At 46.5% G+C, this 144,179-nt stretch overlaps 5 protein-coding genes and 1 pseudogene across 8 annotated transcripts in view; 2 read left to right on the top strand and 4 right to left on the bottom strand.

The window, feature by feature from the left end:
- Positions 1-6,381: 6,381 nt before the first annotated feature.
- ETHE1 (ETHE1 persulfide dioxygenase) lies at positions 6,382-24,198 on the bottom strand. 2 transcript variants are annotated; one of them, XR_014463851.1, is made up of 8 exons: positions 24,027-24,198; positions 22,201-22,345; positions 15,915-16,063; positions 10,791-10,920; positions 10,573-10,662; positions 9,597-9,713; positions 7,818-7,956; positions 6,382-6,749 (listed from the first exon to the last, which is right to left on the bottom strand). XR_014463851.1 is itself a non-coding variant. In XM_083162353.1 (7 exons), exons 1-7 carry the CDS (start codon positions 24,120-24,122, stop codon positions 7,910-7,912), a joined length of 774 nt encoding a protein of 257 aa, XP_083018479.1. In that variant the 5' UTR covers positions 24,123-24,198; the 3' UTR covers positions 7,713-7,909. The 2 variants fall into 2 exon arrangements, 1 of the variants encoding a protein (XP_083018479.1); XM_083162353.1 differs by lacking the exon at positions 6,382-6,749 and having other exon boundaries at positions 7,713-7,956.
- A 3,659-nt stretch (positions 24,199-27,857) lies between these two features.
- On the bottom strand, positions 27,858-56,393 carry LOC146041516 (tryptase gamma-like). The gene is made up of 11 exons (XM_083161480.1): positions 56,351-56,393; positions 51,907-52,050; positions 50,432-50,576; positions 48,862-48,984; positions 47,157-47,200; positions 44,943-45,114; positions 43,245-43,414; positions 42,800-42,895; positions 41,722-41,864; positions 32,373-32,525; positions 27,858-27,909 (listed from the first exon to the last, which is right to left on the bottom strand). Exons 1-11 carry the CDS (start codon positions 56,391-56,393, stop codon positions 27,889-27,891), a joined length of 1,254 nt encoding a protein of 417 aa, XP_083017606.1. The 3' UTR covers positions 27,858-27,888.
- Positions 56,394-60,902: 4,509 nt separating this feature from the next.
- LOC146044386 (5S ribosomal RNA) lies at positions 60,903-61,020 on the top strand (annotated as a pseudogene).
- On the bottom strand, positions 60,963-85,319 carry LOC146041515 (uncharacterized). Its single transcript, XM_083161479.1, has 5 exons — positions 85,204-85,319; positions 79,020-79,073; positions 64,757-64,871; positions 63,833-63,949; positions 60,963-61,018 (listed from the first exon to the last, which is right to left on the bottom strand). The coding sequence occupies exons 1-5, from the start codon at positions 85,210-85,212 to the stop codon at positions 60,963-60,965; spliced, it is 351 nt and encodes a 116-aa protein (XP_083017605.1). The 5' UTR covers positions 85,213-85,319.
- A 15,813-nt stretch (positions 85,320-101,132) lies between these two features.
- Positions 101,133-128,024, top strand: LOC146042377 (uncharacterized). Its single transcript, XM_083162352.1, has 3 exons — positions 101,133-101,357; positions 114,651-114,749; positions 115,895-128,024. The coding sequence occupies exons 2-3, from the start codon at positions 114,659-114,661 to the stop codon at positions 119,344-119,346; spliced, it is 3,543 nt and encodes a 1,180-aa protein (XP_083018478.1). The 5' UTR covers positions 101,133-101,357; positions 114,651-114,658; the 3' UTR covers positions 119,347-128,024.
- Positions 128,025-129,853: 1,829 nt separating this feature from the next.
- XRCC1 (X-ray repair cross complementing 1) overlaps positions 129,854-144,179 on the bottom strand; it is a 21,887-nt gene continuing 7,561 nt past the window's right edge. For 2 of the 3 annotated variants that reach the window (XM_083162349.1, XM_083162350.1), the window contains exons 7-18: positions 143,699-143,816; positions 142,421-142,533; positions 140,705-140,828; positions 140,283-140,517; positions 136,566-136,682; positions 135,358-135,454; positions 134,971-135,154; positions 133,898-133,955; positions 132,975-133,108; positions 131,846-131,936; positions 131,077-131,152; positions 129,854-130,979 (exon numbers count right to left, since the gene is read on the bottom strand). In XM_083162349.1, the coding sequence (XP_083018475.1) occupies positions 130,866-130,979; positions 131,077-131,152; positions 131,846-131,936; positions 132,975-133,108; positions 133,898-133,955; positions 134,971-135,154; positions 135,358-135,454; positions 136,566-136,682; positions 140,283-140,517; positions 140,705-140,828; positions 142,421-142,533; positions 143,699-143,816 (1,461 nt within the window). In that variant the 3' untranslated portion in view covers positions 129,854-130,865. The remainder of the gene's footprint in view (positions 130,980-131,076; positions 131,153-131,845; positions 131,937-132,974; positions 133,109-133,897; positions 133,956-134,970; positions 135,155-135,357; positions 135,455-136,565; positions 136,683-140,282; positions 140,518-140,704; positions 140,829-142,420; positions 142,534-143,698; positions 143,817-144,179) is intronic. The other variant, XM_083162351.1, reaches the window with a different exon arrangement.

Raw genomic sequence — 144,179 nt, 5'->3', positions numbered from 1 at the left:
TTCAAGAGAACCAGGTATCCTGGGCATCATATCATTAATGCTCTGCAGACATCATCTACCAACCACACTGTCTAACCGTCATCCAGACGTCATGCTGCGATATTGGGAATGACAGAGAGACTCACAATGGGGGAATAAGAGCAGCACTCAATGAATCTTTATCCACTAAGTGGGTGACAGACATGATCCACGCCACCAGTGGGAAGAATGGAGACAGGAGAACAATTGCCATCTCGCTATAATGTTTCAGCCAAAGTGGAACTACATATCTGACTGATCGCTCAGTGTCTACGGCCAATCTGCTCTCTCACAATGTTGTGTGCAGCGCCGTGCAGTATAATAAAGGACGGAACAAAGGAATACCCGTCAAGTAATCCGTGTCTGCTCGCCACGCTTCGGGATCATTTTACACGTCTGCTCGCCACGCTTTGGGCTCGGTGGCTCGCTACTCTTTATAAAATCAACTCCACGCCGACGTGGATAGTGGGGGTATGTACAGGTCGGGAGGACAGGTACCGCGTCCGCCCGCCACGCTTCGGGCTGACTTGGATAGTGGGGGTGTGCAAGGATGGAACAGCATCGGCAGGAAATCACGGAAAATCGGACGCTAAATCACATCCGATTTGCTGCCGATTTTCGCGGGCGTCGTGATAATATACAAGTATCATAAAATACATTGGCCCTTGACATGAAAAGAATAGACCAGTAAATAACAGTTGAACCGGTGGTGGCTGTAAACTGGTTTGGGCATCTCTAGATCGGGGGCACACTTGAGAACCGCTCAAGGCACACTCATGTGCCACGGCACATTGGTTGAAAAAAACTGCTTTAGGTACATATCGTTCTAGTGTTAAGTTACAGTATACCGGAGCTAGCACTCGTGGCTCACACGTGCCACGTAGGAACAATTACTGAAGCGGGTTTCTATTTGCACTTCTATAGTCTGCAAAGAAAACATCACGCATTTCACCAGGTGCAATCAGCTAATTGAATTGGCTCCAGCAAAATAAATTGTAGTGTCTGGTACAGTCACGTCTCCTACCGCCCCCCCCCCCCCCTCCCCTCTCCCAAGCTGAATAGGTACTGCTACATCCCACATTTATTGTCAGACAGTAAAATATCAACTTAAAAAAAAAAAAAATCAGATCTGTTTTGTCAGAATCGGCAGCGGATTGTCGAATTCACAGCTGTTTTCAGACAATCTGCGGCCATTTCACCGATCTACTGAATTTCTGACACTCGTAACATTGAATTCGAACTGTCGCGTTACTGTCGGATCAGATGAAAAATGTCTGCGATTCTGACTGTTGGGACATTCTGACAATCGGAATCCCATATTGAATACCCCCCCTAAGAGTACCCCCCCTTCTCACTCCTTTATTTTTACTCACCTCGTCTCCCGATGTCCACGGGGGCCACCTGACTCCTCTTCAGCAGCATCCCCGGTCCCAAGTGACGTCAATGGCGCATCGCATCCTTGGGACCGGGGGTGCCACTGAAGAGGAGTCAGGTGGCCCCCATGGACATCGAGGGACCATTGGAGGACCAGGTAAGTATGTTAAAATAAACAAAATCTGAAATCCAGAATAATTCCCGATCCGTGTCCCAAGCATTTCGGATAAGGGATATTTAACCTGTATATATGTATGTATCTATCTATCTATCTATACACACACACACATATTTACTGAGTTGGTACGATGAACGTATCGCATCGCATGCCATCGATGGGGATACTGCAACCAGTCACAAACTATGTGATGGATAACCATGGATAGTTTTAGTTATCGATGGTCATCCATTTTCTTTGACTGGCCCATGGGCCAATCAGAATCTGGGGGTGGGGTTTCAGTGTTGTCGGGGCGGAGCTATCCCGTGTCCCGGCAGCCTAGAAAAAAAAAAAAACATCGGTTGTGCTGTGCCATTGATTGGAGGGAAACAATCTGGTTCTGCCCCATCGATGGCAAAAGTATCTGACATTGGCCATAACCATCAATGATTTTGAATCATCGATGGTCAATGGTCATGGCAACATTCCTTCAATAGATTTCCCATCTTAGTAAGTAAACTCCTAAGACTCATTTGGCAGGACAGAGGCCTGTTAGTATGGCTTCAAGAGAACCAGGTATCCTGGGCATCATATCATTAATGCTCTGCAGACATCATCTACCAACCACACTGTCTAACCGTCATCCAGACGTCATGCTGCGATATTGGGAATGACAGAGAGACTCACAATGGGGGAATCAGAGCAGCACTCAATGAATCTTTATCCACTAAGTGGGTGACAGACATGATCCACGCCACCAGTGGGAAGAATGGAGACAGGAGAACAATTGCCATCTCGCTATAATGTTTCAGCCAAAGTGGAACTACATATCTGACTGATCGCTCAGTGTCTACGGCCAATCTGCTCTCTCACAATGTTGTGTGCTGCGCCGTGCAGTATAATGAAGGACGGAACAAAGGAATACACGGCAAGTAATCCGTGTCTGCTCGCCACGCTTCGGGATCATTTTACGCGTCCGCTCGCCACGCTTTGGGCTCGGTGGCTCGCTACTCTTTATAAAATTAACTCCACGCCGACGTAGATAGTGGGGGTATGTACAGGTCGGGAGGACAGGTACCGCGACCGCCCGCCACGCTTCGGGCTGACTTGGATAGTGGGGGTGTGCACGGATGGAACAGCATCGGCAGGAAATCACGGAAAATCGGACGCTAAATCACATCCGATTTGCTGCCGATTTTCGCGGGCGTCGTGATAATATACAAGTACCATAAAATACATTGGCCCTTGACATGAAAAGAATAGACCAGTAAATAACAGTTGAACCGGTGGTGGCTGTAAACTGGTTTGGGCATCTCTAGATCGGGGGCACACTTGAGAACCGCTCAAGGCACACTGGTTGAAAAAAACTGCTCTAGGTACACATCGTTCTAGTGTTAAGTTACAGTATACCTGAGCTAGCACTCGTGGCTAACACGTGCCACGTAGGGGCAATTACTGAAGCGGGTTTCTATTTGCACTTCTATAGTCTGCAAAGAAAACATCACGCATTTCACCAGGTGCAATCAGCTAATTGAATTGGCTCCAGCAAAATAAATTGTAGTGTCTGGTACAGTCACGTCTCCTACCGCCCCCCCCCCTCCCCTCTCCCAAGCTGAATAGGTACTGCTACATCCCACATTTATTGTCAGACAGTAAAATATCAACTTAAAAAAAAAAGGTACTTCTTTACTTTCACGGCGCCACTAGATTAGGAAAGATAGGATATCGCGGTCATCGCGGGCATTGAATGCACTAAAAAATCGGGTGCGACGCGATGCCCGCGATTTCCCATAGGGACCAATGTTAAATTTCTCAATTGACACGATTTTTCTGTTCAATGCCTCAATTGACACGATTTTTCCATAGGAATCAATGTTAAATGGCCCACAGAGGCCAAATAGACACCCTGAAGTGTGAAATGGCCCCCACAATTGTTAACGGCACCCCACGATCACCGTGAACCCGAAGCGTGGCGAGCGCAGCGAGCCCGCGAGGGGCGGCGGTACGCGTCCTATGACCTTTTCATACCCCCACTATCCACGTCGGCGTGGAGTTGAGAATAGAATAGTGTGGTGAGCGCAGCGAGCCACCGAGCCCGAAGCGTGGCGAGCGCAGCGAGCCCCGCGAGGGGACGAGGATACCTGTGAAGCCCGCGAAGGGACGCGTTTACCTGTGAAGGTATCCGCGTCCCCTCGCGGGGCTTGCTGCGCTCGCCACGCTTCGGGCACGGTGGCTCGCTGCGCTCGCCACACTATTCTATTCTCAACTTCACGCCGACGTGGATAGTGGGGGTATGAAAAGGTCGGAGGACGCGTACCGCCGCCCCTCGCGGGCTCGCTGCGCTCGCCACGCTTCGGGTTCACGTTGATCGTGGGGTGGTGTTAACAATTGTGGGGGCCATTTCACACTTCAGGGTGGCTATTTGGCCTCTGTGGGCCATTTAACATTGTTTCCTATGGAAAAATCGTGTCAATTGAGGCATTGAACAGTAAAATCAGGTCAATTGAGAAATTTAACATTGGTCCCTATGGGAAATCGCGGGCATCGCGTCGCACCCGATTTTTAGTGCATTCAATGGCCGCGATGCCCGCGATTTCTAGTGGCGCCGTGAAAGTACAGAAGTACCAAAAAAAAAAAATCAGATCTGTTTTGTCAGAATCGGCAGCGGATTGTCGAATTCACAGCTGTTTTCAGACAATCTGCGGCCATTTCACCGATCTACTGAATTTCTGACACTCGTAACATTGAATTCGAACTGTCGCGTTACTGTCGGATCAGATGAAAAATGTCTGCGATTCTGACTGTTGGGACATTCTGACAGTCGGAATCCCATATTGAATACCCCCCTAAGAGTACCCCCCCTTCTCACTCCTTTATTTTTACTCACCTCGTCTCCCGATGTCCACGGGGGCCATCTGACTCCTCTTCAGCAGCATCCCCGGTCCCAAGTGACGTCAACGGCGCAATGCATCCTTGGGACCGGGGGTGCCACTGAAGAGGAGTCAGATGGCCCCCATGGACATCGAGGGACCATTGGAGGACCAGGTAAGTATGTTAAAATAAACAAAATCTGAAATCCAGAATAATTCCCGATCCGTGTCCCAAGCATTTCGGATAAGGGATATTTAACCTGTATATATGTATGTATCTATCTATCTATCTATACACACACACACACACATATTTACTGAGTTGGTACGATGAACGTATCGCATCGCATCGCATGCCATGTACCCGATGGCATGCGATGCGACGCGATTTTGACCCCCTATACGATGAAAAATCGTATAAGCACCCTAATGGGTGCTTACAATGTTAAATGCACCCCCACGCCACCCCCCCACTATAAACGTGAACCCGAAGCGTGGCGAGCGGCGGCGGTACGCGTCCTCCGACCTTTTCAAACCCCCACTATCCACGTCGGCGTGGAGTTGAGAATAGAATAGTGTGGCGAGCCCCCGAGCCCGAAGCGTGGCGAGCGCAGCGCGCCCCGCGAGGGGACACGGATACCTTCACAGGTAAACGCGCCCCTTCGCGGGCTTCACAGGTATCCGCGTGCGCTCGCCACGCTTCGGGCTCGGTGGCTCGCTGCGCTCGCCACACTATTCTATTCTCAACTCCACACCGACGTGGATAGTGGGGGTATGAAAAGGTCGTAGGACGCGTACCGCTGCGCTCGCCACGCTTCGGGTTCACGTTTATAGTGGGGGGGTGGCGTGGGGGTGCATTTAACATTGTAAGCACCCATTAGGGTGCTTATACAATGTTTAATCGCATCGCATCGTATGGCATTGTATGCCATGTACAATGGCATACAATTTGAAAATCCAACGATATCGCGTCGCATCGCATACCATCGTATGTGTTATGGTATGCAATGCGCGCCGCCAAAATACACAAGTACCACTGAGTTTTACTGTCAGGTTGGTATATAATGCAAACTTTTGTCCGAAAATAAAGCCGTAACCACATCTTGAAGAAACCTTACATCGGGGACGGCAAAAAAGGGATTTACAGGCCTATAATATTTAAGAATAATTAGTTTGGTATTTCCGGATGTAGGGTATAGTTATGATGCATTTAGAAACCAATACTTAACAGATGTAGTAAAGTTGATCAGAGATGGGGACCGGCTGGCATATGTCAGACCCGTCAGAACTTACACTGGAACATTAAAGCTGAAGACGTGTTTCTGAACCAAGACAGCAGCAGCGAGACATGGCCGGTAACCAGCAGCAGATGCCTGCCGCCTGGGGTTAATGAGTCGCATATGGACTTATAGCAAGTTACATATAAACACCGGGGGTTTCCTGCTGCATTAATATTGTGAATGAGTTACTGCAGCCAACCTTTAATCCCTGACTTGGCAGTACCCCCAGAGTACTGCTCCTTTGTTCAGGCCAGGTTAATAAATGCTATTTGGGTAAACAGGGGCATAACAGAGACTTGTTTTATGTCGGATGGTAAAATATGGCACTAAGAAGACTAAAGCCGTGTACACTATTCAAAATTGCCAAGTAGGGTTAGCCAGAATCGCACTGTGTACACTGCGACCGATATCCGTGTGCGGCCCTGCGAACGATATCCGTGTGCGGCCCTGCGATGTTGCTATCGCCTGGCCAAATAGACTGCAGACAAGGCAGTTTTGACTAAGCCGCACACACAATGGCCCTTATTCTGTTCACCCCCACGTGGAGATCATTTTCATCAGAATATATTTTTGGACTGTGACAGGAAACCAGAAATCTTGCTACTAATTAATATCACAGAGAGAACATAAAAACTCCACACCAAATGTGGTCAGAATTTGTACTACTCCTTTTTACTCCAGATAAACTCTCAATATTAACCTTTATTATATATGCCATATATTCAGATGAACATGAAATACAGAATACATGACAAAAAGTGCATTATTACGTTTCCTTTACACCCTGACTAGGATGTTCCCCACTGCTAGTGATGTGATTGGAGAGTACACTGGGGTCATAAAATGTATAATTTACATATATACACAGATGCGTGTTCTTTATCGTTTTATAAAAAAATAATTAGCAATGAAGTATTTGGTTGAGTAGTTAAAAAAACAAACCAAGAAATACCCAAAGCCCTGAATTTCAGTGCAGTTGCTACAACAGCCATACAGTATAAAATACAGCACGTCATAGCACTTAAAATCTACGTACAAAAATAAAAAAAAATTCGGTACTTGTGAGTTATCCGGGCTGCCGATTTTTTCATCGCGCCCGAAATCGTGGGCATCGTGTCGGTCGTGGCCGTTATAAGGAGCCGCGACGCGATGCCCGCGATTTCCCATAGACAGTAATGTTAAAAGACACGATGGACCCGATTTCCGACCCAATTTCCCATAGACAGTAATGTTAAAATACGCGATGGACCCGATTTCCCATAGACAGCAATGTTAAAATAAAATGACAATGTGAAATTGGCCAATATGGGCATTTCACATTGGATATGTTTTAAAAAAAAATGTTTCATGGCCCCCCACCACCGTTAACGCCACCCCGCTATTGACGCCAACCCGAAGCGTGGCGAGCGTAGCGAGCCCGCGAGGGGCGGCGGTACGCGTCCTCCGACCTTTTCATACCCCTACTATCCACTAGGGCGTGGAGTGAGAATAGAATAGTGTGGCGAGCGCAGCGAGCCACCGAGCCCGAAGCGTGGCGAGCGCAGCGAGCCCCGCGAGGGGACGCGGACACCTGTGAAGCCCGCAAGGGCACGCGGATGCCTGTGAAGGTATCCGCGTGCGCTCGCCACGCTTCGGGCGCGGTGGCTCGCTGCGCTCGCCACACTATTCTATTCTCACTTCACGCCCTAGTGGATAGTAGCGTGCTCTCGCCACGAAGTAGCGTGCGCTCGCCACGCTTCGGGTTGGCGTCAATAGCGGGGTGGCGTTAACGGTGGTGGGGGGCCATGAAACTTTTTTTTTAAAACATATCCAATGTGAAATGCCCATATTGGCCAATTTCACATTGTCATTTTATTTTAACATTGCTGTCTATGGGAAATCGGGTCCATCGCGTCTTTTAACATTACTGTCTATGGGAAATCGGGTCCATCGTGTCTTTTAACATTACTGTCTATGGGAAATCGCGGGCATCGCGTCGCGGCCCCTTATAACGGCCACGACCGACGCGATGCCCCCGATTTGGGGCTAAATCGCGGGCATCGCGTCGGTCGGGTGTCCTTAAGTTAACTAAACTTAAGGACAAAATCGGCAGCCCGGATAACTCACAAGTACCAAAAATTCCAACATCGGCTTGTGAAGACCAGTCATATAGGCACAGTGACAGAATGCACGGTCTGGTTTACAAGGTCAGCGTGGAGGTGAGGAGGTAATCATTCGTCCTGAATGCCGCATTTCAAGTTGGCTGGGACGGCAATGTCTGGGGAAGAGAATAGATAACGTCAGACAAAACACGAGGGCCAGATGTGTCACGTTTCAAAAAAAGTGATAAACTGGAGAGTGATAAACAGCCAGCCAATCAGCTACCAACTGTCATGTTACAGACTGGGTTTCAAAAATGACAGGTAGGAGCTGATTGGCTGGTTATTTATCACTCTCGACTGTCAACTATTAATGGTCAACCTAACAATCCGCACCCCACGTTAGAAGTTTCCAGCTCTGCAGAGAACAAGAGCAATACGCTAAAGATATAGGTGGAATATTACCCTATCGGCAGGTTGTGTCATTCCTGAGGTGCAGGGACAGGGCTCTAACCACACTGCCCTGGCGGCCGGGCTACCCCCATCCTAGAATTGCAGGAGTCGAGGGATGTGAAGCGCTGCTGCCCGATGTTGATACATCCAGCAGCTTTGTATCCCCCATAGAAACCTATGGGGTATGCGGCCGGTGGCAATGCAGGAAGGATCAGAGATTCCGGTACTTGTGTAGTTTCACGGCGCCCGATATATCGGATGCGATTCTAAGCCATTTTTGACCTGTTCATAATCTCACTATCCACTACGCATGGAGTTGATTATATATAGTGTGGCGAGTGCAGCGTGCCCCGCGAGGGGACAATGATTACTGCGCTCGCCACACTATAAAAAATCATTATGAGCAGGTCAAAAATTGCTTTGGGTCGCATCGATATATCGGCCAATATCGCATCCGATATATCGGGCGCCGTGAAAATACACAAGTACAGAGATTCCTGCTGCGGTCCCTCCCGCATACATTAGGGTGATACTTCATATTTGCAGCTAATCCCCGAATACGGGTGTTTTCCGCTAATATTGATAAATGGGCCTTATAGACATCTCTATGTCTGCAGTTCATTATTCCTACAAAATACTCTCTCAGAGTCAGTGCAGTTAAGACTCCAGCAGCCATGTACAGCAGCCTGTCTGTGCTAAGAAGTATTGTACTTTAGCGATGTTCCCAGCTCGGGATGCAGTTAAAATCCCGGCGGTCGGGATCCCGGCGTTCAGAATTCCGACGCCGGAATCCCGACTGCCGAAATGCAGACACATTCTCCCTCCTGGGGTGTCCACGACACCCCTGGAGGGAGAATAAATTAGGAGGGAGAATAAATTAGTGTGCCGGGCGTAGCGAGGCACCGGGCCCGCTGCGTGGCGAGCGCAGCGAGCCCGCAAGGGGGGGGCGATCCACGTCCCCCCCTTGTCGGCATTTCGGCTGTCGGGATTCTGAACGCCGGGATCCCGACCGCCGGGATTCAATACTGAATCCCCCAGCTCAAGAAGAATTCAGCAGTTACTTTTATAATACTGGGTAAATACTAATTACTCAGTGCAGCTGTTACATTACAAAAACTACGTTTAAACTATGGTGACATCTAGTGGTCAATACGTGTACTGCACTATGAAATCTTAAATAATGATCATCAGTGTGTCCCCCTCACAGTGTGTTCCCCCCATTATCAATCATTGGTAAAGCCCAAAAACGATCACCTTTATTACCCGTCTAGCTCTGGTACAACATGACTGGGGCTCCGATACACCGGAGTGGCCTGCGCAGTGGGAGAGAGCCCTCCGCCATGCTGCAGACGTATATTGTCCTCACCTATCTGTGCAGGTTTACGCAGGTTCAGGTTATTCATGATCTGCACAAACTCTGCCTCGGTCTTGGTCAGCCTCGGGTTCAGACGTTTCTCTTCCTCCACAGTGGTCACCGTCTGACCTATAACGAGACGTGAGGTGGAACATACAGTAAGGCCAGGTGAGGGGACGTGAACGTGTTATGCTCGGCCTGTCACATGGATGGCTGTAAATAACTAGACGTGTATTCAGGAGAGGAGACTGTCCAAATTCTGCAACTCTAGGAACCTGCCTGGGATACTAGAGGTTTATGGGATCTCCCAGGATTAGGGTTACCACCTCACCCCTTTCATTCTGGACACATATTGATATTAATTACACAGGTTCTGTGGCTGATTAAAACCAGGTGAAATGGAGTCTTGAAGTCAGTAGCCACAGAACCTGTGTAATTAATAAACCCAGGATTCCCAGCCCAAGGTTACATCATCACAATAGAAGTAATGATGATTACTGCCTTTGCTGCTGCACAAGTTACAGACACTCCCCAGGCATTGCTCAGAGCAGGACAGTACAGAGTCCTAAGGGGAAGCTGTCTGGTGAAATAGATACTGGTACCCAGTGACAGTGATATTATTACTAGGGAGGAGCTTACATCTCCTTAACCCCATCATCTCTGGGGAGGGGCTTACTTCTCCTTAACCCCATCATCCCTGGGGAGGGGCTTACTTCTCCTTAACCCCATCATCCCTGGGGAGGGGCTTCCTTCTCCTTAACCCCGTCATCCCTAGGGAGGGGCTTACATCTCCTTAACCCCATCATCCCTGGGGAGGGGCTTACATCTCCTTAACCCCATCATCCCTGGGGAGGGGCTTCCTTCTCCTTAACCCCGTCATCCCTAGGGAGGGGCTTACGTCTCCTTAACCCCATCATCCCTAGGGTTTACTGCCCTATACAGCGCCATCAGTATGGCCAGAGCAGATTCCCCAGATCGCAGGACTCACCGGTGTAGTCATGTGCCGGGTACAGGAAGCAGCTGCTGGGCAGGGTGAAGATCTTACTGTGCACGGACTGATACAGCGTATTGGGACAGCCTGCAATACACACCAATAAATGCTGAATGGATCGGTGACGGAAATAAGCACAGAGCAGCATTAGTGCAGCAGGAAATATTTCTTTAGGACTAGACCCCACACAGATATCCCTGGCGACCGTGGCATACCTTGCTGGAAGTCTGTGCGCCCACAGCCTCGGATAAGTAGCGCATCGCCCGTGAAGGCCATGCTTTTGTCATTGAGCACATAGGTGAGGCAGCCATCGGTGTGGCCGGGAGTGGAGCGGGCCTCCAGGGACTGTAGGGGACACACAGATTAAGAATCATTGCTATATCTGTAAGTAGAGGTTTTAGAAGTTTTACACCAAAAGTTGAGCTACGTAGCTGTGAAAATTGCCCACCCCTTAGCTTTTAAGTAAGAAAAATCCCACAACCGTTAAACCCATGTCCAATTTCACAGGGCTCCACCCCATTCTAGTCATGCCACACCCCCTTTTCACAATGCCATTCCTCCAAACTTACACCTAATTGTGGGTATGTGGTAATTAGGATGACAGTACCATGGCTGACAGTCAAAAGGTCGACCACTATTGATCCTCAGTCAATAGGTTGACACATGAAAACTGTCGACATGCATTATGTCAGGATAGTTTTTTGTTTGGATCCCTCACAGGATTCTCCACTATAATGATTTTACATACATCACTAAAGGGTGGAGTTAATTAGAATAATTTTGATTGATTCCAAATCCTCTATTAATTCTTAAATATGAAACACAATCCAGCAGTTTATAGGTTGGAGGTGCACCCCAGAGCCACAAGTAAGTATATTTCAACTGGAGAGAAAGAAGACTCATGTGTGGGGGCACTCTTACAATATTTATATACACACCTGTACTATATCCCGAGTGTAAAGGCAAAGAAGAAGGTGGTATTAATATAAAACGTAACTTTTAATAATCACACAAATAAAAATAATAATAAAGAGGGTATACATTACAATATACAATAATAAGTCAAAGAATAAAGATAGAGATAAAACCGCACTGCAAAGGAATGTCACACCCGTCTGTGACCGGATGCACACTTTTAAACAAAATTTATGTACACCATTGTTTTTGATTCCTTACTCACATGATATCAATATCAACCGTTTGAAAAGAAGGGAAAGTTTATATAGGCTTGGACCGCCTTGCTTTGGTTAATCTAATATAATAGCCAGTACGTTCAACATATCATGACCCAAATTCCTAGCAAGAATGTGCATAGATATATTCAGGATTGACAGTTATTCAATGTAACAATTGTGTTGCCCATTTAGCAATAAACACAGCAGCAGTAGCAGATTAAACAGTCATGAGATGTAACTTTTGTGTTGCATATTCATTATAACACATAGCAGAATAAGAATTAGAGACACATAACCTTAACACTTTGTAATCTTAAAGAATCTTAAGTATCACTTATCTGTGCATATCAATCTGACATTAATTTGAAGACAATTTCAAACACATTTGAAGTTAATTATCAGCAAAAAGTGGTAGCCTAAAGGTGCGTACACATGGGGGAGATATATTTCTCAGCAATATATTGCTCAGTGTCTCCTTTTCATCAGCGACCAGAGATGGTCGCTGATGAAAGGGAACCTCTGCCGGCGGTGTCGCAGAGGTAATCAGCTGGTCGCAGGAGACCAGCGATTAGTACGGGGCTGAAAACGGGAGCGCGCACCCGGCGATCTATCGCCGGGGCACACTCCCATCACTGGCAATATGGGGGCAGATGTATCATAGCAGCGCTTATCGCGCCGCTATGATACTTCCTGCTTCGCCTCAATAGCGAGGCGAAGCAGGAAGGGACATTGACAAGATGTATTAACATCTTGTCTGCCGAAGCGGGGGAGCGTTAACTCCCCCCTCCGGCGATGTCCCTTTCTGGAGATAGCGCATCAGTTAATACTGATGCGCTATCTCCTGTCCCCCGGCCGGCCGCACTGGGCATGCGCGGGATCTCGCTGTTCACGCGAGATCCCCAGCGCAGCCCACAGCTGACAGCAGGGACAGCGCTGTCCCTGCTGTTTAGATAGGGCTTCGCCAGCCTGATGCTGGCGAAGCCAACCCCGGCTTCGTGCGGAACGGTCAGCGATGCTGACCGTTCATACATTCGGCCTGCTATCATTTTGATAGCAGCGCCGATATGGACAGGGGCGCATAGCGCCCCTGTCCATTACCGCATCCTGGCGCCGTCATACATGGGGGAGAAGCGGTATCAGTGCACATAACGTGCGCTGATACCCCTTCTCCCCCATAACGACAGATCATACATCTGCCCCACAGTCGCCAGCGACCATATTTCCAGTGATTTCAGCCCCTATCGCCCCCGTGTGTACACAACTTAAGTCAATGAAAAATGTGCAGTTTTAAACATGCTGTTCAGAATCAAACTAGCGTGTAATACCCTCAATTAGACAAGCGGAGCAATTGTTCTACTATTACTCTGTTACCAGTTAGTTAACGGCAGAAATGCCTAGTCACATGAGTAAATAAATTCCTCATACCTTCAAGCAATACCTCAGGCAGTTAAAGTAAATGAGTTTGCCTGGGAAGAGAAAAAAAGAAAGAAAAATAGAGCAGACTACTTTCCAGCCATCATATAATAGAGGATGGTGGATGAGAGAATCAGGGAGAGACACGGCAGTGAAGATATAAGAGTGGCCAAAAATGCCTTCTGCTGCTCTCTGTCAGGCTATATAGCCACTGTTGCTCAATCAGGCATTGCACTGGGACCTGGCCAGGGCTGACCAGCCACAGAGGTAATGCTTTGGCCGTGGGACCTATAATAAGCTGTGGCATTACCTTGATGGCTGTTTGAGCCCAGTGCTGGTTTGGACACAGGCATCCATTCACCTCCTCCCCGGCTGTGTGTGCCCCCCCACCCAAACTCCATACTGACAGCAGGACGCTGCGGTCAGGAGGTTGGCTCCCCCATCAGTAGCGCACGCAGGGGGGGTTTCTGAGTACCCAGAACCCCCCCCAGGACTCTAAGGGCCCCAGGTTGAAAGCTGAGGGTCCCCTCTTTCCATGGGTACAAGAATTTTTAAAAAAATCGGCCCTTGGGAACCGGAAATATCTGACTTCAAAGCAGTGGTCCCCATCCAAACCTGTTAATTGCTATTCCCAGTCAGATATTTCGGGTTCTGTCTGACTTATAGTTTTTCTGAGGATATATTCCAAAAGCTGGGACTCTCCCCCTTTGATGGACACTAGTAGTTTGTCTCTACTATTCCGAGAACCAGAGATATCAGCCTTCCAGCAGCTGGTTACTGCTTCAGATCCACACACCTGGTATGTAGTTTTATATACTCCTTGGCAGATTGCTCTGCCTCCTGAACTCTGATCCCCTAGTCCCCAATACCATTTGGTAGGAGAGATTCTCTAGTTTTTAATTCCATTAAAATCTAAGAAATCAATTTCCAGAAACTGGAGATATCTGCAGTCAAACAAGCTGTCCTCCCACCAGAAAATTATGAATAATAAGCCCACTCCACTATACACCCCTCCTGCATATTAACGTCCACTACCACCCTGGAAGTTATGTATCAGGGCCCCTTCATTCAGCCCAATGCCCCCTTCTCCCATCCTATCTCCCACCATCTGTGCAGTAAAGGGGTATTTAGTGGAAATTACTGATCTTGGCCCTACATGCTGAGTGGTTGATATAATACCCCCCTACCACCCGGGGGACATCAAAGCTTCCCCCACCCCTACCGCTGGAGGATCGGTAGTTGCCCCAATACATTGCTATGCCCAGGGGTCTACACTGCTGTTGACGCCCCTGTGTATTATTATTATTTATATACATTTGGTCTATCTATAATACTTTAACTGACCCGGCATATACTGGGTCACCTAAGTGTCCATCTTCGTGCTTTGCTCCGCCCCTCTGGAAACCCCCTTCTGAAAATCCTGTGTTTGCCCCTGCCCATTGCTGTAAACAGGATGACCCGGCATACCCGTTTACACTGCCCCATCACCCCGGTCCTTCCAGTGTCAGGACCAGGGTAGGATTCGCGAAGAAATGGACCCATGTTTTTTTCAGCTACCCCTTTTACACCGACACTGACCAGGGTCTACGATGCAAAAAACAGGTTTTTCGCCTCGGTGTAAAAGGCGTATGAGAGAGAAGCACACGGGAAATTTGTATATTTGGCTACAAAAATGGGGGGGAAAAGTATTTCGACATTTGGGCGAAATGGTTGCACTCTCATTATTCATCAACAACAAAAAAAAAGACTAAACTATGTCAGCTAGGATGGCGATTGTAGCCACTGGGTTTACACGAGAACATTATATTAGGGTTGTTGTTTCAACATATATGACATCTTTATCTTTAGGTAATAATTTGCAATTCAGTCATGTGATGAGATTGTATTTTGGATTTTCTTTTTAGTTAACAAAATTTTAATTGTCCTGTGTACAGTGGTGATAGATAAATACTTCTGTACTGTCCTCAATTTTTTTTTTGCTGTTTATTGTACATACTGTTTCTGTTGTATGTACTGTTTCTGTTGTATGTACTGTTTCTGTTGTATGTACTGTTATTTTGTATGTACTGTTTATGTTGTATGTACTGTTATTTTGTATGTACTGTTTATGTTGTATGTACTATTTATGTAACAAGTCAAATTAAACTCAATAAATATAAGTGAATTTAAAAAAAAAATTACGGTGCCTCGCGGGCCGCATTTGGGAACCTCTGCTCTATGCACTGACCACATGCTCCTTGTAGTGATCTATTCATGTTTGTATTTCAAGTTGCTCACTTTTTTCAAAGTTCAAAAGTGAACCATAACAATTTGCTATAAAGGACCACAAGATGGAGGTATGGGTGGCGGGTCCGCTTCTAAGTAGATGCTGTCAGAAAAGAAAGATTTGGGGCCTGATTCACGTTTTATCGGCCCCTGGCGTATTTGTACCGAGGACCAGAGTTTTATCTCATTTGCGCATGTGCAGGGCCACCAAGGTGTTCGCACAGGGGGGGGGGTTGTGGAATGGAGGTGGTCAGGGGGATAGCCCATAGCAATGCTCATGGCCGGGCATTCACATGGGTAAGTGGGCGGGCTAATGACTGCCGGGGGCGGGTGGCTGATGTCACAGGATTTGCATTTGCTCGCCCAGCGGGCGTTGTTAGATTGCTCGCTTAGCATGCAAATGTATGCGGCTTAGCGAGCCAACGTGAATCAGGCCCCTGACCCCCCTCACCGCTAAGCGCAAATCACACAATGTTGTATACGTACAAATTTCCCAAATCTGATGAGATCTCCTTCCTGAATGTGGACGTCAGCGAGGGCGCCGCTGTCCTTGGAGATGACGCTCTTACTCCCGGGCAACAACTTCTTCAGAACCCCGGTCCCGGTAATGTGATCAGCGTGGCAGTGAGTGTTGGCTGGAGATACATAGGAGGAATTGGAAAACGTGGGATAAAATTATTCCGTAATAATAATAATAATATTTATACTGGTTTCACATTGCAAACCCACTTTCAACCTGTTTTTGTGTCGTGACTTAAAACAGGTCAAAAGCCAGTTAAACCCCTTTCATATTGCATGTTGTAAACGGTATATTGCAGTTTCGGTACTTGTTTCCTAGTACTTGTTTCCTAGCACGGCGCCTGTCGTAGGTGATCGCATACCTTAACTTAAGGTATGCGATGGACACGACGATGCGATTTTAGGGCTATTTTTAGCCTTTTCCCCGACAATGAAAAAATCACGTCCATCCTTAAGTTAAGGCATGCGATCGATGCGATGGACCCGATTTTACATAGGGAACAATGTTAAATGTGCCAATGGACCCAATTTTTCATTGTATACCCACCCTTATTGGTATTAACATGACAAATGCCCCACCATTGTTAATGCCACCCCACGATGAATGCCAGCCCGAAGCGTGGCGAGCGCAGCGAGCCGACGAGGGGCGGCGGTATGCGTCCTCTGACCTTTTCATACCCCCACTATCCGCGTCGGCGTGGAGTTGATTTTATATAGTGTGGCGAGCGCAGCGCGGTTTGGTGTTCATCGTGGGGTGGCGTTAACAATAGGGGGGGGGGGGCATTTGACCCATCAGGGTTGGGAAACAATGAAAATTGGGGTGTGGGGGGCATTTAACATTGGGGCCAATGTAAAATCGGGTCTCAGGGACCATTTTACATTGATTCCAATGTAAAAATCGCGGCGATCGCATCGCATGCAATTTGGTTGCATCCGATCTACGCGATTTTTGGGGTCCCGATGGATACAATTTTTATCGCTGGCGCCGTGCTAGGAAACAAGTACTGCAGTTTCAATATCTTTTTATACCTTTCAGATTCAACCCGTTTCACCCATAGAAAGCCATACAACGTAATTTTAAATGTTTATTTACTGCTTGTGGGCGGGGATCATGCAGAGAGATAACCTATCACCCTTGTGTGGTTATCATTTGTAGTAAATACGTTTATACCGTTTCTGAGCTGTTCAGATTGCAGGGAAAATGGCTCAGAAACGTGTAGGATCTTGCTTTTAACACGTTTCAAAATACCGGTATTCTGTAATGGAGCTTTCACACTGCAGCTTTAAAACGGTAAAAAAACGGCAATATACCGTGTTAAAGCTGCAATGTGAAAGGGGTATTATATAGCACTTTTCTCCCGATAGGACTCAAAGTGCTTTACATTTACCTTTACAGCACGCAAAACAAAAAACAAGCTTAACAGTGAAATGCTTGAGAGAACAGGAAAGTCTTGAGTCTATTTTTGAAGGAATCTTCAATGGGCTCCTCTCGCACTGTGCAGGGAAGAGAGTTCCATAGAGCCAGAGTTACAAAACTGAAAGCTCTATCCCCAGATTCTAGGTACAGTTAATAGTCCATCATCTGCAGATCGCAGTAATCAAGATGGTCGGTAAGGAATAAGAAGCTGCTTCAAGTACCTTGGGCTCTGGTCATGAAGGGCTTTCAAAGTCGTTAAGCCAATCTTATGCCGTACTATGGAGATTAATATTTATAATTGTATTTATATAGCGCTCTTTCTCCAATAGGACTCAAGGCGCTGAACAGATAGAATAATTGTAATACAGTACAGGAACAATGAAGTACAGAAAAGCTTTTTATATATAATACTTAAGGGAATGAAGGAAATTATTGAGTAAACAGGAAAGTCTTGAGTCTGTTTTGAAACATTCTAGAGTGGGGGTCTCTCGAACTGTGCCGGGAAGCGAGTTCCATAAAGTCGGAGCTGCATGGGTAAAAGCTCTACCCTCAGATGAATTATGGGAGATCCTAGGTACTGCTAAAATTACCTAGAACCAAAATAGGAAACCAGTAGCTCTCCAGCCACAAAGCCACATGGTGCCAGCCGCTTACCCACAGTAACAGCCTGGTGCCAGCTCCCTAGCCTTTGACTATTTGGGATACGGTCGTATTATCAACCACACTTAGGTTGACAGTCATTAGGTCGATACCGTTGGGTCGACATGCAGGAAGGTCGACAGGTGTCTAGGTTGACATGGTTGAAGGTCGGCAGGTGTCTAGGTTGACCGGGGACAAGGTCGACATGGTTTTAGGTCGACATGGGTTATGTCGATAGGTCGGCATGTTTTTTTTCACAGTTTTTTGAGCCGACAGGCGGTATTTCATGCCTTACCATCCACTAGGGCATAGTGGAAGAATAAAATAGTGCCCGAAGCATTGCGAGTGAAGCGAGCAATGCGAGGGGCTGTGGTTGACTTCAAACAGTGTCCATGTCGACTGTGTCGACATGCGGGTAAAAAAAACTGTGAAAAAAACCATGTCGACCTCACGACCTGTCAACATAACCCATGTCGACCTAACGTTATGTCGACCTAAAACCATGTAGTACTTGTCCCCTGTCGACCTAGAAACTTGACGACCTGCAACCATGTTGACCTAGAACCCTGTTGACCTTCCTGCATGTCGACCTAAGTGTGGTCGATAATACGATCCACACCCGACTATTTGGGGTTTATTTGCAAAGATAGGAGTTCTATTAAAGATGGGATGTTGCTATGGGCAACTAATCAGATTATATTATCTTCTAGAAGGTGCTAAATTAATAAAGACGTAGATTCTGAGGGATCCCCGTACAGGACACTAAGCGCCACTGTGCCATGGCTGCGGGATGCCAAATATCAGTGAGCCCCAGTAACAGGTTTACCCCGCACCAAAGGGCACTTCCCTCTTTCAAACATGGGTGCTTCTGGCTAGTATGGGGGAAATTAGGCACTCCCCAATCTTTGGAACGCCTACCTTTTTCTGACACTCACAAAATAGCCGGTTACCCCACCACCCCCAAACGCCAGCTTACTGCCAGTCAAACTGCAAGGGGATTAACAATTAGATATTTTTTTCTATTTTAGCGATGATCTATACCAGGGGTTCTCAAACTCGGTCCTCAGGACCCCACACAGTTCACGATTTCCATGTCACCCAACAGGTGCACTCATTACTCACTGACACGTTTTAAAAGAGACACAGGTGGAACTCATTATTTCACTTGATTCTGCAATGAAACCTGCAAAACATGCACTGCGCAGGGTCCTGAGGACCGACTTTGAGAACCTGTGATCTATACCCATGCGCTGTCATTCGATATTTGAATGGATTGCGAATTCTCATATCAGCTATCAAATCTGAATCAGGCCCTTAGTGCCGGATGGCGTGAAGCAGGGCATCTTCCAATCTCCACTGAGCTTACAGGCGTTGGATAAACGGGATCTGCAGAGATCTGTACTCGGATATTAACCATAAGCTCGGACTTCCCTCTCTCAAGCAAGTTTATTTTTTTATACAGAGGCTAAATAGATATTGATATCAGATTGGCGCTAAACCTTGGCGCCCCGCTAAATCCTTATCCGGTGGTTGTAAACGCCATGGGAATGGGATCATTCGTCAGACTGCATTTAGGTCTACAGTCATTAGGTCGACCCCACTAGGTCGACTGGCAGGAAGGTCGACCTGACTTAAGGTCGACATGGGCCAAGGTCGACATGACTTAAGGTCGAATTTGCATAAAGGTCGACATGAGGAAGGTCGACTGGTCATAAGGTCGACATGGGTTTTTCACTGGTTTTTAATCCGAATGTCGACACAGTCGACATGGACACAGTTGGCAATGAGAATCGGACCCTCGCATCGCTCGCTTCGCGCACGGTGCCTCGCTGCGCTCGGCACACTATTTTATTCTCCCACCACGCCCTAGTGGATGGTAGGGCATGAAATACCGCCTGTCGGCACATGTCGGCTCAAAAAACAGTGAAAAACCCATGTCGACCTTATGACCAGTCGACCTTCCTCATGTCGACCTTTATGCAAATTCGACCTTAAGTCATGTCGACCTTGGCCCATGTCGACCTTAAATCAGGTCGACCTTCCTGACAGTCGACCTAGTGGGGTCGACCTAATGACTGTAGACCTAAATGCAGTCTGACGAATGACCGCATCCCACGCCATGGTAGTTACTGTGGCTACGTGAGGGCCAAGGCAAAGTCTAAGTGCTTTATAGAGCTATTAATTTTACCATGGGGGATGGAACAGTCTGCACCAAAAATAGCACAGCATCTGCCTAGAGCTGTATACACAGGTATATAACTGTATACACAAGTATATAAACCGCTTTTACTGGGCCATAACAGCTTCTGCAGTACAGCATCTAATCACGTAGCATTCACCAACAGCAGCGCTACCGGTGCCGTTCCTAGCCATTTGGATTATTGGGTCAACAGTTATTATACTGACAGTGTTTAGGGCCACCCCAAAAAGTCGCCATGGCAAAATAAAAGTTGACACAAGGAAGCGGTCGCCAGAAGTTTTTCACATTTTTTAATTTGGCGTCATTTTGTAGATTTACGCATGTGGACCCCCAATGAGTGTACCGCAAACCCTTGCATGGCCCGCTTCGCTAGACATGCTTTGGGCCTGGTGCCTCGCTCCGCACAAGTTTCCGTACCCAATCAGAGTCCCCATGGACGGTAAAATATGGAAAAAAAAAAACGTAAAAAACTGTTAGCATGTTGACCTTTTGCCTGTGCTGACTGTGTCGACTTAGGCCCTTATTCAGATCTGATTACAGAACAACTTTGTTCTCAAAATGGGCAAAACCATGTGCACTGCAGGTGGGGAAGATGTAACATGTATAGAGTTAGATTGCGATCAGATCTGAATAAGGGCCTTAATGTGTGTCAATCGTTTGGTTTCGACCTATTGCCTGTCAATCATATGGTTTCGACCTATTGCCTGCAAACCTATACACTGTTGACCTATCATTGGAGTCCTGTTCCTAGTGGATGGCGAGGAGATCGCAGCGGCTGTGCTTTCTTCTGTGATCTGTTTATGTCCCATCAGCCAATAAACACTTGACCAGTTTATAGAGCTCTCCGGTAAAACAGTAACACAAGGCGTGTGGCCGAGTGTGACAAAGGTGAACAGACTTGCAGACTGCTCAACATGTTCTGTTCACAATACATTCTAAGCTTGTTGTTGTATAGACGTAGCACTCGTCGTTGAACTACAAGTCCCAGCACAAGCTGACGGCGAGTGTAGCCCAACTGCTGGTGACCAAAAACCACAGTATATTAACCCCTGCATTCCCACTAACATTTTAATAAATGTACAGCCACCTCTGTGATTGAGCAGATGTATTTGGCAGTTCCCTACAATAACATAGCAGTGGTTACCCCTGGAATCCAGCTGCCATAACTGCCTAAGCTGGCACGGTCCTGATGCATATGCTTTGACAATTATGTTTTCCCCTCTTTGCGCTCTGCCAATAGCTGCATGTCGAGTGGAAATTACATGAGAACCTCAAATCATGTAACATACTGGACCTTATTCTGGTTCACTCGCAAAGGCAAAATCCTTCTCAAATGGACAAAACCATGTGCACTGCAGGTGGGGCAGATGTAACTTGTGCAGAGAGTTAGATTTGGGTGGGGTTTTTACTTCAAAGTGAGATCTATATTGCAGTGTAAAAATAAAGCAGACAGTATTTTCCCTGCACAGAAACAAAATAACTCACCCAAATCTAACTCTCTCTGCACATGTTACATCTGCCCCACCTGCAGTGCACATGGTGTCGTCCATTTGAGAAGGAATTTGCCTTTGCGAGTGAACCAGAATAAGGGCCATTGTGCAGACCTACTGTATTGTACATCACCTCAGATTTCCTGCCCCGTGTCTATTTGCACTGTGTTCTTGTAATTCATTCACAGGCAGGACCCTCCACCCTCCAGGTGCTCACCCTGCACAATCCATGTGTCCTGGACGCTTACAGTCAGTGGCTCTATACCTGTCTGACCGCACTTCCCAGGGCATCGAGTCACTGGGTGTGGCGGTCTCTCATATACTGATTGTATAATTAATACTATAGAATAATCTCTTTGGTTTTCCCCCATGTGCTGTCAGTTCCAGTCATTTTCTATTGCACTGATTAAATCAGTGTAACCTTCCCTGTACAGCACTAGCGACATGTAAATAAAATAATATTATCTTTCCTGCTGAATACTGGCTACATCCCACTGTGAGCCCTACCTGCATAGACCATTTTGAGGCCAAGATCCTTGATGAGTTTCGCATCGCGATTTGCGGTTTCCAGGACAGGGTCAATCAGAACGGCCTCCTTAGTGGCTTCATCGGCAAGAAGATAGGTGTACGTACAACTGACAGGCTCGAACAGCTACGGGGAGGAAACACAAATGACGTTGGCAGGAAAAACTAATTAAGGATATACTAGATTAAATTATTAAGCAATTCCTGGGATATGGGCCTGATTCAGCTTTGGTAGCCATAAAAATTGCACACAATTGGTTCATAACTATAACGAATGAACGCAGACACATTGCAGACACTGTATGACATGCTATCTTTGGAATGTGCTTGCTCAAATTGTTATATTTTAATATACAACATTTTGCATCTGCCTGCTTTTGGAAATAGCGCTCAGTTAGGGGGAATACAGTGATGTACAGTACATAGCATTTCTGTAGTGAACCCTGTTTTTTCTATATTTTTTCTTGAGGTCTATAAACACTGGGCGATTTTGCCCAATGTGCATAGAGAAAGACGACGGGGAAAATCGATTGGCTCAAAATCGCTGAGAGCATACACAGTGAGCGGTTTTTGCTAGTTTTAGAGATTTTTCCAGGGGTGGACGACTTTCCATAGCAGGACACTATGGAAAGCTGTCCACCCCACTGCTCATCTGCTGATAATACCAGCAGATGGGCCAGCGATGATGCGGGAGCACACATCAGCACTCACCGCTGCCCCGGACACACTGGGCGGCTTTGGAGCTGAAAGCAGCTGAAACCACAAAACTGTGGGGCATTCAGCACAAAGTCGCCCAGTGTGTATGGGCCTTAAGGTTAAATATCTATTACCATTATGTATTTTATACTGTAGCAAGATTGGCTTAGCGCAACATAAAATGGGGATTTTTACAGTAAACCTGGGTGCACACTATACGATGCGGCGGTGCACCCGGAGGAACGATATAATTCAGTGATGTCACGCAGTCGCTGATGATATAGACATATTTGAGTGCAAGTTTTGATGAAGGGGGTGGGGGCTTGTTAACGACCCCTGGGAGCATGCATCATTAACAACACACTAGACGACATGAATGATAATATCGGTAACGATATCGTGGGGATCATTTAAATAAATATTATAGTGCGTGCGCACCTTTAGAGCAGTGTGTGAGGATCCCTGGAAGTGTCAGTACAGTATATGATCTTCAGGTGTGGTGGGATCCACCCCAGCATCTCCCAGGTGAATACATGACAGGATGGGATGAATATAATGTACCATATACACTGCCTGTTCCATGACTTCCTCATACACCGTCCTATTAAGCAGCCGCCCGATGATCATTACCCAATATCCGCTGCAATGTATCTACAGGAAATGCTATTTAATAATGGTATTTTGGGGGAGATTTATCAAAGTTTCAGCTTCCAAGGTATCACTTATCTGCTACATTCTGCAAAATGACAGCTACAATCTGATTGGTTGTTAGGAACAACACCTCCACTTTTTTTTCATTAGACAGTTTGATACATCTCCCCCTTAGTAACATGAAGCCTGGAGCTCTAGCCCACCCCAGCCAACTACACTGACACCCTGCAGTCCCCTATGGGGCACTATACTGGCAGTGCTGGGAGTTGTAGTTCCACATGGCAAATAAGGCAGCGAGCTTTCCCTACGCTCTTACTGGGAGCCTGCCATGAGAGGAGTGAGGGGCCTTGAAGGGGTTAATACAAAAACAAACAGCTGGCGATACTGATAGGGGCACCCAGCAGCGCAGAGGTTAAGGAATGCCGACAGAAGAAAGCTCCCAGGGCACAGCACACACTCACCTGTCTGAAGATGAGCCCTCTTCCGGCCGCCGCCATGTTACTGTAGCACCGTACAGTGCCCACCAGCACCCTGCTGGCAGCAACCGTCACCCACATTGCGCAAACCGTGCTGGGCTGTCCTATCAGTCTGACTCTGACTGGGAGGACCAGTGTGTCATGGTGCTGTGTATATCCCCGGGGCACAGGCCTCCACCAACCACAGTAGGGGGGCGGGGCTCGGGATCAATGCTATCCCTTACCATGCACTATGCATCATTCATCATAGCAGCTGGGTTCCCTCTAGTAAACAAGCGACACACCTCTGTGCATGGGGGGGGGGCACCACTGTGAATGGGGGCCACCTCTGCGTATGGGGGGCACCTGTGTGTGGGTGTCTTCTCTGCGTATGGGGGCACCTCTGTGAATGGGGGGCACCTCTGTGTATAGGGGGCACCTTTGTGTTTGGATGTTAACAGTGACATCTAATTTGTGTACAACTCATCCATTTGCCAACGTGTACAATTCTTTGCGAGTGCCCAACGCAGCCGCAGGCACGAGTTTAAAAAAAAAATAATTGTGTCAATGTCGGCATAGGTCGACATGGTCACCATATAGGTGTACCGCATATCTCAGCACTCGGCACACTATTTTATTTTCCCTCTATGTCCACTGGGATGATAAAATATGAACAAGACGGTGAAAACAAGAAAAAAATCTAATTTGTGTCGACCACGTTCCCTTCGACCTTTTGCTTGCGTCGATCTGCTGTTAATGTCGATCTAGACGCTGCTGACCATTTTTAGATGCGTTCGACCCTGAGAGATCGACCAAGTGATTGTCGATCCTTCAGATCCAAAAGCAGCTGTGGGCTTTGGGAGGGGGGACCAAATGGGCGCATTTTTAGGTCAGCCTTATCGCGGGTCTTCCTGTAGGGGGCGGGGCTAAAATGACAATGCTTTTTACCATTTTAGCCCCGCCCATGTATGGCTCGCGTGCTTTGGGCTTGGTGCCTCGCTGTGCTCGGCACACTATTATATTCTCCCTCCACATCGTAGTAGTGGATGGTAGGGCATGATATACCACCTGTCAGCACTTGTTGGTTCATGGTGACCTTTTCCATTTCGACCATGTCAACATTTTCACTGTTGACCTTTGGACACTGCCAACCTTTTGGCTGTCGACCTTTGGACCCTGTCAACCAACAGTTGTCGACTCTCTCCCCTCTCTCTCTCTCTCTCTCTCATAAAAATGTAAGTTTCCACAAGAGAGGATACCATAGAGTAGGGAGGACTCTAGTCAGTTGTGTGCGGAGACACACGTACACAATAAGTAATACAGCATTCCTGTTGGCATCTGTTACCACCATCCATACTACTCTGCCATTAACCCTTCCTAAGTCGCTGAACAAGGCAAGAGCAACTAAATCGCTTTAACTCTTTGGCTGCGGCAAATCATTCCGAGACAACATTTGTTATTCTCCCATCCTGTGGAACCTCGTTTCTGTGTTATAACAGACCCGCACATTATTTTCTCCCTGTGACAGACATGACTCAGCATTTTCCCCAGTGCTGGTGAGACGTGACTTGCTTACTCATGCAGGCAGATGCACATTCATTGAATGTCACCTGTATGGAGGGGTTGCTGCAGTGGTATTTTAAGAGTAGGAGGCCCATGTGCAGCGTCCTCCATCTTCCTCTCTGCCGGGAGAAGCCCAGCACAGTAGAGGCTGAGCACTAGACTAGACTCTACTCGCACATGTGCACAACTTCGGCATAGGTGGGCAGGGTTGGGATCATTTGGTCTACAGCATGATGGTCGACAGTCATTAGGTCGACATGGGAAAATGTTGACATGCGTCTAGGTCGACATGGGAAAAGGTCAACATGGTTATAGGTCGAAAGGTCATTAGTTTGACAGGTCATTAGTTCGACAATGTCTAGGTCGACAGTCAAAAGGTTGACATGGGGTTTTTCACAGATTTTTTAACTGAATGTAAACACAGTCGACATGGACACAGTTTAAAGTGCACTGCATCCCCTCGCATCGCTCGCTGCGCTTGCAATGCATCAAGCACGGTGCCTTGCTACGCTCGGCACACTATTTTACTCTCCCACCACGCCCTAGTGGATGGTAGGGCATGAAATACCGCCTGTCGGCACATGTCGGCTCAAAAAACAGTGAAAAACCCCATGTCGACCTTTTAACTGTCAACCTAGACACTGTCAAACTAATGACCTGTCAAACTAATGACCTTTCGACCTAGAACCAGGTCAACCTTTTCCCATGGTGACCTTTTCCCATGTTGACCTAATTGTGTTGACCTAATGACTGTCGACCATCATGCTGTAGACCAAATGACCACATCCCGGTGGGCAAGCCTCACGCATTTAATGGGGCCTCCCACATCGGCCCCCATACTCCCTCCCTCTGCCGGTCAAATTCCGGCATTCGTGGCTCTTTCAGGAGGGGCGCAGCTAAAATTATGCATATCGCGTCATTTAGTACTACCCTCTCCCTGAAGAGCCGCGAATCACGCCAATTACAGTGCTGAGGCTTAATGGGGGTGGGCTTAATGCCAACAAGCCCCACTCCCGGAAACACTGCTGAGAGTCTCCTCTCTGGGCTACACCCTGAGAGGAGACTCTAAAGGTAGGCAAGTATGCGGTAGCACACATGCAGATCATTTCTTGGTACTTATGTAGTATCTGGGCTGCCGATTTCTAAATCGGGTCGGATCGGGAGATCGCATCGCATCGCATGCGACCATGCGATTCGATGCGATGCGATGCGATGCGATGACCCGATTTTTCCATAGGAATCAATGTTAAAATGGACTGAGTCCATTTTAACATGGAATTCAATGGGAAAAATGGGTCCTTTTCATACCCCTACTATCCAAGTGGGCATGGAGTTGGATATAAACCTGTGGCGAGCGTAGCGAGCCACCGAGCCCGAAGCGTGGCGAGCGAAGCGAGCCCCGCGAGGGGACGAATACCGTCCCCTCGCGAGGCTCGCTTCGCTCGCCACGCTTCGGGCTCGGTGGCTCGCTACGCTCGCCACCGAGCCCGAAGCGTGGCGAGCGAAGCGAGCCCCGCGAGGGGACGAATACCGTCCCCTCGCGGGGCTCGCTTCGCTCGCCACGCTTCGGGCTCGGTGGCTCGCTACGCTCGCCACAGGTTTATATCCAACTCCATGCCCACTTGGATAGTAGGGGTATGAAAAGGACCCATTTTTCCATAGGAATCATTTTAACATTGATTCCTATGGAAAAATCGGGTCATCGCATCCGATATCGGATGCGATGCGATGCGATATCGCATCGCATCTGATTGTATGCCTTAACTTAAGGCATACAATCAAAAAATCGGCAGCCCAGATACTACATAAGTACCCATTTCTTTGATTAATTGGCTTTGATTGATTGGCTAGTGGGCCAATCAAAGCATGGAGGTGGGGCTTCATGGATATTGGGGGCGGAGTTATGCTCAGTGTCCTGGTCCCTTGGGGAAAAAACAACAACTTTGTTTATGCTTGACATCAGTGGAGGGGAAACCATCTGGTTCTCTCCCATTGATGGCAAAACCATTCTACATCGACCATAAATCATCAATGATTTTGAATCATCGATGGTTCATGGCCATCCCTACACCAATGTTGGGAGGTAGGTTGTAGGACGTGTGGGATATGGAGTAGATGGATACACAGCTGCCCTGGGCATAGGCCATATAGGCATACGCCTGGGGTGCTCTTGCTGAAGGGGGGCAGCAGGCCCTACAGCCCATCTTCAGGCTGCTATAGATGCTTGCAGAGACAAAAAGAATACAAAATATTTCATTTAATTAGAATTTGTTTAATATATAATAGCTGATGGATCATCTTCTTGTCATGGAATCTCACTGTCCATCTAAAAAGAAGAAAAGGTTGTTATATGTCTATCATGACTTGTATAATGCAGCAGATGTATTACCCTGAAATAACCAGCAGGCCCAGGAATCATCCCATTGTTGTTGGTCACATAGGGGAAAATGTACTGTTACCCATAACAACCAATCAGATTCTGTCTATCCTTTCCTAGGATGTAATAAAGAAATGATAGAATCGGAATGGTTGCTATTAGGGGTTATTTTAGACCTGATTGCAAGGCTACAAATTTTCAGTTTGAGCGATCAGCGATAGGCTGCACAGATCGTAGCACGCATGCGTGGCTTTTGAGGGCAAGATGTGTGACGTCAGTTATGGCCCCGATCAGCCTGTTTCTATCGCAGCTGCTGAGTAAGTCCCAGGCTACACACAGACTGCTCTAACTGAAATAATCATTTGACGGTGAGCGGCTTACGAGGGGATTTGCAGCTAATTAACAGTTAATTTCTGCAAACTGTGCTAAGCAATTCGCAGTCTGGGGCAGTACAGTGTGTGGCATAATGTGTAATGGGCATTATGGTGTATGACAATGTGTAATGGGCAATACAGTGTGCTTAAGCTTGGCGCAGTGTGTCCAAGGGCTCTACCTGGCACAATGTGTCCAAGGGGCTCTACCTGGCGCAGTGTTCCCAAGGGGCTCTACCTGCCACAGTGTTTCCAAGGTTCTCTACCCGGCGCATTGTTCCCAAGGGGCTCTACCCGGCACAGTGTGTCTAAGAGGCACTACCTGGCGCAGTGTGTCTAAGGGGCACTACCTAGCGCAGTGTGCATAATGGACACTACTGTCCGGTGTAATGTGAATGGTTAATTATTTTGTGCCCATGCCCCTTTCCCATGAAGCCACACCCAAAATTTTTGCCACGCGCCTTCAGCACGCACCGTACCTATTTTTAGAGTCTCGGGTTGTTTTGCTGGTCCCATTCAGACCCCCCCCCCCCCCATCCTCACACAGAAAAACAAATTATCGGTTCAAGCATTTCTATTTGCTTTTCTGTGTGAAAGATAATATGTGAATGCTTGGGTTTAATTATGATAAGAACTGGATTAATGACTAAGATAATGCTACAATCACACCCTGACTGGTTCTAGACACCCCTACGTACTGCTAGAAATGTTTTACCAGAGGTGCACACTCTAATGTAATGAGCTGCATGCAGGGTCGGCGCCATCACTAGACAGCTTTAGGTATTTGCCTGTGGGCAGTCAGTTGTGGCCGCACCCGCTTCCCTGTGGAGCCAGGCCACTGGCGCCTGCAGAGCCCCACCCACGATGGAGCAAGCTGAGCGGCACCCTTCCCCCGTAGACCGTGCACTGGAGCAGGTCAGCGACCCCCCCCCCCACCCACCCCCTGGGTGCTGAGATGCCATGCATCCGCCCTCGCTACATGCCTCTCCCAACAGATTTTGCAAAGTGTAGAGGGATGGCCATCGACCATCGACGATTCAAAATCATTGATTGTTTATGGCCGATGCTGAATACTTTTGCCATCGATGGGGGAGAACCAGATGGTTTCCCTACATTGATGGCACAGCAAAACTGATGTTTCGCTTTTTTTTTATTTTCAAAGTGCCGGGACGCGGAGCATAGCTCCACCCCCGACACCGGCGAAGCCCCACCTACATATTTTGATTGGGCCACAGGCCAATCACTCACACATATTAGATGACCATCGATATGTAAAACTATCGATGGTTACCCATTGCATAGTTTTACACTATCGATAGCCATGTGCATTTTTGCCATCAATGGCAACCATCGATGGCAAAGGCACCAATGGCCATCCCTAGCCCATAGGCTACAGCAGCACAGCACCATCTTCAGATGACATTTGCTGCTTGGCAAATCTGACAGCACTGCACCCACCATAGGGGTTTATTTCCTGAGATGGGAGTTCTATTGAAGATGGGATATTGCTCTAGGAAACCAATCTGAATCTACTTATTTATTTATTTAGCACCTTCTAGAAGATAATAGACTCGTGAGCAGCTGCAGTATGGATGGTGTAATGGTTAGCATTACTGCCTCACAGCGCTGAGATCTTGGGCTTGACTCCCACCACGTGTGGAGTTTGTATATTCTCCCCGTACTTGCGTGGGTTTCCTCCAGGTACTCCGGTTTCCTCCCACAATCCAAAAAAATATACTGGTAGGTTAATTGGCTCCCAACAAATTAACCCTAAAATGTCGGTGTGTGCCTGTACATGTGATAGGGAATATAGATTGTAAGCTCCACTAGGGGTAGGGACTGATGTGAAAGCGCTGCGGAATATGGGGCTAATTCTGATTCACTCGGAAAGGCACAATCACTCTCTAATGGACAAAACCACTTGCACTGCAGGGGGGATCAGATGTAACATGTGCAGAGAGAGTAAGATTTGTGTGTTTTATTGTTTCTGTGCAGGGTAAATACTGGCTGCTTTATTTTTGCACTGCAATATAGATATCAGTTTGAAGTACACCCCCACCCAAATCTAACTCTCTCTGCTCATGTTACATCAGCCCTACCTGCAGTGCCCATGGTTTTGTCCATTAGAGAGTGATTGTGCCTTTCCGAGTGAATTAGAATAACCCCCAAAGTGTGCGATATATAAATAACTGGTAATAAATAAGTAAAAAAATCTGATTAATCCCATAGCAACATCTCAAAGCAAAAATCAAGGTAATGAATCCTTTCAAAGTAATTCATGTTTAAGAATTATTTTTATATCTTTCAAGAAATGATTTGATGTAGCAGAGAGTAATACCACTTTCAGACAGAAAAATCCCCCAAAACCGGGTTTTTCCTGGATAAAAAACCCAGGAATTTCCCTGGGTCGACCCCTTTCATACAAAAGCCCAGTTATCCCTGCAATATACTGTGTGTTATAAGAAAAGGACAATTTTTTGGGCACACAGAGATGAGGTGCGCCATGCTTGCGCTCTGCATGCATGCGTACATTCGCCTTGCTCAGTGCACCAGTGTGCCATGCTCTCTGATCTGCAGCTCCTTAATTACCTCAGATGCCAGTGCCACGCCCACTCAGCCAATCACAGAGGCCCATCTGCTCAGGCAATCAGCCAGCGTCCTGCCAGGTCACCTAATCAGCCCCGAATTTCATGACCTGAGGCAAAAAACCCGTGTTGCACCCTTTCCGACATCCAGCGACCCGGTTTTTTTTTTGTTTTTTTTTAAAGTAAGACACAGGAAAAAACCCTGGTAATTCCAGGGTCGAAACCCTGGCATATTGGACCTGGGTCAATCCAATCAGAAAGAGAAAAAATAAACAGGTCTACCTGCCTGGTGCCAGAATATTCACGGGTCTTCTTCTCTGTCTGAAAAGGGCATAACATAAACTTTGACTGCGGGGAATGACAAGTCTCAATCTTTCCTGTTGATTCTATAAGAGTCAGGTTTTGATAAAGCCTATTCTCCAAGGATTACCATCTTTTTCATGGGACTGCGTTACTGACATTCAATGTAACCCACTGACCTCTGAGATTCCTCCAGTTACTGGGCCATATAGTAAGTCACGCGTTTCACTACTGGCTGTAGCTTTATCAAAGGACCTTTAATAAAGCTACAGCCAGCAGTGAAACGCGTTAGGTGTTTCTCACTCCAGGATTAGGACTTGAACTCTATGCAATTGCGATTTCCCCTTGTAATTGGATCACCACTTTGACTCTGGAATTCTACATGGGAAATATTGTCATCTTCCCCTCCTTTCACCACTTGGGTGCTTTTTGGTGAGAACCCCTAGGTGAGATATTCCACCTCTTAACCAGCACAAGAGGACTTGGTACCATCTATTGGCCCTCACCTTCTTACCAACGGTCTCTGCAGTACATCTTGCCATTGGTAAGACCCATTGAGTGAAAATTGGGGTTCCAAATACACCATCTCTACACAGACTCCTCCAGCGGAATCAACTACTACCACCGTGCTAATAGAGAGGACCTGTGCTGCTCCGAGTGAGGCCCTTCTCGGGCTAGTTGGGGTCCCACAACAACTTCAATCTCCACAGATTCCTCCAAGCGGCATATCTACATCTCCGTAACCATAGAGAGGATCTGTCTTGCTCCATAATCCAACATTTAAGAACAGTGATCCCCCATGCAGTCCTTCCTCTTGGTAATGTGCACTTACCTGAATTATTCCTTTATTGAGTAACATATGCAATCCTGTGAGTGAGCTTGTCAATCAATTTTATTTATTCACATTATTTTTATTGCAATGTATGTGTATTTTTAATGTCTATATAAAACCTTTAATATACCTGTTGTGTATTATCATTTCATTGTAGACAAGCGCTGATACAATTGTATATATTTTGCTTTGTTTCTTCCCATAGGGATTGACTACCTCTATAACTTAGCAGCTGCTTTTTTGAGGACCCCCACATATCACAGGCGCCCATATCTTTTTCTTCAAAAGAATTAGATCTTTTTTCTTGTACCCACGATCACTTACCTGAAGGCGATGATACACCCAGTCTAGGAGCGCAGTTAGATTGGTGTAGACTCCAGGCCGATTGGGTCTCCCGCAACCTTCCCCCCAGCTCACAATGCCAACCTGCCACCACAGGCCCCCTTCCTGGCAGACCAGAGGGCCCCCGCTATCTCCCTGTGTAAAACAAATGGGTACGCAATAAATAGTATTTTTATTGAAGACATGTTTAGTATATATACTGTTTAGATTATTTTATTTAAAGCAGCAATCATTTCTTTCATCATGGATGCAGCTGGAGCCAGGCTCCAATCTCCTGTAAAGCATGATCTGTTGGCTTGAATACAGCGATTATTGCAGATGTCCCTTTATTGTTTGATGTTGTTTCCTTGACAAAGATCCTTGATTCTGGACCGAAACGTTAGATGGATTTTACAGGTTCAATGTCTTTCCTTGCTGTTTGACACACGGATTAAATAAATTAGCATTTTTGACAAATTTTCTTGGTATTTGGCGAGTGCTCTTTTTCCTACTCTGTAGAGTTTTGGACACTATATATATATATATATATATATATATATATATATATATATATATATATATATATATCAAACAAAAGATCACTGTTCTGAATAAGGGCCACGATCACTTAGGGGCCCATTTATCAAGGATCCTGGGCGGAATATTACCGCCCAGGATACTAGAAAAAAATGGAAAATGTCTCACAGATATTTACATTGCAATACCCAAGTGGTCACTCTGCTACAAAGCATACCGTATATACTGTACTGTATATATATATATATATATATATGTTTTTTTCTTCTTTTTATTGTATCTTTGATTGTTCTAATAAATGTAATAATATTATCCCAACATTGAGCGCTCTCTGATGTTTTCCAAATATGTTTTTGCATTTTAGTTTTCCAGTCACTAGGTGGGAGCAACTTTTTTTAAAACTTTTTACTTTTATCTATTATAGTGTGGTGTTGGCAGATTATTGGGCTAATTATTGTGAATTAGCCATTTATGTGTGTGTTTGTACACACATAATATATATATATATATATATATATATATATATATATATATATGTGACTTGATTCAGATTGTGTCTCAACAGTCCCGCTTATCGTGGGAACGTCACTTTTTTTGGGACGTTCCCACGTCCCTCCCGGGGCCGGCAGTGTCCCGTGGTGGTGGGGGGATAGTAGTCAGTTGGGAGTCCCCCCTGTCACCTGTGAATAGAGGTCACAAGTACAGGCCACGCTCCCTTCCCGCTGTCCGTCCTGGCTGCGGTCAAATGTTGGGAGGTATGGTTATATTATATTATTGATTGGCCTGTTTTCTTTGTTTTGCACCAGCACTGTGAACGTTTTGGGTATTCAATCCCGACCAAAATACACAGTGCTATTTTTGTAGGAAAATATGCTCAGGAACTGTGGGCGGGGGCAGAAAGTGGGCGGTGATGTGGGAGGAGCTACAAAAGGGCGGGGCATTACAGTAAAAAAACAAACAAAAAAAATGTTGCATGATGTAGATGCATTGTAGATGCATGCAGTTGTAGAGCATGCTGCCTGTGACACCAGCCGCCCACCCTCCAACAGAATGTCCCCTGCTGCGCACCTCCACACTGGTGGCGGCCAGGGCCGTCTTTCCCATTGGGCTGAATGGGCAGTTGCCCAGGGGCCCAAGGATTGTAGGGGCCCAGCCCACTGGGGAAGACGGCACTGCTCTGGGGAATGGCGGTGGGCGGCTGGGATGCGGTCAGCGGCTGTCAGCGGCGACTCAGCGGTGGCGGCGGTGATCCAGGCAGCGGGGGGCTGGGATCTTGATGTAGCAATCTGGGCGGCATATGTCGGGGATGCTCCGGGCAGCAGCTGTCAGCGTTGTCCATACAGGCAGTGGTGACTCAGACCTTGCTGTAGCGATATTTGCCGCCGGGCGGGAAGCGCTGCTGATTCTGAAAATTCTGGCCGGACGTTGATTGGCCGGACGCTCAGCCAATCAGTGTCCGGCCAGTCTTTTCAAAATCTGCAGCGCTTCCTGCCCGGCAGCAAATAGCGCTACATCAAGTTCTGAGCGAGCTGCCTGGACGGACAACGCTGACAGCTGCTGCCTGGATCCCCACCACACACCGCTACATCAAGCTCCCAGCCCCTCCCCCCCCCCGCTGCCTGGATCACCGCCGCCACCGATGAGTCGCCTAGACAGATGCCGCTGACAGCTGCTGCCCGGATCCCCGCCACACAACTCCCAGCCCTCCTCTGCTGCTGCACATAGGTGGGTGGAGGGGGGCCCTAAAAATTATTTTGCCCAGGGGCCCAGTAGATTGTTAAGACGGCCCTGGTGGCGGCCATCGTCCTGCCCCAACACACATTGCGCATGATGTAATGAGTGGCGTCTTGAGATCCCGGGCAACCACTCATTTACACACGCATAGGGGGAGGAGCTGTATGCATTAACGGAGCAGGCAGTACAGCAGCACTGGATTCACTGCTGCTGTCTAAGTCGGACAGGCTGCTGCTTCTGCAGCAGCAGCTTTCAGCGCCTTGGTTGCTGTGCAGCATGTCAGCGCGGAAGGGGGCAGTGGAGGAGCAGTGCGTGTTTAGAAGTTTAAAATCCGGGCAGAGCACTGCGCCCTGTATAGCAAGCTTAGCGGGAACACCGGGGCGGCTGGTGTGACAGGAGCAGTGGTGTAGCTAGGTGCCACGGCGCCCGGAGCAAGGGCATTAGTGAACTTTGTAATTCCAATTACACATAAGCCCACACATGATGCCCATTACATACTATATAACACTCCGCAATGCCCACGACATACTGTATAACACTCCGCAATGCCCAAGACATACTATATAACACTCCGCAATGCCCACGACATACTATATAACACTCCGCAATGCCCCCGACATACTATATAACACTCCGCAATGCCCATGACATACTATATAACACTCCGCAATGCCCATGACATACTATATAACACTCCGCAATGCCCATGACATACTATATAACACTCCGCAATGCCCATGACATACTATATAACACTCCGCAATGCCCATGACATACTATATAACACTCCGCAATGCCCATGACATACTATATAACACACCGTAATGCCCATTACATACTATATAACACTCCGCAATGCCCACGACATACTGTATAACACTCCGCAATGCCCAAGACATACTATATAACACTCCGCAATGCCCACGACATACTATATAACACTCCGCAATGCCCACGACATACTATATAACACTCCGCAATGCCCACGACATACTATATAACACTCCGCAATGCCCACGACATACTATATAACACTCCGCAATGCCCACGACATACTATGTAACACTACGCAATGCCCATGACATACTATATAATACTCCGCAATGCCCATGACATACTATATAACACTCCGCAATGCCCACGACATACTATATAACACTCCGCAATGCCCACGACATACTATATAACACTCCGCAATGCCCACGACATACTATATAACACTCCGCAATGCCCACGACATACTATATAACACTCCGCAATGCCCACGACATACTATATAACACTCCGCAATGCCCATGACATACTTTATAACACTCCGCAATGCCCATGACATACTATATAACACTCCGCAATGCCCATTGCATACTATATAACACACTATAATGCCCATTATACATTTGACACATAAGTGCCACTTACCTACATGCTCAATGCCAGGGGCTTCATGCTCGATGCCAAGGGGCTTCATGCTCGATGCCAAAGGGGACTGAATTTGCTCGTTGCCAAGGGGGGCAGAACTGTGCAGCGGCCTGCTCCCGTCCGCTATTTTCAATTCAGTGCACCAGTGGCGGTGTGCAGCAGGGTGGGAGCGGTGGTGTGCAGCAGGGAGGGAGGGTGGGAGTGGTAGTATGCAGCAGGGTGGGTGCAGCAGGGTGGGTAGGTGGGTGCAGCAGGGTGGGTGTGGGAGGGTAAGTGCAGTAGGGTGGGTGCAGTATTGTGCAGCAGGGTGGATGCAAGGGTGAGGTGCAGCAGGGTGGGAGTACACCTGACCTGCCTGTGCTGCTGTGCTGCATCCTGATCCACCTCCCCCTGCCTGTGCTGCGTGCATTCTGAGTCCCCCCCTCCCTGCCTCTGCTGCCTGTGCTGCTGTGCCCCCCCCTCCCCCGGGAGAGAGACGTGCTGCTGCTATGTAAAATTCATTCATATCTCCCGCTGGACCGCTGGCCAATGGGCGCTTGCGGTCCAGCAGCCAATCAACTGGTGGCTGCTGGACCGAGTGCGCCTATTGGCTAGCGGTCCAGCCAGCGGGAGCTATGAATGAATTTTATATAGCAGCACGGCCACGGAAGTCTCCCGCACACAGCGGGCAGGGGAGCGGGGGCGGGCGAGGGAGCTGGCGGAGCGTGTGCTCCGCCGGCTCCGGGCTCGCGACGCCAGGAGGGGGGAGACGGGTCAGGCACTGCAGGAGACTGTGCCCGGCTGCTTTGACAGTAGGGGGAGGCGGGGGTCAGGACAGAGCTGCAGGCGGCTGGTGACACTGAAAGTAGGGGGAGACTGTGCCTGGCCGCGCTACCCCTAGTGTGAAAGGAGGGGGAGGCGGTGATCGGCCACCGCGCTGCAACTTGCCTGACAGGAGGGGGAGACCGGAGACGGAGGTCAGGTACTGCGGACGCTGGTGTGTCAGGAGGGGGGCGACCTGGCCCCCGTGTTTCGTCGAGCCCTGCAGCACGTCTCTGTAGTGCATAAACAGCGGGCAGGGGAGCAGGGAGTGGGGAGCCGGCTGGCGATGCCGGGCGGCCTGGAGCAGGTTCCGGAACGCCGTTCCTGATGACGTCATTTTTCATTTGAGCTTCAGGAACGGCGTTCCGGACCGTTCCGGCTGAAAAATAGCCCTGAAAATACATATATATATATTATAGCTGTATCACTATAGATTTCCAAATTTAACTTTTTGGCCTGGTGGTCTCGCCATCTGTGGAATTGTAGAAGAATTGTTATGTCACCTAAGAAACACAACACATCAATATATACGTTCTATGAGTACTGTTCTGTCATCATTAATGCTATCTGACAGCTATATTTCTATTACATTGATTGACCTTAAACGCAATCAGCTAATGTGATAAAATGCAGTACAATCAGATAGAACTGAAGGCGCCAACTCTAGCCTAGATAATACTGGAGTGCAGAATAACTTATATGGGGGAAAAGTTAAGCAAAAAACAAATACATCCCTTATCCGAAATGCTCGGGATCACAGTCATTTTCGATAACGGATTTTTATGGGTATTGAATTTTTTTTATTTTATATACTTACCTGGTCCACCCGATGGTCCTATGGCGTCCCTCGGTGTCCTCTGTGGCCTTCAGGATCTTCTTCAGTGGTGCATTGCACGAGTTTGCAGGCGCGCCGGTGATGTCACCCATGCAATGCACTCCGGGGACCGCTGAAGATGCCGAAGAAGATCCTGAAGGCTACCGTGGACATCAGGGTACTTGGTAAGTATGAAAAAAAGAAGCAAGGGGGGGGGGGGGGGGGGGGGAGTCCAAAATACAGTAGAAAACCACGGTTTTTGGAATATTTCGCATAAGAGATCTCTGGATACGGGAGACTCTACCTGTACCATATTACCCCTTTAAATATGCTCGGCTTAAGTTGCAGTTTTGCGAGGATTTGCAGAACCACAATTCTCAGCAGCAAGTGGGGGGGGGGGGGGGTTTGCACAGTGCACGGCCGCCTCGCATGCTGGGTCCCTCCCATCACTGTGATTTTCAAGATTTTCCAATCACTAAAGTGCGAGAGCTTCGCTATCTAGGGAAGCGCTAATATATTAAGAGTAACCTCCTGGCTGAGTAGCCGAACGGAGAAACGATGGGGTAAATTTACTAAGATACTAACATGGGAGTTCTGTTGAAGATGGGATGTTGCTGTGGGCAACCAATTAGATACTATCTAGTATCTTCAAGACGTTGCTAAATCAATAAGAAGTAGATTCTGATTGGTTGCCCATAGCCACATCCCAGGTGAAATAAACCTCCCATCTTTGTAAATGAACCCCCGTAGTGTATATGAGTAATGTCAGACATGGAAGCTTAGGGAGGAAAAGCCTGATCATTCCATTCCATAAATCCTGGCTACCGTTGCTATAGTAACCTAACATCTGCGACACTGTAAAAACAAAGAGTCATCTATGATGGGATACGGTCATTAGGTCTACAGTATGATGGTTGACATGGGGAAAGGTCGACATGGGGAAAGTTCGACATGGGGAAAGGTCGACATGGGTTTAGATCAATAGGGCATTAGGTTAGCACAAGCATTAGGTCGACATGGGCAAGGTCAACAGTCAAAAGCTCGACACTGTTTTTTGAGCCGACATGTGCCGACAGGCAGTATTTCAAGCCCTACCATCCACTAGGGCGTGGTGGGAGAATAAAATAGTGTGCCAAGCGTAGCTGCGCTCGCCATGCGACGGGACGTGGTGCACTTTAAACTATGTCCATGTCGACTGTGTCAACATTCAGCTAAAAAAAAACAGTAAAAAAACCCATGTCAACCTTTTGACTGTCGACCTTGCCCATGTCGACCTAATGACCTGGCGACCTAGACCCATGTCCACATAGACCCATGTCGACCTAATGGTGTCGACCCAATACTTGTTGACCTACTTGCTGTAGACCTAATGATCCATACCCTCCATGATTTTAATCTAACATTCAGTGCATTTTGATGTAAAACCCCCACCAATCACAGAAAGCTTCCTGACCCCTATGTAACATAGGGCCTTATTCTAGTTCACTCTTTCTGACAAAATCCTTCTTAGATGGACAAAACCATGCTGCACTGTAGGTGGGGCAGATGTAAATTAGATTTGTGTGAGTTATTTTGTTTCTGTGCAGGGTAAATACTGGCTGCTTTATTTTTACACTGCAATATAGATCTCATTTTGAAGTAAAACCCCACCCAAATCTAATTCTCTCTGCACAAGTAACATCTGCCCCACCTGCAGTGCACATGGTTTTGTCCATCTAAGAAGGATTTTGTCAGAAAGAGTGAACTAGAATAAGGCCCATAGTAACGTAGTAACATAGTAATTAAGGCTGAAAAAAGACGTTAGTCCATAAAGTTCAAGCTCAATCTAACTTCTAACTACTGACTTGAGTAAGTCATATCTATAGGATTCCCTTAGTGGCCAAAAATCCATCCAGTGAGTTCCAGAATGTTACTGCTCTAATGGTGGAGAATCCTCTTCTTAATTCAGTATGGAATTTATTTTCCTCGAGCCTCAGTACATGCCTGCGTGTCCTAAATATAGGCCTGTTAGTGACCAATTATCTCCCAGTTCCATATGATTCCCAGTCCTGTATTTGAACATACGGTACTCTTTACCTAGAAGGGCGCCCATCGAGGCCATCGCGGGCATCGCATGCACTAAAAAATCGGGTGCGATGCGACCGACGCGATGCCCGCGATTTCCTATAGGGAACAATGTTAAATGTCTCAATTGACCTGATTTTCCTGTTCAATGCCTCAATTGACCCGATTTTTCCATAGGAAACAATGTTAAATGGGCCACAGAGGCCAAATAGGCACCCTGAAGTGTGAAATGGCCACCCCAATTGTTAACGCCACCCCACGATCAACTTGAACCCGAAAGCGTTGCGAGCGCAGCAAGCCCGCGAGGGGCGGCGGTACGCGTCCTACGACCTTTTCATACCCCCACTATCCACGTCGGCGTGGAGTTGAGAATAGAAAGTGTGGCGAGCGCAGCGAGCCACCGAGCCTGAAGCGTGGCGAGCGCAGCGAGCCCCGCGAGGGGACGCGGATACCTTCACAGGTATCCGCGTCCCCTCGCGGGCTTCACAGCTGTCCGCGTCCCCTCGCCACGCTTCGGGATCGGTGGCTCGCTGCGCTCGCCACACTTTCTATTCTCAACTCCACGCCGACGTGGATAGTGGGGGTATGAAAAGGTCGTAGGACGCGTACCGCCGCCCCTCACGGGCTTGCTGCGCTCGCCACGCTTCGGGTTGACGTTGATCGTGGGGTGGCGTTAACAATTGTGGGGGCCATTTCACACTTCAGGGTGCCTATTTGGCCTCTGTGGGCCATTTAACATTGTTTCCTATGGAAAAATCGGGTCAATTGAGGCATTGAACAGGAAAATCGGGTCAATTGAGACATTTAACATTGTTCCCTATGGGAAATCGCGGGCATCGCGTCGGTCGCACCCAATTTTTTAGTGCATGCGATGCCCGCGATTTTTTACTAACGATGCCCACGATCAAAATCGTGGGTGCCGTTCTAAGTAAAGAGTACCGAACATACTAATCCTATCACCTCTCAGCCTCCGTTTCTCCAGTGAAAACATATTCAGCCTGGTTAACCTATCCTTGTATTCTAGTGATTCGAGACCTTTTACTACCGTCTTTCCCCGATAATTAGACCTACCCCGATAATAAGCCCTACCCCAGATTTTGGACGCTGGTCCAAAATAAGCCCTCCCCCGAAATTAAGCCCTATCATTTTCCCCATGTAATTTGATGTACCTCATATGTGTAGCCCCCGCTCAGCCCCCGCTGACTCCCGCTGACCCCCGCTGACCCCTGCTGCCCTCCGCTCACCTCCTCTCACAGAGTTTTCTTGTGTAGCCACTGCGATTCTCTCCTGGGGCACTCCCCCGTCTGCCCAGCCTCAGCGTCTCTGGCTAGCCGCTCCTCATGCAGCAATCCTTCCAGCCTGCACCTCCCCTCCTGGTTCTTGTAATGTAGATGAAGTTCAAGGTCCCGTACAGCCGCTCAGCTCCCCTCCCGTAGCGCCTCTCCGGCTTCTCCACTATCTGGACAGCTGTGGCTGCCGCACGTCACTGCTGTGCGCCCCGCGTCCTCACTCCGTCAGCCGGCTTGCACTGCCGCCAGCCACACGATAAAACAGCCCAGCTCAGTCCTGCACTCTCCGAGCATCAAACGGCAAGTATTCTCAGCCTTTGGCTCCCTCCAACACTCTCCGGCTAGGGCATTTGCTTTTTTTTTATCAGGATGTATTCCAGGGAGCTCCCATACCACGCTTCCCTACACCCGCTCTGCCGTGGTCACGCCCCCCTTCCTGGGGCATTTTGTAAAGGCACAGTGGGGCATGTACGGTAACATGGAGCATCTATTAAAATAAGCCCTCCCCCGAAAATAAGACCTATGGTCTTTTTTGAGGGAAAAAAAAAAATAAGACAGTGTCTTATTATCGGGGAAACACGGTAGCTTAGTCGCCCTTGTCTTTAGGTATCACCTACTGTATGCTTCTCCACATGTATCACCTACATAATAGAAATGACAGTATCTTCGGCCTTACTTTACGTTGGCAATGTACCTGGCATGAGTCTACTTTGCCGTTCAGGTACCCGGCACACAACATCTGCGCAGTAATCAGTCCAGGGTAGTGGGAGGACTGGTTACAGACCTGGCTGCTGATCAGGTGCACCTTGGCCTCTCTGAGAACTGTAGACAGTTGCCCTGTGCAGGAAACATGAGAGAAAGTTCAAAGTCTATACATTAAAAAATATCCTTTAGGCTACCTTAACCCTTGGCAGTTAGATTACAACCAGGATTTAAATGTTATGCCGCACCTGGGCCAATTCTTAGCCAGCATAGGTAAACACAAGGGGGGCTTCCAGTTGCCTGGAAACCTCAACTAACCAGCGGCTTGTGTCATGACATGCAGTCATACAATAGTAGTAGAATATAATCTGAATCAGCTATCACTGCAGTCCCAACATTGCTTTAGCCTTATGATGCAACTTTGGCTGTAAATAAAGGGCCTGATTCAGCAAGGCTTGTTAAGCAGCGGTCGTTCGCTGCTTAGCGAGCCCTGAAACATCGCCAGGCCGAATGCCCCCCACCGCCGTTCCCCCCGGTGCCATGTGACGACCGTCGAATGATTTATTTCCCCGTAAGAAATAAAAGTCAGTCGGTGTCCGCTGAGAGGGGGTGGGTGCTGATGTCATGTGACATGAGCCGCCTGCTCCCAGCAGGCATCAGCCCGCTCACTCTCCCAGGGTAACATCCCACGTTTTCATGGGGACGCCCATAAAACACTGGCGTTTCCATGGTCCAGCCCCATTTCCGCCCCCGTCGACCAAAAGCCCTCCCTCCCTGCAACGAACGGCCCGGCTAGTGTGTAACTCGGATGTGCAAACCCTGACGATTAGGGCTCGGAATGAATTTGGATTCTACGAGCGATCCTGAATCGGGCCCAAAGATTGGTTGCCCACACTTTGCTGACTCAATAGACACCTATGGTTTGTTTAACTGTATGAGGAGGAGCAATCTTACAGATGTGGGGGTTCTTTATCACAGATCAGTCGCTACAGGTTAATTACATATTATACTGCATAGTAAGTCATGCACAGCCCCCCAACCAGCCATGTCTTGTCCCCGGAGCTCCTCACCCCCCTCGCTCACGTGTCCCCAGCCGCTGATCCAGCAGTTTCCTGTCGCCTGGAACTGTTGCTTTGTTCTGGGCAGACATACAGGCCGCAATGTCTCTGCAAAAGGTGGCGAGAAGAGAAGCCAGGGGGATTATAGACAGCAAGACTTGTGCTAAGGTGTCGGCGAGCATAATAGGGGGAAGTTACCAAGCCTTGGAGAGAGATGAAGTGGAGGAGTTGCCAACAGCAACAATCAGCTCCTGTAATTTATCTCAAACAATCTTTGAAATGACAGAAGCTGATTGGTTTGTTTGAGCAACTACTAGGCAGCAGTAACACTAGCAGTGACGTCAGCTCAAGGACATTCACTTCTGGACAACATAATGACAGATGATACTGAACTAGCAGCAGAAGCACCCTGCTGTCTCATCACGCCGTCACGAGCCCCAGTGGGGATTTGCCTCACCAGAGAAGCCCATTGGCTGGCTAGTTTTCAGCAGGGCCACATCATAGTCATTGGTTTCCGGGTTGTACAGCCCGTTGTAGTAGATGTTGTGGATGGAGTGAGATGTTGATGGATTGAGAGAGGTAGAACCAGCATGGACCGTCCACCTACCAACGGTGAGGAAGTTGGACCTGTGAGGTCAGAAACAGGATTACACTTAACAGGGATCAATGATCTGCTCACAGCTGAGTTTCCCTACTCATTCTCCTTGATCTCCTTGCTCTGCAGCTTTTGAGACACCCACTTGGTCCTCATGACACCATTCTCTCTTGATTCTCCCCCTAGCTTTCTCCTTCAGTCTTACTGCTTTTGGCGCACACACTCCCACTTTCTCTGACATTAGGAGGCCCTCAAGGCTCTGATCTAAGCCCTCTCTTTATAGCTTTATTGAACTAATAAGTGCATTCGGTCTGTGCTACCACCTCAATGAAGACAATGGTCAAAACTTTTCGTGTCTGATCTCCTTCTGTTTTATCCTGTGCGACCAACTGTTGTCCGTCATCTTCTCTTGTCTACACCCTACCTAAACCTCTAAATACAAACCTCTAAATACATAAACCTCTTTAAACATTCCTTCTCTTCCCCATGTCACTACCCTTTCCCATGCCTGTTGACTGGGTGTTGAACTTCTGTTTTACTCCATAAATCCGGTATCTTGCACTTTCATGCCACCCCCTTTTTACCACTGGAGCCACCTTGCCATCCCCTCACCTGTCCTGCCCCTGTACAACCCTCCCTCAATGCCATAGCAAGAATAATCTTCCTTTCTACGCATCCACTGCACAACTCTACAAATCCCTACACTGGCCATCGATTACCTCTAGAATTCAACTGAAGCTACTCATCTTCAGTGTCTTCTATATGTCCTACCTTCAGGTATATCTGACCCATCATCCTAAATCTGACTCTGACCTGCACCCGGCCTCCTCTCTGATAGTCATCTCTTACTTCCACCTCCTAGACATTTCCCAAGTCCCTCCCCACTTATGAAGCTTTAATTTTGCAAGTGCTGTAACAAAAGCCACTCTTCATTGTAGCCGTACTGATACTACTCCCTTTGGGTGTTGGACAAGCTACAGTCCCATCTCCATTCTGAGTCTTACTACCTTCTATAAGCTCAACATTTCTTCTGGAAATTTCTAATGAGGAGAACACTTTTTACCGGCATGTGCACCACCTTTATCAATGTTGTATTTTTTGGCACAGAGTGCTTTACCCACGCAGTCAGGATCATCTCTGGCATATATTGTTTATATATTGAAATTGGAACTGATCATAATACAAACTAATCATCAGAACAAGCTAACTGTTTATGAGCAGCAATCACTGCATGTTCCATCTCTCCTTCGTGTCACCTTCAGATCTCATCCACACACAGGAACCAACAAGTATAATAAACATCACAGACACTAAAACACATACACACATACATGACAGCTCCACCTGCTGTCCATCCAGTGTAATTGCATATCAAGTCTCAGTCTGTTGTAGTATCTCAGCAGTATTTACTAGTTAAGTATTTTATGAATGACGTATGCTTTTAATTATTTGTCATATTGACTGCCATGTGTTGGCACCCTACATATAAATGTTCATCATCATCATCATCATCATCATTGCACAATTCTAGCAGGATATAATCAATAAGCAATCACTCACAGAACAAAGCAGTGCGCAGCGCTCATCACCCATTGGGACGAAATGATGGATCCTCCACAAACATGGCGTCCATCCCAACGCAGGCTGACCTGCCATGGCCAACGCCCCCAGGCCGATGGAGAACCTCCGACTATACGCTGATTCCCAGCAGCGGCGGCAGAGCGGCCACAGTCTAGAATACGAACACAAGAAAGGGGAAGTGTCAGGCACCCCAATGCATTTCTACAATGGAATCTTCAAACTGATTGGGCAAGAAAAACTATTCACTGTGGGTAATAAAACAAAGATAGACCAGTATTACAGCATAATTCTAATTACATCCTAACCCTTAGTGAAACCTTCAATGCCTCATCATCAAGCAAACTGTTAACAACATAGGCTGATATTAATATTTAGTTAGTGTATATCAATGTATGTACATATCAATGTAGTTATCTGGAAATGTGAAAAGCGCTTATTTAGTTTTGTTTGAATACAGAGACAATGGGGTATATTTACTAAAGTGTGGGTTTTTAGAAGTGGAGAAGATGCCCATAACAGATTAGATTAAAGTTAATATCTACTAGAACTGTGCTGGTCCTGGAGATCTACCAACAGCTCATGTTTTCCAGACCACTTAGATGATGCACTTTACTAACTGTCACATTTTCAAACTTGTGCAGCATTTATTCCTAACCGACACATTCTACAGATCCTCAGGAGGCCTGGAAAACATGGGACTGTTGGGAAATCTCCAGGACCGGTGTGACCACCTCTGTTCCAGAAGGTGCTAAATAAATAAAACTTAGAATCTGATTGGTCACTATGCAACATATACCCCCAGTTGTGAGTGCTCCAGATGACCAGAGTGGCTCTCTACCACTGCTGAGGGCATGAACAATGAGAGTTTTGATAAAGGAGACAGCTATATCAGCAGATAATACCAGGGTGCCTGCTGACTCTGTCCTCTAGGGAAGCACAAGTGAACAGGCACAGGGTAGACTAAATATATTCAGTTTTATTAATAATGTATAGCTATCTTACCCAGGGCCGCCAAGGGGGGGCGGGTATTAATTACCCGGGCCCAGGCTTGCTTGAGGAGCTGGACGGGGCCCTGGTCTGACCCCCTCCATCCCTCCCGGGCAGCAGTAGCAGCACACATGTACAGCATGTGGTGTGCTGACAGCAGGCTCAGCATGAGCGTCTCCCTCACAGCTGTAGGTGTGTGCTGCTGCTGCTGCTGAAGGGGTGGGGGGAAAATAAAACTCCCCCTCGACTTTAGATGTTTTTTTTTCTCTCCCCGTAGAAATGTTGTCAGGCATGGCCTAATAGTGGGAGGTGGCCATGCCTCCCGTTATTAGGCCACGCCCAAAATTTTACCGGGGCCTGGCAAACCTCTCGGCTGCCCTGATCTTACCACCATCCATAAGATCAAGCAACATACATGGATATCTACCCCTTTCTCAACCAGTGCATTACATGTGTATGATGTGCAATAACAGCTTGTGTAATGCACCTAAAGTAACTAGTCTTAAGGCCCCCATACACTATGTGATTTGGACCCGATTTCAATCAATTCTGGCGGATTTGGGCAAGAAATTGGGTGAAATTGCCCCAAATAGCATGTGTCTTATGCCCGATCCGATGCGATGCACATTCCCGTGTGTATCGGATCCAGAGATACACATATGATCTCCAGGTCCGACCCCCTCCCATCAGCAGTTAGCGGGGATCGCATGCGATCAATGGGAATTGGATGTGACTTCCATTCCACAGACTAGTCTGCCGTTGCCCCACAAAGCAATTCCAATCCCCCGGTCTCCATCTGACATCCAGACTGCGCATGCGCTAGTCCAAACCTGATGGGGTCGGAGTTTGATGCATCCACACAGAATATGCCAGCCATACACAGCAGGCCCAGCTTCCACCCAGCCCAGCAGTGATTGCAACCAGTGAACCACTGGACAGTTATTCGATAATCCCTTGATTTGCAAATTCGCTGATAAGTGACCCATGCTGAATTAAGCCCTTACTACTTGGGACAAGCAGCAGGATAGTTTCATGTGTGGCCATCTTAGGTTGCCATCTGCTGGTGACAAGAGTAACATGTGTACATTAATGTCCAGGGTTCTTCATCCACTCCAAGACTCCCGCTCTTGCTGAGTAAGAGTAAGAGAGTTTGAAGTGCATTTGGAAACCCACCCTGTAGAAATCCTGTGTTTGCCACTGTCTCACCTGTGCACTGCAGGGACACGCCCTCTTGGGTTGGACACAACTCCCTGTGAAAGGAACAAAACAACATTATCCTGTTATACAGTGTTATATGGATTCTGCTATATCTCTCTAAGGGCACGTGTTGTCTATACTGTACATCACATATATATGGTGTTGTCTATATATCACCTATGTTTGCAGTTGAGGGAATGATGCCACCGGCATTAACCAGGCATTATGCCGACCAAACACATCGACATAAATGTGAGGCAGCGACTGACCATCCTACTTGTAAGTAGGGAACTCACATTTATATGTAGACTGCTCCCACATCCAGTCTTCTCATTGCTGGGCCCAGCAACACAGTTTATGCTCAGTCATACCAAATAATTGGTGTGGCATATTGGGGCAGAGAAGGAGCGTTTTAGCAAATCATTGTGGCCCCACACCCCTGTTACACAATGCAGAGATTACTGGAATTTGGGAGCCAGGAGACAGTGCCATGGTGACGCGATTCAACATGATGGAGATTATGTGAGGGTGTGGTGGGTGAGGGGGGTTGTGTGTGTGGGGGGGGGGGATGGGGGGTGGATTATCCCGGAGACTATTCCTGTGGGTGGAGAGACCCACTTAATTTTCGTTAGTCTCCCACCTGACCTGGAAGTCTGGGGAAATATGAGATACACCAGTGATGGCAATCAATATCAGAGAAAAGTCCAGGAAGAGAGTATTTTTTTCATTCTTGAATTGGACATATTGGGAGTAGTGATGCCGGGATCCGGGATTGAAAAAAATGCTCAATTCTGGTATTCCGGGATTGGCGGCCGGGAGCGGGGCAGAGAGCAGCTGCGCTGCAGGTGCGGTGCTTCCAGGTGGGTGGCGGAAGTATCAGCAGGGCTGGTGGCGCGGCCAGGAGCGAGAATGTGACACTGCTGCCTGCACAGAGTGACAATCAGAGGTCGCGCTGCGCAGGCCACACATCAGGGTTGGGAACAGCCGGTCAGCGTCTGAGCGAGTGCTCAGATGCTGCCCGGCATTAGACTGTGCATGCAGAGTCTAATCCCAAAATATGGGGTTAGGTACTCTAATTCAAGGAAAAAGCAGCCAGAACAAATGAGATAGACATGAGCCAATAAGACCCATATGCTATTGTAGTGTTCTGAAACCTCTGACCTCAAGGCACACTAACTGTCCAGGTGATATCCCGGCTTCAGCACAGATAGTTACATCAAAATAAATGAGGCTCTAGCATGGATATCCACATACATAGTAATGCCTGAACTGTAATTAGCACGGAATACATTTACACATCTTACAGATAGATAGATAAATAGATATATAGATAGTAAGTAAATAGGGATGATGCTGAATTGGGTGCATGTTTCTTAAAAACACACTCAAATATAACCCGCACATGGAAAGTATTTATACCATACGGGTAGTCAGAGATATCTTAAAATGCATCCAGCTCTGCATCAGTAGCAGGTGCCAGGTTTACAACAGTAAATGATTCCCCCTTTAAAAAAACTTTTGACCGGCATCCTGCACGGCCCACAACCTTGAGGGCTATTACATATGTCCCCAAATGTCTATATTGTATGGTACATTGTAAGGAATTACTTAATCATCAGTTCAATATGAGCAACACTGTAGTAACAGCAAAAGTTTGGAAAGTGAGAGCCCCCTGGTGTCAAGTTTCTAGAATACTGGAAATAAAACAACTCACACAGGGCTTAGGAATCCCTCTAGATTCGCAGGTGACTCAACGGTTTTATTCAGGACAGCGAAGGATTCCGAGCAGGTGGGGTCTGTGGCACTGAGCGGTACAGGAGATGATAATATGGTCTGGCTGGTAGAGGGAGGAAAGCATGTACGGATTATCTACTATGGCAGAACAGACACAGAGACTGCACATGCAGATAGAAGGACAGACCCACAGAGTGGGGGGAGAAGGGACAAGAGAGGGATTAGGTTGCGGTCTCTGTGGTGATGGAGGGGAGGGTGCTGAGTAAAGAGAGAGGGGTGCATGACCCATTCCAGATACAAAATGCCTGGTGCGCTAACATATGCGATTAGTAACGCAAAGGACAGCTCTTGCGATAAGAGGTCTGAGACTCAGGAGTCCCTCTGCACATGCACAGAGTGACTGCACTGGCTGCAAAGCATGCTGGGAGGGATCCCTAACAGACCCCTCATTCAGCACTGCGGAGAGACACCTATAGGCTTGCGATACCCTCCGCAGTGCTGCCCCGGCAGAGGGAAATTAGAGCATATGAAAATGTGGTAAAAACCCTAATTTCGTTTTAGAGCATCCCGCCAAATGTATGATTGTCCCCACCAGTGGCACTGAGAGGTGGGGAGCGGGTGATCTTTACCCGGGCCCCACTAATGCCCACCTCCCGACCTTCCCCATTGTAGACAGTGAGGAGAGAGAGCTGTTACTCCTCTCTCCCTGAGGTATATGGGGGGGGGAGGTAATTGTGTTTGATCGCATCCGCCCTTCTCCTGCTAGCCTCTGTCGCAAAGGAGGGGGGCTGGCCACACCGCTCTACATTGGCCACAACCACTACCATTAAATACCTACCAACTGTCTCGATTTTCACAGGATCGTCCCATTTTTTGGGGGCGGTTCCGCACCCCACCTGGGGCCAGAAATGTCCACCCAGGGCTGCCAGATCCACTGGCCATGATAGATAGAGGCTAAATCAGGACCATGGCCTTGCGGAAGCGTCACAAGCATAGGCCATGCCCCTTGCCACTAGGCCACTCCCCCAAATTTTGGGCGCACGCATGGGCACGATTCTTGAAACTCGTAAGTTGGGAGTTATGCCATTATTTGGCCCCTCACCTGTGACGCACGCACATGATCTAGAGTCAGTGGACGATGTCACACACTGGCTTTAAAGCCGCCCAGTGTGTACTGGTAATACCAGCAGATGAGCGGCTTTGGGAAATGGTGCTGATGATTCAATGTAAATGTATCTATCTCTCATTCCTTTTTCCCCAAAAAATGTAACAGTGAAATGTGAGCTAGGTGACATGAGGGAGATTGCTTGACTAATGAGGGAGAGAGGGAGATTGCTGTTATTTCAGGGAGTCTCCTGCAGAATGCAGGAGGGGAGGCAACTATGCCTCAGATTTGGGGGTGGAGCTCACAGCCAGCTGCATTGATGGAGAAATCGTGGAGTTACCCAGATGGTAGAACAAAACAGGGTTTACAATGGAGTAGAGAGTGAGATTCATCCAGTAAATGACCAGAGGACAGGACAGAGAGCACACTGACAGCCCTGGAATACCTATTGAACCCCAGTTCTCGGCACACGGTCCAGCCATGGGAGATCTTCCAGCCCTGGTGACAGACGGTGTAATACCTGCCGGCGTTCACACTGTACAGCTGCAGCAGTGAGCGACTCGTCAGCAGCAATACTGGGTTCCTGTACTCTGGCAATGCAACCAGAGGGCACCATTTCCATGTATACAGTCAGTGGTAGACAGGCAATAGGAAACAATAAGTAGATATAAATAATAGCAATTATGCAATAATAAAAATGAGAAACAATGGGGTTTATATACTAAGATGGGAGATCTATTGACGATGGGATGTTGCTATTTGCAACCAATCAGATTCAATCTATTATCTTCTAGAAGGTGCTGAATAAATAAGAAATACAATCTGGAACCCCAATGATTCTATCCTGGGATTGCAATGTGGGGGCAATTATTTGGTACTTGTGTACTAGCACAGCGCCCACGATATTAGGTTGCACGACATATAATCGCATCGCATGCCATCGCATGGCATACACCCGATGCACTGTGATGCGATTTTAAATTGTATAAGCCCCTATACGATGTTTAATTGTATAAGCACCTTAATGGGGGCTTACAATGCTAAATGCACCCCCACGCCACCCCCACACCACCCCCACGCGCCACCCCCACTATGAACGCCAACCCGAAGTGTGGCGAGAACAGCGGACCCGCGAGGGGCGGCGTACGCGTCCTACGACCTTTTCATACCCCCACTATCCACGTCGGCGTGAAGTTGATTTTATAAAGTGTGGCGTGCGCAGCGAGCCTGAAGCGTGGCGAGCGCAGCGAGGGGCGGCGTACGCGTCCTACGACCTTTTCATATCCCCACTATCCACGTCGGCGTGAAGTTGATTTTATAAAGCGTGGCGAGCGCAGCGAGCCCCGCAAGGGGACGCTTATTACTTTAAATGTATTCCGCGTCCCCTCGCGGGGCTCGCCATGCTTCGGGCTCGATGGCTCGCTGCGCACGCCACACTTTATAAAATCAACTCCACGCCGACATGGATAGTGGGGGTATGAAAAGGTCGTAGGACGCATACCGCCGGTGCTCGCCACGCTTTGGGATGGCGTTGATAGTGGGGGTGCCTTTTAATTAACTTATAGGGGCCTCTTTTAACATGGGAAAACCCATTAGGGTGCTTATACAATTTTATGCGATACAATGGCATACAATGCCATTCAATTCGATGGTATACAATTTAAAATTGTATAACATCGGGAGCCATCGCACAACATCGCATACCATCGCATGCCTTATGGTCTGCGATGCTATGGGCGCCGTGCTAGTACACAAGTACCAATTATTTATACATACTGTAATTAGCTATCAGCGAGTCCCGTTTCCTTAGCATTGCTGATTACAAATTCACATTACAGCCTAGCTATACTCCTCTCTACTGACATATCACTCCCAATAATGTATTAAAGTGCTAGCATCGCCAGGCTCCCCCCTCCTCACCGCTGGCCAGGGTCCGGTTGCTTGGCTGTCTGCTAGGTGGGCAGAGGTTGGCACCGTCAGCGAGGGAGCAGTTTAACGAGGGAGCACAGGTCTCCAAGTAGTCTGGACAGGCTCTCTGCGCCGCCGGATGATAGAAGTACTGCACTGAGAAAGCAAATAGCGCATTATGACCTGTGATATATCTCTTATATATTTGGCTACATCTGTCACTCAAAGTGTGTCTGAAGCTGTAACGCTGGGTGGAGCCTCTGACTCACATGACTGACTCACATGACAGAGAACCAGCCCAGTGAGCCCACAGTGCCAGACACCCTCTGCCTCTCCATGTTACACAGCAAAGACACAGCTACTCACCAGACACACCAGGTGAGCGCCCCACACCTCCATACCTCCAAACATGACCCTCTCCAGGAGGGACAGAATGCTCTGTTTGTGGACTTCCATCTTAATTTATGATTGTCATCACCTGTTTTAAACAGGGTAATTGATAAGAAAGGTGTTTAAGCACAGGTGATGGTAATCCATAAATTAAGAAGAAAGTCCAGAAACAGAGAAATGTGTCCCCCCCCCCCATTCACGGCAACCCCACGATTAAATGGCACATGCAAAACACTGACATGGCTATGGTCGACAATGAAAAAGGTTGACATGAGTTTTTGAAGATTTATTTTTCACTTTTTCAATGTTTTCATATTCATTCTCATGTGTCGACATGGACACCAATGAAATGCCACACTTATGTCAACATTTACATGTGTTGACCTTTCTGTGTTGATTTTTTCTTGTGGCGATTCGCGGCACCCCCCGGCGACCCCCCTCCCGCGATTCACAGCACACCCCCCCCAATTCGCTGCGACTCCCGCGATTTGCGTCCCCACCCCGTGACACACCCCCTCCTGCGATTCGTGGCACCCCGCGACCCCCCCCACAATTTGTGCCAACCCCCCAGGCCCCCCCTTCCTCGCGGTACCCCCCAGCCCCGCGACCCCCCCTACCGCGATTCCCCCCTCTGTCATTGCGGCAACTCCCCGCCCCTGCGACCCACCCTCCCACGATTCACTGCAACCCCCCGCGTCCCCCCTCCCACGATTCGCGGACACACCTCACCTCCTCCCTCCCCCCCCCCACACCCCCGCTCGCGATTCACGGCAACCCCAGGATTAAATGGCACATGCAAAACACTGACACGGCTTCGGTCGACAATGAAAAAGGTTGACATGAGTTTTTGAAGATTTTTTTTTCTTTTTTGAATGTTTTCATATTCATTCTCATGTGTCGACATGGACACCAATGAAGTGCCACACTTATGCCAACATTTACATGTGTTGACCTTTCTGTGTTGATTTTTTTTGTAGCAATTTTTTTACAGTGACAACTATGTGCAAATCAACCTACACATCATCAACCAATTCTTTGTATAATATATAACACCTGTTCTGTTTTACTGTAGGTGTTTTAAGTCAGATCTTTTACTGCTACTATTACTGTTTATGTAAATGCATTCTGAATGACAGCAACATCCTACCATCCTTCTACAAGAATATATAACCAACTAGGTGATTTATCGCGCCCCGTGCACCCCCCCCACGATTCACGCCCCCTCCCACGATTCACGTCACCCCCCGCACACCCCCCCTCCCGCAATTCGCAACCCCCCCTCCCGCAATTCACGCCCCCTCCCACGCTTTGCGGACCCCCGCCCTCTCCCGCGATTCGCGGACACCTGCGCCCCCTCCCTCCCATGATTCACGGCACCCCCCACGCCCCTCCTACAATTCACGGCACCCCTAAACCCCTCTTTAGTCCCCCGTATACTCACACACCCCTATCACTATCCAGCTTCCTGCTCTCCTGAACCGTAACTTCCACCACTGGGGAGTCGCTGACGCTGTGTTGCCCGAAAGGCCCCAATCATGCCTCATAGCCCAGCCTCCTGCTCTCATGTACCCTAACTCCCACCCAGTAGGAGGAGACACTGACTCAGGGCCACCATCCTGTACTCCTGTACTGCCACACTGGACCCTCACCCACTGGCAGAAGCTGCACAGTATCTCCCACCCTCCTCTTTAGTCCCCCTTATGTCCACACACCCCTATCACTACCCAGCCTCCTGTTTTCCTGTGTCGTGACCTCGGCCAGTGGGGAGCCGCTGACTCAAAAACACCCTACTATACTATTGCACACACACACACACACACCTAAACAACATGCACACACAGCCCCCCCCCCCCACACCCACAAATGTCACTGTACCATCCACACTATCAATGTACATCTTCCTCTGTAACCGCTTTTTAATGAAACAAAAAAATACACACCCCCTTCCACATCATATGCTCTCTATTTAACACATTTCACCTATAACTCAAGTTGCAATACAGGCCATCTTTCATACAATTCTAACCATCTTTCTCATATACAAATGTTCACAAATTAAGGGGGCGCAGCCCCTAACGACGGTGTGAAGAGCACCCGTAGGGCGCGATGAATCACCTAGTGCTTATATATATCACTAGTTGAAAGCCTGTCCAAATTACACCCTAGTCCCTATCTGCCGGACAGTAGTGAGCTTGGCTGGGACCAGGTACTTTCCAGGGGGAATAGCAGCACGAGGGGCCATGCACCCTTAGAATAAAATACAGAAGAAATAAATAGCACTTTAAGCCCCTCCCTGGCTGCACTACTGAGGTCATGGGTTTGATTCCCACCATGGCCCTAACTGTGCGGAGTTTGTGTATTCTCCCTGTACTTGCATGGGTTTCCTCCGGGTGCTCCGGTGTCCTTCCACATTCCAAAAATATACTGGTAGGCTAATTGGCTCCAAACAAATTAACCCTAGAATGTCTGTGTGTGCGTGTACATGTGGTAGAAATTAGAACATAGATTGTAAACTCCACTGGGGCAGGGACTCATGTGACTGTTCGTATATTCTCTGTAAAGCGCTGCGGAACATATGTGCGCTATATAAGAAACTGCTAATAAATAAATTATATATATATATATTATATACAGGGCCGGTGCAAGCCTCCCCCCCGCCCCAGGCAAATCCTCCGCCCGCCGCCCGATGCACCCCCGCGCGCTCCGGGGGGGGGTTGCATGCTATACTGCGGCAGGCGCCCGGGTGTGGGGGGAGGGGGGGTAAAAGGTACGGACAGGACTGTTTTGAGGGAGATACCACAGCAGGCCCCCGCGGGGGTGGTGGGGGGGGGGGGGGTGTGCGGGCGGATACTGCTGGCTATACCCTATACCGTTTCCAGGGGGGGAGGAGGGCAGCGAGTGATTGATGGGCAGGATGGGGGGGGGGGGGGGAGGGAAGTCTGTCTTACCTGCTCCTCGCTCCCAGCTTTCTATGGTACCTCTCCTCGGCGGCTCATTACCGCCCTCCAGTGGCCGGCACCCTAGGCAAATGCCTAGACCTGCCTAGTGGTGGCGCCGGCCCTGGTTATATATATATATATATATATATATATATGGGGAACTATATTTTTGGAACTCGGCGATCGGTTTTACGGATACAATTTGAAATTAAAATCAGATACTTCAAAAAAAAATGTCAGAAATTTATTTTAACAAAGGGGAGGGGGGGGTTTAATACAACACGCAATAAAACAATGGAGACAGTACACTCTAAAAATATATATGGTGCTGAAAATATGTGCTCAGCAATAAAAAGAATAACTAAAATATGCTGTAAAACACCATAAAATCTACTCGGCTAAGATAAGAGCACTATCAATACATTCATATCATCATAAAAAACGGGAACATAAAAATGAAAGTAAAAGATATGGAAAATCGCTTAGCTTTTGAGAGGAAACAAGGTTAAAAGCTAGAAGTTGGGGGTATACTGCGCTAAAAACTGAAAGGGTTTTTCACAGCAGCTCAATAATAAAGTGCAATTTTATATAGGGAAATGAGCGCTATTAAGGTAAAGGAGGGAGAGATAAAGACATAGGAAAATGGAGAGGTAAAAGATGGAAAACACCTGAAAAATAAACGTAATTAATAATGTGTTTAAAGCTCTTTTGAGAAAAGGTGGTGTGTCCGTGGTACCTGTACTGTCCCTAACGCTATCCAAGTCGGGTGCAGGTCAGCGGTGTTTCAGCAAGATGCGGCGTGTAATAGCCGCCCGTCTGTGCTCCGTCTTGCCGGGTGACGTCACTCAGTACAGCAGACGCTGCAGACGCTGCAGAGGTTCCCGATGAACGGGGAAGGCTTGGTAGAGCTTCGGGAGCTTGACAGGTTGATCCACGGGTGAGCCCTTCAACGCGTTTCGTGCTTTGAAAAGCACTTTTTCTTGAAAAAGTGCTTTTCAAAGCACGAAACGCGTTGAAGGGCTCACCCGTGGATCAACCTGTCAAGCTCCCGAAGCTCTACCAAGCCTTCCCCGTTCATCGGGAACCTCTGCAGCGTCTGCAGCGTCTGCTGTACTGAGTGACGTCACCCGGCAAGACGGAGCACAGACGAGTGGCTATTACACGCCGCATCTTGCTGAAACACCGCTGACCTGCACCCGACTTGGATAGCGTTAGGGACAGTACAGGTACCACGGACACACCACCTTTTCTCAAAAGAGCTTTAAACACATTATTAATTACGTTTATTTTTCAGGTGTTTTCCATCTTTTACCTCTCCATTTTCCTATGTCTTTATCTCTCCCTCCTTTACCTTAATAGCGCTCATTTCCCTATATAAGGTTAAAAGCTGCCCGACATGTTTCGTCTAAACAGACTTCCTCAGGGGGTGTGGACAAACTGGTAGGAGCTGATATTTGTAGTATGAGACAGGCTTACATCACTTCCTGTCCCTCAATTAAAAACTATAGCAATTAGCAAATATATAAGAGCGTTCTGAAGGTAGGTCATGATATGGCTAATAAATACAGTAGTAGTCCGTCATTAGGACCAACTGAGCCAGCTATCCGGTTAGCAGAAGTATGTTAATTGCCAGTCAATTGGTCTAATTGTTTTCCGTGGATACGGAACAGCGGGGCGGTACGTCATATCCGCCCCACTTCCGCCCCACATCCGCCGTCAACCTGGAGACCAGTGCGCCTGCGTGTAATTCGTGTAGTACGCTGCGTCTACCATCCGGCTTGTCTCTCACTCCTCTGAGCGGCTGAAGACGGTCACGTGGTGTCTCCCACTGCGCTGCAACGGAGTCATATAGTTGCTAGGCGACCTCTCATGTTTACAGCATTTTCTTTTATGCGTGTCACTCGTTGTAAGTTCTCATGAGTATAGGATTTTAGATGATTGATATAAGGAGAGGGAGAGATAACATCAGTGTATTACTGATCACGGCAGGAGTACATAGTAAAAGGCAGGCTGGTGGTGATAATTTGAAAGGAGTGAATAAATGCATCATATATACCCCGTTAAATAAATAATGAAAAAAATGAATAAAGAGAGATAATTATGTTTAAGAGAGTATAATATAAACATAGTAAATATTAAGGGGGGGATAACTCCTAAAAATATATATATAATAGAAATCATATAAAAATGACATGCTTACATTTATTTATTATTGCATGGTAGTTGCATACAAGTCTAGTATGCTAATCCGACTAGGAAAAATACAGGGAAAAGTTTAGAAGGCGATCCGGCAATATAGATACAGTTGAGTGGACCTGGTGAGGATTATTTCATGGTTGCCTCCATATATGTGTCCCTGTTCAACCTTGGATTACAGCACCTGGTCTTCTTTGGAGGTGCCCCTTCCAAGTACTGGCCAGGCCTAACACTGCTTAGCTTCCAAGATCGGACGTAGTTGGGCGTCCCAGTGTAGTTTGGCTGTATGGAGGTGAACTATTGTGGGCACTGGAGGGTCATGTATTACTCCTCTTAAGTCTCTCTGATTGTTGTGTATTATTTTTTATGGATGAAAGCAGCGTGACGAACCTTTTATTGGGGTAGGAGTAGTCCTCACAACGCCCATATATGTCCAGGTTTTTATTTTTATTTTTACAGGAAAGGTGCTATTTCGTAGTTATCATTGAAGCCGTCCGGGTTCAGTGTATTCAATTCAAAGATCCAGAACATTTCTCTGCGTGAGAGCAGGTTGGAAAGATCACCGCCTCTTTCTCCCAATGTCACATGTTCTATTCCCTTGTAGGTCAACTTCTCTGGGTCGGAGTTATGGTGTTCTAAGAAATGTTGTGAAATAATGTGAGTTTGGACCTTGTTCTTTATATTTCTCACATGTTCTTGGATCCTGGTCTTCAATGTTCTCTTAGTTTTTCCGATGTATTGGGTGCCACAAGGGCATTCCAACACATATATTACTGAGGTGGTCATGCAGTTGATGAATTGTTTTATTTTGAAGTCTTTTGTCTTTTCTTTATTTTGGAAAGATCTCCTGTTGGGATGAAGCAGTTTGCAAATGTTACAGTGGCCGCACTTGAAACTTCCTACACATTTCGGCATAATTTTAGAAGTGGTGCTTTCTTCTCGTAGCATGCTGGGTGCCAGCATGTCCTTAAGGTTCTTAGATTTTCTGTATACGACCTGCGGGTGGGTGGGTAGGTGCTCCTTGAGGACTGGGTCCATCATTAGGATGCCCCAGTGTTTCGTTAGGGCCGTTTTGATGTTTTTCTCATGGCAATTGTACGTGGTGACAAACTTGATTTCTGTTTTTTTCTGTTCTCTTTTATTGTATTGCAGAATGGACTTCCGGTCAAGTTCTTGTGCCCTTTGTTTGGCATTTGTAAGAATGTGCTCTGGGTAGCCTTTCTCTCTGAACCTATCTGTGTAGGTATTGAGTTGTGTGTTCCTCTCTGTCTCTGTTTTACAGTTGCGTGTTATCCTGTGAAACTGTGAGAATGGTATGTTATCCTTCCATTTCTTAAGATGGCTGCTCTGGTAATGCACATAGCTATTAGTATCCACTTGCTTGATGTAGTTTTTTGTGGTGACCGATTCTCCATTCTTCATCAGAACTAGATCCAGGAATTCCACCTGTTCACTGTTGACATTGGAGGTGAAGACCAGATTCAGGTTATTATTGCCAATATATTTAAGAAATTCATTAAAATCAGTTTGTGTCCCGTTCCAAACAATTAAAATGTCATCAATATATCGTTTAAAAAGGATAATATTGTCCTTAAATTGGTGATCATTGTAGATGAATTTCCTCTCCCAGTGGCCCATCAACAAATTGGCAAAACTGGGGGCAAAGATCGTGCCCATTGCGGTGCCACAGATTTGCAAATAAAAGCTGTCCAAGAATTTAAAATAATTATGTTTGAGAATGAATCTCATAACCTCACAGATGAACTGGATGTTGGTATCATTCAGTGATGGATCTTCCTTCAAAAATTCATGACACGCGTTAATTCCATCCTCATGTTTTATACAAGTGTATAATGATTGGACGTCAATGGTTGCCCAGAGGTAGTTGTCTTTCCAGGGCAACCATTGACGTCCAATCATTATACACTTGTATAAAACATGAGGATGGAATTAACGCGTGTCATGAATTTTTGAAGGAAGATCCATCACTGAATGATACCAACATCCAGTTCATCTGTGAGGTTATGAGATTCATTCTCAAACATAATTATTTTAAATTCTTGGACAGCTTTTATTTGCAAATCTGTGGCACCGCAATGGGCACGATCTTTGCCCCCAGTTTTGCCAATTTGTTGATGGGCCACTGGGAGAGGAAATTCATCTACAATGATCACCAATTTAAGGACAATATTATCCTTTTTAAACGATATATTGATGACATTTTAATTGTTTGGAACGGGACACAAACTGATTTTAATGAATTTCTTAAATATATTGGCAATAATAACCTGAATCTGGTCTTCACCTCCAATGTCAACAGTGAACAGGTGGAATTCCTGGATCTAGTTCTGATGAAAAATGGAGAATCGGTCACCACAAAAAACTACATCAAGCAAGTGGATACTAATAGCTATGTGCATTACCAGAGCAGCCATCTTAAGAAATGGAAGGATAACATACCATTCTCACAGTTTCACAGGATAACACGCAACTGTAAAACAGAGACAGAGAGGAACACACAACTCAATACCTACACAGATAGGTTCAGAGAGAAAGGCTACCCAGAGCACATTCTTACAAATGCCAAACAAAGGGCACAAGAACTTGACCGGAAGTCCATTCTGCAATACAATAAAAGAGAACAGAAAAAAACAGAAATCAAGTTTGTCACCACGTACAATTGCCATGAGAAAAACATCAAAACGGCCCTAACGAAACACTGGGGCATCCTAATGATGGACCCAGTCCTCAAGGAGCACCTACCCACCCACCCGCAGGTCGTATACAGAAAATCTAAGAACCTTAAGGACATGCTGGCACCCAGCATGCTACGAGAAGAAAGCACCACTTCTAAAATTATGCCGAAATGTGTAGGAAGTTTCAAGTGCGGCCACTGTAACATTTGCAAACTGCTTCATCCCAACAGGAGATCTTTCCAAAATAAAGAAAAGACAAAAGACTTCAAAATAAAACAATTCATCAACTGCATGACCACCTCAGTAATATATGTGTTGGAATGCCCTTGTGGCACCCAATACATCGGAAAAACTAAGAGAACATTGAAGACCAGAATCCAAGAACATGTGAGAAATATAAAGAACAAGGTCCAAACTCACATTATTTCACAACATTTCTTAGAACACCATAACTCCGACCCAGAGAAGTTGACCTACAAGGGAATAGAACATGTGACATTGGGAGAAAGAGGCGGTGATCTTTCCAACCTGCTCTCACGCAGAGAAATGTTCTGGATCTTTGAATTGAATACACTGAACCCGGACGGCTTCAATGATAACTACGAAATAGCACCTTTCCTGTAAAAATAAAAATAAAAACCTGGACATATATGGGCGTTGTGAGGACTACTCCTACCCCAATAAAAGGTTCGTCACGCTGCTTTCATCCATAAAAAATAATACACAACAATCAGAGAGACTTAAGAGGAGTAATACATGACCCTCCAGTGCCCACAATAGTTCACCTCCATACAGCCATACTACACTGGGACGCCCAACTACGTCCGATCTTGGAAGCTAAGCAGTGTTAGGCCTGGCCAGTACTTGGAAGGGGCACCTCCAAAGAAGACCAGGTGCTGTAATCTAAGGTTGAACAGGGACACATATATGGAGGCAACCATGAAATAATCCTCACCAGGTCCACTCAACTGTATCTATATTGCCGGATCGCCTTCTAAACTTTTCCCTGTATTTTTCCTAGTCGGATTAGCATACTAGACTTGTATGCAACTACCATGCAATAATAAATAAATGTTAGCATGTCATTTTTATATGATTTCTATTATATATATATTTTTAGGAGTTATCCCCCCCTTAATATTTACTATGTTTATATTATACTCTCTTAAACATAATTATCTCTCTTTATTCATTTTTTTCATTATTTATTTAACGGGGTATATATGATGCATTTATTCACTCCTTTCAAATTATCACCACCAGCCTGCCTTTTACTATGTACTCCTGCCGTGATCAGTAATACACTGATGTTATCTCTCCCTCTCCTTATATCAATCATCTAAAATCCTATACTCATGAGAACTTACAACGAGTGACACGCATAAAAGAAAATGCTGTAAACATGAGAGGTCGCCTAGCAACTATATGACTCCGTTGCAGCGCAGTGGGAGACACCACGTGACCGTCTTCAGCCGCTCAGAGGAGTGAGAGACAAGCCGGATGGTAGACGCAGCGTACTACACGAATTACACGCAGGCGCACTGGTCTCCAGGTTGACGGCGGATGTGGGGCGGAAGTGGGGCGGATATGACGTACCGCCCCGCTGTTCCGTATCCACGGAAAACAATTAGACCAATTGACTGGCAATTAACATACTTCTGCTAACCGGATAGCTGGCTCAGTTGGTCCTAATGACGGACTACTACTGTATTTATTAGCCATATCATGACCTACCTTCAGAACGCTCTTATATATTTGCTAATTGCTATAGTTTTTAATTGAGGGACAGGAAGTGATGTAAGCCTGTCTCATACTACAAATATCAGCTCCTACCAGTTTGTCCACACCCCCTGAGGAAGTCTGTTTAGACGAAACATGTCGGGCAGCTTTTAACCTTGTTTCCTCTCAAAAGCTAAGCGATTTTCCATATCTTTTACTTTCATTTTTATGTTCCCGTTTTTTATGATTATATGAATGTATTGATAGTGCTCTTATCTTAGCCGAGTAGATTTTATGGTGTTTTACAGCATATTTTAGTTATTCTTTTTATTGCTGAGCACATATTTTCAGCACCATATATATTTTTAGAGTGTACTGTCTCCATTGTTTTATTGCGTGTTGTATTAAACCCCCCCCTCCCCTTTGTTAAAATAAATTTCTGACATTTTTTTTTGAAGTATCTGATTTTAATTTCAAATTGTATCCGTAAAACCGATCGCCGAGTTCCAAAAATATAGTTCCCCAAAAATTTCTACCCTGTACAGACGGTTCACCAACGTCTGGCTTTGGACTCGTGCTGACACCCATTTTTCTGAGTGGGGAGTGTTTTTTAAAATATATACATAGATTTCCTTTTGAGGTGTAACAAAACACCTAGAACTTTATTAGAAGTACTAGGGTGAAATGTAATAGGGTGAGAGATTCAGAAAGTGAGAGATTTGGTAAGAAATCTCCAGTTTTTTTAAAGCGGCAATCATTTACACTGCAAAACCAGTTTGGTTTTGCAGTGTAAATGATTGCCGCTTTAAAAAAACTGGAGATTTCTTACCAAATCTCTCACTTTCTGAATCTCTCACCCTATTACATTTCACCGCATGCATAAATTAGTAGATACAGTGGGTGAGATTTAATAGGATGAGAGCAGTGGCGTAGCTACGTTTTGGGCCCTCCCCCCCGTTGGGGGGGGGGCGCCCATACCCACCCCACCCCCGCCGCCCCGTCGCCCTGTCGCCTATGCTAACCCGCTCCCCCGCAGTCTTACCTATCGCGCTGCGCTGGTCCCGGCGGCTCCGTTCTTCTGCTGAGGACCACCACAAAATGGCCGCCCCCATACAGCAGACAGTTTCAGAGAACAGTGTGCTATATGGGGGCGGCCATTTTGTGGTGGTCCTCATCAGAAGAACGGAGCCGCCGGGACCAGCGAGATACGTAAGTCTGCGGGGGATTGGGGGGGTAACTATAGCACCGCAGCCCCCGGCGCCCCCACATGCACAGCACCCCCCCGCGGTGGTGGGGGCTGCGGTGCTATAGTTATGCCCCTGGATGAGAGATTCAGAAAGTTAGAGAGTTGGTAAGAAATCTCCAGGTTTTTTAAAGCGGCAATCATTTACACGGCAAAACTAGTTTGATTTTGCAGTGTAAATGTTTGGCGCTTTAAAAAAACTGGAGATTTCTCACCAAATCTCTCACTTCCTGAATCTCTCATCCTATTAAATCTCACCCAGTATGTGCAGTTTGGTGCAGAAAACCGAATTTTGTGGATCTGAACCAATATTCCCACTGTTTGGGATTCAGATTTCCATACCTCCCAACAGTCCCGATTTTATCGGGACAGTCCCGATTGTCAGGGCCTGTCCCGCTGTCCCACCCGCGGACGGCAGGGGGCTGTTGGGAGTCACAGCGTCTATTCCCGCAGCCAGGGGGGCTGGGGGCATGGCTAGAGGCTCACAAAGCCTCTGGGTCATGCCCCCATAGCGGCAAAATGGGGGCGTGGCCTCGCGGGAGAGCCGCGAGCATAGGCCACGCCCAAATTAGGCCACGCCCCCGGAAATTTCAACGCGCCTCCGGCGCGCAGCAGCAGCGTCCCGACTGCTGAGATGCAAAAGTTGGGAGGTATGGATTTCAAATCCAAAATGCTGGGTTCTGGATTGCAAAAATAACATTTTTTTAGCTGTTTTAAATCTCCCCCTAAGAATGTAAAATATTTCTCTGACTTACAGATGAGAAGGACTGACAGCGAGACTGCCACGACAGACAGCATGATGGAGATGTAGAAGAGGATTCTGGAGACATTTTGGAGGGTACACAGGGAGGACTTCTCAGGCCCAGCAACATCTGTACCAGAGGACAAAGAGCCGAGTTACACCACTCTCCAGCTGTAAAATACATAATTTATACCCCAGAGACTGTAACGGGTTGTGTGATGTGCAAGGGGGAGCCCACACTCACACACACTGTGGTCACCGGCAGCATTTCTCCTGTGATTTCTCCAGAACTATGATGCCAATGCCATATTTCTGGAGAGATCAGTAGAAAAATGGCACCAGTGTCATCTGCTCAGAGATATCATGCAGCAGACCCTGGCCCAATGCTAGAGTCTTCAGGACATGCGGGTATTTCCGGGGGAAGGGTGCTCGTAGAAGTTGCATACTGGCCCTATAATGTGTGATGTTACTGTCCGCACCATAAGCCCAGGGCCGGTGTAAAGGTGCCCATACACGTTACAATTATTGTATACAATATTGTATACAATATCGCATCTCATCGCATATCGGTTTTGCGATGAGATCAGATGAGATGTGCAGCACATACTTTTTGTACTAGATCTCATCTCATCTGATCTCATTGCAAAACCGATATGCGATGAGATGCGATATTGTATACAATATTGTATACAATAATTGTAACGTGTATGGGCACCTTAAGGCTTCTTGGCAAAGTGGAGATGGCAGCTTAGAAGTTCCACAGCCGCGGCACCTGCATTCAGCACAACAAGGACGGCTTCCTCATAGCCTACCTCCTTTTGTGATGGGTAGACTCAGTGGTGCCCCCCAGATTCCGTTGCCCTAGGCAGCTGCCTAATGGTAGAGTTTCCCCTGCATAAGCCCCAATTGCCCCTTCTACCCCAAGCTGCCCCCTCACTGTGGCTGTGTTGGTCGGTCACTGTTGATATAATGACAGCATCTTCATCCACCGGCTGTCCTGTGCACCCATTGGCTGGGGCTTCGGCTCCGAGTGTATTTGAGGGAATCACATCCTGCAAAACAAAGAAGGTAATTTTGGCCACACAGGATTTATTGAGAAAATGGTATTACCAGTAGAGATAATGGAACCAGTGTGACAAATTGTTACAAAAATCCAAATATTCCCTGAAATATTGCAAACTTTTGAGCAATTGAAACAAAAATTGAAATTCAAACATGTTCAACCAAGTTCCAGATGGTTCCACCATGTTTCAGTCTGTTTCTGCCAGTTTCTGCATGCTGTATGTACTAGCTTGAATACGTTTAAGTACAACTGTATTTCTGAATGGCCCACAGTGACACTTCAACATGAAAGACAATTGTATAAATTCAATTTTGAACATAGGCCTGATTCAATCCTGTAGCAGAAGTGCCGAAATCGGTAATCTGGGATTTCTGCACATGCGGGCGTGCCACCATTTCAGTGCAGCCCGGGGTGGCAATGATATGACGGGGGTGGCGACCCATGTCCTGGCCACTTGGAAGGAGGGCCGCGGCCGCTGCGTGATGTGACATGCAGCCGCTGCAACCCCAAGCATGGCCGGCATGTGCCTGGCTGTGCAGCTAAGCTGCGCAGCCAGGGGACGGCGCTTTATCAATGTGTCCCCAAATATTTACGGTCACTACTCTCCAGGAGTGATTATCATTTAGCTGTTTATGCCCCAATGGCTCTTAGAGTAAGTCAGGTCCGGACTTCCTTAGGGGCATTAACCATCTAGCTATGTCTACCCCAATGGCCCTTAGAGTACTGACATCTACTAAGCCAGGTCCCGACTTCCTCATTGGTGACGTTTGTCTAGCTCTACCAACCCCAATAGCCCATAGAGTACTGACATCCACTAAGCCACGTCCGGACCTCCTCAGTGGTGATAATAACCATATAGCTCTACCAACCCAAATAACACATAGAGTACTGACATCCTCTAAGCCACGTCCGGACCACCTCAGTGTGATAATAACCATCTAGCTCTACCAACCCAAATAACACATAGAGTACTGACATCCTCTAAGCCACGTCTGGACCACCTCAGTGGTGATAATAACCATCTAGCTCTACCAACCACAATGACACATAGGGCCTTATTCTGGTTGGTGCGGCCGGTCCGTACGCGTACGTTCCGGGGTTTTTCATAATCTGCGCATGCGTACAATCGCCAATGCGCAGGTGCGAACACTCCACAACGCTTACGGACGGGTCTCTCCGTGCGAAAAAACCTGTACGCGAGAGTACGGGCATTGGGGGCGGCATAGGGGCGTGTTGAGGGGAGCGGACGAAATAATGAGGGAAAATGGGCGTAAATATGGGCGTACACGGGGGTGTGCACCAAAAATGAACGGTGCTACTACCGCACGATCGCCTAAAGCACCGTTCATTTCGGACACAAAACAGGCGGCCGCCAACCGCCACCTCAGACCACCCCTACAGATACCGCATGCCAGCGTGCGCCTGGGTTTGCTAATTTACGCTGATTACTACCAAACACATACACCTGAATGTAATAAGCAATGCTGCAGTCTATTAAGTCCAAACCATGATTTCACTACCTGCAAGCCACACACAGCACTCAAACACATTGGAAGCTTATCTTTCTATACTTCTCGACATTTAAAGGTTTGTTTAATTTAAGGTAAGAATCTTTTTAAGACCTGCTTATATATGCTAAGGTAGGTATTTGTTAAACAGTTATACACATTCACTACGTGCTTTCATAGACTTTACACAGTAGCACACTCAATCTACACAAGTCGACATGTGTCAACGTGTTCACTCTAATACAAACATAGGTTTTGTATTTATAATACAATAACATAAACCACATCTAACACCTACAAAGGATGTTTCAGCAATGTTTTAAGCCCATGCCCACTATTTATCTTTATTAAGGTAGACAATTGAGTTAATAGAAAACAATAATTGAATAACAATTAGAATAATTAATTAATTGTCTGAATTATAGTTGAAAGGCAAGATTTGCAGGTCCATACATGTGAAGGGTATGTCAGCGTACACGGACGTACGCTCACGAGCGGTGACATAAGCTGAGTTTTCCATTGAAAACAATAGGGACCCGTCCGTGCAAACTGGCGTATGCTCAGATTTCCGCAAGAAGTCGGCGGGAAGACGGACGAGAGACGTCCGTAAACGGTGGTGTACGCTCAATTGTACGCCAGTTGTCGGAGTGTAAGGGCTGGTCCGTCCGTGTACGTTGGCGTACGCTCAATTGTACGCCACTCCCCTTCTACGTTGTTTCTGGCCGTACGTATGCGGCTGATTTGTGGGTGGACTTAACCTCAACGGCCGCGTACGGAGAGCGTACGCTAATATGGAACGTACGCACGTTTGGCCGCACCGATCAGAATAACCTCCATAGTGTAATAACATCCACTAAGCCACGTCCAGACCTCCTCACTGGTGATAATAACCATCTAGCTCTACCAACCCCAATGACCCATAGTGTAATAACATCCACTAAGCCACGTCCAGGCCTCCTCAGTGGTGATAATCGTCTAGCTCTACCAACCCCAATAACACATAGAGAACTAACATCCACTAAGCTACGTCCGGACCACCTCAGTGGTGAAAATAACCATCTAGCTCTACCAACCCCAATAATACAGAGTACTGACATCCACTAAGCCACATGTGGACCTCCTCAGTGGTGATAATAACCATCTAACTCTACCAACCCCAATAACACAGAGCACTGACATCTACTAAACCACGTCCAGACTTCCTCAGTGGTGAGAATTACCACCTAGTTCTACCAACCCCAATAACACAGAGTACTGACATCCACTAAGCCACATCCGGACTTCCTCGGTGGTGAGAATTACCACCTAGTTCTACCAACTCCAATGACACATAGGGCCTTATTCTGGTTGGAGCGGCCGGGCCGTACGCGTACGTCCTACTCAAACACATACACCTGAATGTAATAAGCAATGCTGCAGTCTATTAAGTCCAAACCATGATTTCACTACCTGCAAGCCACACACACAGCACGCAAACACATTGGAAGCTTATGTTTCTATACTTCTCCACAATTAAAGGTTTGTTTAATTTAAGGTAAGAATCTTTTTATACGCTAAGGTAGGTATTTGCTAAACAGTTAGTCACATTCACTACATGCTTTCATAGACTTTACGCAGTAGCACACTCAATCTACACAAGTCAACATGTGTCAACGTGTTCACTCTAATACTAACATAGGTTTTGTATTTAGGATACAATAACATAAACCACATCTAACACCTACAAAGGATGTTTCAGCAATGTTTGAAGCCCATGACCACTATTTTCCACACAATCTTTGTATAGTACCCAAAATAATGACCTGTACCACTATCTGATCTGATATGAATTGGATTTGACTACACTCTGGATGTAAGATGCCACCAATCACATTATTGCACTCTCATCTCTCTAACAAAGGATTCCTACATCTGCTTATGACACTGTCAAATCATATATATTTAAACAGTTATGCATGTTTGTTCACAAGCTAATTTATCATGTTTGGCCCATTCACACATCTTTTTTTAGGGAGGACACATATGCATTCCTACACAAATGTACCTTTTCACCCTTGTTTGTCTGCCTCACCCACTCCATGAGGAAAGCATTGTTCTGGACCTGCTTTTACCTACTACTGTAGGAGCTACCTCACCTGCACACAAACTGCTTTCTCACCTATTAAGTTGCTCTGCACATGTGCTGACACAAACTAATTAGCAGGGAAAAGTTGGATAGGAACATGGGAATGGCCATGGAGAGGGTTACACATGGGAAACTTCGACCACACTTCAACAAATGTTCAAAAATACCCTGGTCAGTAAGTACACATAAATCTAGTATTTGTTTCACACAAGAAATTACACATACCACAATTTAGATTTAATTTGTAAAATAAATTTATTTGCTGTTCAGCATCACAGCTTGACACTTTAATGTGAGAAATCAAAAAAACAAATAAAATAGACACACAAATAATAAAACAGCCAGAACAAGAGGTTGCATATCTCCAAACATGTGTTACCCTGCAAATGCAATGGTGAAAGAAATGGGGACACCAGAATACGTACTGCAACAACCAGGGTGAATACTAAGCAAGATACACACCACCAAAAAAAAATATCCTGCATTTGTAGAGGTCAAAATACGAACTTTCATGCCCATGGCACGCAAATGGATCGATGGGCAACTCAGGAAGCGGATGTCCAGTGCAATTTAAACCTTTGGGCTCCAACCACAGAGGAAGTGAACCAGGTCTCATTTGGGCCCTTTTTTGCCCCTTTTAGATGGGGCTTTGGGGACAGGGGCCTTTGGCTCAGCTGGCTTTCGGCGTCTTCCCCTGTCGACACAGGAGGGTCAGCTGAGGTGGAAGGTTGGGGAGCAGCTTGGGGTGGGGCAGCAGATGGGGGATTGTCCCTTAGGGACCTGGCGGTGGACAGCTGCTCCGCAAGAAGTTCATTCTGGCGGCTGAGGTGTTGGCCAATGCTTAGCATGCCAGCCGCCAGAGTTTCATTAATGCGGTTCAAGGCCTCAACCTGCAGCTGGTTTGTGGCCTTCCACTCCGCCAGAAAATCCGCCACCTGCTGCTGACGGATCGCAGCATCCACCCCTTGCTGCTCGATCCTGTCCAGCGTCACCAACAGGCTCTCATTCCATGTCTCCTGTGGCTGGGGCTGGGGGCGACGTCTTGGTGAAGGCTGGACCACTTGCTCCACCTGTGGCTCTGCAGAGGAAGATGCTGCCGGTACATCCTGGCTTTCTGCTTCTGCTAGGATAAGAATTGAAAACAATGTCACCATCACATACGCAATAAAAAATATCTTTCTAAATACAATGCATTACTGTGACTTACCATCAAAAGCAGCATCAAAGACCTCCGCCGGGAGCTCACTGTCCATATTGGAGATCCCCCTGATCTCCCCCACATCAATCACGTCACAGGAGTCCAGCTCCAGGGGGGTATACTCCAAATGGTCAGGCATAGGACCTCTCCCGGTGGACATGCTGTGGTTGTACCGGTCAGTCATCTTCCTCTTCAGTGCACTTTTGAAGTCAGTCCACCTACAAGTTTAAAAATACAAATATCACCATGAGATATGTGCACCACTGTGCTACGTGTAGGGTTACCACCTAGTCCCTTTAATTCCGGACACATGTTACTTACACAGGTTCTGTGGCAGTTTAAAATTAGGTGAAGTGGAGTCTTGAAGTCAGCCAGCCACAGAACCTGTGTAATTAATATGTGTCCGGAATTAAAGAACTATGTGGTACCCCTAGCTACGTGACATTTCCTAGTGTGGGTGATCTTATGTTTTTTTGCCATATGTGTCCCACACACACATTCATGTCTCAATTAGGAGGCATTTCAGTGTCTCATCTCATTCATTAGGCCACTAAATGCACATACATACATCACTATGCAGAAATGACATCATCCATGGCCAAATTAGGCACCTCCACCTGGTGTGAAACTACACATTCCACCATAGCTTGACAATGTGGTTATTATGGAGTAATTTAACTATGGAATGGCATACTGGGATGTGTAGTTTCTCACCAGCTACATGTGCACAGTTTGCTCATTCTTGTTTCAGTAGCATCATATGGAACATGTTACAACAACTCTTTCAAAAACACACTTTCTCTTGTCCCATCACATACTTCACATGAGCAGAACTGTGCCCATAACCTCACATCACACCAATGGTGCATGTTTCATATATCAATGTGGGTTATTAGACATGGTTGTGTTCACATGTGACATTGAAGTGTAGCACTATCTACAAACACACCTTTCTATTAGTCTCAAAACATACATGTAACATATGTACACACATATGACATTATCAGGGGGACAAAGACCAGGGCAATTTTTCAGCAGTCTCCAGCAGGAACTGAGGCCCTTATTCTAGTTCACTCTTTCTGCCCAAATATTTCTTTGATGGACAAAACCATGTGCACTGCAGGTGAGGCAGGTGTAAAACCCCACCCAAATCTAATTATCTCTGCACAAGTAACACCTGCCTCACCTGCAGTGCACATGGTTTTGTCCATCTAAGAAATATTTGGCCAGAAAGAGTGAACTAGAATAAGGGCCTCAGTTCCTGCTGGAGACTGCTGAAAAATTGCCCTGACAAACACACTAACCTTTTCTTCACCGCGTCCCAAGTTCTGACCACTGGTGACACCTGGTTCACTTCCTCTGTGATCTTGTCCCAAAGGTTTCTCCTTGCACTGGCACCTGGCTTCCTGGTTGCCAATTCAATCCATTCGCGTGCCCTGGGCACGAGAATTCGCATTTCGGCCTCTACAAATGCAGGGTTTCTCTTTCTGGTGGTGGTATCCTGCTCAGTCCTCACCCTAGATGTTGCAGCCTGTTTTCTGGTGGCCCCAGTTCTCTCACCATGCACCTGCTGGGTCACACCTGTTTGGAGAGATGCAACCTCTTGTTCTGGCTGGTTGCTTGGCCCTTGTGGAGCTGGTGGAGGTTCACCAGGGCCTGTTACTGAGGAGCCCGCTTGATCTTGCAGGCTACTCCTCTCTTGGGCCCTCCTTCTCCGCTCCTGTTCCCTCTTGTTCAGTGCATCAAGCAGGGATTGTGCTGTAGCTCTCTGCAGAGCGTCCTCAGCTGCGGAATCGTCTGAGTCAGACATGTTTGCAGCAATTGTGGGCTGCATCTGACTGAATATTTATATGTTAATCTCCCGCCATGAACAAGGGGGCGTATATTTTTTCCCGCAAGGTAGATGCAAATTTACGCCGATATTTCCCGCCGATAATTCCCGCTTAAATTACGCAGGTCTCAACGCACCTGATCAATCACCTGTATATGCATATACACAGGTTGTGGAGCATTGTGGGCTACATCGTGAAATGTGTGCACCTGTCATTCCAATGATGAGTGTTGTCAGCTGGTATCTGTTGGAGTTCGTGTATGCCTTGTGAGTCACATTTCAAAACATCACGTTACAATGCTTTCCTTACATATGTAATGTGTATGAAATTGTCATACAGCAACATGTCACATTGTGGCCCTTTAAGCAGCGTAGTTATGAGTAGAGGGTTGCGTGTATTATTTTCCGCACACTGTAAATACAGTACTCCTCTCCATGGATATCGGTGTATCGTGCCCCCTTTAAGCAGCGTAGTTATAAGTAGAGGGTTGCGTGTATTATTTTCCGCACACTGTAAATACAGTACTCCTCTCCATGGATATCGGTGTATCGTGCCCCCTTTAAGCAGCGTAGTTATAAGTAGAGGGTTGCGTGTATTATTTTCCGCACACTGTAAATACAGTACTCCTCTCCATGGATATCGGTGTATCGTGCCCCCTTTAAGCAGCGTAGTTATAAGTAGAGGGTTGCGTGTATTATTTTCCGCACACTGTAAATACAGTACTCCTCTCCATGGATATCGGTGTATCGTGCCCCCTTTAAGCAGCGTAGTTATAAGTAGAGGGTTGCGTGTATTATTTTCCGCACACTGTAAATACAGTACTCCTCTCCATAGATATCGGTGTATCGTGCCCCCTTTAAGCAGCGTAGTTATAAGTAGAGGGTTGCGTGTATTATTTTCCGCACACTGTAAATACAGTACTCCTCTCCATGGATATCGGTGTATCGTGCCCCCTTTAAGCAGCGTAGTTATAAGTAGAGGGTTGCGTGTATTAATTTCCGCACACTGTAAATACAGTACTCCTCTCCATGGATATCGGTGTATCGTGCCCCCTTTAAGCAGCGTAGTTATAAGTAGAGGGTTGCGTGTATTAATTTCCGCACACTGTAAATACAGTACTTCTCTCTTCATTGAATGCATGCTGTTGGTTGTGGTGTGTGTATATCGGAACGGTCCGCGTAAGTTTCTATTCGCATCCAGTTTGTTAATGTAAGAAGGATTAATAAAGTTAATACCAAACAAACGATTTTTTACACCAATCAGCAAGCACCAAAAGTGATATATGTACCTGCAATTAATAACTGCGCCATTGCCACCATGACTTCAACCAGGGCTAGGGCGTTTTCTACCCAGGAGCTATTGGCCTTGGTTGAGGTCATGGACCGCCGCCTGGGGCCCAGGGGCCCTTATGTGGCAAATAGTGAAAAGCGGCGGGCATACAATGCTGCCCGCCGGCTAATTTTCGCCAGGACCGGCGTGGATAGGAGCCTGGGTCAACTGGAGCGGCGCTGGTCGGACCTGCGCCGGCGGCAGCCAGTGTTGCTCTGCACACTTCGCCGCCATATTGCCCGATGTAAGTTTTTATTTACTAGTATGCCTGCGTTATTTTGCAAATGTTTTCTGTACTTTTTATAAATATGTCCCTGAGTATGTGGGTCTATATGGGGTGTATATGGGGTGTATAGGGGGTGTATATGGGGTGTATATGGGGGTGTATAGGGGGTGTATAGGGGGTGTATATGGGGTGTATATGGGTGTATATGGGTGTATATGGGTGTATATGGGGGGTATATGGGTGTATATGGGTGTATATGGGTGTATATGGGTGTATATGGGGGGTATATGGGTGTATATGGGTGTATATGGGTGTATATGGGGGGTATATGGGTGTATATGGGTGTATATGGGTGTATATGGGGGGTATATGGGTGTATATGGGGGGTATATGGGTGTATATGGGTGTATAGGGGGTGTATAGGGGGTGTATAGGGGGTGTATATGGGGGTGTATAGGGGGTGTATAGGGGGTGTATAGGGGGGGGTTTAAGTAGTTGATCAGTTTTTGGGTGTAGGATATCAAATAGTTTGCATGATAAATGTCTGAAATATCACAGCAATGATAATTTTGAAGGTTATGAGCATGACTAATGTGAATTTTTCTTTGCCCCTTTTTTATGAAACCCAATCTTCGATTTCTATGCCATCAACATGAACATTTCAGCACGGGCAAGGGCACGCATGGAAGCCCGGGAGCAGGCAGCCCAGGAGCAGCCGGAAGAGGAGGAGGAGGAAGAGGAGGAGGAGGAAGAGGAAGAGGAAGAGGAGGAGGAGGAAGAGGAGGAGGAGGAAGAAGAGGAGGAGGAAGAAGTGGAGACACTGGGTGCAGTTTGGACCCACACAATTTCCCCATCCCCTTCCCCCTCCACAACCCCCACCCCCTCCACAACCCCCACCCCCTCCACAACCCCCTCCCCCTCCCCAACACTGGAGACACTGGGTGCAGTTTGGACCCACACAATTTCCCCATCCCCTTCCCCCTCCACAACCCCCACCCCCTCCACAACCCCCTCCCCAACCCCCCCCCCCCTTCCCACCCCATTTCCTACCCCCCTACACCTCTCCACCACCCACCCCCAAACCTCTCCACTCCCCACTCACACCCACTACCTCGGTCCAAACTCCAGGACCATCCCCCTTGCTCCTGACCCCCCCAACCACTGCACAGCCAACCAGCGGCGACCAGGATGGCTCAAGTAGCCGTAAGTAAATAATGTGTCTAATGTTGACCTACACATTTCTACACATAAACAATCACAACAACCACATATGTGTATCCAACATCAACATTAGTTGCAACATATCACTGCAGGCCGACCATGAGGTGTGTCCTGTCCTTCTCCAGGAACAAGGCTCCCCTTGGTGGTTTTTTTGAGTGTGGCCATGCCTCACCCCTTGAATAATTGACATAACAGTACATCCAATGAGATATCCGACATTAGTGGTGTGGTAGTTATGTGGCTCCAGGTGTTGGGTAACTCCAGTTCCCAGCATGATGTGCAACACAGGGCCGGATTATAATGGAGGCGCAAGGGGTCAGTGCCCCTGGGCCCCCCTCTAGCTAGGGGCCCCCTGTGGTTGTCATGTATTTTTTACAAATAAAATGTTTAAGTTATGTTTTTTTTTTTTAGCTAAATGTTTTGTGCATGGGTGGGGTAGTGCTGCAGCTTCACCTATCTGCCAATGTGACAATGATTTATGGTGCTGAGCATCGGGAGCCAAGGCACACTGATTGCACAAGTGTGCAGTGCATTTCTGGGAGTTGACTAAGTCCCATGACACTTTGCACCAGAGGACAGAGGCTGAGAAGTTTGTGCTGAGCTCTGATTGGTGGAGCTCATTACATGCTTCTCAGGTCCATGGAGAACAGCAGCAGCAGCTTAGTCATAGGAGGGTTTTTAATCAGAGGCAGCACTAGGACTGTGAGGTCTCCTCCAGAGTAAGGGGCAGAGGGACAAACACAGGCTTTTCATGTGGTGTGTGTATATATATATATATATATATATATATATATATATATATATATATATATATATATCCCCTGCAGGTAACCATTGACCAAGTTTATTCTGCCTTTACTCTGTGTTTTGACAGTATAATATTCGCCCATGCAGTGTGCGGCCAGTAATGACAAGTGCAAGGGGGCCCCCCGCTCTAAAGTACCCCGGGCCCCCCAAAGGCTTAATCTGCCACTGGTGCAACTTAAATGTAGAGATTGTTTTGGTAATAGTGTGTGAGGCCATGCGGATGCATGCTTTACAAACATAGCTGTAGGCCTATAATTTGTACAGCAATGTCCTAAATTTAAAATACTAAGGAGTGCTTAAGCCACAACAATGTCATAACCCTTAAATAGCACAGGCTAATTGTGAGGTTAGAGGACAGTCCCCCAAAACCAAAGTACCAATTGGGATACAGCATACATTCATTGATGAAGGAGTAATTGAATTAATGTTATTTACTATGTACAGTATGTGTGTGTTAACATATTTTTTTTTAGTACTGTGTTTACAGCAGACCCATCTTCAATGTAGTTTCTAAATGTATGTGGCCTTCACACATAACTCTGAACTTTTTATTATGTACAAATACAACAAACATTTGTGTATGTTATATATTAATTTTTTGTTTTATCCCTTCATTACAGACACTGAACAGCACCAGGAGGAGGTGGCAGTCCTCATGCGGGAGATCATGATCACCCTCGTGTACCTCCAGCTCCTTTTTGGCCTTCTGGAGGCCCGCCTTTAATTTTTTTTTTATCCCCCCCCCTTATTATTTTTGTAGAAAATAAAAGTTGCATTACAGTTCGAAATTGCCTGTGTTTTTACTAATAAATATGTTAGAGGGCTTGTAAGGGTAGGTACATACAGATGTGTACTGTAAGTTATACTTGTAATTTGAGGTGAGGGGTAATGATTGATGTGTGAATGTGTGTGTTTTTGAGTAAAATAACACATAGTGAAAATGCATGAATGTTTAATGTTGTTCTATTAAAACATCACACATAACATCAGGGTAGGTATACATGTTACACATTTTGGACAAAGTAATTACGGACATAATTTAGTACATATACAGAAACACCAACATAAGTTGATTTAAAAGTAACAGCAATATGGGGACACATAGATAGTGATTAAAATGCCACATTAGAACATAACAAATATACATGTAATGTGGGTTCAAATGTAGTTTTATTAGGTCTTTATTAAGGTAGACAATTGAGTTAATAGAAAACAATAATTGAATAACAAATAGATTAATTAATCAATTGTCAGATTAGTAGTTGAGAGGCAAGATTTGCAGGTCCATATATGTGAAGGGTATGCCAGCGTGCACGGACGTACGCTCACTCTCACGAGCGGTGACATAAGCTGAGTTTTCCATTGAAAACAATAGGGACCCGTCCGTGCAAGCTGGCGTACGCTCAGATATCCGCAAGAAGTCGTTGGGAAGACGGACGAAAGACGTCCGTAAACGGCGCCGTACGCTCAGTTGTACGCCTGTTGTCGGAGTGCAAGGGCTGGGCCGTCCGCGTACGTTGCCGTACGCTCATTTGTACGCCACTCCCCTTCTACGGTATTTCTGCCCGTACGTAAGCGGCTGATTTGTGGGTGGACTTAACCCTAACGGCCGCGTACGGCTAGCGTGCGGTAATGGCGAACGTACGCACGTTTGGCCGCTCCGATCAGAATAAGGCCCCTAGAGTACTAACATCCACTAAGCCATGTCCGGACTTCCTCATTGGTTATCGGCTAGCTCTGCCTGAGCTCCCTTAATCCCTGCTCCCAGGAGGCATGAGAATTGTAAAGCATTTAATTAACCTGTTCTGTTTTCATCACAGCAAAAGGCGGTAACTTTAGCTGTCCATTTCAGACAGCAGAATGACTACAGCCTGGCCGCATGTCACTGGTATAGAGGATATACTGTTTCCCCTCTTATGTTTCTGTGTTTTCATCATATCCTATTCTGAGAAAGAGGATTAAAGGACCTCTCCTTCCAGCAGCCACTCACCATACTGGCGGCAGATGACTTCACACATTATACCTGTCCCTACTGTAGGTGTGCAGGGAGGTGGCCGTGGGGAGAGACAAAGTGGCTGATTTATCAACCTGCGATTAAACAAACCTCGGATTTTGCTGGCTTTGCCATGGGAATTAAAGTGGAGATATAATATTACATGCTGTAAATTGCCTTTAATATATTCACCGTTTTAAATTCTGCAGCAAAAACTGCATAGTGTAATGGGTTCGAATCCCACCATGGCTCTATCTGTGTGACATTTGTATATTCTCCCCTTGCTTGTGTGGGTATGTGTGGTAAGGAATATAAATGCGTAGCTCCACTGGGGCAGGGCCAAATATTCTCTGTAAAGTGCTGCAGAGTATATGTTAGCTTTAGCAATAACTGGTAATTAATCAAATACGGATTGGCAAGTAAAGCTGGGTGCATACTATACATATCACCAAAGCTCCCAGTCGAACCATATAGGGCATAGACTGAATCGATATCGTTAAACTGTATTGTCCAGTGATGTCACCTTGGTCAGCCGGTAATGTGCAAATGCTTCACTGTGTAGTGAATCACTCGCACTTTAAAGATGTGCCCACAGGGAGACGGAATCCTCAGTAAACTACAACTAGGTATAAATCAGTATCAAGTTTTGCGTAGTGTGTCGGCACCTTAACCGTCTGGTTTAAATGTTTAAATTAATTGTATTTTTTTTAATTCAAAAATGGTCTACATCAGGGGTGGCCAACCGGTCAGAGGTAAAGAGCTAAAAAATATCGGTAGTCAAGCTAAAGAGCCACCATCATGCGCGCGCCGAAGGCGCATGCGCCAAAAAAAGGGGCGTAGTCTATTTTGACCCCTTGGGTGGGTGTGATACAAATATGCCTCCAATAGTGCAGTGCCATATATACATATGCCCCCAATAGTGCCAGATACACATATGCCCCCCATGGTGCCAGGTATGCCCCCACAGTGCCACAAACTGCTATGCCCCCACAGTGCCACAAACTGCTATGCCCCCACAGTGCCACAAACTGCTATGCCCCCACAGTGCAAATTTCCCAGCAGCAGCACTCACCATTGTTGCTGCTGCTGCTGCTGCCAGGCGGGGAGAGGACAGTTTGGTGTCCCCCTGCAGTTCTCCTGTCATGTCACCGATGGGAGGAGAGCACAGCACACCGCGCGTCTCCTTCCCCCTCACTTCCCTGTGACCCACCAATCAAAGCTCACTGGCCGGCTCCTGATTTGCTGCTGGCCCACGAGCTCTGATTGGCGGACGGCCCAGTCACAAGGATGCACAGTAAGGGGTAGGAGAGATGCACGATGCACGCTCTCCTCCCCTCAGAAGGAGAAGGGTTTCAGGGAACCGGCAGCAGGGGGGACTGGGACAGACGGTGGGCAGCAGTGGGAGCAGGAGCCGCACTTTACAAGAGGAAGAGCCGCATGAGGCTCAAGAGCCACAGGTTGGCCACCACTGGTCTACATGGTCTACATTGAATGTTGAACGATGTTAATGTTCTTATTTTAAAGTGGCTCGCCACTGGATCTGCTACTAACGCTAGGGCTGTTGAGCCTGACTAAGCGTTGGACCTGAAAAGGGTTAAACCCCACACAAGTATAAAAGTCACATCAACCTTCTACTGATTTTCTTTATTTTTCTGTTAATACTACAGTATATGGCTTATATTAAGCATTAGTGAGGGGTGGGAGGGCTCATATTACCTGTGACACATTGCCACGCCCCAGACTCCACTCAATGCATTCCCTCTGCCTGTGCAAACCACGCCCCCCCCCCATGAAAATGAGGCGTACGGCTAATTTTGCGCTCTGTGTAAATCCGCGGCTGCATTGCTCTGTGTAAACCATTGTGAATCCCAATATATGCAGCAATAAATTCAACTCACCTGTTCCCTGTGGCCTTCTTGGAAAATATCAAATAAGGAGATTCTGTTTGATATCTAGTAGGATAAAAAAGATATAAAAGACAATAAGCAACATACATACAATGTAACTATAAGAAGCAGATCCATAGCATTTATCTATAGGTGCTGAATATTGTGTTGCCCATAGCAACCTATGTCTATCATTTCTTTATTGCATCCTAGAAAAGTGTAGACAGAATCTGATTGGTATTTGAGAGAAAAAAATGGTAGTCGCACAGGAGGAGTAAATCACAAACTTACAGGTATTTAAAGAGCTCCCAGGTACCACCCAGGTTGGTCCTGACGAAGCTCATTATCGAAGCGTACGCCGACCATACACTTCGTGGGCTACCCCCACTCCCCCATCCCCATTGAAATGTACATAATTTTGATCTGTCTAGTTTAAAATTGTGGTACCGAGAGGTCTTGTGAACGTACAGCCCGTTGGCTGAGGGCACTCCTACCTACTTTAGCGTATCAGATCTGTTACCCAGTCCTGCAGATTGTGAGACGGCGTGTCACAATAGAGCACGCCGTACTCCAGGGACTGTGGGATCAGCGCTGCTATTGGTACGCATAGTCAGCGTGTCAGCACCGCATACTGAGCGGCTGCCGGTGCCCCCATATACAAGCACCGGCTATTTGAATTGTATTCTCACGCTGCTAATATGCTGTATACCTTAACTGAAGGGTGTTATACCTACCTTGATAACCTGGTTGGAGTTGCCCCGCTCTTTCCAAAATGATTGGGGTGATCCAGTTTGAACTCAGCTGAGATCTATCAGTTCACTATCCGCCACATATTTATAAATAATACTTAATATACCCTCTAGACAGTGTATGTACTCCAATTAAAGTGGAAATTGTTAATAAGGAGTGTGGGGCCCCACGTTGTAAGGATAACTTATATCCTTTTTTAATAAAAATATGTATGTCTTCTATGTTTTGTGTCTTTTTATTTCGCTATACTTTTAACCAAATATGAATAAAGGTTACATTTTAATAAAACCATGAATAGAATCTGATTGGTTGCTATGGGAAACATAACCTATTTTAATTTTTAGAAGCTTCAGTAAATTTACGCCTTAGGGGGTTATTCAATCCCACGCAAATTTTTAGTCAGATGAAAAATCTTAAATTTTTGGGCAAATTCAACTCGCCCTATTCAATCCCAGTGCTGATGGGTGAAAAATCCAGCATAAGCAAAAAACCACGCGGATCACCAAAATTGTTGCAAATTCAAGTGGTTTGGGCGAATTCACAGCCGATTCCGTGCCGTTTTCGCCCATGCCGATTTTCCCCTCCCCAAAAAAGTGAAATGGCATGGGCGAAACTGTACTAAACAACGGGGAATAGGGGCCCTGCCTACTACTGGTAACTCTGAATACAGAAGTGTGCCAGAGTGCATCCACCCAGGGGCAGTGCCGTCGAAAGGGGGGAGCGGGTACTTTTTACCCAGGCCCGGCTCTGATGGAGGGGCCCGGGTCTCATTCACCCACCTCCCTGCTGCAAGGTGCCGGGCAGTGTGGAGTAGAGAGGACAGGCTGCTGCTGCATCACAGCCTCTATCCTCCACTCAGCACATACTGCTCAGTGCCTGGCAGCCTGTCCTCTCTCTCCCTGGTCAGCCGCCCGTACACAACCCACACCTCTACCGCTGAGTTGAGGACTGCGGGCAAGGGGTGGAGAGGGGCGTGGGGTGGCTCCATTAGCATATGGGAATGCCCAGTGTTTCATGGGCATTCCCATGAGCAGAGCCAGATTAAGGTCTAAATGGGCCTGGAGCTGAAAATGATCAAGGGCCTATTATGCGCAATAACAGGGGTTGTGGCCAGCACCTAATAATGTGGGGGGCGTGACCAGTGTTCTGGTTGGGTGGTCTGCTCATGGGTGTGTCTGTATTTGTGTAAATACTTTCAACAAATTATATATGCCTGGAAAAGGCAGGGGGCTGGCATAAGAAAAATGCAGGGAGATATATTGGCGGGTGCACTCCAAAGGTGCACCCGCAGGATGCCGATGTCCTAAAATACTTGCGGGGTGAGGCGGCACTCCAGTCATCAAAAAAAATACTGAATGCCGAAACTTGGTAGAGAACATTTCAGCACCTTTCATGTGGTCACCTAAATTTACCACACCATATACCCCTTATAAAAATTATGCAACACAATAGTAACCCCCTTATAATGTACTTGCCTCTTACACATTATCATACCTCCCAACTGTCACGATTCCGTCGGGACAGTCCCGATTTTCGGGTCCTGTCCCGACGTCCCACCCGCGGCAGGCATTGTCCCGCTGCGGGGGGGTGGCAGTTGGGAGACCCCCCAATGTAGTAGAATAGACGCTGTGCGCATGCGCACAGCGTCTATTCTCGTATGAAAATGAGGTCGCGGCTAATTAGCATAAGCCGCGCCCTCATTTGCATACGCCACGCCCCCTTTTCGGGTCCCTATTTCTTCTCATGAAAAGTTGGGAGGTATGCATTATGCAACATGGAATGAATCAAAATTCACACCGACTGAGACAAAATTCACACTATGGCACATGGATTGAGTCAAAATTCACATTATGCCACACAGATTAAGGCAAAATTCACATTTTGCCACATGGATTGAGCCAAAATACCTACTATACCAGGCATGTCCAAACAGTGGCCTTCCAGCTGTTGTGAAACTACACTTCCCAGCATGCCTTGACATAGTTTTAGCATTCTCTAATAGCAAAACTGTGGCAATGCATGATGGGACTTGTAGTTCCATCAGGCCCATTGTTAATCCGGCCCTGCCCATGAGAACGCTGGCCATTCTCATGCTAATGAGACCATGACGCAGGTGGGGTAGGGGGGGTGGGCAGCTGACATCACCAGATGTCAGCTGCCCGCCCATTTCCTTCCCAGCGTGCACGCATATGTAAGGTTGCTCAGAGCAACCGTACATATACGTGCACCTTCCACATCTTTCAATGGTCAGCGACCATCGAATGATGTGGGTGGATCCCCCTGGCCTGTGAATAGATGTTACTGTGTTCCCTATACTTATCCTTACATGCACACTAGGAGTAGATACTGATACACCAAGGATACAGAACAAGAGAAGTGATACTGTGCACTCTTCCCTATACTTATCCTTACATGCACACTAGGAGCCGATACTAATACACCAAGGATACAGAACAAGAGAAGTGATACTGTGCACTCTTCCCTATACTTATCCTTACATGCACACTAGGAGCGGATACTGATACACCAAGGATACAGAACAAGAGAAGTGATACTGTGCGCTCTTCCCTATACTTATCCTTACATGCACACTAGGAGCAGATACTGAGACACCAAGGATACAGAACAAGAGAAGCGATACTGTGCGCTCTTCCCTATACTTATCCTTACATGCACACTAGGAGCAGATACTGATACACCAAGGATACAGAACAAGAGAAGTGATACTGTGCACGCTTCCCTATACTTATCCTTACATGCACACTAGGAGCAGATACTGAGACACCAAGGATACAGAACAAGAGAAGTGATACTGTGTACTCTTCCCTATACTTTTCCTTACATGCACACTAGGAGCGAATACTGAGACACCAAGGATACAGAACAAGAGAAGTGATACTGTGCACTCTTCCCTATACTTATCCTTACATTCACACTAGGAGCAGATACTGATACACCAAGGATACAGAAGAAGAGAAGTGATAGTGTGCGCTCTTCCCTATACTTATCCTTACATGCACACTAGGAGCGGATACTGATACACCAAGGATACAGAACAAGAGAAGTGATACTGTGCGCTCTTCCCTATACTTATCCTTACATGCACACTAGGAGCGGATACTGATACACCAAGGATACAGAACAAGAGAAGTAATACTATGCACTCTTCCCCATACTTATCCTTACATGCACACTAGGAGCGGATACTGAGACACCAAGGATACAGAACAAGAGAAGTGATACTGTGCGCTCTTCCCTATACTTATCCTTACATGCACACTAGGAGCGGATACTGATACACCAAAGATACAGAACAAGAGAAGGGATAGTGTGCGCTCTTCCCTATACTTATCCTTACATGCACACTAGGAGCAGATACTGAGACACCAAGGATACAGAACAAGAGAAGTGATACTGTGCACGCTTCCCTATACTTATCCTTACATGCACACTAGGAGCCGATACTGATACACCAATGATACAGACCAAGAGAAGTGATACTGTGCACTCTTCCCTATACTTATCCTTACATGCACACTAGGAGCCGATACTGATACACCAATGATACAGAACAAGAGAAGTGATACTGTGCGCTCTTCCCTATACTTATCCTTACATGCACACTAGGAGCAGATACTGAGACACCAAGGATACAGAACAAGAGAAGTGATAGTGTGCACTCTTCCCCATACTATCCTTACATGCACACTAGGAGCGAATACTGATACACCAAGGATATAGAACAAGAGAAGTGATAGTGTGCACTCTTCCCTATACTTATCCTTACATGCACACTAGGAGCGGATACTGATACACCAAGGATACAGAACAAGAGAAGTGATACTGTGCGCTCTTCCCTATACTTATCCTTACATGCACACTAGGAGCGGATACTGAGACACCAAGGATACAGAACAAGAGAAGTGATACTGTGCGCTCTTCCCTATACTTATCCTAACATGCACACTAGGAGCAGATACTGAGACACCAAGGATACAGAACAAGAGAAGTGATACTGTGCGCTCTTCCCTATACTTATCATTACATGCACACTAGGAGCAGATACTGAGACACCAAGGATACAGAACAAGAGAAGTGATACTGTGCACGCTTCCCTATACTTATCCTTACATGCACACTAGGAACGGATACTGGTACACCAAGGATATAGAACAAGAGAAGTGATAGTGTGCACTCTTCCCTATACTTATCATTACATGCACACTAGGAGCAGATACTGAGACACCAAGGATACAGAACAAGAGAAGTGATACTGTGCACGCTTCCCTATACTTATCCTTACATGCACACTAGGAACGGATACTGGTACACCAAGGATACAGAACAAGAGAAGTGATACTGTGCGCTCTTCCCTATACTTATCCTTACATGCACACTAGGAGCAGATACTGAGACACCAAGGATACAGAACAAAAGAAGTGATACTGTGCACTCTTCCCTATACTTATCCTTACATGCACACTAGGAGCAGATACTGATACACCCAGGATACAGAACAAGAGAAGTGATACTGTGCGCTCTTCCCTATACTTATCCTTACATGCACACTAGGAGCGGATACTGAGACACCAAGGATACAGAACGAGAGAAGTGATACTGTGCACTCTTCCCTATACTTATCCTTACATGCACACTAGGAGCAGATACTGAGACACCAAGGATACAGAACAAGAGAAGTGATACTGTGCACTCTTCCCTATACTTATCCTTACATGCACATTAGGAGCGGATACTGAGACACCAAGGATACAGAACAAGAGAAGTGATACTGTGCACGCTTCCCTATACTTATCCTTACATGCACACTAGGAGCCGATACTGATACACCAATGATACAGACCAAGAGAAGTGATACTGTGCACTCTTCCCTATACTTATCCTTACATGCACATTAGGAGCGGATACTGAGACACCAAGGATACAGAACAAGAGAAGTGATACTGTGCACGCTTCCCTATACTTATCCTTACATGCACACTAGGAGCCGATACTGATACACCAATGATACAGACCAAGAGAAGTGATACTGTGCACTCTTCCCTATACTTATCCTTACATGCACACTAGGAGCAGATACTGAGACACCAAGGATACAGAACAAGAGAAGTGATACTGTGCACTCTTCCCTATACTTATCCTTACATGCACATTAGGAGCGGATACTGAGACACCAAGGATACAGAACAAGAGAAGTGATACTGTGCACGCTTCCCTATACTTATCCTTACATGCACACTAGGAGCAGATACTGATACACCAAGGATACAGAACAAGAGAAGTGATACTGTGCGCTCTTCCCTATAGCGCATGAGAAGTGCGTACAGTCCTTCATACATTTGCACATCATCATGTGCTCAGTAACACCTCCGCTCAGTTCTGCACATTTGTCATTTATTTCATCCTAAGGGAATGGCGTCAGACGTACCTTTGTCATGGTCAGGGGCCATTCCACTGTTGCTCTGTCTGTTCTTTCTTAGAGGTGGCCACTGCGGGAAGGGGGCCACAGGCTCTCAGTCCTCTATGTCAGACACTACCGTGACTTGATGGTCAGCTCCTGGCAGCCACATGCTGCAAATGATTTCCAGGTATCCAAGCAGCTGTAGACAGGACAGTGGTCACCTGCAGGAAGTTTCCTTGCTCATCCCTAAATGACAGCGATCCCACTGCAGTTGGAGCTTCCCTGTGTGCAGGCTGAGAAGAGGAGACATGGGATATATCAGGTGTCCTCTGAGGGGATTGTGTTACAGGCAAAGCCATGATATACAGCTGTCCGTATGATACATTGCTGCTATTGTAGTGTGGCTGGAGAAGAGGGTAAATGTGGAGACGGAGGGGTGCCAGTCATTGGAGGTGGTGAGGAGCTTACCAACAGAGCGTTCCAATGACTTGCTCCATTTGCCTGATGAATATTCTGTAGTACAGTAACTTGCAGCAGTACTGAACGGTTGGTTGCTGGGCCAGCATCACTCCACTGTGGGGTAGATTTATTAAGCTTGGTGAAGTGATAAAGTGTCTGGTTTTTATCACCGGCTAATCAACTCCTACCTGTCATTTTTCAAACCAAGCCTGTAACTTCACAGGTAGGAGCTGATTGGCCGGTGATAAAAACCAGACACTTTATCACTTCGCCGAGCTTAATATATCTGCCCCTGTATACCATATATTCCACTGTAAATAAAATATTTTTCACTGATTTTTTTGCCAAGTGTGGCCAAACCGGTCCTGAGATCTACCAGCGGTTCACGTTTTCCAAATAACCTAACTGGTGCACAGTTGCAGTCATTAGTAACTGTCACAATTTCCAGACTAACTAGCAGGTGCACAGGTGTAGTCCATACTTACCGTCTTTTTTCTCTCTCCTCTCCGGGAAAAGCCTGAGAGGAGACCAGATACTGCTGCCAGGAGGGGCGGGATTTGGCTGATGTCAGCAAACCACACCCTCATGCCACTCAAACGCGGCAATATGCGGGTCCGCGGATTGGGGGAGGGGCTAAAATGAAGCAAAATGACACGATTCGCGCCATTTTAGCCCCGCTCCTTTGCCTCCGACCCACAAAATCCCGGACTTGGTGCCGCGGGTAAGGGGGGTGTGGGGGCTGTGGGGGGAATTAGTAAGACTTGCCTACCTTCCTGGGGGGCTGGGAGGGGGACCCAATTTTTGGGAGCCTCCCGGCCATTCCGGGAGGGTAGTAAAGTATGGTGTAGTCATTACACATTGACTAACAATTTTCAGACCACCTAGCAGGTGCACAGGTGTTGTCATTACTAACTGTCACATTTTCAAACATGCTGCATTCATTCCTACCATAGATCCACAGGTTGCCTGATATGCATGAACTGTTGGTAGATCTTGAGGACAGGTTTGGCCACCCCTGGTGTATGGTTTTAAATCTTCAGCGATGTCGGCTACCTAGGCCAGGCTCCAGAACGTACAGTATCACATACCTTATGATTTTCCAAGTACATAAACTTGGGGATACTTATTGTATGCAGGGCCACAGATAGAGCTTCAGGGCCTGTGTACTATAGGGGGAATGGCCTTATCAGTGGGTGTGGTCACTAACCCTACAAAAAAAGTTATCTACAAGCTGGCAATTGTTGTGCCACAGTGCCAATTGACCCTTACCCAGGGGTAGATTCAAAGTGGGGAGGGATCACGAAAAATACATTTGAAGATACTTAATTATTTTCAGGGCCGCAGAGAGCGGTTCAGGGCCTGAGTACTGTAGGGGGCATGGCCTAATCAGAGGGTGTGGATGCTAATCCTACAAAAATATATATCAGAGTTGCCGACTTTCTGGGGCCTTTACTGTTCATGTGTTGAGCGTACTAGTTTGAATCGACAGGTAAGTAGCAAAGACTTTCCTCTCCGCATTTGCCCTTTGCCAAGCACACATAACCCAGTCTGAAGCTATTGCACCGACACTGCAGTCCCCATAGCAGGCTAAAGGTGATGTAGCGGTTGGCACCAAACAAATGCAGAAACAAATGCAGAAATAAGATGCAGGTTACAGAGATGGATCCCAATATCTATGTGCACTGGTGTACTCAGGGCCGCCAACAGGGGGGGGGGGGCCTGCGGCATAGCTGTCCCGGGCAGTGAAGGGCCCGGGGCCCTGGGCCATTCATTCCACCCGCCGCACCCCCCCAGAGCTGCCCCTGCTGACAGAGCTGGATTAAGGGTGGTCCTCCTGTCTCTTAGGGCCCCCCTCCCGGAAGCCGCTTGGTCCAGCACAGCAGGCTCACCACCCCCCCTCCTCCTCCTTTGCCTGCGGCCTGTGTAGCTGCTGTCTTGGCTCCTGTCATGTTCACGTTCAACTCCTGTCTCCTTCCTCTCCTGGGAGCGGAGAAGCTAGTGGCCCCCACCCGGAGCTGCCACCCCCTCACCCAGAGCCGCCACCCCCTCACCCGGAGTCGCCAACCTCTCACCCGGAGCCGCCACCCTCTCGCCCGGAGCCCACTAGCTGTGTATCTGGGGACACCTGGGCGGCCCAGTCTCCCTGCTGCCGCATCCTACTCAGTAAGTATATGTTCTGTGTGTCTGTGGTGGTATGCTGTGTATAGTGCGTGTATGTATGAATTTATGCTGTGTGTGTTCTGTATGTATCTATGCAGTGTGTCTTGTGTGTTTGTTATGTATGTATGTATATGTAGTGTGCATGTTTGTATGTATGTGTGTATGATATCTATGTGTGTGTGTGTGGGATTCGGAATGAAATCCCAACGGTCAAAACCCCGACAGGGTCAAAATCCTGAATGGGTCATAATACCGACAAGGACAAAATCCCGACAAGGGCAAAATCCCGACATTTGAAATCCCGACATGGACAAAATCCCGACATTTAAAATCCAGACAGGGTCAAAATACCGACATATAGAATGTACAGGTGAAACAGTCAACATGACTTTCCGTCGACAGGTCGCGAGGTCGACATGGGTTTTTTCACTGTTTTTTGAACACAGTCGACATGGACACAGTTGGAAGTGAACCGCAGCCCCTCACATCACTCGCAATGCTTCGGGCACGGTGCCTCGCTGCGCTCGGCACACTATTTTATTCTCCCACCACGCCCTAGTGGATGGTAGGGCATGAAATACCGCCTGTCAGCACATGTCGGGTAAAAAAAACCATGTTGACTTTGCGACCTGTCGACGGAAAGTCATGTTGACTGTTTCACCTGTACATTCTATATGTCGGTATTTTGACCTAGTCGGGATTTCAGATGTCGGGATTTTGTCCTTGTCGGGATTTTGTCCTTGTCGGTATTATGACCCATTCGGGATTTTGACCCTGTCGGGATTTTGACTGCATCCCATATGTAGTGTGTATGTTTGTATGTATGTATGTGTGCATGATATCTATGTGTGTGTGTGTGAGAGAGAATACTGTATTTATGTATGCAGAGTGTGTTGTGTGTGTGTGTGTATGTGGGGAGGTGGCCCTGCATAGCCGGCCGTCAGCAGAGCAGCGTGGTATGGGGTGTGGGGGGTGTGGGGGGTGCGGCCTATAAATCATTACCGGCTCCTCCCTAAACATATCCCTGCATTTCATGCAATAATGTAGTTGTGGGCAGAGTTGCGATGACGCATTTCATAGCCCGAGCCTCACATACAAAACTCACAGTGCATCTTTTTTTTCTTTCTTTTACTCTTTCTATTTTAATCAAGCTACGTTGCCGCAGGTGTCCTTTAGCACCTAATCTCTGGCAGCAGAGTACCTTCAGTGTTGCCCCATCCCTTTAGGGATGGCATCAATGCTATTGCCATTGATGGTTGGAATTGATGGCGATAGCCATCCCTTTTATTTGACTGACTGGCCTGTAGGCCAATCAGAACCTGAGGGTGGGGCTTTACGGTGTCGGGGGCGGAGGGGTTAGATTGCAGGGTGAGGTTTAGGCAATCGTGGGTAGGGTTAGGGTCAGGCTGAGGGGGTAAGGGTTAGGCTGCTACAGGGTAGGATTAGGGAGTAGGGGAGATGGTTAGATCCCTTATGGAGCCCCTGACGGGATTCTTGGTGTTGGGATGATGTGGTCAGCCTTTCGACTGCCGGCATCCTGGGCACCAGGATATCTAATGTGTCCCATTTGATGTTGCTGGTGAGGATATGTGGCAGCATAGTGGCCACAGCAGTTCCCAGTAGCTGCAACTCCATTTCCATCTCCACCTTACATCACTCCCTTGACATGGAGCTCCAGTGGTGGCTATATTTGAAAGGATGCAAAGGCTCATGGGATTTATCTGTTACTGCTTAAAGTCTGACCAGTAAAAGATTAACTTCCACGTCTGCTCTTCTTCCTCTTTGGTTGGCCGGGTGCTGTATTTGCCTGACACAGCAAGGTCCCTGTGCCCCCACTAATCTGGAGCCTGGGTCATGTGCCCGCAAGACACACCCCCTCTCCTAGTTGCAGATATGTATAGAAATGTAAAAAAAAAAGTAAACTTCTTGAAAATGCCTCACATTCTCCACATTAAGACTGACACATCTACACTTGTAATAATGTAATGATAATGTGGCTCTTACTAAGACAGAAATTGCCATTATCCTTACAAAAATGTCTTCTCCACAGGATTGGCATTTTCTCCTTTAATAAAGAAGTAACCAGACAAAGTACAATAATGATCCATAGCATTCTATATAATAACTGTGCACAGGGAATTCTGCTCTCCTGTAACAAAGGGGCCGGGTACTCTGACACTGGAGCTCAAATAGCATTCACTTATTTATAAAGACTGGATATACCTATCATGTCATCCTCACCTTCATTATTACACACATGAGACAGGCCCCTGACATATGCAAATTCATGTGTCTGATTTAACCATTAACTGCCATGGGCTGTGGAGAATGATAAACAACTAGCCAATCAGCTCCTACCTGTTATGGCAGTTAGGTGATGATTGGCTGGCTGTTTAATGGGAGTTAATCTGGCCCTATATCATTGTCATTCATTCCATCCTTATAATGACCTAACGCTAACATGTTGGAAAGTGCTCGTGCTCTGTAACTCATTGCAACCAGCTATTTTGAATTTTATGGACTGCTAGTGCAATGACAGCTATAATTTGATTGGTAGCTCACAGCAACCAATCAGAAGTTTGATGTCATTTTGTAAAATGGCAGCTGGCATTTCATTGGTTGTTATGGGTTATAGAGCATTTAGGCAAATAGCCCAGTTCTATTAAATGAGCCACACTGTTGAACTAAAGTCAGTCTTCCAAGTGAAAATTTACTGGATAAATATTTAAAGGAATGAAATCTTCTATTGGATGATGTGTGACATGGGAGCAGACACAGAGACACAGCTTTTGGCAGAGAAGCTTATATATGTATTCAAATGCAATTCTCATTATTTATAATGTTAGGAATGTATGGTGGCAAAGAAAGGATGGCCAGGAATTCTGCAATGTCCAACCACAACCAACAGACATTGTTGTCCCCACTCACTTTCTAAACTGACCACCCACCCACTTGGGTGATGATACTGTCCCCAGTTAGGGTGGTACAGCCTACTACCAGTCAATGAAGGACGTAAACTTCAACCAAAACAATTACACCCATAATGCTGTTCTTTCCTGCCACAGTAAGGTTTTGTCCGCAGAACCGCTGCACCGCCAGTATACAACAAACTACACAAACAACAAGACATCCCTGAACAGATCCTCAGTGAACACTATTGCACCTTCCTCTGTCAAATGTACCCCTTTAGCCCTGTGGGGATTTATGAAATCGAATCCCCAAATGAGGAACAACACCAAATGAGGGACAATTGAATCCCCAAATGAGGGACAACACCACCATTGTTGGCCAATATAAATGTTGACACTGCCACCAAAACCTTCAGTCTAAAAAAATCGCAGGTTGTAATTTTAGGGAAACTGTGCAGGCATGCCAGTGCGCATTTGTGAACTCTTAAAATAGAGTCATGTCAGAGGTGGCGATGCAAAGCATGGGGGATGCAGTCCAGACAAAGCAGGCATGTCTGGACCATTCGGGGGGAGGGCGATGGTGGCTGGATGATGTCACACTCAGCCGCTGCAACACCAAATATGGCCGGCCTTCAGCTAGCTGTGAAGCCAGGGAGCAACCAGTGATGTGTGAGCCCTTCGCTGGATGGGCAGGGGAACAGACAAGACCAACAAAAGACAAACAACATTGAACATTGCATACTAATAACATACTGAAACATGAACACAATCTGTAACTACTAGTTACCACAACAGCCCTATATAAAGTTTGGAACTGCCCGATTCCCATCAGCCTAAGACATTAATTTCTGGAACCAAAAAAACTACTTTTGCTGAGACCGGCAAATCTAGTAATCCTTAAATGGTGCCTACAAAATCCACCCACCCTATCAGCCTTGTCAGTCTCTGAATGCCATATTTTTGCAGAGAACTGACCCGTCACCTACTAGGACATCCAATCGTAGCGGCAACCAGTTTGGAAGATGCCATAAGGGGGTCAATCAGCCACAGGAGCCGAAGAACAAAATCTAGCCCACTGAAAGTGAGACAACGCATCTCATTCTCCACCCCCTTCACGTTTCATGCATTAAACATGATGTTTTCGTGCATGTCAGCACCAACTGAGTCAACAAATGTCAAAATCAGTAGGGAAGTAGTGATCGTGTGCTCCATGACAAATTTATAACACCTGAAAACTATGCTGTGATTGTGTTGCCTACCACTCCACATTTCCAAGACAACCACTATGGGAAGCCAAACCCCTGCCTTTCCATTAGACAGGCCAATCAGACAAAACCAGGCGCTGTCGCAATGGCGTGTGGTTTGTGTCTGAGTGGTCAGATTCAGACAATAAAAAAATCAAATGTCTCAGCTTAGAAACCCCAGCCGTGGCTCTTTCCAGATTCCTTGAAAAAGTGGTGTGATGCGGCCACTGTGCTCCACGGGGGGGGAGTGCAGTCTCACTCATCTGGCTTTACACAGTGGCGGATTTTACCTGGGGGGGGGGCTGACCTTTCTGACCACAACTAGGCCACTAACTGCCTGGCAATTGCTGCTCAGGCACCTAATTTGTTACATTCCAACAGCCAGGTCCTACGAAGCCTCCATGAAGGTGTCCACTGTGCCTTACTCAGCACTGCCCCCAGTGGCAGTAAATTGAGACTGCAGGTTCCAGATACAACAATTAGTTTGTGACAAGCAGAAAGAATGGGTGTCTGGCCATAGCTATTATCTATATACATCCGGAGAAGAACCTTTCAACACACCAGACCTAGTTTGCTCCTAAGAAGTCTATATAGGCAGGGCCGTATTGTCTAGTAATGGCCCTGTATATAGGGCTTAAGGAAGGTCTTATTGCATATTTACATCACCTATTTACCTCTGTAATATTATATATTTTGCACAATTGTTTAGGTTTGCCAGTGGGGTGCAGTTCATCGTATATTAACAATGTTACTGTTGTATACAAGGGTGGTTCAATAAATAAGGTAATAAGACCTCTCAATTTGTAAAATTATTTCTCATACTCAATAGAATAGTCTTGGTACATTTTATATCAGGATTTTGACCATTGAGATAGATAGATATTATGGACGGTGTAATGGTTAGCATTAATGCCTCCCAACACTGAGATCATGGGTCCAATTCCCGTTATTGTCCTAACTGTGTGGAGTTTGTATATTCTCCCGATGATTGCGTTGGCTTCCTTCGGATACTCAAGTTTCCTCTTGCAATCCAAAAATATACTGGTAAGTTAATTGTGTCCCAACACAAATGAACCCTAGTGTGTAAGTGTGTGTGTGTGTGTGTGTGTGTAAATTGATTTTAGGGCCAAGTGGTTTTCAGCTTCCATTAAACTCTATGGGGGATATTTACTACGATATGAGTTCTATTTCACGTGGGATGTTGCTATGGAAACCAATCAGAATCTACTTCTTATTTATTTATTTATTTAGCACCTTCTAGAAGATAATAGTATCTGATTTCTTGCCCATAGCAACATCCCATGTGAAATAGAACTCGCATCTTAGTAAATTCCCCCTATGTTTCTAAATAAAACATGCATACATGTAAAACAGGAACACTAATAGGTATGGAAATATATATTTCCAGGAGCAACCAAGAAAAACAATTGACATCGGTATTAAGCAATTAATATATTTTTGGTTTTACAGTATTTTATTTTGTTGTCATTTTTTGGTCAGATTTGGTTTCTTTCTTCTTTGTCTTTCTTTAGTTTTTTCTCTCTTCTTTGTCTTTCTCCATGTGCAAAATGTCACTGGATCCTCTTGTTGATGATGTTGCAGCAGATGTACTTAAGCGTTTATCACCCAGTTATGAGGTAAATATTATTACCTTCCATGTATCTCTTACATACATACAAATACAATGTTTCTCTACCTAATTCTTGACCACCTATCAGCAGCCTCCATCCATTGTCATAATTTTTCCTTTAACATCCTCATTTTTATTACCATCAAACTGTACACCTTTCCCCATGGTCTATAGTGTATATAGCATAGCTTCCTCAGCTGCCCAGCTACTGTATTATTTCCCATAATCCATTCTGGTCTCACTGGCCAGGCTAGACCTGACAGCCTCTGCACCTTCTGAGAGTATACATTTATATAACAAAGACACAATCAAGCAAAATCCATTTTAAAATAAAATTATTAAATATTAAAAGTTTTAAAGTATAATGAAATTTTTTTTACTCTGCATTATAAATCAGATAATGAGTAACCAAGACTGGCCGGTGGCCTGTCAAAGTATCATGTGCTGTATACATTTTTCAGCATTAGGTGATAAATAGGGGCCCTTACAAACTTCTGCTATGTGGCCCACATGTATCTAGTTACGTCACTGAGTACTAGAGGTAGGAAGGGTCTGCTCTTACGGTTTACCATCGATGGTGGAGAATGACATGGTTATCTGTCATCGATGATAGCCGTAGCTAAATCTTTTATTTTTAATGCTTGCACAATAGCAACTGCCAGTAGGGATGGATGGCCATTGCCCATGGATGCTTACAAATCATCTATGGTTGCCACCGATCAGTGCATAGTTTTACCATCGATGGAGGGACTGCAGACAGGGTTCCACCATCGATTTTTATATATATATATATATATATATATATATATATATATATATACAACCGTTTTGTAAGTGCATAACTCAGGAGACTCCGTTCAACAAATCAGCAGCAACAAAAGAGACAAACTCAAATAGAGTGCTATCGACGTTTCGGGCTCTTATGCCCTTTATCAAGATATGAAAGACATGAAATATACTTACATATATAGATCAACATAGTGACATACACCCTGTGCACCCTTCACCGTTGTCAGTTCCCAGAGGAGACACGATGACGTCACAAGCGCGACCCAGCGCCGATGCACCCAGCGTCTCCAGGGGGCGTGGCTACACCTCTGTGTACCATCACCTAGGTAACAGAAATAAACAAGTTAAAAAATTGACATAACGGTATCCTGTGCAAAACGTAAAGCACATGACTATAACTGTATAGAAACAAATTATGTATGTTATGACTCTGTAAAGAAAAATTTTGTTGGGGGAGCTACAAAAAACATGAAAAAGGTAGAATTTCATTCAACCTGTGCTGTTGCACAGTTTGTAGCTTGTGTATCCAACGTGCTTCCAATTGTACGATTGCGGTCACCTCCTCTGTTGTTCTCTGGTATACAGTCTTTGATTTTATACCGTAGACTAGATAATGGATGCATTTTTTCTTTCCAATGTAGCGGCACTGGTTGTTCTGATCCCTTTTCAGTCAGCGCTGCACGAATGCTAGATTTGTGGATTGCTATACGTTCTTTGAACATGCAGTTAGTTTTTCCAATATACAAGAGGCCGCATGGGCATTTTATGTAATATATCACAAATCTTGTGCAGGTTAGGGGGAAGTTGATCTTCAGTTTGGTCCCAGATCTAGGATGGAAGAAATAATCACCAATTTCGAGACTGCTACATGTCACACAACCCAAGCATCTGTAGTTCCCATTTTAGCCTCTCTGTAAAAAAGTTTTTTTTATCATTTCATTGATTTCGAACTTTAGACGAACAAATGCGTAAGGCTTGGAGAAACTATAAATGGGGTAGTCCCCATTTTAATGAGGGCGGATGATGACTACCTAATACCTAATAGTATGGTATTTCTATCCGTGGGTTTATGATAAACTGTTGTATGTAGGAAATTGTCATTGGTGATAGTGATTAATACGTCCAGAAAGTTAATCGATTCTTCGCTTGATTGATATGTAAACTTGATGTCTGGATCCATTTGGTTAATGGACTGCATGGTGTCATTGAATTCTGTAATGATTCCATCCCAAAGAAGGATGATGTCGTTGATATATCGATAGCAGGCTTTGATTTTATTAGCCACCATTGGATCTGAGAAGAACATCCCTCTTTCAACCTCATGCATGAAGATATTCATGAAGCTAGGAGCCACACAAGACCCCATAGCTACACCTGAACGTTGTATGTAGAATTGGTTGTTGAAAAATAAATAATTTCTGGAAAGGGCTAGATCTAATAACTCCATAAAGAAATGTACATCCGGGCCATTGAAGATAGCACTTACTGAAACAGATCATCTGACCGCTTCCATCCCTCTATGTAGGGGAATACTAGTGTACAATGATATAACGTCAACTGTGCATAGTAGCAGTTTTTTTGGAAGTGGTGATAGTTTTTGGAGATTCAACAAGAGTTTGGTGGTACCTTTAAGATAAGGGTACTCTTTACCTAGAACGGCGCCCACGATGTCCATCGCGGTCATCGGGGGTAAAAAATTGCGGGCATCGCATGCACTAAAAAAACGGGTGCGACGCGATGCCCGCGATTTTCCCATAGGGATCAATGTTAAAAGTGTGATTGGACGCGATTTTAGTGTTAAATGCCTCAATGACCGCGATTTTTCCATAGGAAACAATGTTAAATGGGCCACAGAGCCCTAATAGTCCCCCTGAAGTTTTAAATGGCCCCCACAATTTTTAACGCCACCCCACGATCAACGTGAACCCGAAGCGTGGCGAGCGCAGCGAGCCCGCGAGGGGCGGCGGTATGCGTCCTCCGACCTTTTCATACCCCCACTATCCACGTCGGCGTGGAGTTGAGAATAGAATAGTGTGGCGAGCGCAGCGAGCCACCGAGCCCAAAGCGTGGCGAGCGCTTCGGGCTCGGTGGCTCGCTGCGCTCGCCACACTATTCTATTCTCAACTCCACGCCGACGTGGATAGTGGGGGTATGAAAAGGTCGGAGGACGCGTACCGCTGCGCTCGCCACGCTTCGGGTTGACGTTGATCGTGGGGTGGCGTTAACAATTGCGGGGGCCATTTCTGACTTTAGGGTGACTATTTGGGCTCTGTGGCCCATTTAACATTGCTTCCTATGGAAAAATCGCGGCCATTGAGCCATTGAACACTAAAATCGCATCCAATCACACTTTTAACATTGATCCCTATGGGAAATCGCGGGCATCGCGGGCATCGCATCGCACCCATTTTTTAGTGCATGCGATGGTCGCGATGGGCGTCGTTCTAGGTAAAGAGTACCGAGATAAGTAGCTTGCTTTTGCACGATGGGCTGTAAAAATAGATCTAAAAATTGTGCAGCCATATAAAACAAAGAGTCTCTTGCCGATATAATCGGTCTACCGGGGGATCTTACAGCATCTTTATGCAATTTTGGTAGCGAATAGAGAATGGGAATTTTTGGGTGATCTTTAGATAAGGCTTCTCTAATGTCATTGGGTATTACGCCACCAGCAACACCTTCTTCGAGCAGTGTGTCTAACTCTCTTTTAAATTGTGGAGTTGGGTCCGATCTGAGATGGCAGTAAACTTTTTCATCTTCCATTTGGCGACAGATTTCTTGTTTATAATCGGTGATGTTTTGTATCACAATGCCGCCTCCTTTATCCGCAGAGCGGATTACTATATCGTCATAGGTTTTAAGATCGCGCAGATTGAATCGGTCCGGATGAATAGTGGTACATGTCTCCTGGATTTTATTTACCATGTAGTTAGTGAAGCTCTTGATGGCACAATTGTTTGATGGCGGATCAAACGTTGATCTTTTAGATATTTTCGGTACATCTTTAGGAATGACTTTGGTAGAGCCAAATTGTTCTCTTAGACGTAACCACCTGCTGAATTTATAGATATCTATTTGGTTTTCAAAGGTATCTGCTGTGTAAGTTGGGACAAAGGACAATCCTTTGTTTAATACATCTGTTTCAACAGCAGTCAGGGTTCTTGTAGAGAGATTAAATACTATGTTCTCTTTGTGTACTTGCGCTTTGGTCTCACGGGCCCACTGGCCTCCACGCCTGGTGTTTTTTCTTTTGAGGGCTATTTTGCCTTCTGGCACTGGTTGATGGTTGATCGTTTGCACATTCTTGTTCACTAGAAGACTGTCCACTTGATGCTTCAGTGTCAAATCGATTTTTGTGGAAAATCGTCTGTTGTAGGGTCGGCGACCTTGTACTTGATTTGTACCGTATGCCCAGCTGTACACACAGTACTCTGCTTGGGTTGTGTGAAATGTAGCAGTCTCGAAATTGGTGATAATTTCTTGGTGAAATTGGTGATTATTTCTTCCATCCTAGATCTGGGACCAAACTGAAGATCAACTTCCCCCTAACCTGCACAAGCAGATGTGTGATATATTACATAAAATGCCCATGCGGCCTCTTGTATATTGGAAAAACTATCCGCATGTTCAAAGAACGTATAGCAATGCACAAATCTAGCGTTCGTGCAGCACTGACTGGAAAGGGATCAGAACAACCAGTGGCGCGACATTGGAAAGAAAAAAATGCATCCATTATCTAGTCTACGGTATAAAATCATAGACTGTATACCAGAGTACAACAGAGGAGGTGACCGCAATCATACAATTGAAAGCAAGTTGGATACACAAGCTACAAACCGTGCAACAGCACAGGTTGAATGAAATTTACCTTTTTCATGTTTTTTGTAGCTCCCCCAACAACATTTTTCTTCAGTCAAACCATACATACTTTGTTCCTTTGTTTCTATACAGTTATAGTCATGTGCTTTACGTTTTGCGCAGGATACCGTTATGTAAATTTTTAACTTGTTTATTTCTGTTACCTAGGTGATGGTACACGGAGGTGTAGCCACGCCCCCTGGAGACGCTGGGTGCGTCAGCGCTGGGTCGCGCCTGTGACATCATCGGGTCTCCTCCGGGAACTGGCAACGGTGAAGGTGCACAGGGTGTATGTCACTATGTTGATCTATATATGTAAGTATATTTCATGTAAAAAGAAGGTAGGCGGCGCTAAAGGACACTGAGAACACACAGTTTCGTAAAAAAGTACAAATTTAATTAACAATAATCATAATAACAATTATAAAACTGAAAGCACCGGCCGGTGACTTGAAGGGTTAAGAAACCTATTGGTGCATAAGCAACGATCTTATAATATCTCCAGATGTAATAGATGCAATTTGCATAGCCCAGTAGAGATTATATTTGTATCTTCATATAAAGCACATATATTATTGCAAAGCTTTATCAACAGTTGAAGCACATATATTATTGCAAAGCTTTATCAACAGTTGAGGCAGGCATAGAGTTAATAATTGGCAGTCTTTTGTGCAAAGTGCTGTTAGCCTGATAGCAGAGGCTTATATGGCGTTTTGAGCAGACATACTTCTGTTAGGCACAATCAGGGGTTAGTTTTCAGCCAGACATTTTAACTCAGTCAATAGAGCCACATATAAAGCTTGAAGGTGTTAGAAAGCTTGTAAATGAAAAGATGCAAAGATAAGTATACTTATGCTCCGTTTTGTAATCCACTGTTTAGGGGAGTTTATTCAGTCGCCCACGCCTGGAGAGGGTTCACGGCTGTTTGCGCTGTCAGCCTTGTCTCCGAACACGCTGCTCCGGCTTCCGGGTCTCCCAGCAGGGTACTTTCAGAGTGTCAAATGACGCGTTTCCCCGCCTCTTGAAGTATCAGCGGCTTCCTCAGATGGTTCTGAGCTTTATATGTGGCTCTATTGACTGAGTTAAAATGTCTGGCTGAAAACTAACCCCTGATTGTGCCTAACAGAAGTATGTCTGCTCAAAACGCTATATAAGCCTCTGCTATCAGGCTAACAGCACTTTGCACAAAAGACTGCCAATTATTAACTCTATGCCTGCCTCAACTGTTGATAAAGCTTTGCAATAATATATGTGCTTCAACTGTTGATAAAGCTTTGCAATAATATATGTGCTTTATATGAAGATACAAATATAATCTCTACTGGGCTATGCAAATTGCATCTATTACATCTGGAGATATTATAAGATCGTTGCTTATGCACCAATAGGTTTCTTAACCCTTCAAGTCACCGGCCGGTGCTTTCAGTTTTATAATTGTTATTATGATTATTGTTAATTAAATTTGTACTTTTTTACGAAACTGTGTGTTCTCAGTGTCCTTTAGCGCCGCCTACCTTCTTTTTACTAGCAATTTTTTCAAGGAGGGTTGAGTATCCCCCCTAGACGGCAGCAAGGACACAATAATTTTTCCAGCGCTCTGCTATCTATTTCTTCTCTCTGCCAAGTATATTTCATGTCTTTCATATCTTGATAAAGGGCATAAGAGCCCGAAACGTTGATAGCACTCTATTTGAGTTTGTCTCTTTTGTTGCTGCTGATTTGTTGAACGGAGCCTCCTGAGTGCTGCACTTACAAAACGGTTGTATATTTCTCCCCCGGTTTGGGAGACAGAGGATACCGGAACAGTCGTGGTCATATGCAGGGCTATTTTTCAGCAGGCTCCAGCAGGAACTGAGGCCCTTATTCTAGTTCACTCTTTCTGACAAAATATTTCTTAGATGGACAAAACCATGTGCACTGCAGGTGAGGCAGGTGTTACTTGTGCAGAGATAATTAGATTTGGGTGGGGTTTTACACCTGCCTCACCTGCAGTGCACATGGTTTTGTCCATCTAAGAAATATTTTGTCAGAAAGAGTGAACTAGAATAAGGGCCTCAGTCAGAGGCGTAACTATCGTCCCGCAGCCCCCGCCGTGGCGGGGAGGCGCTGAGGGTATGTGGGCGCAGGGGGGGCAGCGGGACGACAGTCACTGTCTGGCTGCCTGTGTGCACCGTCCGGGTCCCAGCTCTCCCGGCTATTGCCGCAGCGCTGCTCTCACTGATACAAAAAGTGACACTTGGAAAATGGCTGCCCCCATACCGCAGACAGTTTTTCGTCTGCTGTATGGGGACAGCCATTTTCCAAGTGTCACTTTTGTTAGCAGCAGTAGCCGGGAGAGCCGGGACCCGGCGCGGACGGATGCGGCCCAAGGTAAAATACACAAACACACACACGCTCTCTCCCCTCAATCCCCCCCTCCCGCGCGTGCCACAGCTCCCCGCTTGGTTTTTTTTTTGGGGGGGGGGGGGGCGCCCCCCTGCATTTTCGGCAGGGGGGCACACAATTATTAGTTATGCCACTGGCGGCTGGCCTCAGTTCCTGCTGGAGCCTGCTGAAAAATAGCCCTGTATATGTATGTATTTATATAATATATATATATTTATTTGAGACAGAGTGCCCTGTGCATCGGCTTACACAAAAAAAAAAAAAAAAACAGTACAAAATAGTAGAGAGAGGGGCACTCAACGTCCACTGTGCCCTGCCGCGGCCACCACACCGACTGTGACTTCACTGTCAGCACTGGCTGGCTCACAGGCTCAGTGACGTCTCCCTGAGGCCGCCCACACTCCCTAGTCTATGAAGGCAGAGGGGGCGGGGAAGCTGACTGACTGCTGAGCTCAGCCAGTCCCAAGTCAGTAAGGCGATCCAGCCTGTAGCCCCGCCCCATTCACTGCACTCACTGCTTCCAGCCGGCGGGTACGAAGGTGGAAACGCGACTCTGGTTAATTTGGTCCGCTCGGGCCGCCGTAGCCACAGCGTACGGCCATTCCCGTCTCCCCCACCTCCCCGAGCAGTGTCTCCTCTCCTCCCCCCCTGCACAAAGCATCCTGTGTCTCCCCACCCCCCTCTCTTCCCAATGTCCAGTGCCCTCCTGTCGCACAGCTGACCCCGCACCCCTCTCCCAGCGCCCGGGTGAGTATCAGGGGCCTTCTGCTGCTGCTGCGGGGGGGCTGCATGGCCCGCGCTGACAATGCAAGGGTTAAAGCTTGCTGCATGCAAATGAGGCCATCCTGCACACTGGCCATGCTAAGGGGGGTGCATGTGTCCCATAACCTGGCCTGGGGTGGGCACAGTGGCCATGGCCTAAAGTTACAGACAGATCAAGCTACTTTATACTGTATTTTTATGATGATGATGGTGGTGGTGGTACTACTGGCTGGCATGCTGAGTAGTGGGTGATAAGGCAGGTAGCAGAATAAGCATAAGCTATACATATTAGTAGTTGTGGTGCAATTAAACTAAATTGGTACTCCCTATAGCAGTGATGGTTGACACTCCAGCTGTTGTTGAACTACACATTCCAGCATGTCCTGCATCAGTTTTACTATTTGCCCATGATAAAACTGATGCAGGGCATGCTGGGATGTGTAGTTCAACAACAGCTGGAGTGTCAAGGTATCACTGCCCTATAGAGTATTTGTGTCACCTATCTATACTATAGGCGACATAAAGTTGTAATGGGCGGGGGAAGATTTACGGTGGAAGTCACGGTGGCAGCCTGGCATGGAGACTGGTAACAGTGCTGCATAGAAAATCGAGGTGCATGCTCTTCTGTCACACATACACTTGTGAATAGTATTTGTAGATTATAATTATTTTTATTTGATAGGAATTTAGGTATATTTCCCCTTTTAATATGAGGATTGTTTTGCTATTATTTTTTTTTTTTTTGCCCAAGGATGTCTGGATTATTGATCATGTTTGTAGTTAATGCTGCAGGTTTTGCCTTGTGATATATACTTCTACCTGTAGCCCTGTACGAGCGTCCATAGGTTCCAGAAATGTATATGCTTTAGCCGATCAGAGTTGGGGATTAACATCAAATAAATTCTAGGCAAGGTACATGGAGTCGGGATTTATGAAGAGGTACTGAATTATTGAAACCTGTCGTGCTCATTTGTGTCTACCTACTTCTTTCTGGGTAAGAATTTCCCACCTAAGCCTTTGATTAAAAATCTGCTGCACATCTCCCTGCAGATATTTATTCTTATTTGGCATACACACGGGGTGATTTGAGGGCTATTTCTGATTTGATCACATACAAATGATGCAGGAATCGCTCCGTGTATATATCCCCCCGCCGGTGCCGGCGTGTCGCCATCACCTGACTAGATGTATACTGCACTGCATACAGTATACATCATGTCATCGCCAGTGTTCTCTCACCAGAAAACACTGGCCATGGCAGATCGCTCAGCACACATCGCTGTTGCAGCGCTGAGTGATCTGTGCTTAGCTGCATCACTAGGCATAAGGGCTCACTCTCCCCACTTGTACGGGGCATTGGTTGTCTTGTCTGATTTGCACGACTGTAGGTTTACTAGGGCTTGTTGTATTTACAGAGCTAAGGGCAGGCGTACCTACTTTCTGGTTGACCCATGCAGGAGGGGCAGCTTGGTCGGACCAGCAAGGGGCGTGGCCTCATCAAGGGTGGGTGGTGCCAGGGTGTGGATGCGCGATCGCGTCACTGTTTATGCACCCACTCTGCTATTCAATGCCCATATTACCAGCGTTGACATGTTGGAGGTGGGGCTATGCTGGATCGATGTAGCATGAAAGGTTTCACCTGCATCGAGGGGGGATGAGGACAGATCTGGGAGACTTGCCTACCTTGCCACATGATTTTCTGGAGCTCCCGGGCTAATCCGGGAGAGTAGGCGGGTATGTCTCATACCCCTTTCACATCACTAAAGGCGGGTCGAACCCGTTATTCTGATTCACGATTTCGACTCTTTCACACTGAAGCCTGGTCGCACATTTACCCTTCTTGTAACCCGAGTTTGTCAACCCGGGTTATTCAGTTTGGTGTGAAAGGGGTATTGGAGTGAGGCTACATGCCGGTGACATGATTGACCATGGGCGTCTTTCTCTGTGTGTGCCATAATCCTCCGCTCTCTCTTATTCACACCGGCCTAAATTCCCGGGTTGGGTCCGGGAACAACCCGGTACTAGCGCTGGTGTAAAAGGTTCCCGGGACAAATTACCGGGCTAATTTGCCGGCAATCCAACCCTGCAAGGTAGCAGGGTTGCTCCCGGGTCCTTCCCGGACTACTGGCTGGTGTGAATGGGGTAGGGTATATTTACCCGGGTTGCCGGTCCTCGGTGTCCTGTCCGGCCGGGGATCCACACAGGCGGCGGGCGCAAATGACGGTACAGGCGGTGGAAGAAGATGACGCAGCTCTCCGGCGGCAGTGAGGGCGCCTGAGAGCTGCGTCATCTTCATCCGCCACCTGTCCCGTCATTTGCGCCGCCGTCTGCGTGGATCCCCAGCCTGCACAGAGGACTAGCAACCGTGGTGAGTATTCTCACCACCTCCTCCCCACCTCCTGCCGGCCTCCTTCCCGCCCCCTTCACACACTAGAAAATGCAGGGACTTTTCTGGTGTGAAAGGGGCCAACCCGGGAATGGCCCGGCATGATTCCTGGGCCATATTCCTGGGTGGGTCCCTGCATTTTCTGGTGTGAAAGGGGTATGAGTTGACATAGTTCAGATCTGGCCTGTTTTTTGTCTAGAGCTCGGTTTTATCGTATTACTAAATATTCCCTATGACGGAGCTTTCTACATGGCAGTAAATAGAGCCCTCTGTGTTTTCCGGTCCAGTATTATTTAGTGTATATTTTTCTTTTTATTAAAGTTCATGCGGGGAAAAAAATTTTTAAACCCCTTTACAGCACAATGGGGGAATTCCATTTAGTGTGATGTGCTGCGCTGCCCGTGTGTGCACATATCAGCCTGATGTGTACCCAAGGTGCAATACGAAAGCCAGTCGGTCCAGTGTGTACCTGGTTTTACTTAGTCGTGCCAACGTTGCAAGTTTCCCCTATGCGGGGTACAAGGGAAAACTTGCAGACCAAACACTTGTTACGCATTTGATTCAGTGCAATATAAACACATTCCAACGCTATTGGCTTAAATAGGATTTTCACTTACTGCAAAACTGTATTGTTATATTTATCATTTTAAATATTTACTTTTTTTTTTTAATTGTTTTATTTAATTTGGAAAATATTTTTCATTGTCTATATTTCCTACGGTACTACACACCTACCATCTGTTATAGGGGTCCATTTATCATGGATCACATTGACAATGCGATCTGTGCGGAATGTTACCGCCCAGGTCCCATCGGTGGTATGTACCATACCTGAGGCGCAGGGACAGGGCTCCCTGCGAAGTTCTGAGCCGGAAGCCGCACCAATGCCGGGGCAGTGCGGTGTGTAGCCCATAGGATACAATGGGCTATCCCCATCTCAAAATGGCAATAGCCCAGAGATGCTATGCTTGATGTTGATACATCGGGCAGCTTTGCATCCCCATAGGAACCTATGGGGGAGGCAGCAGGGATTGGAGATTCCTGCTGCGGTACCCCTATGGTACATTCAGGGAATACTTAATATTTGTGGCTAACCCCCGAAAATGTGTGTTTTCTGGGATTTAGCCGCAAATATTGATTGATAAATGCGGCCCTTGATCTTTAACCAGTTGTCAGTATGTTTTTGGCATTGGGAAGAGACCAAAGGAACCCACACGAACAAGTGCAGATTGCAGATCCTAACAGGTCACTTGATTGTGATGTTAATAACTTGGGGGAACCTCTGGCGCTATATTAAAATGGGTATTTGGTGAAAAAGAAAAGCTGCATGTGACACCAAAACGGCCAGCTGGTAGGAACACAAAATAGGGAAAGAAGTAGGGATGGACATCGTTGACTTTGCCATCGATGGCAAAAGTGCAACTGACCATCGATAGTGTATAAATATTCAATGGACAACCATCGATGTTTTTATATATCAATGGTCATCCATTTTCATTCATTGGCCTGTAATCCAATCAAAATGTGGGGGCAGGGCTTCGCGGAAGCCGGGGGCGGAGCTATGCTCCGTGTCCCGACACCTTGGGGAAAAAGCAAAAACGAAACTAATCGTTTTAAGCTTGACATCGATGGTGGGAAACCATCTGGTTCTCCCCCATCGATGGCACAACTATCCGACATCGGCCATAAACCATCGATGATTTCTAATGGTCGATGGCCATCCCTAGAAAGAAGAATAGGTCACAGCGCTAACAATTTCTCTTGGGACCGGTTACACAGTCTCACTATGATCCACTTTATCAATAACGACGCAAGACTCTCTTCAAATATCTAATATTTATTTAGAAAACAATAGTAAAATAACAAAAAAACATTAGAAATACATATTAAACTGAACATATACAATATAGTGTTCATTCTAGCACCCGCTATCTGTAAAAACCCATGCAGTTCCTCTTCCCTGCCTGGGGTGTCACTGTCTGCTCTAGTGCTTCTAGCAGTGTGGTCTGTCTATCAGCACTGATATGCAAACCAGACCTGTGCTAGAAACACCACAGCAGACAGCGACACCCCAGGCAGGGAAGAGGAACTGCATGGGTTTTCAAAGATGGCGGGTGCTAGAATGAACACTACAATAATTGGTTAAGCTAGCAGCCCAGCTATAGTTTAAAAAGCAATCTGTCTGGAAATGCCTTAGCAGCAGTTTTACAAGCGAGCACAGGTGGTTAGTGGATTAATTAGGAGGAGTTAGTAGACTCTGTAAAAGCCATATAAATAATTGTATAGTCACAGCATCAATTTTGAGGTATGCCGCTATGAGGTAAACAGGAGAATCAAATTTGTTTGTGACAATAATTGTAGCTGTGGCCTCAGCTACAGTATTTGGAACTTGATGTACCCGCTCACCTGTCTTCAGCTTAATATGCAATACGGAATTTAGGATTGTGCAAAAGCTTGCTGCTGTTGGGGCCGATCAACCTGACCAGAAACCAGGGGGCGTCGACGCGTTTCGTTCTTCACAACAGAAATATGGCAGAAGGCTGTGACCAACTTTTCTGGCTTTTATCATAGTCTCCTATATAGCTTATTTTAATTCTTAATGGAATTTTCTGTCAGCGTTGCTATATTGTGATTACCAGACGTTTCTTACAGACTATTTTGATAGGCCTGCATAGTTCCCCCTGAAAACGGAATATCTTATATTTAATATAACTTTGTTGCTGTGCAGCCATTGATCTTCTGTTTGATGGACGTAAGTAGCGTACAGTTGATCCCTCAACATGTCCGTATCACTAAGACCAGGTGGGAGCCTCACGCTAATACTGACTATAGGCCCATACACACTGGGCAAATTTGAGCTGAAAGTCGCTCAATACGGCATGTTTGAGCGGCTTTCAGCTCAAAGCCGCCCAGTGTGTAGCGCGCTCCCGCATCATCATCGCCAGGAAAGCCGTTCATCTGCTGGTAATACTAGCAGATGAGCGGCTATGAGGACGGCTTTGCATAGCGCTGCCCCCCAGCATAGTCGCCCAGTGTGTATGGACCCTTACTGTGTTGCAATCTGAGTGAGGAGGAGGCTCACGGGGAGCAGTAACCCCTATATGTCAAGCTGCCCTGAAATGTTTAACAACTAGGACGCAGACATATTGTTGTTCGAAGTTAATTGTTGCAGGTTTTAAGCGCTCACTCTGGGTAGAGGGTACTGATTAGTGAGGGCAGGTTTTCCTTTTTGATTGGTCTAATGAACCATAGTTTTACATGTACTTTTTTTGTGCTTTAAAATTTAAATCGCTGATCAAAACCCTGCACCTACAGTGCACACTAGTTTTTTTTTTTAAATAAAATTAAAAATACAGGTTGTTTTTATTCCTTGCTGGTTTTAAAAGAATCAGAAACCCCTAGCTCAGTGGTTCTCAACCTTGGTCCTTAGGACCCCCCAACAGTTCATGTTTCCCAGGTCTCCTCACAGAATCACATGTGAAGTAATTAGCTCCACCTGTGGATCTTTTAAAATGTGTCAGTGAATAATGAGTGCAGCTGTGTATCTGTGAGGTGACCTGGAAAACGTGAACTGTTGGGGGGTCCTGAGAACCGAGGTAGAGAACCCCTGCCCTAGCTGGTCCTGATCGTTGTTCTCTAACTTTTACATTACATCTGCAATATATAGGGGCAATCCCCCGATCCCTTGACGGTGCATCAGCGATACTAAACATGGTTTTTAACATGCCTAATTTCCCAAAAACCCTGATGGAACAGAAGATGGCGCCCACAGATGTCTGGGTAATGCTGGTAATTTAACAGAGGGGTTATGGAAGATGCCAATGAATACCACCATCCATGTATTGCTCTATGGCACAGGTTCTCAAAGTCGGTCCTCAGGACCCCACACAGTGCAGGTCTCCTCACAGAATCACAAGTGAAATAATTAGCTCCACCTGTGGGTCTTTTCAAATGTGTCAGTGAATAATGAGTGCACCTGCTGGGCGACCTGGAAAACGTGAACTGTCTGGGGTCCTGAGGACCGAGTTTGAGAACCACTCATCTATGGCAACGGATGTCACGCCCAGTTTATTTGCAGCTCTTTCCTGGAGTAGGCGTTGCCAACCTGTGGCTCGCCAGCTGGTATGGAACTACACACCCCAGCATGCCCTGCCACAGTTTTAGCATTCCTGTTAGCGAAACTGTGACCGGGCATGCTGAGATTTGTAGACATGTAGACACTATGAAAGATGTTCGTTACTGGGGTAATAATTGTGGGCGGGATGTACGAAGGTAAAACCCCCATTTTCGGGGGTTTTACTGCATTTTCAAATGTATTAAGACCCAACCACCGCATTTTTGCCAGCCAGGGTATGGCCACCCAAAGGTATAGAAGCCTATGCGCTTTTTATCGCCACCCTCAGCCTCCGCTGCAGATGCCGACCTCCCTTCCCCTGGCTTACCTTCCTCCAGGAAGCCTGGACCTGGAAGGTAAACCCCTCTTCCCCCTAGCAATGCAGCCTGAGGTCCTTCCAGCTGCAGGGGAGAGGAGGAGGCGCCGGGGACAGCCTGCTTAGACTTCCAGCTGTGGGGGGAGGAGGAGGTGACGACGATCCCCGCGCACACCACATCACAGGTATCGCGGGGGGCTCCGTCACTGCATTGCGATGCTAATCGCATAGGTTAGTACATATGTGATGGCATCACTGTGGTGGCACAGCGAGGGGCAGCGATGTATTTTAATACATCCCGCCCACATGCGTGAGGTATTAAATAGGCCTCAAATATCTCTAAAAATGGTCTTTGTTTTACTGCTTTGTGTAGAATTCTGTTGCTTTCTTTATTTTAGGCCACTTGAAGCATTTTTCCTATATACTGACCACGGTGTCTAGTTCTCCAACTTCCTGCTAGCTTATTATTTGTTTTCCTAGCATTAAAACCATTGTTTTTCTTATGCTCACATGACCGCCGTTACCACGGCAACCTCAGCTGTGACTGGGCTCTTGGAGGGTTGACCCGTAGGACCTCTAGTATTTCAGCTGCTCTGATCTGTGCACATACACACAGAGATAGATGCAGCTTTGGTGCGGTTTAAGGGGTTAAACTGCGTCCGTTTGCAGAAGAACGGTTCATGGCTGTGGGCTGTTCTACGTGGTATTGTGGGGAAATGTTATTTTTATATTGCGGCTGTAAATATCCCTCTCTGGCTCCATGGGACCAGCTGCCGCCTCTTGTCTGTTTATTTTTGCCGTGCTAAAATCATTTATTTTCCCAATTTTAAAGATTGCGGGCCTGAAACAGTAACCGGACCTGGGCAGAACCTTGCTGCACAGCAGGTGGGGCAGATGTAACGCTGGCCATAATCAGATAACTATCATTCTAACCAGCTATCTAGTTGGCAGTGCGTGGGAGACCGCGATAATCAGACCTTTGGTCCCACATGCTAAACAGCCAGAATTGGTTGTTCCAAGTAGTTGGGAAAAATCAGACTTCTATTTTTTAAAAAGGGGCTTCAAAAGTAATACCCCTTTTACACCAAAAATCCCGGATCCGACCCGGCACTGGGAACACTGATCCAAGCTAGGACCGATCCGGGATTTGCATGGTTTACACTGCGGTGCCTACCCGCTGCGTAGACTGAGGCGGCACTTGGAGATGACATCACCTCCTCCCTGTCTCCGCTGCTGTCTGCACAGTACAGCAGACGGCAGTGGAGGCTGTGTGCACCCCCTGCCAAACCTCCACTGCGGTCCAGAGGTTGGGCTTCCCCCATTGATGTAACAGATGACCCGGCGTACCCGTTTGCACTGCCCTATACCCAGGTCCTAGCCGTGTTCAACCCAGGTCAGGACCTGGGTAGAAGTCCCATGTAAGTGGACACGTGTTGACCCATTTACACCGCCGCTGACCTGGGTTTTGGCGGCGGTGTAAAAGGGGTATAAGTTAACCCTGTACCCCTATCCCGATCCTCCCAGCAGTCTGACCCTAACTCCAGCACCCCTCCACCTTACCCCCTCTAATAGTGCCTAAACTTTAACCACACCATCTTTGGCCAGATCCTAACCCGCCCCGTAATACATATGTTCAGGATGCCGGCTGTGGATATTACAGCTTCTGTGTTCTAACGGCATTGGAGATGCCGCGTCTGTATCCTGGCTGCCGGGATCCCGTGCATACGCTGTTCACATACGGGTGCTGCACTGTGTATTGCAGCAGTGGTGTTAGACGTTAGTGTGCAGATTGAAAATACACTTAACTTTTGAGCTGACAACATACAAGTAATATACTGTATGTCTACATAATATCAGAGGCTGCTGTATTATATTTTTTTGCTTGTCATAGTACTGGTATTAAAAGTTTGGAGTTAGTCACTAATTGCTGCCATATTTCTGACACAATCCATCCCACATTAATAAATGCACCTTTTCAATACTCCCAAATGTTTAAATTAGAGGGAACTGCCCTGACTATACCCCATTCCATTACAGGTGAGGTGATAAACGTTCCATACTGCACCACCCACAACTACATTGCCCTTGTCATCAGAGCTGACTTGGGGCCCCCTGTCCCCCAAAGTTGGTTAGGTGTGTGGGGCAGCGCACTAATTTGGTGGAACATTGGTCTGATGTATAGCCAGCTTTTACATGTGGAGAGAGTTAAGGTCCATACACACTGAGCGATTTTGAGCTGATAGCAGCTCAGTTTTGCCGTTTGAGCTTCTTTCCGTTAAAAAGCCGCCGTGTGTACGGCCCGACGATAAATGGTGAGGGCAGACAGTATTTACCCTGCACAAAAAAACATACATATCTTTGCCTTGCAAATCATTGCATTGCAGTAAGGTCAAAATCAGGCCTTGGAGGAGATAAAACACGGACCTGCTAACAAAGCCAAGATTTACTTTCGCTGTCCCCATCTAATGGTATTCCTGGCCTTCTGTTAGATCTTGTGTAGATGGATCCAGTTGTGCTTGTAGACTGGAGAGGGTGACGCAGGAATCACCAGGTATCTCTGTAGCCGCACACCATGTGCTTCTGGGTAAGTACACCGTGTTATGGTGTCACACCTCACAGAGCGTGAGGATGCCGTAATTGGCAGAAATGTGCGCAGGAGCATTTAGCTGAGATCCCTAAATTCCTCAAATCCTTAATTTCCCAGCTCCAGCAAGCACCAGTACAAAGTTACTACTTCACACCCTAGTATAACTGATCACCTGGTGCGGAGGCTGGTCAGAGAGCAGCCAATAATACACAGCAATTCCATTGGTTTTATACGGTTCAGTTTACCTTGGCTACAGTGCACACAAAATAGTTTTATAAAAGGGCAGGAATGTAGTTAGTATATAGGGCCAGGTGGATGCAGGGTTGGGAGGGGGGTTCTTCTCCCCTCACCACATCTGTGCACTTTCCTGCAGTCCCTACATTTCTCTACCCACTGTGGTGGGTGACGCCTCTCATCCTAATCATGCTCACTGTCTCCCCAACTGTGTCACTCCTGTCTGTCTGCCCCTACCCTTTAGAATGTAAGCTCTCACGAGCAGGGCCCTCTTTCCTCATGTGCTTCTCCTTCTCTTACTTAAGCCATCTTCAATGCCACCCTGATACTTATTCTCTCTGTGCTATCCCTCTGTAACTGGGCCTGCGGATTCCCTGTGGCGCCATATAAGTAAAGGATAATAATAGAATTATTATAAAATAAAGGATTATTAATAATAGTCTACACTTCCTCTGTCTCAGTATAGGAAAATGTACTTGCTGGAAATAGAGATTTACTGACATTAAGCTGAATTTCCGCCTTCAGCTCTCACTTCTACAGAAGAGGGAACTTCTTGCTGTCTCAGGAGTGTAGGAACCTGCTTTCTGGTAACCAGATCTGTTCTGCGACTTCTGTCCTTTATGGGATTAGATAGACATCCAGGCCAAATTTGATGCTTTCAGAATAATAGAATAAAAATACAGCTGGAGAGGATTTGCTTTGGACAAACAACGCTCTGAGGCAGCGCTCATTCTCTGTGTTCTAGCTGACAGAGCATTTTCTCCTTCGTGTTCTGCGCAACCCTATGTAATACCCCTTTTACACCAAAATCCCGAATCCGGACCAATATTTGGAACACTGTTCCAAGCCAAGTCGGATCCGGAATTTTGGTTCGTTTACACCAGGCATGTCCAACCTGCGGCCCTCCAGCTGTTGTGAAACTACACACCCCAGCATGCCTTGCCATAGTTTTAGCATTCCCTAATATCAAAACTGTGGCAAGGCCTTCTGGGATGTGTAGTTTCACAACAGTTGGAGGGCCTCAGGTTGGACATGCTTGGTTTACACTAAGGTGCTGATCCGCGGGGGCGGCGCTTGAAGATGACATAATCTCCAAGTGCCAGGGATCGCCGGGCCCTGGACCGCCGCGCTAGGGCAAGCCCAGCACCAAGGTAAACTGCTGGGTTGCTCCCAGCCCCCGTCTGCAAGGTGAATGGATGCCGCACACAGGCATCCATTCACCTCCTCCCTGTCTCCGTTGCTGTCTGCAGTCCAGAGGTTGGGCTTCCCCCATTGCTGTTAACGGGAGCTGGGTCGGATGACCCAGCATACCCGTTTACACTACCCAGGTCCTGCCCGTGTTCTACCCTGGACAGGAACTGGGTGGAAGTCCTGTGTAAAGAGACACGGGGTGACCCCTTTTACACCGCCGCTGACCCAGGTCCACGAGGGAATAAAACCCTGTTTTTTGCATTGGTGAAGGAGTATTAAAAACCTTATCACATTATATGGCTGGTGTCTGATCTCTCAGAAGATGGTCTCCATATTGAAGCTGCTGCAACATCTGGCAGTAATCCGAATGAAAGCATGATCTAGGCCTGAGCTTAAATAAACACGTTCTAGGTTCAGCCTCTAGGAAACTGCAAATAAAAAGATATTCTATAGAAAGCGGCTAATAGCAAACACGTGTGGCTGCAGACAAGGAGTGCGGCTGTAATAAATTCTGTCGTTTGGTTCCGCTGTAAAAAAAAAAAAAAGGTTTTCTATTTCCATTTTTAATTAAGTTTTTATATTGTCAGCATTTAATAAAAAATGACCACTCATTGTTATTAGACCAATATTCCTAACTAGGGGTAGATGTATCAAAGCTGGGAGAGAGGTAAAGTACTAACTAGTCTGCTGCTGCCACGTTTGAGACCGAGTTTGAAAAATGACAGTTAGGGGCTGATTGTTACTTTCTATCTCTCTTTTTAATACATCTGCCCCTAGTACCTTTCTCTATTAACCCCCCCAATCCTATCCAGCCCCGGCATACTTACAATCGGAATACCAAGTCGTCTCCGGAATTGTGAGTGGTGTCGCAGTTTTGGCGCCGGTCTGCTGACCAGTGTCGGGATTCCGACTGTCTGTATCACGAACGTTTCTCCCGCTTGGTGTATGCGAGCGCAAACCATAATCCTCTCTGTTTGTTTTCATTGCTCTCAAAGTGACACAGAATGTAAAGGAACCATATTGTCCAACTTCTTTTATGGTTAAGATTATCTGTGCAATCTGTTCGGTTGGAATGGTAATGTCCGGTAACAAATGACAATCAGCCATTTGCTTCTAAATACTGGAAAATGGATGGAAATTGATAGTTTTGATTTAACCAATTTATCCAAACAAACAGATTTGTCAATTTCCTGTCTTTTTTTGGGAGCAAATGGTTTATTGTCATTTGCTCCTAGGTCATTACCAGATTTTTGTTCCAACCAGAAAGGTTGTGCACAGTAGATAATCTTACAATATGGAACCTATGGCCACGCCAGCTGCTGTGAAACTACACATCCCAATATGGCACTGCCACAGCTTTAGCATACCTTAACCGCAAAACTGGCAGTGCATGCAGGGATGTGTAGTTCCACTGAAGCTGCAATGACAAATTGCTTACCCTTGGTTTAGCCGATGTTTGAGATTAGTAGTTCCTTGGTTTCCCAGCTGTAGTCTCTTCTGGTGCTGTCTCTCGCAGCATGCTACAGCTCTGCCGCCTTCTCCATACTGCTGTGAGCCATGGGGGGGGGTTGGAAATTATGGGGGACGGGTACGTGGGGGTTGAAAATGATGGGGGAGAGGAAATAAAAAAAAATAAGACTGAGGAACATTTGGAACATTGATCTACAGTAAACATACAATTCCATATGTTACTGTAATGCAAAAATGTGTGTTGGCGTCTTGCGCCTCAGGGAGGAGGAGGGACAGGAGCTGGAAGGAGCCTAGAGAAAGGTTATTTGTGGAAAGGGGAGTAAGGTAGAGCCATGGGGAGATGGGTATGCCGGTCAGTAGCCCCAACACCTGCCTGGGTGCACAGTGACCAGACAACCGCCCCAGCTAGCAGCTTCTGATAGCAGATTCACTCCTGCAGCCTATAGTGGCTTGTCTCATTGAACAGACGATGCGTACACCCGACATATTAGTGAATGATGTCATTCACAGACTGATCGCATCGGCCCTGCGGCACAGCTGATGTATAGCTAGAAATCTTTCAGTGTGGACAAGCGGTCTGCCAATGTCCCTAAACATGCTGCAGGGGCTGATGTCACAGCTGTGATGACCAACCTGCCGAGGGGCCAATCCGTATGTCCGTGTGCTTACCTCAGTTGGCCGCTCTGTGGATCCGCCATCAAGTTGCTTCAGTGTGTACCCAACTTAAATAACGTAGCACAAAACTGGTTCCCCAGCATACTCTGAAGAATATCTATAATTTGAGGATGTATTTACTAAACATTGGGGTTTCCAAACTGGGATTTTTAAACCGCAATAATATTGTCCGCAAAACACCTGGTTTGCAAACAATATTTCTGCCATTTTAAATCCCATAAAGCCTTATTAAATACCCCATGCTGACTGTTCAGCTCTCACTTGAGAATTTCTGAATATTGATTGTGTTCTATGCTTATTTTCAGATATCCCAATGTCCAAATCCGATGTTTTATCAATAATGGAAAATGCAGAGGAGCCGTTTGGTCAGGAAAACAACCAGGCCAGGGCGAGCCGAGTGGAGAGTAAGGATCAGGTTTTTTTTTTCCCCCGCACCATTAAATCTAAATAGATCAATACACACAAACACACACATATGTGGACATCCCTTCAGATTTAGTGTGTTTGCTCATTCCACTCATACCTATTGTGAATGAGCATAAAATGAAATATATCCCTATGCAATCACCGTAGTCAATTGTTGGCGGTTGAGTACTTGACCTGTTCTATTGCCAAACGCCTTTGGGAGGAATTAGAGTGCTGATGGGAGGTAGAGTGCTGATAGGCCTAGTCGCCAGACAGTGGCGGTGGCTTGATCTCACTAATGCCCTTTGACAGACTGGAAGCAAATCACTGGCAGCCATATCTAATGGTTTACCTTTCCGTAAGAGTGGAGGCTGTTAGAGCTGCATAGAGGGCACCAACTCTGTATTTATGTCCAAGGTTTAGGAATAACGTTCAAAAACAACATATGTATGTGATGTTCAGGCAGGTACAAGGGTGGTTCGAGAAATAAGACCTCTCATTGTGTATATTTAATCAACATATATTGCCCCCGATTCCATACAATACTCCCAATTCCACAAAAAACACCCTTACTGTAGGCTCCTTCAAGCTCCTGTTTCCCTGCCCCAAAAAGACGCTAGCACCAAATACATTCGTGCATACACATATCATCCATAGAATGGCCTTGGTCCAGATTTTTTTTGCACACAGTCCCCATGCTTGTCAAACACGTGTACCAATGTTTCACCAAGGCATCTATCCCAGCATAGAAGAAATCCGTGTCAAGCACTTGAAGACATAGCGGCTTGGTGACCTTCACACTCAGTTGCAAATTGCTTTCCACCCTTGAGTTTCTTCAGTGGTCCAAAGAGATTGACTCGGTTCCAGGTCAGGGCTTATAGGGAGGGATGGTCCATTACATTCCAATGGTCGCACCGCCACAATTCACGCATGCGTTGGCTGAGTTTGACCTGGTGTTGTCAAAGGCAGTGCACCAAACCCATTTCTGTGACATGACATTTTTTACCATACACCTGGACAAGTTGGCCTTGAGTTACCTTACTTATTGAACCACCCTCATATATAGATGTGTGCCATACTGCTATTTCTACTGCTTCAGGTGCAAATTCCACAGCACCACTTTATTTATTGCTTTCTTTCTCAGTTTCAGACTGTTGGTCCGGTGGAACGGAGGAGCCCAGATCATTTGCTCCTCTGGTTGGAAAGCTGCCTGAAGATCAATCGGCTCCACAGAACTCCCAAAGTATTATTCACGTCCGCGAAGGTGATGAGCACGAGCAACGTTGGAGAGAGAAACCAGTTCATCAACTAATGCCAACCGAGCCAGTGTGTCAGCCGGGCAGTGCCGCAGTGGAGTATAGATATCCCCCTGGACAAAGTTCATCAACAGCCCTGCCTCTCTTGGAGAAAGGGAGAGGCAGGGAAGATGAGATTGCAGAGCAGGCGGCAGTAGGTGCAAAGGTTACAGGACCAGCAGTGGACAGGAGCACACAGCCCGTGCTACATGGGATTACTCCAATGCCAATACATTTTGGCAAACTTGAAAAAGATGACGTTGTGATTTGTAGGCCCCATGGATGGTCCAATGTTGGTCAGCAATCGAAGCTCATAGAGACTAATAGGAGAAAAGATTCTGGCTCTAACGAACCACAAAACCAGAGGTTCTGGGGATTATTTCAGTGCTCATTCTGCAGTTTTGTTTTCCAAGATCTCTCTGAACTTTTGCAGCACCAAGAGACCCATAACCAGGAGAAGTTCCAGGGTATCGGGAATGAACAAGCGCCTCCAGAACAGCAACAGCAGCCTATACTGGAGTGGAGAAGATACCGATGTATCGTGTGTGATAAGACTTTCTGCAAACAGTCCTCACTGGTCACGCACCTGCGTATACACACCGGTGAAAAGCCGTTTTCTTGCCACGTGTGTAGGAGAAAGTTCAACCAGCGCACAAGTCTGACAGTCCACCTACGCACTCACACTGGGGAAGCACCGTTCCCTTGCAACAAATGCAACAGGAGTTTCCGACAACAGTCCAATCTTACCCACCACATGAAGAGTCACCAAAGAGCAGAGGAACTCGATGGAGTAGACTGGAGTGAAGAGAACACGGCCCCCGGCATTCCTTTCATGTATCTCATATCAGAAGGGGAGGAATCTAGCAATGAAGTTTGGGGCAGCAAAGTGCCGTTTGTGAAAGGTGATAAGGGAGAAGACCCTGCATCTTGTAAAAGGCCCTATGTCTGTGGGCACTGTTTCAAGCGGTTTACTCACCAGTCCAACCTAATGGTCCATCAGCGCATTCACACCGGGGACCGATCCTACCGTTGTCAGGAATGTGGAAAGCATTTCAGCAGGAGGACCAGCTTGATGGTCCATCTCAGAGGGCACACCGGGGAAATGCCATATTCTTGCATGCAGTGCGGGAAGAGCTTTCGTCAACAGTCGAATTTGCTCTACCACATGAAAAGCCACGCGGCGCCAGCTGAGATGAAAGTGGACGTAGCCACCAATAGTGAACAGTCGCCAAAGCTGCCTGGGCAACTCATTGGCCCTTCTGGTCAGTACGTAGAACGAGATAATGCACAGTTGGTTAACATTGGAGGGGGCAGGAGAATTGACGAGAACCAGGTCCGGGCTTACCAATGTACCCAGTGCTCAAAATGGTTTCCTAGTTCCCACAGCCTCTTTCTGCACCAAAAGCTTCATGTGGAGCAGTCAAGTGGTATCCTACATTGTAGAGAAATTCAGGTCCCATACCCTATCAATAGGGGTCTCCCACATACGTACACTGAAAACATGTCATCTCCACGTCAAGAACATGAGACCTATCCATCGCAACATTTCAAGCTACCAGCCAGAGCAGAAGGCAGCAATGTATCTGGGATGCTTAGCAGCCTAGAATCAAACCTAATCCCTCAGCCGGGACACAGCGCTACCTATCAGAGAGTCGGTGTCCACGCTGGAGATGGAGGAGGGCATGTGAAGGGTCCTTTTCATGTTTTGGGAAGGGGCAGACCAAGGAAAATCTCTTGGCTGGGGCAAGGACAAGGGACTTCCTTGGGAGGGAAAGCGATACATAAATGTTGGAAGTGCCCCCGACATTTTAACAACAAGTCCAACTTAATTGTCCACTTGCGCATCCACACGGGGGAAAAGCCCTTTCAGTGTTGGGTGTGCGAGAAGAGATTCAGACAGCAGTCCAATCTGATCCAGCACCTCAAGAATCATGAGGATGTTCTTGGGGAGGAAGATGTGGCTCACCCGCCGAAGGACGCCACCAAGGAACAACAAAATGGGAGGAATCTTCAGGAGGTTGGAATGATTCAGTCACCAAACACTGCTCAAACCCGGTTGGGCTTTCTTCCGTTTGATGGAAACCAGATGCATCAAAATGGGCAACTCTTCCAGGTGCCCCACACTATACATCTAGGTGACCTGGCCTCCAGTACAGAGAGCATTAATGAGGACTTAGAGGTGAATGGCTCTCGGACATCGGCTGATAGGACATACAAGTGCAGCAGCTGCTTTAAGACCTTTAATCACAAGTCTAACCTCTTGGTCCACGAGCGCATCCATTCAGGAGATAAGACTTATCGCTGCCTGGAGTGTGGAAAGCAGTTTAGTCAGCGTACCAGCCTAATGGTACACTTGAGGACTCATACGGGTGAGATGCCATACTCTTGCCTGCAGTGCAGAAGACGTTTCCGACAACAGTCTAACCTGCTTTACCACATAAAGACAAATACTGTGCAAGGGCAACTAAATTGTACAGCAGAGAACTTGCCGAATGCCCCCTTAATTCCCAGACTAGAGTCAGTGGCGGAAGCCAGCATGGGCTCCGACGTGGAGGCTGCCACTGAGCAGGCACATCCTTGGGGTCACCTGGAAGGGAATCCTAAGAACGAAAACGCATCTCTACCAGCACATGAGGGTGCCAAGGGCGAGTACCTCTGCACTGCCTGCGATAAAATCTTTACCCATCAATCAAACCTGCTAGTCCACCAACGGATACATTCTGGCGAGCGAACATACCATTGCCATGAGTGCAACCGTCAGTTCAGCCAACGCACCAGCCTGATGATCCACCTGCGTACTCACACCGGAGAGATGCCCTACTCTTGCCAGTGCTGTGGCAAACGGTTTCGGCAACAGTCAAACCTCTTGTATCATTTGAAGAGCCACGTAGGGCAAGAGATTAGCATGGATGCCAGTCAGAGCGCCGAGTATGCAGCGCCAAGGGCTAGAGGTCGTCCTCGGAAAACAGAGTCAAACGATGCAGTAAAGGAAAAAAGAATAATCCCCAGAGGCAAACGCACTTACAAGTGCACTGAATGCCCAAGGCGCTATAACCTGATGTCTAATCTGGTGGCTCACCAGAAGTCGCACGACCTACAGCCTCTATACAGTTGCCTAGAGTGCGGAGACAGCTTCCTTCATCAGGGTTACCTTGCGGTTCACAAGAAGCAGCATGCCAAGATGACCCCTCCCCACCACGGAATCCAGTTCTGCTGGAGGCCAAACCAAGAGCTTATGGACCCCAGAACTTCGGGTACAGAAGAGGAGAGGAGTACTGTATACACACAGCATGAAAAATAACCACAGTAATCACATAAACTGAGACACTGAACATAAGGCCCAACAAAATGAAAAATGCAGATAAAGACTTGATCAGGGCAAAAGGTCATTTAAGACTTAATCTATATACGCTTTTCAGGTAGTAATCAAATCCTTTCAATCAGATCGATACTATCTAACCACTCCGTAGCTATATTACCGTGATGGTAAACCGGATTCCAGCCAAAAATTGCATCTATACGATTTAGACGAACCGTAACAGGGCACCAGTTTCAGAAGCCACAGGTCCAAGCACCAGTGCTCTGCCACAGACTTTGCTGGAGTTTTGCCATAGTTCCGGTGAGATAAGTGGTTTTGGCGAGGGGTTTGAAGTTTGGGAATGCTGGGTATTATTACCAAAACTGTATAATTCCAAGACATGGGAAGCACTTTTGCCACGAGTCAATATGCATTTTGTAGCCTAGGTAACCACTGAATAGTCTAAAACGCGTGGCATTGTCTACTCATGGTGGTTGTGGCAATTTTTGGACTGGACCAATATTTGCGAAGACGGTGATGCCCAGGGTGCTGAATATTGGTTCAGTCCACAACAATGGCTGCCTCCAATGTGGCTAGTGGCCCGATTACACTTATAAGCTACAATCCTTGTGGTCCCCGTTTTGGCAAATTTTATATGTAATCTATTGACAGAAAATAACCCTCTTGATGGTATTTATTTTTGTAACTTTTTTTTCCGGTTCTTTTAATGGTTCATAATTAGTTATATATATATCCGTTATTTATTCATGGTTGTTGCATATAACCTTTGTTTTAGCGTTGGCAGTAGGGATAAATTGGCAGCTAATTCTGTAACACTGCTAGTTGCCATGCCGACTCGTGTATTAAAGGGAAGTCTAACCCTAACATTTACCTCCCATTGCTTACCATAAAATGGACATTATATAAGTATAATATATCATTTGTATGCAGCTACCAAGCCTTTTCCGCATATATATATGCATTTATATTTGGGATTGTCTGTAATTTGCTTTCTGCCACGACGGACAGCCTGAAGGTCTTGTGTGTCTATAGAATGACAGGATTAATAAGTTCTTGAGATCGCATTTGTCGCTGGCAGGACCAATCAGCAGCTTAGTATCACTAGGTTTTCTTTAACTGAAGTTGCTCACTTACAAAAAGTTGCCGGTGATACTGATTTCTACTGTACATGTATATCATAGGTATACACTCTCTGTGCATGAAGGACATTGGCAGAATACAAGGGTCACCAGGTGCATCCTAAGAGGGGGGGTGGTCAGTGTCTCAGAGTGTTAATCTCCTGCCCACTGCTTAAGCCCATGGAAGGGGAAATTTAGAGCTGCATGCGGATTGGCTTGCGGAAAATACTGTAAATGCCGATCTTCACCTCGGTTTGGAGCCGTTCTGCTGCTTTCTGTCCGCTTGTGGAAGCAGCTGTCATGATCCATCTGAAAGCAGGTGACTCTCAGCGTTTGCTCCGCTCTTGCCTGCCATTCTGCCGCAATACTCAACCTACTTATGTAAGCCCAGGTTTTACCCATCTAGCCAACAGTGGTAATACTGCCGACTTGCACACACAGTAGCAATCGCTGCTAAATCCGTCAGCAAGGCGGACTTGTGATTGTCCTCCCCTAACTCTGTAAGAATGCTTAGGTAAGGGGTGCATTTTGATTGGTCTGTGTCACAGTCTACATACTGTTTTGCATCGGTTAAACTGCTTTTGTTGCATTTATTGATAGTCAGGCCAGATGTAATGACGGCCATCTAGAAAAATAGCAGAACTTAAGATTTTTTTTATTTTTTAAAAGGGCAGTCACTTACTAAGCAAACAGTGCACGCCTTGTAAATGATTTGCTCCTTTAAAAAAAATATATATAATTCAGTGTGGCAGGCATCCCACACCACTGCTAAACTCTGCCTCCATTACATTCAACATTAGTGTTATTTATGTTAATGACATGCAAGAGTCCAATCCGCCATATCAAATGAAGACGCCCATGATTAGATCATGGATATAGCATTGATTCAGAGAGAGGATATACTCAGCAATGTAGAATAAGAGAACATTACAGAACTGAAATCAATGAACCCGCTGCTCCAGCAGACTTTTCTAATAAGCAATGTATATAGGACTTTAATTGCCATGTCTGTCTGTCTGTCTTTGCTTTGTTATGGCTGAAAAATATCTATCTACTAGTTATCTGGACAGGAGCACCCTGCTTTCCCAAAAGCAAGAAGTAGCCTTGCACATGACCATTTTTCTTCTGTACTGAAGTCCTAACCCACCTCAATACAGCAAATACCTCACCGTTTTATTTCTGCATAGCAGTATGAGTTCCCCCCGGCACTATTTTCCTTCTGCCCGCAAAACTAAAACCCATTGTTGAACATACTAGGTGTATAGGATTGATGCTATCCACAGCAAGTCTTTTCTAGAACCGGTGGAACTGGCCTGTCAATCTAGCGACCGTCGAGCCTGTACTCATTGTTGTGCACGTGCCGTTCTGCTCAAATTCATCTTTCCACTAAAATCCATGTAAACACTTAACCAACGAAAGTCAACCCTTATCCACGCATTTTACCGAAAGCAAGTGGCAAAATGAGTGGGTGCATTTCAAGCCGAATTTTGAAGGCATCTGAAGCCTGTTGACATTTTCTGCTGCGGCCTTGGTTTAGAGGCACATTGTCACTTGCATGTATGCATTGTAGAACTCTTAAAGCGGCGTAGCCTCATTTGGATAACTCCCCTTGGTACTTGTGTAGTTTCACGGCGGCAGTTACATTGTCAGCGTAGCGTCGCGGTCAGAATCGCGTTGTGTTCCTGCGGCCGCTTAGCATAGCGCGGCAGTTAGGACGTCAGCGTAGGGTTCCTTACAGAATTAGCATAGTGTTCCTTACAGAATCAGCGTAGTTAGTCAGAAATAGCGCGGCAGTTAGGGCGTCAGCGTATGGTTCCTGTCAGAATCAGCGTAGTGTTCCTTACAGAATCAGCTTAGTTAGCGCAAGCGTAGTCAGTCAGAAATAGCGCGGCAGTTAGGGCATCAGCGTAGGATCCCTGTCAGAATCAGCGTAGTGTTCCTGCGGCCGCTTAGCATAGCGCGGCAGTTAGGGCGTCAGCGTAGTGTTCCTTACAGAATCAGCTTAGTTAGCGCAAGCGTAGTCAGTCAGAAATAGCGCGGCAGTTAGGGCATCAGCGTAGGATCCCTGTCAGAATCAGCGTAGTGTTCCTTACAGAATCAGCGTAGTTAGTCAGAAATAGCGCGGCAGTTAGGGCATCAGCGTAGGATCCCTGTCAGAATCAGTGTAGTGTTCCTTACAGAATCAGCGTAGTCATTCAGAAGTAGCGCGGCAGTTAGGACGTCAGCGTAGGGTCCCTGTCAGAATCAGTGTAGTGTTCCTTACAGAATCAGCGTAGTCAGTCAGAAGTAGCGCGGCAGTTAGGACGTCAGCGTAGGGTCCCTGTCAGAATCAGCATAGTGTTCCTTACAGAATCAGCGTAGTCAGTCAGCGCAAGCGTAGTTAGTCAGTCAGAAGTAGTATTGTACTTTAAGTTGCTTTCTTCTTCTTATTAACTAAAATCCAGTTAACACATGTCGTCATTACTGTCTCAGATGTACGATATGGCAGGTGTGAATGTGTTCCTGAAACACCCCCACTATCCACGCCAGCCTGAAGCTTGGCGAATGGACGCGTTACGCGTCCTCCCGACAATTTCATACCCCCACTATACAAATCGGCGTGGAGTTGATTATAAAGTGTGGCGAGTGGATGCGGATTACTTTACATGTAATCCACGAGGCTCGGTGCGCTCGCCACACTTTATAAAATCAACTCTACGCCGACGTGGATAGTGGGGGTATGAAAATGTTGGGAGGACGCATAACGCATGCGCTCGCCACGCTTCAGGCTGGCGTGGATGGGATCATATGGTCAACAAGAGTTATATAGACGATAGGTCGAATAATCAAGGGCGACAACTGTTATGTCGACAATTGTTATGTCGACAGGTAAATAGTATTTTTAACGCTGCACCAGAAACTACACAAGTAAGGCAGCCGTCGGGCTACGCTGATAACGTAGCTTCAAATGAACTACACAAGTAAAGCAGCCGTTGGGCTACGCTGATAACGTAGCGTAGGCTGCCACCGTGAAACTACACAAGTACCCTCCCCTTTTATCCGCACGTCTTTACAGTAGGAGTGACCCTCTACCAGGACCCCTCTTCCTCCTATTATCGGTGGCTGTGAGCTGTATTACTTGCTGCATAAACGACTGGAGCATCCAATCCTTGGTAGAGCTGGAGAAGGTGCACTTCTTCTATTTATCTCTATGGCACTTGCAGCCTGATCTGCAGATCCCCAGAGGTGACACCGCCATCCCAGCTGCTTCCATAACAATGTCTTTCCATGAAAGCATGCCTTCTACTTCTAACATTAGCCATATTACATTTATATCTGAATGCAAAATGTCTAGATACTGTAAATGCTCTATTGACCGGATGTAGATGGATTCATGGAGTTAGGGCCAAAATCACTGTTGTTTTTCCTCTCTCAAATAAAGCAATTAGAGCATTTACATGTACTGTACGTCTTATTTCTTTTATGCGGAATATTTGTATTCTCAAGCAAATTAAAAAATACTTCTAAACTAGTAAATAGCGCAGCAATCCAAAAATATAGTTGATTTTTTTTTTTTTCATCTTTCGACTAACCAGTTAGGACAGTGATGGCTAACCTAGACACTCCAGCTGTTGTTGAACTACACATCCCAGCATGCTTTGCTACAGTTTTGCTATTTTGCCATGCTAAAAATGATGTAGGGCATGCTGGGATGTGCATTTCAACACAGCAGGAGTGTCAAGGTTAGTCATCACTGGGGTTAGGATGTATGTAACATGCACCGTTGGTAGATCTTGAGGACAAGTTTGGCCACCCCTGTTCTATGGGGTTCACCTATGATATATGACAAGTCACTCTGTATACCAGAAAAAATTGATATCCACTTGTTCACATGCATACCGTACTCACTCAAGCAAAAAATGTAGTGAAGCATATAGCTGTTTGTTTAGAGCAGGCATGTCCAAACTATGGCCCTCCAGCTGTTGTGAAAACTACAAGTCCCATCATGCCTTGCCACAGTTTTGCTAAAAACTATGGCAAGGCATGATGGGATGTGTAGTTTCACAACAGCTGGTTTAGAGAGTCATTCTATTCATATCCTCATCCTACCCATCCTCACAAGTGAATATCAGCAATGAAAGAGAGGAAATGGCCTCAATAACAGCCCATAAATTTAATGAACAGAATTTAAACAAAGAAAAACTTTAATCGGTCACCTGAAAAGCGACTGCATTGGCCTATAGCTGCAGTCCCAGGTTCCACCAAGGTATTCGCAATCACTCTCTGCCAACTTATTGCGACAGCTCTTGCCGTCTGTGTCAAGACTTTAGCGCCAACAACTCCAATTTGAAGCTTATGCCAGTGGGGACACCTCTGTGATCCTCTGTCTGTTTTGTGGCTGCACCTTGGGTCTAGTTCACTTTTTTTCTGCTTTGGCTAGGATGTATCTCTTCAGCATTTTTATTGTCATGCAACCAATACCCTTTTTTGTTTTTCAAATCTCTTTGGAGAGCACAAACTACGCCAACCACTCACAGTAAGTCATGGAACGGTGCACAGGGGCGGGTGGTAGTAATTTACAGTATAAAGTCCAGAGATGGTTCAAAAAGCTTTCCAAAGGTTCCCTGCTCATTACACCATGTGTCTTGTGACTGTGGTTGCCATGGTAATTGCATGTCACTGCCTAATTAGAAAGGTGTTTTTATAAGAAAAAAAATAGTTCAAAGGATTGCAGGTTGAAATATATTAAACATATTTTTATTATAAAGAGACTTGTATTTGCCCAGAGGATATAGCTTGCAGCCAGTGCAACTAATCTGCCTGAGGATCAGCTGCAACAGATCTAGGACTCCTAACATGCTCTATGAGCCAGATGGGAGCTGCAGCCTGACACTGAGAGAGAACAAAAGCGCAATCCCTATTCTTGGTGCCTCTAATGATTGGAGGATTGGTTGCTATGGGCAACATCCCATCTTCATTAGATCTCCCATCTTAGTAAATTTACTGCTTAATGTCTGACTCCTTGCTCTATACATTAACCATCTGGGAACATTACATACATAAGTTAAGTCACCAATTAACCATTTCAATGTTTTTCCAAAAATCACTTTTTTGTGATTAAATTTGACTTAGAATGTCTATTTAAAGTTTAACCAACATGATTCATATTGTTTACATTTGTAAAACATTTATTTTCCTTAAACACTGGTACCCGATATATCAATCACCGAGCATCGGAGCCTTGTGCCATTGTTGCTTTGTATTTCTGCGGTAGCTGTTCCTGTCTCCCTTCTCTGGGTGTACACATCGATGATGGGAGAGGTTGTATTTACATTTCCCCAGCAGACACCGTGTGGGGGGTGCCACTGGGTTGGCGATCAGCATGGCAGGAATCGGGGAGCAAACCAAAAAGCAGTAGTGCAGCCGCTGGAAGATGATCTTCCAGGAGCCATCCTAGCGGCCTTTCTGACTGGTCGGATCAGATTCAACCATGTCAGGGCAAGCCCAGCCACTATGTTCTTGTAACACGGGCTGAAAGTAGAGCATCTGGAATAGTACCACATGAACTTTGGAGAGTACATACAAACTTCACACAAAGAATGGACTATCGATGTGGTTGTGACCTCTGGTTAGTCAGAGTCTGAAAGAGTGGTTCCAGCAGAACCAATTAGAGGCTACAATGACTGGTATTGGCAACCCAGTATCCAGACCGGTCATAGACAGTCATATGGTTGACCTCTAATGGTCGCCAGTCAAAATGTTGACATGGTCAAAAGGTCGACATGCATTTCATTACTAAATTATGTGCCGACAGGCGGTATTTCATGCCCTACCATCAGCTAGGGCATGGAGGGAGAATCTAATAGTGCTGAGCGCAGCGGTACACTTAGACAGTGTCCATGTCGACCTAGACACCCTTAAAACTCATGTCGACCATTTAACCATGTCAACCTTTAGACCATATGACTGTCTATGATTTATACCACCTGCTCCAGCATGGTGACTGATAGTGATCACACCTGTAGCCAATAGCACAGTTTACGCCTCCGCTATTGGCAGTTACTATAGGCAACCTTCGATTTGGGGCAGGACTGGGTAATGTCCTCAAAAATATTCTAAAAATGTATATGTGTAATCTACCCCAGGCATGTCCAACCTATGGCCCTCCAGCTGTTGTGAAACTACAAACCCCATCATGCCTTGCCACAGTTTTGCTATTCGGGAATGCTAAAACTCTGGCAAGGCATGCTGGCATGTGTAGTTTTGCTATAGCTGGAGGGCCACAGTTTGGCCATGCTTGATATAAGGGATCACCTGATTTGTTTGTTTTTATCTGTGTATCTTAAAATGGCAATTTCTCATCTAATAACAAAATGATTAATATTATTGGCAATAAAATGAGTCCTGATCAGTGTAACTCTTTATGTGTCAAACCCACTAAAGTCATTGATTCATGAATCGCTTTAGGACTTGTATCCTTTACTCCTGATGCATTCGCAAGCTGTATTCTCATTAGTATTAGATCAACACATATACAATCAGTGAGAATGTAGGTTGCAGGTAGCCGCGGGTACAGGCTATTTTACCCGTGCCCTCCCTTTGACTACTCTGGTGCAGTAACACTACTGTGCTGATCTTATTGCACAATCTAATCTAAACCAACATCCAATAGACAGTGTATTCTGGACTCCTGCCACAAGGGGGCACAGTCGCAGCCATAGCTCAATTTATTCAGGGTGCAGGATCTGTATTTATTTTGCAATAATCAGAGGTTATATTATAGAAACCCTTGCAGAGACATTGTAAAATAATGACATGTATGGACAATTGTGCATAATTTACCTGTTTGTGACCGCTACACTTTTTGCCGCTTGTACCCGTCTTCCATTGAAATTAAACTCTGATGCTGTAAAGCTGAGGGACGTTCTCCTGCTTCTGGACAGAACCTCGCTCACTCTTACTTTGCTTCTTGGGCCATTTGCAAAAATAAAAACCTGCAGACCAAACGGTTGGATTCTAGCGAAACAGAATAATAATATTCAGCCGTAAATGACCGGCTGCCCCAATGTGAAACCTCCGAGGATGTAATGAGGACAGGTGGCGTCTGGTCAGAGCAGAAGGCGGTGGTCATGCAGGAACCAATATTAACACAAGCGGAGTATTCTCTTCTCAAGGATTCTGAAAGTTTATATTACAGATTACATCTTACATTGACCTCAGGAACTCTTAAGAGTCCTACTCTGGGAACAGAGATGATCCACACTTCTGTGGCAGCAGAGAGACAGTATTTACTATAGAGAAACCCTTCCCAATGGTAGAATTACATCCGAAGGGGCTGCCGGGAATGGCCAGAGTGGATTTTCTGACTGTGGCTGAGGCCAAACATATGAACTGAAAGCATTGTGGTTTTCTCTGTTACTCAGCTGACCTTCCAAACGTATGCGCTCTTTTGTGGCACCGGTAATAACTCCTCCTGTAGCTATGGTTAGCTTAATTCTCCATGTGATATTACTAACACTGCATTAGCAAAACAGAATAACTATAATAAAAGAAGTTTGGATATGCCTGTGTCAGTCTTCCTTGTATAAACATACCCGTGGCAGGTGAAGCTGTTCCTTCATCTTCCAGGTGGTCTCCAGATCTGCTCGCAGGGAGGGGGGTGTGGTCTCCAGATCTGCTCGCAGGGAGGGGGGGGGGTGGTCTCCAGATCTGCTCGCAGGGAGGGGGGGGGTGGTCTCCAGATCTGCTCGCAGGGAGGGGGGGGTGGTCTCCAGATCTGCTCGCAGGGAGGGGAGGGTGGTCTCCAGATCTGCTCGCAGGGAGGGAGGGGTGGTCTCCAGATCTGCTCACAGGGAGGGGAGGGGTGTGTGGTCTCCAGATCTGCTCACAGGGAGGGGAGGGGTGTGTGGTCTCCAGATCTGCTCGCAGGGGGGGGGGGGGGGGGCTCCAGATCTGCTTGCAGGGAGAGGGGTGTGGTCTCCAGATCTGCTCGCAGGGGGGGGGGTGGTCTCCAGATCTGCTCGCAGGGGGGGGGGTCTCCAGATCTGCTCGCGGGGAGGGGTGTGTGGTCTCCAGATCTTGCAGGGGGGGGGGGCTCCAGATCTGCTCGCAGGGAGGGGGGTGTGGTCTCCAGATCTGCTCACAGGGGGGGGTGGTCTCCAGATCTGCTCACAGGGGGGGGGAGGGGGGTGTGGTCTCCAGATCTGCTCGCAGGGGGGGTGTGTGGTCTCCAGATCTGCTCGCAGGGGGGGGGGGGGGGGGGGGGAGAGGGGTGTGTGGTCTCCAGATCTGCTCGCAGGGGGGGGGGGGGGGGGGGGGGGGGGGGTGTGGTCTCCAGATCTGCTCGCAGGGGGAGGGGTGTGTGGTCTCCAGATCTGCTCGCAGGGGGGGGTGGTCTCCAGATCTGCTCGCAGGGGGTATGGCTCATCGCCAGTAATGCAGGGCTTGTCTGTATTCATTCAGAAGTAGCTCTATAATAAAACCATTTGACAGCCAACAGAAATACCCCACCCAAGCTATTGCCAGAGCTCTTGTCCCCTTAACCCATTGAGTGCCAAAATAGGTGTGAAAATAGACAAGCAACATTTTTTTTTTTATTAACCCCAAAGGGTGTGAGTTGCCGTTTTTCATGCTGAAAATGGCACCTGAATTAAGCCTCACAACCGTCGCAGGATCAAATTCGCTCAAAACCCTATGGAGGTGCGAGCACTTGTCAGCGAATTCGGGCCACCACAAAGTGCACTCGGCAAATCATCTGCACACATCAGGGTTAAAAGGATTGACCCCCTTGAGTTCCAACGTTGCTGAGAGAGAGATCCTCAAAATATCCAACACCGCTCACAGCGACTTCTTTTTTTGGGTGCAATAGTTCATTGACTCGGCAGGATTTGTATTTATTTATAGTAACAGAACAGTCGCTGTGAGCGGTGCTGGGATTTGTAGTGGATATTTCGAAAAATCGCTCGGAGCAACGCTGGCACTGAAAGGGTTAAGAGTATGTTTGGTCCTATGCCAAAATGCTCTGAAAATAGGGCTATTATTTACATCAGTGATGGCTGACTGACACTCCAGCTATTGCTGAACTACACATCCCAGCATCAGTTTTAGCATGGCCAAATAGTAAAACTGTAGCAGGGCATGCTGGGATGTGTAGTTCAACAACATCTGGAGCGCCAAGGTTAGCCATCACTGATCTACATACAACACCCAAGTTTGGAAGGAAGGCCGGCGGGTTTCTATGTTCTTCTTCCTAAACCCACAGCTGCTGGAGGAATAAGGGTGCGACCTGTCACCTCTGCGCAGACCGTTCCAACACTACCACCCCCCCCCCCCCCACCTGCCGTCCTCGCTGTGGGGCACATTCGGTTCTCCAAACAGACACAGCTCCAGAATAAACAGACAGTGAGATTTATTTTGTATTCTACAAAGTGTGTTTTGTAAAGTTTTTGTCCCCACAGATTAAAAAATACATTTCCGACATTCCACACACAAAGTCACACAACGAAAACAAGAAAAACAATTCTAGCAACATTTGCTATCGGTCAAACATTATACAAAAGGTACTCGCACTGTGACCCTCCCTGCTCATGCCCCTGACACACCCATGCATTATTACAATAGCTATCTACAACCATACTATGCCATTCTGTATAATGTTTAATATATTGCCACACACACACTGGGGTCAGATGTGTTGTGGGCTGAACTGATATCCAAGACCGGAGAGTCAATCAGTAGACAAGAGACTGGAATTTAAATTCTTGGAGAACAGGCTGCACTCTCTTGAATGCTGGTTCGCCCCATATAACAGCTGCCTTTATGTGTAAGGACAGTCGTTGGTATTTAAATCTGGGTCGTTAGTCACCAACTCTTAAAAGGTACATGACAGAAGTTACTACATTACTAGATGCTACTGCAGGTTCTTGGTTGTAGATAAAGCTATAAGTAATGTCAGTCTGTACACTGGACTTGGGGCACAGGCCATCCACCAGTGCGGCCAGTCTTTCCTACCCCAGCTCCTTATAAATTATCCATGCACAGACGTAGTAAATATGGTACCACAAGTGCATGGGCTAGCCATGTACAGAGGTCAGTAAACTTGCTTCCATTACCTGAGATCACTGATGCTGCCGCCTGACCACAAGGGGGAGCCTCTGAACAGTTGACAGATCCTGGGCATGGTTTTGTACTTAAATAATGGAGATGGGAGAAGCACCAGCAATACACACTGCACCCACACAGTGTGACAGACCGATGCTCAGGCCAGGAGTGCGTGGAGCTGTTCGTTTAGGGTGGTGTCACCAGGACACTGCTCTGAGCCACAGACTCGCAGAAGACAAAAATACTTCTCTGGTGCTAAAGAAATGCCACAAATAGAATCCACAACGGGATGGCCCTTACGAACTACGCCTGAGGTACTACAACGTATGGCTGGTGAGGGATGCACTTTTGTCGCTCGTTGCAGTTGTAGATCCAGCGTGGACGGACAAAAGACAGACTGGAGTTATCATTGAGAGCCTGACAGAGAGAGAAAACCAGGAAGGAACAGTTTAATATACGGGCAGGCACGGTACAAGATTACGGACAAAGAAGTATGCCGGTTCTGAGGACTCACCTCCTCAAAGCTGTCATCCCATTCCTGGGCTGTAATCACATACTGCACCTTCTCATTCATGTACTCCTCCAACTCCCTGCAGAAAAGTATCGTTACTACAAAGTACATCCTCGCTGCTACTCGGTGGGACTGTGCTGAACTATCTAGTGTTCATTCTAGCAATCGCCATCTTTGAAAACCCATGCAGTTCCTCTTCCCTGCCTGGGGTGTCGCTGTCTGCTGTAGTGCTTCTAGCCCAGTGTGGCCTGTATATCAGCACTGATATGCAAACCAGACTTGTGCTAGAAACACCACAGCAGACAGCGACACCCCAGGTAGGGAAAAGGAACTGCATGGGTTTTTAAAAATGGGGGGGGGGCTAGAATGAACTCTTATCTTTTGAGTGAAGCCGTCACCTATAGCATCCAGATCTCAGTTTTTTTTAACTATACCATAAAAAAAAAAACCTGGTAACATCTCTCTTTCAACACACTGTCACTAGGGCAGAAAATAAACCCAAACGCAGTCTCCACCATTCAGGTACAATGCTCCATAATCACTTATGTGACACTTATGTTTCGGACTCTCAATTAGTGTACACACAGAGCAAGGGTCTATGTAGTCCAAATCAAATAGAAAGTTAGTCTGAATCGCACATGTACAGCCGTAATAGAAGCTGATTGGATCCCAATGCACGGCTTCAGGATCAAAAGCAGAAACTTCTGACCGATTGAAAGGAAGGCCATGATGTGAAAGTGGTTAAAGCAGAGTTTACACATTAACCTCTTACCCGTTAAAAGCGGTGATGTATCGCTGCAACACCCGGCGCTCAGCGACAGGGAACTCTCCGTACAGGAAGAAGCGTTTGCCAATAAACAAATCTGAATGTGGAGCAAAGAGGTTTTGTTAACGTAATGATTAGTTTTGTTTTTCGGTACTTGTGGAGTATCACGACTCCTACGACCTTGATCGTATGCTAAAAAAATCGCATCGCATGCGATCGCACCCGATTTTGCACTGAAATGCATCAAAATGCATTGAAATGTGTAGTAAACTAGTGAAATGCCCCCAAATGCCATTTTTCATAGTGCACCACCCCCACTATCAACGTCAACCCGAAGCGTGGCGAGTACAGCGAGCCCGCGAGGGGCGGCGGTACGCGTCCTATGACCTTTTCATACCCCCACTATCCACGTCGGCGTGGAGTTGAGAATAGAAAGTGTGGCGAGCGCAGCGAGCCCCGCGAGGGGACGCGGATACCTTCACAGCTATACGCTTCCCCTCGCGGGCTTCACAGGTATCCACGTGCGCTCGCCACGCTTCGGGCTTGGTGGCTCGCTGCGCTCGCCACACTTTCTATTCTCAACTCCACGCCGACGTGGATAGTGGGGGTATGAAAAGGTCGTAGGATGCGTACCGCTGCGCTCGCCACGCTTCGGGTTGACGTTGATAGTGGGGGTGGTACACTATGAAAAATGGCATTTGGGGGCATTTCACAAGTTTACTACACATTTCAATGCATTTTGATGCATTTCAGTGCAAAATCGGGTGCGATCGCATACGATTTTTGACCAGAAATGATCAAAAATCGGTAAAAATCGCTTTGCATCGTATACCACTACATATGGCATACGATGGGAGCCGTGATACTCCACAAGTACCTGTTTTTCTGTTCTTTAATCGTATCTTGATTGTAAAAAACAAAAATACAATGTAGGTATTTCTGTTCCATCGATTAATCATTGTCGGCAAGCCCTCTGCAGCAGCCATGGGCAGTTACAGACAACCCTGTCTAATTGGTGCCAAAACAGTCATCTACTATCTGTGTCAAAGTGATGAGAGTCCTGAGCCCCTGAGAAGCCTAATAGGATACACTAGTAAGAGCATGATGATCCGGCACTGCCATACGTTCCACGTACCTGGAAGCTCAGGAATGGGCAGGTCTAGCTGAGGCTCCTCCTCCACATCGGTATTCTCATCCGTTGACCCGGCATAGGGATCATTTGTGGGAGGCGACCGGTTCTCGCTTTTCATCTGCTTCTTTTCCTCCATCCTTAATGCAAGGAGACCGATCAAACCTCAGTTTTTAATATGTTAAAAGGGCAAATTTGCTAATACTGGGGCAGATGTATCAATCTGCCTATAACGGTTTTTAAATAACGAGTCCCGCTTCTCCAGCATAACGTGGGCAAACGTTATAGGCAGATGTATTAACCCCCCCTCCCCCCGAAGCCGATAAGGAGAGCCGTTATGCCCAGCGTGACCGGCTCTCCTTATCGGCTCCCCCGGCGCATGCACACTCGCGGCTCCCCCCCCCCAGCTTTCTGGGCATGCGCGGGATCTCGCTAAAACCACGAGATCTCCAGCGATGGCAAAGCCAGAAGCAGAGCTAGCGTTGTCCCCACAGTGCGCTAGTAATACATTGGGGTAACCATAATCCCCCCCAGTTAACCAGCGTCAAGTGCAGAAATGCACTTAACGCTGGTTAGTACATCTGCCCCATTATCTCTATAAAATATTGGGGCTTGTTTAGGACAATTAAGAGTTACTCTATTTTTCAGGTTTTGACATAGTCCAATTAAACAGATACATACATACATACATATACACACACTAGACCAGGAGTGGTCAAACTCGGCCCTCAGGTGAACACACAGTTCACGTTTTCCAGGTCACCCCGCAGGTGCATAGGTGAATTCAATACTCACTGACATTTTGAAAGATCCACAGGTGGGGCAAATTATTTCCTGAGGACCGACTTTGAGAACCTGTGGACTAGACACACACACACATTTATCAACATCAGTCCGACAGTTTGCGGTGTAAACCTAATGCCACCTACTTTCTCAGCTCATCCTCGGTGTCCCCCCCAGAATCATCATCACGAGCTCGGTCCTCATCTGCAAAAGTAACAAACAGAATAATAACTTCATGCTGCTGCTATTCACATATAAGAGGGGAAAAAGGCCAACTCATTTCACAGTTTTTAGCCTTGAAGGTCACGATCACACAGAATCCAGGCCTCAGTTTTTAAAGCTACTTCCTTTAACCAGGAAACAATTACCTAATAACAGTGCAGAATTGATCTAAGCATTGATAAAAAGAGAAAATTCCACGTTTATGGGCTCAATCCTATTAGGCATAGGTTCTCAAAAACGAAACAGTGCATGTTTTCCAGGTCTCCTCAAAGAATCACAAGTGAAATAATTAGCTTTTAATGACCAACCCTGTGCTCCTGCTGGTGGATCTGGAAAACGTGAGCTGTTTGGGACCCTGATTACAGAGTTTGAGAATCTATGCTATTAGGTGCTTAAGTGTTGCCATGGAAACCCAATCAATGGTACCCCAACTACCCCCCCAAGTAACTTTATACCATGGCATGCGTGCGTGTCTGTATTTTACAATTATATATATATATTCCATTTACATTCCATATATTATAGTTTATGGAGCGATCTATAAGTTCTTGGTTTAACGGTGCCTCAAGGATCTATTTTTTAAAGATAATTTGGTACTTGTGTAGTTTCACAGCGGCAGGGAAATCGCATTGCATACGATCCGGTTTGGATCACTTGACGTGTATTCAGTGTCCCCTCGTGGGGCTCGCTGCGCTCACCACACTTCGGGCTTATTTTCATCGTCGGATCGCTGCGCTCGCCAAACTTTATAGAATCAACTCCACGCTTGTGGGGGTATGAACAAGTCAGGAGGACGCGTACCGCGGCATGTATAGTGGGGGTGTGCTAAATCGCATGCAATGCAATCCGTGGGCAGGAGAAACTTGAAACAACAAAAGTACCACTTCTCCGGCCCATAACTGTATATTCTAGGTTTAGTACTCTGGTTGAGTAGACAGATATAGCTTAGAACAGATTACACATGCTTAGTGCACAGATAACGGGATGTGCTGCTTACCCATGTTCTCGTCGTCTGTAGACCCTCCGTACTCATCCTCCACTTTTGGCGAGTGATTCCTTTTGGCCGCACTGGGTTGTTCCTCCTCATCCTCACTCTCCTCTTTTACTGCAGTTCTTGCTGGTTTGGCTTTTGCAGGGCTGGACGCCTGATTCTTATGGTTTGCCCGCGCAGCGTCTGGATTCTGATAGTCAGGAGACCAGGAGAGAAGCAATGGATGAGAAGTGTAAGAGCTGCATGAGACAGAGTTGGAGAATCCTATCGTAATAAAGGGAAGGAAATGTGTTGCTTATTTCCATCAAGGACGTATAGTTCTCTATACATTGTGGGGATCCTATGGATGAGCATACGCAGGAAATTTAGACATTTGAAGGAGGGACGAATTACCGGTTTGTGTACTCGAGTTTTGGGCCGAGGAGGATAATCTTCCTCACTGTCATCATCATCATCTTCACTGCTGGAGTCAGCGGTGTCCATCCTATACCTGAGATGAAAACACTATTAATGTACTAACCATAAATTATGGCAGAAGTAAAGTGAATCGACATCATATCCTACAGTACATTACATCATCAGAAAGGTTACAGCCACAGATGATTGGCTGATACTGTTACATAATGGAAGGAGCGGGATCTCCAACAGCACAAGGAATTGATCAGCGGCTCCTAACCATACTGCTGTGATACATTAAAGAAAAGGTGTTGGTGCAAGACTTCCGTACTAGCTACATGTAGGCCAGTTTTGTACTTTTTTAAATTATTATATGGATTGCAGGCTTTATTTTACCCATGTTTTTCTATCTTCAACACCCACACCCTGTGTCTTTCCAGCCTTCCACGCTGTGTCTTTCATACGTATATCCCCTCCACCACATAGTCGCCTCTTATTTGTCCCCTCCGCCTCTCTTTACAGGTGGGGCTCAGAGGGGTGTTGCATTTAGGGGATTGTGCAGTGCCAGCATCAACTGTCTTCCCCCTACCTTCCTATCGGTGTCTGCCACTCTCTCTCTCTCTCTCTCCACAATTCCATCTCCCCACTTTCATATCTGACCCCCCCCATGTCACTCTTTGACCTCTCCCCCGCCCATCCTTGCTTTCATCTCTCTCCCGCCTCCCTGCCATCTTTCATCTCTGTTCCCCACCTCCGATCATCTGCACCCCTCCGCCCCCCAACCTCATTTCTGCCCTAGTCACCCATCACACTTTAACCCCCCTCCATCCACTGCCATCTTGCTCTTCTGTGTTGTCTCTCCTTCCCACTTTCTGTCACCTTCCTTCCCATCTTTCATCTCAGCCCTCCCCTATCTTTCTTATATCACCCCCCCCCTTGCTTTCATCTACTCCCCTTAACTGTACCCTACAACTCCAGAACACTTTCATCTCTGCCCCCCTCCACTCCTCCCTTTACCTGTCCCCGCCCTTCTTCCCCCCTTTGATCTCTCTCCTTTATACCCTCCCATGTGTCCTATTCACATCTCAACCAACTTTCTTATACCCGTTCCCCCCCCACTTTCAAATCTCAAACACTAGGTTCATCCAAAAATATGAACACTCCACCCACCCCAAACAAAAAATAAAAAACAAACCAGTGCTCACATTTTGCATGGTAAACGCTGTTTCTTCCGGTAACAATCCAGGATCCACTCTTTCCGAACGATGATCCCTCCTGCAGACTTCACCTGACTGTACTTCGGGGTATTGGCAAATGCACATCTGGAAATATATTACAGAATGCGTGAGTCCTGCATCACGTTCCTACACAATGTGCTGTAAATCGTGCAGAATCAAATACGATACCAGTACTAAGTGGAGTGCCACAGCGGTCAGTGCTAGGGTCCCTTTTATTTAACATATTAATGATATTGGGGTGGGAATACTCAGCAATGTTTCCATCTTTGCTGATGACTCAAAAACTGAGAAGAGTAATTAGAACCAACGAGGATGTCTCCACGCTTCAGAGCGATCTTAATAAATTAGACGAGTGGGCAAAAAAGTGGAAAATGAGGTTCAATGTGGATAAATGCAAGGTCATGCATCTTGGGAAACATAACCAGTGTGCTAGTTCTAGCCTAAGCGGGGAGGCACTGGGTAACTCAGAACTTGAAAAAGACCTAGGAGTCCAAATAGATAACAAGCTGGGGTGTAGTGCTCAGTGTCATATAGCAACAAATAAGGCCAACAGGATACTAGCGTGTATAAAAAGGGGCATGGAGACTAGGGACTCAAATGTAATTACGCCACTGTACAAAGCATTGGTTAGACTGCATGTAGAATATGGAGTACAGTTCTGGGCCCCGCACTATAAAAACCACATCCTAGAACTGGAAAAAGTCCACAGAAGAGCAACACAGCTAATAAAGGGAATGGAGAATTTAAGCTATGAGGACAGATTGAACCATTTAGGATTGTTTACGCTAGAAGAGACATATAAGGGAGGGACATGCTAAAAATGTACAAATATATCAGGGGAACGGTCAGATGCCCTCTTTACTGTAAGGAAGGACTCCAGGACACGTGGGCATGAGTTTAGATTAGAGAAAATAAGATTTTGTTCCGTTATAAGAAAATATTTTGTTATAGTCAGGGCAGCCAATCTATGGAACTCTCTTCCTGGAGATGTGGTGTCGGCAGACACAATAAATACATGTAAAATAAGGTTGGACAAATAAACTTGAAAGCTTGGGATTGGATTCTAAGATAGTTGAATGGATAAGAGCATGGTTGCAGGACAGAAAACAGAGAGTTGTAGTAAACGGAGTACAGTCAAAGGAGGGAAAGGTTACAAGTGGGGTACCCCAGGGATCTGTACTTGGACCGGTGCTTTTTAATATCTTTATTGGTGATATTGCAAATGGAATTCAGGGTAAAATGTGCCTTTTTGCAGATGACACAAAGGTATGCAACAGGGTAGACACACCAGGAGGGGTAAAACAAATGATTGAGGATCTAGGTAGATTAGAGGAATGGTCAAGAGAATGGCAACTACAGTTTAATGCCAAAAAATGCAAAATCATGCACTTGGGTCTCAGAAATCCAAAGACTCAATATAGTATAAATGGCAATATAATGGAAACTACTGAGGAAGAGAGGGATCTAGGTGTCACTATTTCAGGGGACTTAAAGGCAGGTAGGCAATGTAACAAAGCAATGAAGAAGGCAAGTCAGATGCTTGGTTGCATAGGGAGAGGTATCAGCAGTAGAAAGAAAGAAGTAATAATGCCACTGTATAGGTCATTGGTACGACCTCATCTAGAGTATTGTGTTCAGTTCTGGAGGCCATATCTCCAGAAGGATATAAATACATTAGAGACTGTACAAAGAAGGGCAACTAAAATGGTGCATGGCCTACATCACAAAACGTACCAGGAAAGACTAAAAGATCTTAATATGTATACTTTAGAGCAGAGAAGGGAAAGGGGGGACATGATAGAAACTTTCAAATATATCAAGGGTTTTAACAAGGTACAGGTGGGAGACATTCTTCACAGGAAGAGGAGCAACAGAACACGAGGACATGCACTGAAACTAGAGGGAGGAAGATTCAGGGGAAATGTAAGGAAGAATTACTTCAGAAAGAGTAGTAGATAAGTGGAATAGCCTCCCATCAGAGGTGGTAGAGGCAAATACAGTAGTACAATTTAACCCCTTCACGACATATGACGTATATATACGTCATATGTCCGTTGCAGGGGAATCAAGCCAGCTCACGGAGTGAGCTGGCTTGAAAGAGAGCAGGTAATGGCTGTATATTACAGCCAGGTCCCTGCTCTCACGGCCACGAGCGGCGAGTTCGCCGATCGTGGCCGTTTAACCCTTTAAGCACCGCGGGCAAAGCGCCCGCAGTGCTTAAATAGCTGATCGGAGGGGGGGCGCCCCCCTCCGGCGCCGATCGGGGCCCCCCGCAGCGAGATCGGAGGGTGCCGATCGGTTGCCATGGTAGCCAGGGGTCTAATGTAGACCCCTGTGCTGGCCGTGTATGCATACCTATTACATCCTGCCTCAGGCAGGATGTAATAGGAAGTGCATAAAATCACTACGTTCAGCCATAGAGCTCTATGGCTGAACCTAGTACAGGCGATCGCGCCCCCTAGTGGTCAAGTACACTAGGGGGCCTTGTAGTAAAAGTAACAAAAAAAAAAAAATAAAGTTTAAAAATAAAAAAAAAATAAAAAAATATTAAAAGTTCAAATCACCCCCCTTTCCCCATTTCCCAAATAAAAATAAATAAAAAATAAAAAAAATAAACATATTTGGTATCGCCGCGTTCCTAAAAGTCCGATCTATTAAAATATAACATTAGTTATCCCGCACGGTTAAAGGCGTAAACGGAAAATAATCCCCAACGCCAAAACTACGTTTTTTGGTCGCATCGCGTACCCAAAAAAAAATAACTAAAAGAGATCAGAAAGTCGCCCATATCCCATAATGGTATTAATTAAAAAGTACACTTCAGCCCGCAAAAAATGAGCCCTCACCCAGGTCCGTAGGTGGAAAAATAAAAAAGTTATAAGCCGCAGAACATGGCGACGCAACGCAAATTAGAAAAAACGCAAAAGTTGCGATTTTTTTTTTAGTGGTAAAACATAACGAAAACTATATAAGTTTGGTATCGCCAGAATCGTAACGACCCATAGAATAAAGATAACCCATCATTTTAAACGAACTATGAACTCCAAAAAAACCGTAACCAGCGCAAAATTGTGCAATGGCGTTTTTTTTTTTTTTTACCCCACATTGAATTATTTCCTGATTCCCCAGAATATTATACGGTATAGTAAATGGTACCATTACAAAGTACAACTTGTCCCGCAAAAAAAAAGCCCTCATGTGTCTATATAGCCGGAAAATTAAAAAAGTTACGCTTATTTGAACGCAAGGAGGAAAAAAAAAAAAAAAATTACCTTAAAAGGCAATGTCGTGAAGGGGTTAAACATGCTTGGGATAGGCATATTGATATCCTTACAAAAAAATAAGGATCAAATATGGTTTGAGGTAACATGTTTAAAAAAGGGGCAGACTAGATGGGCCAAGTGGTTCTTATCTGCCGTCAAATTCTATGTTTCTATCTATTGGTTAAAAACATACAGGAGTACAAGCAATAATCATGGTCTGTCATTAAACCATATCAGTATAGCAAGGGCTGGAGCTAATACACCAAGGTTGAGCTGGATGGATGCGAGTCTTTATTCAGCCTTAAATACTATGTAAATAAGACTGGCGTAGAGATGCTACACTGAACGCTAGGAAACTTCTACATCTTACTACAGAGCTGATCCTCTGGCAAGCATTGGTACTACTAAGTATTTCACATACATGAGATGGGTGCTGTCAGGTGTCCAGTCTGGTCTGTACTTGGCTCCCATCTCCATGGCTTTGTCCCGAAGGTCAGATCGGAATGGATTCTGGAATCCGCTCAGTACAAACACTGTTCCCTGTAAGAGACGATTCAGCTCTACTGGCTGTGAGCTGGAACTGGGGGAGGTCTTCTTGTGAGCAGGCTTCTCTGGCGGTGTGGTCTTCTTTACCGGAGTCTGGGCTTGGGGCTCAGCTAAAAACGAAACGCACACAGAGTTTAGGTGATGACTTCCCAGGAGGCACTATGATTCCATATTCCACATTTATGACGAAATAAAAAAAGTAAGAAAACCCAATAGGTGCCTATAAGAAGCCTCTACAGTTCAGTTAGTCGGGTAAAGCCGCTCTTGCCAATAGGAGAATAGGCAACAGGAAGTTACCTTTCACTTTCTTTGGTGCCGGTTGCGAGTTACTCTCTTTGGAATGAGATGGGGACACCTTGGCAGGAGGGCGGCTGGAGGGCTCTTTATTGAACTCAAACTTGCGTTTTCCAGAGGATGGTTCCTAAAAGATAATTAAAACTATAAGCAGATGAGATATGCCATCCTGGTATCCGGTCCCTGGGTCAGCAATGCAACAGTGACCACTGCAGGTCAACAGTGACTCTAGGTCAATATGAACATTGTTGGCACAATTTATTCACAAAAAAAAAAAAAGATGACTTGGTTCATACTTTACTAAAGCGGATGGTGTGCCGAGTGCAGAGGCACTGTCCCCGAAGCACGGCGAGCGCAGTGTCGACAGAACCAAAAAATGTGAAAAACTGGTGTCAACCATGTACATTACCTTTAGTTTTTGTCGACCTATCAGTTGACCTAGGGTATCTATACCAGAACCGGATCAATATCCGCCCTTACAGGTGCTATTATTGTTACTCATTGCACTATATAGGTGTTCTGTCACTACTGCAGCTGACACGTAGCCTTTGTGTTGTTAATATTATAATACTCCAATTGGCTGCACATTGGCCTGCTGGACAGTCCAACACTGTGATGGGCTACGGGTGGCTCCAACAATGTGCTCCTAGACCCCTTTCACTTCAATAATAGTTCAGTTTTCCTGTACACACCTCAGAGACATTAATGAGAAACAGCTTCGTTACATGAGGAATTTCTGAGTGATCAGAGATTTTTTACTCAGCCAGGGTTCGCCTAGAAATGCTTAACATTCCTATCAAAGGTACAAGATGGGCGGAAGGGTCTGTGCGCTCTTGCACGGTGATGTTTCCATAAATGCACCGCATTTACATAATCGCACTCGGCTAAACAAACAAAGCACCTAGAGAGGAAGGTTTTTCTGCTCCTCCAACTACACCGCTAACATTTTGCTCCTCTGCCAAAGTCATCTGAAGTTTTTTTCTTTGACGTTTGTTGTATCACTGTCTCCTTTTGTAAAGCGTAACGGAATAGGCTGCGCTGTATAAGAAAGTGTTAATAAATAAATAAAATGCAACCACACTTGAAAGGGCACAAAACTAAAACTTGAGTCTTGAGTGGTGAAGGAGCACAGAAAGAGGAGACAACCGACAAAGCAGTTGGTGTTGTGAAGAGGGGACCGCTCCTGTACTTAGGGGACGATTCAGACCCACAGATTTGTCTCCGATGGGCGAGGGTCTACGCACGCGCACAGGCACTAATGTGCATTCCGTGGTAGACGTCCGGCATTTCGAGGGAGTGCCCACAAAAATGGAGGGCGCGTCCATAGAAACGCTGGGAGGGCCCCAGCAAACGCATGCGAGCCGCTGCCTGCTCGGGGCAGGTGGATGACATCACATGATGTCAGCATCCGCCCCCAATTCAAAGAAGACCCTGCAGCAGAAAAGTAAGTCTTGCATGCAAGCGAATGTGTAAGCGCACACATGCGCTCGGAGCATAGCGAGGGTGTTTGGGCAGTGCTAGGCTCCGAAAATACGCAGTCTGGGTCAGGCCCTTGGTCCATAACACCTCAAGATCTTCCAGATAGGATGTGAAAGCGGTATCCATCCGATGTCACCACCATGTGCTGTGTCTGTATCGCTTTCCCAGTCACATATTACCACCACTGCCTGCGGGACCATAGTTTTGTATCTCTTGGAAGTCAGATGCTGTTACGGTTACCTTTGATGTGGTGCTGCTGGGTGGGGTTTTTGCGATCGGCTTCTCAGCTGCGTTGTCTGCGGATCCGGTGCTCTGTAACGTCACTGACGCATAGCTTTGTGAGGCCTGGGGAGCTAGGGGTAAGATCAATGAGAACAGAAGCTGTTACCGATTTCAGGTCCATTCAGACCCCAATTACTGCAATCTTCTGACTCAACAATCACACAATAATGACCCTCCTGTATTTGAAAGCCCAGTATGATCCTTTCCCTCTGGGTAACATTTAAGTGGCTGATTCAATCCTGCGCAATATGCCATTGTGGGAATGATATATTGCTGCCATTACGGTAGACGATGTACTGAGCCGCTATGTGCGTGGCGGAGGATTGCAGGATACTCGGTGAGCACAATCCGCAGAACTGAATCAGCCTTTCAACTCCAAACATATAAAGCTTCCGAAACATTTTGTTAACAGATGATGCCTTATATTACACTGCTGAATGGGGAATGTATCAAAGCATGGAAAGAGATAAAGCACTAAACAATTAGATCCTAATGGTGCCCATACACATGGGCGATTCTGCATACAATCTTTCGATTTCAACTGCGACATATTTAAGGATTGTATGCACATTGAATGCGTCTCCCGACATGACGCGCATGCCAGCCGGTCGAATGTCACGTCGATAAATATGTGCTGCACAGAACAAATTGTATGAGCGATCACAAGCAGTTTTTAACATGTGATCGCTCACAATGCGATCGGTGGGTGGCAGGAGGGCTGGCATGCTGCAGTAGTCAGCATCAGAGTTTGAAAAAAAAAAAAACATTTCAAAAGGCTGAGCGGCCCTCTGATTGGCTGAGAGAGATCTCGCTCAGTCAATCAGTGGCTGCCTGAATGTGAGGCCTTGAATTGCCTGAGAGCTCTTTCAACCAATCAAAGGGATGCCTAGTGTGTTGAAATTTTTTTTAAATCAAATTCTACCACCGCCGTTGACTACCGCCAAATGCCATCCTTCCTGCTGCCCACTCCGCTACACTGCCGCCAGCCTTCTTCCAGCACCGATGAGGGATCACAGGTGGCATGTGACATTGGGTGCTGGGAAAAAAGCACTTGGACACCATAAGATATCACATCCGATCGCACAAGTGTATGGCCAGCATAACTCTCCTGGTCTAAGCCATGTAGAATAGGAGCTGGATCCACACTTTGATGAATACTCCCCTTTGGGAACAGATTACAGCAGTGAAAAGAAGAAATGTTCCAGTTGCTCAGACAAAATGAGGCGCAGGATTTACCTTTCGGTGGCGTTACGTCGGGCTTGGTAACACGGCTGAAAAAGAGACTTCCGGGACGCATAGAGGGGGACTGGCTTTCCTCTTCCTTCACCTTAAACTGCCCCAGTTTGGTCACCTTCTGCAGCAAAGGATCATGGGTAAATATGTAATGAGAAAGTAAGGGACAGGACATGGCACCAGGTGACATTACTGAAGCTGAACCATGGATGTGCCTATGTGAGTCATACTGATATTAACAGAGTGGCCATTCTCTGTGCGAGCAGAAACCTTCTGTTTGCAAATCCACCAATTTGGACAGTGCATTTCTGCTCGCACAGAGAATGATGCCCCTATATACTAGCTGTCACGGAAGAAACCTCAAAACGTCTAGCAGCCTTCATCCCTAGACAAGTAGTGGCCAGCAAAGCATCATGGTAGACAAATGAATGAGCAAACGGTAAATGTGTCCCATATTTTCAACTTGTAAAGGTGCCCATACACG

Source organism: Crinia signifera, chromosome 19 (assembly GCF_055691185.1).
Source record: "Crinia signifera chromosome 19, ASM5569118v1, whole genome shotgun sequence".
Lineage (NCBI taxonomy): Eukaryota > Metazoa > Chordata > Amphibia > Anura > Myobatrachidae > Crinia > Crinia signifera.
Note: the sequence above shows the minus strand (reverse complement) of the source record. Positions and strands in the feature narration are given on the sequence as shown.

Bases quoted from the DNA above. Each gene is read 5' to 3' on its own strand.
- ETHE1 (XM_083162353.1), bottom strand. From the start codon at position 24,122: ATGTGGGTGACGGTTGCTGCCAGCAGGGTGCTGGTGGGCACTGTACGG. The intron at 10,663-10,790 runs GTATGCCACGGT...TGTGTATTGCAG, and splicing joins GCGCACAGACTTCCAGCAAG to GCTGTCCCAATACGCTGTAT. The intron at 9,714-10,572 runs GTGAGTCCTGCG...GTCTCGTTATAG, and splicing joins CCCGGCACATGACTACACCG to GTCAGACGGTGACCACTGTG.
- LOC146041516 (XM_083161480.1), bottom strand. From the start codon at position 56,393: ATGCGGCGTGTAATAGCCACTCGTCTGTGCTCCGTCTTGCCGG. The intron at 43,415-44,942 runs GTGAGTGATTGC...CTGACCTCACAG, and splicing joins GCTGCGCACTGCTTTGTTCT to GTCCAACTTCCTCACCGTTG. The intron at 32,526-41,721 runs GTACATTGCCAA...TGTTTTACACAG, and splicing joins GCAAAGTAGACTCATGCCAG to GGAGATAGCGGGGGCCCTCT.
- LOC146042377 (XM_083162352.1), top strand. From the start codon at position 114,659: ATGTCCAAATCCGATGTTTTATCAATAATGGAAAATGCAGAGGAGCCG. The intron at 114,750-115,894 runs GTAAGGATCAGG...TTTCTTTCTCAG, and splicing joins CAGGGCGAGCCGAGTGGAGA to TTTCAGACTGTTGGTCCGGT.
- LOC146041515 (XM_083161479.1), bottom strand. The intron at 64,872-79,019 runs GTGAGTTGAATT...TTTGTTTTGCAG, and splicing joins AAGAAGGCCACAGGGAACAG to GATGTGATTCCCTCAAATAC. The intron at 61,019-63,832 runs GTAAGTCAGAGA...GTTCAACCTTAG, and splicing joins GCTGTCAGTCCTTCTCATCT to ATTACAGCACCTGGTCTTCT.